We start from the raw sequence: 142,152 nt of genomic DNA on the forward strand, positions 1-142,152 counted from the left end.
ATAAACAGGCAGGTCCCCCTTTGGCCTAGCCAGAGGCAGAGGCTGCCTAGAGCAAGAGCAAAGAGTCTGCCTCTTGATGTGCACATGCTAGTCCACCAATTTCCACTCAAGCTTATCCTGAAGAAGTCATCAGGAGTATCATGTAGTATCATCAAGGAGTAACTGTGCCCTCTGAACAATATCGGGCTGCACACCAGATCACAGCTTATACAGATCACCGTCAGAAAACCCCTACAGATCCTCCCCTCAGAATGAGGGCTGGCCCTGTATGCTATCTCATCACACATTTAGATGTCAGAGCCGCCTTCTTGCTCTGAGCTTTGCTCAGCCACAGAGGAATTCAATCAGGATTAAGCACCATGAACTGCAAAGTCCTAGAGCTGCCAGATCTCTGTTGGTGTTTGTTGGCTTCTCAAGGAATCATGCTGGCAACATTTGTAAGTGTACTGAAAAACTATCTGCAGCCTGCAAGCGAGAAGCAGACAAACAAAACTCTGTTAAACAGGTATTATTAATCTTCCTACTGCCCCTGTTCTTTTTCCCTGAACGACAACCTCTGGGGCCAGCTGGGTATGCTATCTCTATTAGGAGCACTTTAATTGTGAAGACGCAAATGAACTCGACAAAATGTAGAGAACCAATGAAAAGAAATTAAGAAATACAGGTGATAATGTGGCAACACCATGTTGCTATTCCCTAAGAAAAGCAAACTCCACAGGCAAAAGCACAGCTTTGCTATTGTAAACGTGCCTACACCCAAGGCTCATGCTGCCTACATAGGTCTGTGAGCTGGAAGTTACATCTCGTAGCATGCAGTACAGGAAAAGGTGTCTGAAAGAAGCCTGTCACGTACCGATGGCCCATAATAATTAGCCCTATTGTGTCAACAGGCTATACCATTTTGGATTGACTCAGAAGGTTTTGAATCAAACACCACTACAATGATCTAAACTAGGTATTGACTGATTTATGTCAACACCCTTTACGTTAAAACATACTATGGCAGGGTTCATCCATTAATTTTTCCTGTTTAGGAGTTTAAGTTTGTGTGTGTGTGTATTACTATTGTATTTCTACTACATACCCTATAGTAAATAATCTTAATGATCAAATGACAGGCTTCATATCTCTCTGAAGAGTGTTCATCTGATTTATTGAAGTGACACCAGACATTTACTCAAGGAGTAAACAGAGCTGACATTATAGGATGATCTCCGAGAGGAACGCTCCAGGGTAAATACTGAGGAAAAGGAGTGGTTATGCATACCATTCCTTTGTATTTCTTGCCTAATTCTTTACTTTCTTCTTTTTAACATTCTTATTAGTATTACAACATCTTTTGCGATCTTTAGGCAATAATCTCTGAAAGGGAGCCCTTGTAATATGGTCAGTCTTTACAGAAAAGGCGCAACTGATTAAATCTGGAGAAGCATCTGGACAAGCCCAGTGAGTCTTTGTCTGAAATGCAGTCTCAGTGAGACTGTGACTACTTGCTCTGCAGTGGGGTCCCACCTTGACAAGGAGTCATTGAGGAGTTCTGGATAAACTTCCACCTCATCTCTACTGACTAGTTAAGAACAGGACTGTTGTCCTTCATCCCCATCCCCAGAAAATATCAACCTGATTTACCTTTTCTTGTTAGGATCATGGGTTTGTGTTTGTTAATAAGAACAAAGGGAAACAAAAGGCAAAAGAGAAACAATATAGATTAAAAAAGATAAAACTTCCAGTCTAACCACAAGTGCAATGTTTTCTCTTATGACATATATATTGGAACGACTTGACCCAACAACCCTATCCCTTCTGTGAATGACAGTAAGAAGCTGTGTGGCTCACTTTTGGTAGCCAAGTAAATTAAAACTTAAGATAGCTATTCTATTATTTGCATAGAAAATTAGCACTAACCCTCCCTTCAAATCTCATGCAACACAATATCCTGTTTCAAGACGTTGCTCTGGTGACCATCTATCCCCACCTGCATCAGGGCAGAAAGCAAACCCCCCTCTAAGTAAAAGAAGGAGGAGCTATTCGGACAATCAAGTATTTGTAAGTAAGGTACAAGGTTTCACACTCAAAAATGCATGGAAAAAACCCTCAAGAGCCTTAAAATGACACTCATGGGAGCAAAATGTTTTCCGTGCTCACAGTTACACCAACCAAAGCCAACAGAAAAGGAAATGGATTACTGTTGTTTTTTACATCACAACCAAGAGCCCAACACGGTAAGATGCATCTGAAAAGTGGAAACAAAATGTCAGGGCCAGGAGGGCCACAACAGACTTCTTCACAGCTTTTGGTTTTACAGAGAAGTACTCTTGATGGTCTGGTGACTGCTGGTGAGACGATACACCCTCAGACAATGAAACAATACCCACAGGCAGTACAAGAGGCCATTAGGCACGCAGCACAGCACAAGGAGAAGCAACAGCACCTTTCTAGGTGGTGCAACTCTAGGTCGTCTAGCAGCATTTAAGCACTACCATCTCTCACCTTTTCTGACAGATGTTTTGACAGTCCTTGAACAAAGCTGAAACAAGGCCAAACAGCTCTCATTCCCTCAAAAAGAAAGTGCTTCAAACTTGTACACAGGGAGGTCAAGAAACCTGTAATGTACACTGACTACACAGACATTAAGAAACACAATGTGAACGAGACATACCACAAGTAAAAGCCTTGCCTTGGCTACACTAACAAGGACAATGCTAAAGCCTGGATTACCTGGCTTGACATCTATCACTAAAACCAAAGTTCAAAAGAGTTCCCCTAAAATCACAGTATCGGGAAGGCTGCCACAGCAAAAACGCCACATCTGACATGAACTATCCTTTCCCCTCCCCTCACATGGGGGATCATCTACACACATTCTCTCTCATCCTCCCCTCAGACAACTGTATGGGTCCCATTAGATACACAGGACAGATATATGGAGGGAGATGTCCCATCCTCTAGGCCAGAAGGTTCAGGCTTCCTAAAGCACTGTTTTTAAGTTGAAAGTGCTTTAGCTTTTCAGCTAAAACCTGGCTAAAATGCTGCTGAAAAACATAACTTTGCCATTCAAGATTGTTCCATCTGCAACATGGCCCCACACCTGCAATGGGCATAATGCAATATAATGCTCCTTCAGCCAGCAGTGATATGAGCAGAACTGAGAGCTTCAAACTTAAAGGCCTTACCGCCATAAACACTGAAGACTGCTAGAAAATTATATTTAGGTACAACCAGCAAGTTAAGCTGGTGCCATCATGAAAAACGTCTGTTTCCTTGACTCATCTATCATCAAGGCGTAATAAACTTACAATCAAAATGATATCACTTCAACGGTTGCTGCCAATCTTTCCTTAATGGATTTAATTTAATAAAATTTTTAAAAAGTTTCCATGTGTGTCTACAGTAGACAACAATAGTAACAGTGGCCTCATAGGGACTGTGGAAAAAAACCCAATCTATTCCACAGTGGCCAAGTGCTCTGCCTACCTGATGTTACTGGGGCACTGCAGGGCTGGAGGGACTTATCGTCACAGGGCAGAATTGAGTTTAACTGCCTTTTCAGGAAAATGGAGTGAAAAGAGTTAATCTTTCCTTTTTCCAATTCTGTTTTCTCTTCCACTGGCTGGAATCCAAGCCCAGGAGGGGTTGTTTGCTGTCGTTTGAGAAGGGTTAGGGGGGGTTTAGGAGAGTTAGGCCTCTGCACCTGTAGATAACATTGCAAAGTCTCACTTTGTAACACTCATGAGATAGCAAACTGCTATTCCCCTTTGCCTATTTGCCTCACTCAAAAGTTTTGCTCTTTCATTTCCCCTTTCTTCCAATCACTCATGATGACTGGGCCAATCCAATGCTTCCTGAAGTTTTGGACTGAGCTTGAAAAGTCCAATGACACCTTTCACTTGGCAAAAATAGGACCCACTGCAACATAGAAAGGTAAATTAAGTTCTGCATTCAAGGCAGGGACTCCCCTCCAGATCCAGGAGATTGAGGGATTTTGAAATTTAAAATAGCAAAACCTAAGCCAAAGTCACTGGGAATTTTGCTTAAGTCTTGAGATCAAAGTAGTGTTAGTACGGTATTTTCAGCACCTACAGACTAGTTTCTACCAGTTCTAGTCCTAGTCCCTCCATCACAAAAGCAAACCCAAGACTAACAGAGATTGTAATCAATTAAAACCAGAGAAAATTCACTTCAGTTGGAGCAAAGGTGGTTTTCTATTTAAACTAAAGCAGTACTTTGACACACAAACAAATGGCTTTTAAGTTGTTCATGGGCACATTTTGACTTGAAATAAGAACGATATTAAACCAACCGCTTAAATACAGGAATACAATTCTGTATCAACTTTCTTAGGGCCAACAAACCTAACTAGTTAAGGATGTTGACAGGATTTTTTTTAATAGGACTAGGCAAAATCGTTGTCTAGTGGAGGACTTGATGTCCCTGTCCTATAATCCATCTTAATTGTTACACTGATGCCCTCCCTGTGTTAGTCCGGAGTGTTATAGGAGGCAGCACAGGTATAGACACATTGTTAATGAATAAACGGAAAGGGGAGAAAGAGTAAAAATCCTTTTCCTCAATGGATATGCATAATAATCTGTTTTTCCACCAAAAAAAAAAAATTAAAGAGCTAAATGCTTTGGCAGCTAGTATTCATTCTCTACTGGGTTTCTTCTGGGAGCTGAGTATTTTGCATTCACACACTGAGATACGAACAGGGAATTAATCTTGGGACTCGGCCAGTGTAATGTTATACCAATGGGTTGATTCAGGAGCAGAATCTTCAAAGAGACTCATACTGCTGAAATTCTGGAGAGAAAAAAGGAATGACCAATATGCAAGTAACTAGATGTGTCAATGGGCTGTGACTGAAGCTAAAGGACTTGACTTTGCATTCATTCCTAAATTCAGTGGGGAAACTGGGGCAGGAGGGGTGAATCACCAGAAGTTTTGCTCAAGGAATGTAAAACAGAACACAAGGTCTATTGCCCCCACTGGGATTTCACAACTACGTAATACTGGTGATTTCATTAGAGCCAGACCTGATTTATTTCAAAGCACAATCAAACCTCAGGTCTAAGGAAGCCTTTAAAATAAGTCTTTACTAATGCCTTATTATTTTAATGGTGTAAAGCCACAGGAATCAGTCAGGCTATCCAAGATTTACAGTGGTATAAGTGAAAGCAAAATTCAAGACTTAGCATAAGTTTCTTGGACCTGTGATGTGCTCATTTGCTAGTTTAAGCACAGGCATGAAAATCGGCAGTGACCAGATGATAAGCAGAGAATAAACAATGTGAAAATTAGACCTTACCTCAAAAAACTTCCCAGATAAAGTTATAAAAAAAGTAGCTATTTGGGGCTACCACCCTGTGCTGGTGAAAACCAGCATTATTCCATTAATAGAACATCCATTTTTGCTGGCCAAGGCTGCAGCCCTCCACCATATTTTCCCTCTCACTGGGAAGGGCACAACTCTAATCTGAATGAGGCACTGCATAGATGTGCTCACTTCAAACAACACACCTAGCATGACACATCATACCAGCTAGGATGGATCGGCAGTAAGCAAGGAAGACAAGTCAACACCTGCTTAGCCCTTCTGGTAAATCTGCATCACTTCATTCCCAAAGAAGTGCAAAGCCTTTAGAGTCCATGGACAAGGCTCATTGCACCAGCTGGGGTCCTGCCCTCCAGTCTGCAGTTAAGAAATGCTGCCCTTTTCCACTCAATATTTGCAATCTATCAGGATCCTGAGCATAAGAATAAAGGACCTGATTTGCTTCTTGCTTACACCATTGTAAATTAGAAACAAACCCGTCAGCATTAGCAGCCTTCCATGAGTATGAAACAGGTGTGAGAACAGAAAAAGGTCTATAAACTCAGCTGCATTTAGAAGTTGATGTATTACTTTTCAGTTGTGCAGAGATTACATTACATTATGGATATACATACATACACACACACATACACAATCACCATTTTTAAAACACCTTCAAGAAATCAGATTAGACAGAGCATATAGAAATTTAACTGGTTGCTCATAAAAATCTGCTAAAATCTGCCAAAGTTAAAAGACAAGTGCAGTCTACTATACAGGCTTGTTAAAAAGAAATAAGGCAAGAAAACCAGCATTTTTAACTTTGACTACCTGATGGGTGGAGCAGCAGTTTCACTTGTCTTAGAAATGCAATATTTCTGTATTTTTAAAGATTTTGAAAGCCTGGGTTTTTTCCGTTCGGGTTTTTTGTCCCTGAACCTCAGGAGCACATTTCTACGGCTTTAAAAAAACCACTTCTCGCCGCTGCCTCCAGCCTGTTTGATGCTCCTTTGCTGCCACCAAGTGGAAAAGAAACAGCAAGGCTAAAATTTGCCGAAGGAGCTTGTCGCTGACGCCATGTGTCAAAGGCCTCATCTAAATTTGTTTTCCCGCTTTCCCCTCACAGTTTTTCCCTCAGCCTCTGCCTCCTCCGGGACTGCTTGCGGGGAGAGGGAGGTGACGGCTGCCACCATGTTAACCACAGGAAAAAGTCCCCAGCAAAACTACCCTCAGCAACCTGCCACAGCACTCCCACCCATAGCATATGATGGGGAAATTTTATAAAAAGAAGAGTGCTGAAATAACAAATACGCAGGATCACCACACAACAGCTCTAACAGAGATTATAGGGAATGGGTTCCTCAAACATTAAATGTGTTTTCTCATTAACATATCCCCCACTTTGCCTCCTTGCAAAGCAGCTCCTCCACTGACACAGGTGTGCTTTATAGAGATAAGAAGTGCAAGGAATGGTAAATTCTACCTTTTTCCTGTAGAGGGACTGAAGGACAGGTCAAAACACACCAGGAGACAAACAGCACCTCATAATCCTGCTCACATGGAGTGGCATCCACCAGGCGGGGGCGCCATTTTAGCCCTGGGACTGGTCTATGACTGACCACAAAATGGCGCACAGAGGCTGCAGCTACGTGGATAGAGCAGAGGAGTGAGCTGTGGCTTTTACTCTCTGGGTGAGTGCAGAGAGAGGAAAAAAAACCACACGCACACAAAACCCACCAAATTCAGGATGAGCTTTGTATGCCTTTAGGATGTGTAGGGGAGGTATGTCTCTCTGAAGGGCTTTGCTAGGGGAGGAAGGGGCAGAGGTTAGGTAATGGCCATGGTCTCTGGGTGGGTTTTTGTGAGGTACAGGAAAATGGCATCTCTTAAGCTCCTGAGCCTGGAAGTACAGTGATGACTGAAGCAAGTAACAGCCCCATCAGGGGATGAGTTTTGTTAAATAAACAAAGGGAAGGGGGGGAAAAAAAGGTAAATAAGTCTGTTGGTGAACCATTTAACCTGGCTGCTGTGTTTGCTTAACCCATGTGTGATAGACCTATGTATTTAAACAAGGTAACCCATGCCAAAGCAGATACCATCAGTGATTGTATTCCATGAAAGATAAAATCTAGCTATAGTATTACAACTTTGATGAGTCACCCGCTTCTTGCTGAGGTATATCAAGTGGTTAAAGGAACAAGTATCTGTTTTACTGTGGGATGGATGGTTTGGTAGCAGGAGTGCTGCCCACTCTTGAGGGGTTGCAAAGAGCTCTGTGGAGAGTGCTGAGAGAGTCACTTCCATGCAGATGCTACAAAGGAATCCGATAGTGCATATTTGTTTCAAGGGATATATATGCTGTTCACCTCCCCTTTTAATTTAAACTAATTTAACCTACTATAAGATGTTCTCCCTGTTTTAATAGATCTCATTTTTGTAGCGATTGCTGTCATTTAGGTAATATCACACAGATATGCCCAAGAAACACAAACTTGTGAGAAGCCCTGAAGAATTTCTGGCAGTATTTCTTTCATTCAATCTAATTTCAGATGCAGAAGGAGAGCCACCCAGTAGAATTATGTTGAAGGCAAACATAGGAAAAGCAGCTGAAAGACTGAAAGAGAGATGAAATGGACTTTATGCACAAAGGTAATTAAACATGAGGATTTACACACCTTTTATGTTGTGCTGTAATCAAACTGAAAAATGCTTGCCTCTCTTAAATTTATACATGTGATCTTGCCTACTAAAATAAGGAAGTATCAGATATACTGAAGAGGGAAAAGTGGCAAGCTTCTAAGCCTGTGGTTGTCTGGTTCATTTTCTAGATGCTTTACAAAACCTAAGCATTAAGATGTGTTTTTCAGTTACGTTGTAAAGATATATTCAGATATCCGAACATCATGGGGGCCGCAGATGTGTTAACTCACACAGTGCCAGCAAAGTCACTCCAGTTAACACCAGCTGAGAATCATGTTTTGGTTTTTATTTTTTTCCTGCTGTTGGTGGGACTTTGGCTCAGAGGTTTGAATAGAGTAAATCATTACTAATCTTTGCCAGCTGAGGTAATGGCCACTGAGGTTCCTGAGGCCAGCAGGCTACCCAATACAGGCTTTGTCTTAAATGACTTTGAACCTCAAATTCTTTTTGGACGCTGTCGTGGTTTAGCTTGGCTCAATTATATCTTGGCTTTTTGCTATGTGAATGGAAGTGCCATGGGGTCAGGAAACTCTCTGCAAGTCAGAAGTCACTGTAGCTAATGTCAGAATCTGGCCTCTTTGCCTTCTGAAAAACTGTGCAAGCAAATCCGGGGGCAAAATCTAGCCCTTAATTTTTCTGATAGTACAACTTCACCTAGGGGGCAGGGAAAAAAAAAGTTTTTCCAAGCTTATTTTGTTCTTGTTAATTTTTTTAAATGGGCCAAGTCTCAATCTGGGCAGTTTGCCCTGGTTTCAGGAAGCGGGGGGAAAAAAAAAAAAAAACCTACCACTATAAGGTAGGTACAGGTACATCTAGAAATATTAACCTATGCCCAGAAGTGACTCATTTATCTACCAAAATTCTTCTATATATAAGGGATGAGATCAAATTCTTAGTCTTTAATGATCTGAGTGTCTTCAAAAAAATAAGATATTTCATTCTACAGAGCTCAAGAACACCTATTAAAAAGAATACATTGAATGGACCAGACTTCATTTTACCAGCTCAAACCTGGAGCAGCTTCACAGCTTGGGGAGGCGGGGAGGGGAAAGAAAGAAAAAACCCCACAACCAGCCAGTATAACAACTGTAACCTTTTTTTTCATTATGGTTTGAGTTTCAGATTTCTAATACATTCAGCAGACTTAAACAGTGAAAAGAGGTACACTCATTGGAGATAGCTCTTACAAAGGTGATACATGTGAATTAATTCCATTTTAGTTAAACTGGTGTGAAGTTGAGCTCCAGTGTGATGATAATGCAAATTAATTCGATGCAGAAAGTTTGTCTACATTAACTTTTCAAAGATCTGAAATCCAAGTAAAGCTACATTGAAATAATGCTGTTAAAAGTTGCAAAGTTGTACTAGATCTGCAATTCTGCATATATAGTATGTTACAGAGCCCTGTCATCGTCTGAGATAAATTGGACTTTAACTGCAGAGCCCATATTCCTCCCCAAGCTATTTGTGGCTTCAAAACTGTGCTGGGAGCTCAGTAATGCTGATGACCATGCATGGGAAAACTGGAACAAAAGCAAATTAAGGGCCAGTATCTACCATGCAGTTCTCTGAGGTTTCTCTGGAGCCCTAATCTGGATAGATTTTCACTGCGACAACTTCGTTTTAACATCCTGCTAGTGCATTTCAAATTTTTACCTCAATGAAGGAGAGTTACAATTTTTATAAAAACATGAGTTAAAACTCAGAAGTTTTAGCTAACATTGCCAATGTGGCCTATACTTTAAAAAAAACATGTTCATGAACAACTGTAAGAATAACTGCTCAACCCTTCTGGGGGGCGGGGGGGGATCAGCCATGGCAGAGACCAAACATGAAGAAGTCCAATACAAGCAGTTAAAAGCTGGCAAAATTATAAATGTCTGGGAACAGAACATTACCGTAAGAATCTGAGGCACTGTGTGGAAGGATCAGTTTTAAGCCTGGTACATAATAAAAGCTAAAGAAAGCTTAACAAACACTCTTAATGCTTCGAGGAAGTGGACTTTAACAGACAAGTAAATTTCACTGGAAAATCAGCTAGATTTTTAGTGCTGTTTTTGTTACATAAAAGACATTCATACCTACATAAAGCCAAAATCTCGGTTCTTTTGTGCTGCCTTTTTGCTACTCTGTCCCTAACAAAATCAAGAGTTAAACTGACTCAAAGCAGTGGAGAATTAAACTTGTGATGCTGTACACAGTCTCCAGTAATAGCATTTCATTAATATGCACTTTGTATTCTGTTACACACCGAGAGAAGAACTTACTGCCGTTCAGGAGATATATAACATGCAGGTGGATGTGTAATGCGTACGTACATGGACAGCACCTTATGAGATTAACTGCCTTGAGGAAATGCTCTCTCCATGGAAACTTTGCAGGAGAAAACACGTTTTGTCTTGTGTGTGAGTTGGGGAGTAGGTTTGTCATCCCAGGGCAACAAATTAAAAAGATTGTATCCAACTTGACAGTGTTAGTTACTAGGCATTCTCCTTCTCACCTTTTAATAATGGGGACAGTGGAGTGTTTGTGGCTTTAAACAATGACTAATTTGCTCCCGTAGGGCCAAAAAACACTAAAGTGGCAAAGAAAAAAAACCAAACACATTCTAGGAAATAAACACTACAACGTATTCATGAAAATGAATATTTGTATTGAATGAGAGAATATCAAAGACTACTGCTTTTTAAGACAACTTTTTCACTTGCATGACTCAGCAGCGGCTCATTTACTTTACCAGACTCTGCTGGTAAATAGCAATTAAGAATTTGTCCATAGAATTACTACTTTAAAAGAGTTTATTTGCAATCATAACTGAGTTTCCTTTCTTTTCTGCCGATTCTGGATCATTGCTATGCAAGATCTGTCACCATGAATTTGAGGTGATCCTTAGCTTGAAAATCATTTTGTTGTTCCTGTACTCTTCGGACATCCTGTCTAGGTACCTTTGATATCAAGATTGTCCTGATGTAAAGCTGGAACAACATAGTGCTGAATTAGACCCATTTTCTATCACTTAATATAGGCTTTAAATTTGTGCATGGAATGTGTCCACACTAGGCTGAGAAGAAGCCTCTTGGCAATACTGAATTATCATACTGAATTGCTTCCATCCATTTGCTGGGACTGCCAAATTGAAATGATGCATGTCAAGACAACCCTACACTGAAAAGTAAAAGATAGCCTCTTAAATGTTCCATTTATAAAGCTTTTTATTCACAGTCAAATTTAGTATCCCCTCTGAAATATATCACTTTACAAAATTGATACCTTGCCATTACAAGATTTCCACGCCATATTCACTCAGCTTAGTAGTAAAAACAAGCTTTTGCTCTTTTCCCTTTGGTACAGCTGATGAAACCTGAGCAGTTCAAGGTCTGCTTCTTAGATCACCAGCACTAAGTATTCCATAGATCTGTAATCTTCTCCTACAGGGAAGGTTAAAAGTCAGCAAAAAGGCAAGCTGTTTGTTCTAGCAGTAAAATATTACAAGTGCACCATATTGGAAAGTAGAAATGGAAGGAAAAAAAAAAACCCTACCACTAATGCTAAGGATGCCATGAGTGATCTGCAAAGCAAAAGCATTCATGTGGACTTTCTGAAACTCTCTGCAAGGAGTATCATTCAAAGCAAATTAGCAAAAAGAAAAATTACACTGTCACACTGCAGAACTGTAATGCATTTTTTTCCTAACGTGCCACATAGGATTCTAAAATGACAAATTGCATTATTTACTTTCTATATGATTTCCCCTAAATTGCTGTAGCCTAACACTTTTTTTTTAATCACTGGCAAGTAAACTTCTAACAAAGAAACATATATAGTCTTCTTTTTAACTAATGCCCTGTTTTGGCATCTTTACATCTCAGTTTATGACAAAGGAATAATCTGCCCACATTTGGGATGCAACCAGTTTCAGTTATTTTGGCCCTCTAAGTTGGAAAGTTTCTTTGGCTTGAAGTTTGTCAGACTCTTTTAGAGAAGCAGAGTATCTCTGCAAAGCCTCAGGATCATTTCTCTGATTATATTCTGATTTGCATGGCACCGTTTAGCCGAAGTTAATTTTTTTTCAACTTCTGAGTTACATAAAAAACAGTTTGTTCTTGTTTCCTTACACTTTTAACTCTGAAGCAGCTATACATAACTAGGCAGCCGTGTCTGATGGAAGAGAGAAATGACATTCCAATCAAGTTGTTTCTTTTCTTTTTCATGGATAACTTGGAACATATCCCAGCTTGTAGCAATATTAAACAGAGGAGAGGTTTTTCTAGGTATAAGGGGGTTTTGCAGTTCACAGAATCACAGAATCACTAGGTTGGAAAGGACCTTCAAGATCATCAAGTCCAACCATTAATCCAGCACCACCATGTCCCCTAAACCATGTCCTGAAGCGCCACATCCACACGTTTTTTGAACACTTCCAGAGATGGCGACTCCACCACCTCCCTGGGCAGCCTGTTCCAATGCCTGACCACCCTCTCAGTGAAGAAATTTTTCCTAATATCCAATCTAAACCTCCCCTGGCGCAACTTGAGGCCATTTCCTCTTGTCCTATCACTAGTTACTTGGGAGAAGAGACCAACACCCTCGTCGCCACAACCCCCTTTCAGATAGTTGTAGAGAGTGATAAGGTCTCCTCTCAGCCTCCTCTTCTCCAGACTAAACAACCCCAGTTCCCTCAGCCGCTCCTCATAAGACTTGTGCTCCAGACCCCTCACCAGCTTCGTTGCCCTTCTCTGGACACGCTCCAGCACCTCAACATCCTTCTTGTAGTGAGGGGCCCAAAACTGAACACAGTATTCAAGGTGCGGCCTCACCAGTTGTTTTCAGTAGAAGAGAATCTTCATGAATTCAGTCAAAAGTTCAGTGAGATCTTGCTAGACGGAACGCTACACCACTTACACCAATATACCTCCACCCATTTTTCCAGTTAACAGACTGGAGTTTGCTGTTCATGAGTCCTGAAAGCTTTCCTGTGGCCAACAGCTGATAGAAGCCTTAATCCAGGTAACCAAGGTCTCTCTTTCTGGGGCTGCAGAACCAGGTCTCATCAATACCTGGGCAAAGTGTGTCATTTACTATGGGAACCAGGATTTCTTTTTACATTTGTAATTGTACCCAGCCTCACAGTTAAAAAGTGAATTTTGGTCTACTCTCTTAAATCCAAGAAAATTCTTAATTTTGAGGAAATTAAGTTTGTTTAACTTTTATCATTCCAGATAACTATCTTTTGAGCTTTCCAATGAAACTGCAACTTTAATACTTTTTGACAAGGCTTCACGCTAGTATGAATTTTCAAGGCCTTGAAAAAATAGGGTGTCTTAATAAAACGTCCACACTTCAGGATGTAGTTCTCCAATAAAAAAAATATCGAAGGAGTAGAAATGAGCACCAGTGAGGTATTGACTTCCCAACTCATAGCTAGCATTTATAAAAGTGGGAATTGAAGTTCTAGTAAGATTCCTCCTTTGTTTGCAGCCATAGTAAACTCTGTCAGAGAGGGAGGTTTTCTAGTAGTAGACTTGCAGAAGGGAGGTAGGAAGTAGACCTTTACACAGCTAGGAGAAGATCTCATTTCTCAGGTCAAAGATGTCCATTTTGTAATGGTAAAAATCTCTTTTCATGGCTGGGACAGTTAATGGCATGGAGTTTTCTCCTTTCTTTTTTTGAGAAGCATAGGTGTGTGGGGAGGACATCTTTCATTAGACATGTAAAGATGCATCTAAAAAAAAGATAATTCACTGATTGAAAAAACACTGCATAGTGGGCCAGACATACGCTACAAAGTCCTGAGCCATTGATTTGATAACCGAGTAATATACTTTTCCTGTCTGACTGTAGCAGTTCAAGGAAGTCATGCTAATTCAAGGACTAAAATCCTTGAGGACCAAGTGGAAAGTCTCCCATTGCCTTTAAAGTCAATGAATCAAGTCAAGTCCCTACAATCCAATGACCTCCAAATTTTGCTAAGCACCGAGCTTCCCAGATGCCCCCAGGTGCTGTTTGCTATTTAACACTAACACTAGTGGGGCTTAAAATCTTGAGTTGCATTTTCATTTCTCTTCTGAAGGTTTGGTTTTGTTTTTTTTTTAAGCTTGGAAAATTACCCATAGAACTTCATATCAAATTATAGACATAGCTGCTAACTTCACATGCTCTTGCCAACCTCATCACTTTCTTGGTGCAAAGACTAGAAAGCAAGAAAAGTTCCGAGAACAAGTAACATTAAATGCATGTATCAAAACACAATCTTTAACAACATAAAGACTATTTTCACTTTTAAATTAAAAACCTGAACACAAAACATTCTAATTTTGACATCATTGATTAGCTCTAGTCAGTCCAACTACATATATATTTATACCATCACTTAGAGTCTTACATAATTTTCACATCGCATTAGTTAAAAACGTTCTCAGAAACAGCAATTTTGTTAGTGCTTCTCTTAGCTGGTATGTCTAACGAGTATTAATTAACCCGTAATCTATCTATAGCAAAATCAAGACAAAGCAGGGGGGTGTCACACACCTTAATGTTCTCTTAAAATATCTTATGTTCATTAATACTTTAATTCACTGGTTCAAATAACTTCCTACTATGAGAGCAACTCTTTGCATTAACTAATGCAGAATTGGTATTTCTGCACCATATTCAGCACATACAGCAATGGGACTAGAAGCATCCCAGTTATTTTCCTTCCCTTTCAGGCCCTATAGAACGAACCATTTTACAGACTATGGCTCATACAGATTTATGCACACAGCCACTGCAATAAACGTTCTTCTCGCCAGCCTCCTATTTTGAGGCAGGAAAGTTGTTATTTTTTATTCCAATAGTCATCTAGCTTATCCAGGGAGGAACTTTTAAGCAACAATGTTCAGTCAAGTCATTTCACATTTGAGACCTCAGTAAAGTTAAATACCTATCTTGAAGTCTAGATGTTCCAAGAACACTTCAGTGATATAAAAAACACTTAGCCTTCACGATCTTGTATTTCAAGCCTCTTTCTAATACGACTGTTGGTGAATAACATGCACATGGTAACACTCCTTAGCTTGTGGGGCATTTGGGTAGTTTTCTTTGTGTTAGAAAAGCCACAAATCCAGACTGTGAACAGCTATACTGAATGATACAAGCCTTAAAAAAGAAGTTTACAAAGTTGCATTTGTTTCATCTATTTAAACTGCCCTATTACAAATGTCAAACACCTGTATATAATTAATTATACTAGATGGACTTCTACCTCAGTAAGTCTTAGCTAATAGCCTTGCGTTATTCTTGTTTAAACACTTACCAATTAAGCCCATGTACTTTACTGGACACTGAATTATGATCCTTTTCAGAAATTATCCTTTTAAAACAAAAGCTGTAATTGAAGCTTAAGAGGAAAATCATGTAATGGAAATGTCCTTCAATCCACTTTTAATTAACAGCACTGTGCGTAAATACAAGCTGAGCTACTCATTTACTCAAGAAAATGCCTCTCAAAGTATAAGACATTATCTCCTAGAAAATATCTATATTAAAGCACTTCTGGTTTGCGCCACTTCAGACCACTTCTATCCTATTGTGTTCCCAATTAGTTCATAGGACACCTGGCCTTTTTTGTTTTTAAATTGATGGTTTTGCGATTAACATTTTGAACCTCATGCTTTGCACAAGCCAACCTCTACATCCACACAAAGTCCAGAAGTCTGTTTATAATAGTCTACAGCTGTCATTTGCAGTATCGGGTTGAAAGGGGTACAAGACAGGACACACAGACTTCCAAATAAACTCTGTCTAAGCCGACTGAGCACACCAAGAGAACTGCTTTACGTGAGTATTGCTATCTTCGGTCAAGAATACACTTTGTGTCTTTTGCATTTTTAACCTTAATCGCACAAAAAAAAATTCCCAAGCCAACAGCTCTTTTGTTTGGCATAACCATGACATTAACCTGGAGAAAGGAAGCATTCTCATTTTAGGTTTCAGCTGGCAGATGGTTTATGGGTCTTTGACATGCATACTTACATGAGCAGTCCTGTAGATCTGAGGCAGCAAAATTAGGTACCCTACATGAACATATATACAAGCAAGTTCTCTTGTTAGTTGGATTGAAGGAATTGCTATTTGTTCAAAGAGTTTATTATAAACAAAAATGTGTAAATTCATGCCAGTTACTGAAGAAGTTTCTAGAGATACATAATTATTTCAGTTTAATAAACTTGTCAATGTATTGAACTTTTACTTTCAAATATATATTTTTAGATAGTCAGTGACAAGAAAACCTTCATTTTAGCAACCTAACTCAATTTAGTCCTTATTCTGCATTGTATGATGCAGTACAAATCTGTGAGGACAGCAACCATTCACTGTACATCATTCAGTTTGCAGTATGATAGGTATACTGGATTCATTTGTTCTTTTAATTTAGTCTTTCACACTAACAATATTTCCCAACTGCTACCCAAACTGCGTTTTGCTGAACTAAATTGTTTATTTTTCCTTCTTAAGTAGTTAGGTTACTGCTAATTGTTAAATAGCTTTTGGGCAGATAATTGAGTTTTGCTTTGCAGTGTATTGAAAAATGAACTAGTGAGGTTCTTCTGAAGAAACTAACACACCTCCTCTCCTAAATGACTAAGCTTCACATTTCGCAGAAATCAAACAGAATATTTGCAAGACAGAGCAGTACTTTTTATTGCACCAGAGAATGTGTTCCCTGATGAAGATTTGAGAAATAGCAATGGATGACCACACTCCTACCACTTCAGAGCACATTTCTCTCTCACAGTGTCAGCAGTAAGGGATGAGCACTGCAGTCAAAACTCCAATCAAGTTCCTGCACGTACTGTTTCCAGGCTGTCCCCAGCCTGCTCCTTTTAACAGGCCCTACAAATTACCCGTTTTTTTTCCACTGACAGACACAGTGGCTTAGAGTGGACTTGCTTGTGGCCCTTGAAGCTTGGTTTTCTGAGGTGCAACAGAAGTAGGGGAATATGGCATATGTTCAAGGTCAGAAGCTTAAAAGAAAACAGTTTAACACAGTGAATAAACCTTAAAAAAACTCCACAAATATAGCATTTCACACAATGATGTAATGAGAAAGTAAATATGGCTCTTCCATAAACACCACAGACTGGATTGCATTGTTTGAAACTTTTTAATATTCAGGAGATTAGGGGCATACAAAAAGTGTCAACCATTCAGCATTAAAAAAAATTGAATTCTTAGGCATTATGAGCAAAACATCACTCGTATCTATTACCAGCAAGCGTATCCATCAGGTCATTATCATTTCAATAATGAAATGTTATGTCTCTCGCATCAAATGGCGCTTTCAGATACACTTACAATACGATCACCTCAGTGGCCAGTGTTCTGGACAAAGTACAATCCTGTACAATTCTTAACTATAACAGTATGAAGACATTGCTATACAGCACCTCTGCAAGATGCATACAGTATGCAAAACACATTTCAAAATAAGTTCTAGGTGTCTCTAATTTATATAAGGGAGAACAAAATTTAGTCCATCTTTCTCCTTTTTCCTTTAGCAGGAGTTTTGGAGGTGTGTTCATTTTCAGCATTTGGTTCCCAGAGTGCATTTCTTACAAATCTAGAAGCAGCTCCTTTATCAAGTTTGGATGCCTTTTTCTTGTCTGCTATTTCTTTGACCTTGTTCATGTACATTCTTATTCTCTCCTGGGGGGGAGGGGAAAAAAAGGAAAAGTATATTTCACACCATTCTCCAAAGATTGCTCCTAAAATAAAATCAATGAGTAGAAGCTCTCCACACTGTACATTTCTATAATACCTAGAAAAATAGCATCATTTAAAGATATATATCAGGCTCTTCATGAACTTCAGGCTTCCCCTTTAGCAGATTTTCCATCACCGGTACCCACCATACTAATATGACATCCACTGCCATAGGAACATGAAGTCCTGCAGAGATGAAGACTCTGCATCTAATTCACAGCAAGATGAGAATTGTTTTTACAAGCAAAGTTAGGAAACAAAACAAACTCAAATTGGAGTTTGGCCTACATAAAGATGGCAAAATAATATTTAGATATTTGACATATTTATAAATAAATTATACTGCCTGACTACTCTCAAAAAAAAAAAAAAAAAGAAAATTCAGCATGTCCAAGCAAAGCCAAAAAGTAACTTACAAAAAATCAAAGCTTTACAAGCATTACACATGCATCTACACATAAGTCTTGTGGTTAAGATCCTGAAATGGTCAAGGGGGCTTATCATCAAACCTATTTAAGGCAGCCTGATAATTTTCCATTTGTACTAGAAGTTCCTTTTATGACCATAAATAGCAAAAAAAGCCAGATTCCACTGCATTCCATAAGCAAAGGGATACTTTCTGGCCATCTTAGCCTACCGTAGTCATTTGATGTCAGGTTTGTGGTTTTTTTAACAAAGCATGGCTTGGATTCAGCCCCACCTGAGTATACCCGCCCATCTTAATCTCATTTATGTGCCTACCCATCCTCATCTACTTCTAGAATAAATAAAATTACTCTGAGGGGGTAACTAAAGCCCTCTAAGATGGGAAACACCCTCTGTTAAGTGCCTGCTTCTCTTCACTGACTAGAGAGGACACTTCCAGTAATTCTGTAAAATACGTAAAAGTTTGGTTAATAGATTTCATGTCTACATCTTTAGCCTAATACGGCCTTCAACTCTAGGGCCTTTAGGTGTTACTGTAATACAAACAACAGTAACATATACATACAGCGTTTTACCCAAATTATAAATGTAGATTAACAGAATGTTTATGGATACTGCTAACTAAATAAATGTTGCTATTATGTAGCGCACACATTTCTCACACAGCCATTGACAGCTCGTTGAATCTGGAACAAAAGTTACAAGATCCACACTACCGAACTGATTTTCAGTTCTTCAGTGACCATTATAAGCAAGTGATTTGTCAAAAACTTGGCCACTCTTTCTGTATCAAAAACATAGCTTTAATGAGGAGAGCTTTACAGGGTCTGAAATCATAATAGACTGTAATATTTCTTTGGTGACTGAGATGGCTAATGAGAACAGATGGCAAACCTACATGTATTAACATGGGAAAAAGAAGCTGACAAATGTCAGTGTGACAAAAGAAATGAACTCTGATAGCTTGAATGTGAGTTTTATTAATACAGTTTGAATCCCCGTGTATTCCCTGTATGTACACAAGGAGAGCAATTCTAAAAAACAAAACAATAGTGACAAAACAGTCTTTTTTTTATTCCCTTTCCACATGAATAAGAACATGACAATGCTCTTGGAAGGAAGGAATGTGCATTCATTCACCTTGATACTTGTAAAAGGAAGAGAGAACTGGATAAGAATCTAGGCTATGATAATTCACTCATTCTTCAGAGTTAAAACAACCGGCAGTTGTGAAGTAAAATACCAGCACACAATATCCACAGCAGAAGAGATAAAATTTATTTTTCAGTATCAATAAATTAACACAATATTCAGACACTATATAATATAGGACGAACAAGAAACTGACTGAAAGCTCATGAAATATTAACTGATGCATTTTTTTAATATGATACAGTCTAGACTACTGAAAACCTCACAAAATTTAAAATAGAAGTATTCTTGTTATTCAGGCTAGCTTTCCACATTTTTCAGTCCTATCTTCCGTTCCACTGGTTATGTAAGGATTACATTTAAGCTAAGTATTTTACTATTGCCCAGATTTAATATTTTCATTTATCCAGGAATTAAATTGGGTAGCTATAAGTTTTGGTTTCTATTTTTTCTTCAGGCTAAATGATTTGATTTTTTTAAGTCAGCAGAATTTTCAAGATAGCCAGCTTTCTATACTGTAGTCATGCATCTAAATGGAATATAAAGACAAACCTAAAAGATTTATTATAGGTTGTAAATATGTCACTAATGCAGAATTACTGGACAATACACATACAACTGGTGCCAAAAAAGCTTTTAGCTTTGTTGCTGAACTGGATTCTTTACTGCTGAGAAAATGAATTAATGGAGGACTTGGAAGGGGGAGGGGGGCTCTTTCCCGTCTTCGCTAGTAAATCAACCACACTATACTTTTAGAGTCATACAAAAGTAAGAGAAGGCAGCCTCAGAGATTAACATGATTCCAAGTATTTATAAGAAAAAAATGCCCTACTGGAAGTTATAAATTATTGTCAGACAAGTAACATTTTTCCATTTAACAGATACAAGTGAAAAGCTGCTCTGTTCAGAATCCAATTCTCAAACAAAGGTGGAGAAAAGAAAAGATAAGATGACACCATTCATCTTCCTGTTCTTTTCTAATTTCAGCACACTCTACAACTTTGCTTTACACAGTACTGTTTGGAACTAAAAATGTGACTTTCTTAATTTAGAGAGCCCAGCAGGGCATATGAACAGTTATATAACACCATGTAGCATATGCATACTATTATGGCAACATACCAATTTTAAGCGTAGACTTCTATACAAGTTAACTGTCCTGGGCAAGTAAGATATTGCAGTGCATGCAGTGTAAGAATCTTACCAGTTCTTGTTTCACTGGATGTTCCTTTGGATTGATTCCCTGAGTAGCCAAGTATACTACAAGGAAAAAAACCATGTTTTTTTTGAAACTGAAGGCTGTCACATAGGAAAACTACAGTTTTCCCATAAAACCATTAATAAGAATTGGAGTTAACTGTGTTGTTAAGCATATGACAAACTATTATCATCAAATATTGCAGCTAAAAAAAAAAACCAAACTAACATGGTTAAACTTTCTGTCCCTAAAAGGTTGCCACAAAAAAACCCCAAAACACAGAAACAAACGTCCTTGTGCATGTACAAAATCGGCTTTTGTAAATATCAATTTTTGATTTAGAGTTTTGACATCATTTACCCTATGGATGGCGATAATTTGAGTCCTCAGGGTAATTACAAGTTTATAATTATTTGGCTATGAAATATGATTATTTAATGTTTGCAGCTGTCTAGAAGATGTTCAGATGGCAAATCATAAATACTACTTTTTCCTCGTACCACATACTTACCCCAGAACATTGAATTTAACGTGTACACTGAAACCAAATCCAGCTTTGCTTGCTCAAGAGGCTCTAACTGGAATGAAAAAAAACCACCACATTTGCATATTTTTAAAATAAGATGTGCACAGATTTTACTAACATGCACATTTTGTAATTGTGAATGTATTCATAAAAAAACACACACTGAAGGAGCACATTTTTGCACAAGTTCACTGAGACCATGTCTATGCCTATTTCTGTGCCGTCACGGATCCATTCTCTCCTCTGCAAGTACTCATGTCATTTTCCCAATCTGATGTTAAATGCCACAGTCCCGTAGGGCCAAAAGTACAACAATGTCTTGGCACGTAGCTTTTAGACTACTGTTCCCATAGTCAGAAATAAGCCTCTATTTTTCCACAGAAACTTAATTCAAAATAGTTGTTGCTATCAATAATAATAAAAAAAAACCTCGTAAGACTGCTGATGCTCAAATGTGAATATAGTACACTACAGACAATCAATGAACATTAAAACTACACAAGGTAGACTGTGTGTTCAATGCATGCTGGAATAGTTAGGCCTGTAAAGCAAAGGAAGAATAAAGGTAATGAGGGTTTTTTTTTTTTTCCCTTGACTGTCAAAGTCAATTTATTATTTTAGTTCTACAGGACTTCCAGAAACTCTGATAACATCATTGTACAGCTCACTAGTTCTAACATGGATACTGTCAAAAGATAGGTGTTGTCAAGACTGTTTTCTTTATAATTTACTTGTGTTAGAAATCCTCAGAGGATAAAGAAGTTCTCTCATGTGCTAGCTTTTTCTTGCCCTAAAGAAAGAAATTACATGTTATGCTTTAAACGTGAAAAGATAGAGAGGCTTGTATGAAGTCTTCAGGCAGTACCTTGCACTGTCTTTATGCCCTGAAAAAAACACACATTTTACAGACTTGTGCTTAAAACATAGCTAGAGGAGACAGCGCAGTTTTTGAAGCACCAGGTTCTGCAAGTCTAGACTTCAAGAATCGGATCAATTCTCACTGCTGTCAATTCACCTGGGTATACCAGGTTCCATTAAGTTTGTTGTGAAAAGGTCTCAGTCAAAATGTGAATGACCTCTCCATTACGAAAGACCACTCAGCATGCACTTTAAGGAAGGCCAGGAATAAGCTAGAATGTCCTCCACCTAAATGACTCACTGGTAGGATCATCACTTTTCAGCTTGGAAGAGCATGTATTTCATTGTTTAGTTTGTAAGACCATCTGTATATCTTCGAAAAGTAAGAATTTCAAATATTAAGTATCAAGGGTAGGAAGTGTCGTTATTTGTTATTTCTCTGTGCAGTGCCTAGCCTTTATTTCAATTCGGGTTCCCAGGTATTCTTTTATTAACCACAAAAAGGTTGTCAAAAGGAAGATTGTTTACCTTTTGTAGAAGCTCACTCCTGGAAACTGACATCATTGTTTTCAGCATCTCATCTACAGAACCAAGAGATTTTTCAAATGCTGCAAGATAATCATGAATTTCAGTGGGGTATTCTTCAGTATTAATACCATCTTCTGACATTTCCATCTGGAAAGAGGAAACAAAACTAATAATCCTTTTCATTAAATCCCTACAGAGTCAAAAGACTGTATTTTACAATACAAAGCATTAGCATTAATTCATTAAACTTTATAAGAAATGCCTACTTCTGAAGAGTTCTAGCAGGTAATGTCAATAGTGACACACTTAAAGGTCCTTGTAATTTCAGGCATATCTCTTTAACTGCTGTGCAAAATGGCATGAAGGAGCATTACAAACGACATGACTGTAGTACCTATTCTTGTAACAGTCCCAAACCAGTATTTAGCTTTTATGGTGTGTGATAGAAAGAAATTATTTGCTTGTTTAAAAGAAGTGCTCTATAAATCACAGTATATAAAGAGCTACACCAAGCAACAGGCAGGACACTTAAAAAAACAAAACAAAACAAAACAAACAAACAAGGGTATGGCTTCAGCCTGTCTTCGGAACAGACATTACTTCAGCTTTAAAGCAGTTATGCAGCACCAGTTATGGCAGGGTCAGTTACATCTTCCAATGCTACACTTAAGAGTTGGTCCAAGAAATTCTTCTTGTGAACCCTGTATCCAGCTTTCCGAATTCCCTGTGGGGTATTATAATCTGCGATATAACTCTAACAAAGCCGAGTTGATTTGGGGATTTCAGAATACTCTGGAAGTCTTGTAGATGCATCTATGCACAGCAACTGTGCTTTACTCATAAGCAAAGATGTGAAAAATCCCAAAGCACTCCTTTTCTGATCCCAGCATTCATGGTAACATGGCATGGCTACTGCCAAGCCATCTGGCTGCTGGCTTACAATTGATATCTTTAATTCCTCTCAAATCATAAATCACATATTCTTTTGGGGAGTTAATGTTACTTAAAGCTATGTAATAACTTTCTGTAACTTCTACTTATTGAGCAACAATTTTTTTAACATTTTAAGGAAAGAGAGGAAGAAAGACATAATTTTCCTGCCCATTTGGTGATCTGCACAGTGGGAGCACCTGGATTACGGCAGTCCTTCCCACTTAGGACCAGTGGTGACAATCCCACTGCCCAGCCACTGAGTACAGAGGGAGGGAGAAACCGCACTTTGAAAATTTGATCTATGAACACTGAGCCACACAGCCAGTGCAAACAGCAAGGAAACAGCAAACAGCTGTCACATCACTGGACTTTGTTTTATATAAAGATTTGATCTTTCCCTTTTCCTGGCAAGAGCATGGTATGTATGAGAGAGGTTTCTTTTTATTTATATTGTCTCCTGGAGGTCAAACAGGAGGAAGATTGGGAGGAAAAACAGTGTGGAGCTTCTCAAGCTTGTCTGCCACTCCAGTTTTAACCACACCAGTGTGATTCCAGAAATATGATCAGCCAGCTAACAAGCCAAGTTTTACTGCTGTTGTTTGCATAGTTTAGAATTATAATCCTACTCAGCTGCATGACTTTTCATCCTGGTCAGAGCTGTTTTCCAGATCGAGTACAGAATCACAATGCTAACCATGACATGTTGTCCCTACCCCAGCATACAATTCACACATGTAAATACTGTTTCAGTCAGCTGCAGCAGACCTAAGCAAGAAAGCAGAGCTGGACCTACAAGATGCCGCCCACAGAAATGCAAAATACCAATACAATTATTTCTGCCATTTACAATAGTATTGTTTGTCTTTTGTTCTGGCCACCTGCATTATAATCACCCTTCTTAGGTTGATTAAGAGAGTCCAGAAACACTGTTTGTTGTTAACTTTTAGTCATATAATACAGCACAAAAACTACTCAAAGCTACAGAAGAAACTAGATTTTCCCAGCTGTTAATACAGTTAAGCCTGGTTAGAAGGTATCTGTCAGTACACATTTACACATACAGGGAGAGAGGTGTAATCCAATCCAACAATCATCTACAGAGTTTACCATCACTACAATACTTAACTTACTATGGTCTTAATTTGATGGACATGCATGAACATACCGATAAATCCCAACTTTTCTCTCTCTCTTTATCAAGGCATCCAGCACCAGCAACTACAGGGGAAAAAAAAAAAAATAAAACCCACCACCAACAAACTCCTGTAGCAGGAATGTGTTACCAATTAAAACTAACTCGAGCTATTTTACAGCATTTGCAAGGATAAACAGTCACTAGAGCATATATGATACTTTTTCCAATATTCCAAGCTAGACCTAAAGAATGAGACAGAGAAAGAATAGGAAGATAGAAGGAAAGATAACAGATAACAGTCCTATGACTGCTGTCCCATGAACCGGAAAGAATTACCGTTGCCCTCATATCACAAAGTACTTGACACTGTCAATTAGCAAGGAAAGGGAAAAAGTGCATCAGCTTTCAATGGAACAAGGCTGCACATTAGCCCGTGTACAGTACCCTTCACTGATCCTTCATCCACTCCTTCTGCCCAGGGCTGGGGAAGAATTTGTTGAACTTGTGTTTTCTGTTCAACAGGAACTAGCAAGTTCCTACTCCTGCTGCGTAGAGACCTCTCTCTTTTCATTAGACTGTTGTTTCAGCATTACTAATCTCCAAGCAGGATATGTTACAGTGTTGGCAGATGCCAACAATAAGGCAGCAGGCAACAGCCTAAAATAGTCTTGATAACACTAAATCAACAAGAACAAACTTAACACCACATTAGAAAACAGGTACACTGGAAACGCCACAAAATTGTTCCTGCCAAAATCAACACACAGACTGCACAGTCACACCTGCAGAATGACAAAGCCAAGGATGGAAGGAACTAAGACCGTATCAGTGACTCTCTAAACATACCTAAAGGCTATACTGCCCTCAATAGTTACGCTTCCATTATTAAACCACAAACAAGATTTTCCTCATGTGTAACAAGTGTTTCTCTATGTATTTTGAACAAGTAGAAATTTAATTCTGTTCCTGAAGTTGATGTATACTACACAGGTTTTCTTTGTTGGATTTACTGACTTTCAACCAAATTTTATTTGGCATAGAGATTCTGCTTTAAAAAAATTAAGGACAGTACAAATATTCAGATAAGAGAAGTTATCAAAATACTTGCTGGGTAAGCGTGTGATTAATGAGGAAGTCAAAGGGAAAGAAGGATAAGACCTTTTCATTATCAAGTAATAACACTTATGATGCAGAACACATCATCTGTGGTTGTGTGCATGATGATAATGCTTTATAAGATCTTTAATTTTGAGAATGCAAAGGAAAGTTCACAACCCGTAAACATAAAATTATTTTGATTAAGGACGCTGAGGCAAACAAATGGCGACGAAAAATGCAGTATGACTTCATAACATCAATCTAACAGAAACAGCTTTCCCTTTTAACCCTGAGCTCAAAAACTGATGTGTAGTTTTTGGGAAGCAGCATAAAAGAAAAATATATTTGAGGAAGAAAAGGACTTTAAAATCACGAAAGTAAATAATTTCCAAGAGAAAGCTTACTCATTGCATTTAAATGTGATCAAAAATTGTCTTATAAAATTAGTTTCCACGGTGGAAAATTTCTGAATATTCTGAAATTTCAGGAAAATTATTAGTAAGTTCTCATTTATTCAGAAACATGACTACATTTATGTAAATTTCTGCCTTGAAAACAAGGAACACCTCTTAAAAACAAGGAATACCTTGTTTCTCTCCAGTCAATATAAATCAGAGCAAGTAGTACATTCAACCTGCAAAAAGGGAAAGGAAGGAAATATCAGACATTACGAACCACAGAAGAGACACAAATACGAAAAGGAGAAAGCAAGAGAAAATACGTCATCTTCTGCAGACTGTATAAAAAAGACTAAATAGGTGACAGTCCGAAACAGTTTGCTTGTAGTGCTAATGTGACTGTTGATCCAAGATCCAGCTGACTTGGATGCTGTATTAAGGAAGTTGAAATAAAAACAAACAAAACACAGATAATTCTGCACAATACAACTGGCAAAATCATCCATCTTCACATTTATCTTTCAGGAGAATGAAGAGAAGAACTTTGCAGACACCTTTCAAGAAAAGCACACCCATGACTGGCATACAAAGGTAAGAAAAGGAAAAAGGGAAACTGCAGACAATTTGCAGGTGGCTTTTATGAATAATCTTTGAATATATCTGGTGTTTTCAAATAAGCATTAGAAAGTAATTGCCAGCTGTCTTAAAAAGCTAAACCAAACCTTCCTTCCTGTCCACCCCCACAGCAAAACTGTATCTGTCATACTGAAAGATACAAACTCTAATTAGGCCCTAGGTACCTCTAGGAGAGATTCTGCTGAAGATGCATGGCAAAAATAATGGAAACTACATGCATATATCAATGTGGCAACAGGAAATTCCAAAAGAATTAAAAAATGCTCAGTGTTAGTGTCATGCACAAGGTGGAGTTAAACTGGAGTTAAAACTGGCAAGTTCAGGATAAAAACAGTGTATTTGAAATATTTTGTAACATGCAAACAGAAGATTTAGCATCCGTCATTCTGCTTAATATTGCAACTCACTTCACACTTCATGTTAATTCTTGCCTATTTCTTAAGCACTACAATGCCTTATTTTCATATTGAGCTCAGATCACCTATTTTTTCAGATTATTCATCTAACAAAAATCAGATTCGACTTTCCTTCTTTTCATGGATATTTACAGATTATCTAGAGAAAACCAAAACAAATCCAAAACCTTTTGGTCAGGGTATGTAAAAACACTCTCAAATTCAAGACACATGCATTAGCAACATCAATATCACAAACCATCTCTGCCAGCTCTTAAAAACTGACACTGTCCTTCCTCTTGTGAGTTCTGACTTACAACCTACAGTGAATGTAACTGACATGCAAGCACAGCAGAGATGTCCCTTCAGTTCTAACACTGTAGTTCACTGCTGTGGCTATAGGACATCAGAGCAACAAGGAACAAGCATCTTAAATTTAAGGCTACCAGAGATCATGACTAAGTTCTTTGATCACAAACCTCTTTTGGGCAGAGAAATCCACTTTATTCCATGTTTGCAAAGCTTTAAGCATGATAGGCTCTAATCTGTGACAGAGACTCCTCAGCATTATTGCTACATAATAAATAATTAGTTGCCTGCTGGTCATCACTCTGTCCACAGATCTTTTTTTTCTACAGATGCCTTTCAAGCCAGATTGGGGCATCTGGAGAGCACATCTAGTACAATTACAGCACTCTTGCAACGCCAACTCACAATCCAGTTAGCAAGAAAGATTTCCATTGCAAAAGTAATTAAGCCTACCATGAAATACCGAGTATGCACCAACAGGCTTATCTTGATCCCCTTAAAAATACCCCAACTCAAGCCATGGTAGTACCCAATGCACAATTTCCACCATATTACAAGTGGGCAACAGCCAAGCAATCATTTTTAACCCTGCCTTCAAAGCTAGGCTCCAGTCAGCATCTCAAAGTGCACAGAAGAACCCCACAAAACAGCTCACAGCCATCAGGCTCTTGCTGATGGCACTGAGAATAAAAGTCTCTTCAGCCTCTAGAGGATTTGCAAGGTTTATTCTGATCTCTCTTGAAAAAAAGATTAAAATTTAAAGGAAGGAAATAATGTTTTTGAGGCTCACTTACACTTCAGCCCATGAGGGATATCACATTAGAGAACATGTATCTCATCTTGGCTTGAACAACCCATATTCACTGCAGCCCCACTTATATCCCCACAAACCAACTTTGATGTAAACCTTCAACTCAATCTGCATGATTCATAAAACATTTTATCCTCTGTAATCAGCTGTCCTAGATTCCACATCTTTGATGACACAGTCATTTCCTCTTCTGCACAAATCCAATATACCCTGGCTCTTGTTCTGCTCCAACCTGTTAGTACACCCATCAGTAAGTACAATGATAAAACCAGCTTTCTTTAGGTATGTCCAGAACACTTCATAGAGAGAGGTTTTCATAAAAGCTCTCACACTTAGACTATGCTACCACAGCTCAGTTCAAGACTGGGGCTTTATAGTGATGTTAAATTTGTATGTCTGAACTGGTCTTTAAGATATACATTGCTGGTTGCACTGAACCTAGCAAGAACTTCTTGTACAGCAAAATACCTTCTCCTTGCATAAAACAGTTTACACATCATCAGAGTGAATGAAACCCAGTATCTCTGTATTCTGGTGTGTTTTTGTTCGTGACCGCAATTGATACTGAATACTTCGTTCTACCAAATTTGCAGCAAACAGGAAATAACCCACCTCCAGTCTGTAGCTCCTGTATGCTCTAAACCATGGAGTTTACTACCTCTTCTAAAATTTGCTGCCAGACTCCACTGGTATCAACACCATGAATATCCAGAATTAAAGCCAAGAAGTTTTTTAATCCTTTTAAACTGCTGACTGCCTTTTGTTTCCTGTAGCCACTAGATCCGCGATGCATGAAGAAGTACTTCCTTTTATCAGAATTCACTTTCCTGTATTTGCACTTCGTGCAGTACCTTTCTCTACTGTTTAGAATGGCAACCCCAATCTACTTCTGGTTGTTCACTATTTGACTGTGCTAACAAGACTCTGTTCAACTCTTAGAAGCATATTTACCCATTTTTTCGTTGAACATAATGCAGTAACTGTGGGATGTTGCGTTCTAAGCATCAATCTGATTTATGCAGGAGAAAAATGGGGAAAGTCTTTTGTACCTATCCCCTAAATAGAATTTAAAAGTTGACAACCTGACAAAAAGGAGACCAACTCCTATCAGCAAAGAAAAGGGATGTGCAAAATGACAGAAGTGTGGGAGTAACAGTGAAAACTTCTTTCCGGACATGGAGTTTTCACAGGGATTGAAATAGATGAAATAAAACATTGTAGCATGGAGAACAGAGATGCACTCTGGCCTGGCACAGGAAGATAGGGCATCGCAGCAACCACAGCCTGACACTCCTGGAAGGGAGTACAAAGAACCAGGAGAATAGAAGCAGCTGGGAAGAAGGAACCTGAGCAATTTCCCAGAAAATTGCTGGGAAAGAAATTTTCCAGCACAGAAAAAATGGAGTTTATACAGAACAACATGCATGGGAAACACTGCTTGCGTGAAGAGGCAACAAAATACGCTGTGGATCCCGAGGCCCAGCAGAATCCCTTAGGCCTCATGGCATAAGGAATGGAGAAAAGCAAACAGTTGTACTGAACAAAGAGAGCTCAGACAAAGGTAATGAAGTCTGCAACCTCAGAGCTTTCATGGTCTGTTATAACATCCCCTTGGCATCATCTCTAAGGTTAACGCTATCAATCTTCACTCTGATCGGTCACCTTTGTTTCTTCTTTCCGTGCTGCCTTTTCCAGGTCTGATTCTTCAACCTCTACCTGGAACTGTGGTGACGAGTACCGCTCCAGTGCACTGTTTATTTACTTAAAGGAATTGATGTTTTTCTCAGTTCACCATTTCATATACATCCTACCATTTTCTACTGCTGCCATTAAAAACAAACAAACAATCTTTACTAAATGCAGGCAGTTCATATGAAAAGCAAAATGTGCACAGATGAAGAATTGCTTCTAAAAATCTTAAACCAATTCAAAAAGAAACGTGCTTATCAGATAGGTTTGTGTGATTTCTGCACTGCATTTCTGATCGGAAGCCTAAGAATTCTAACAAGCACTTCCAAGTTTCTCATGTTCTGGGGCACAGCCTTGTGTTAAGCACTTTCCAGTTTCTTTAGCAAGGGGCATACTGCCACAGGATTAGCAATATCCAAGTATTTTAGATTGGAAGTGTTCTTTTATATTTTTAAACCCAAGAAGTGTGCCAGACACCTTTCAATTTTGATTTATTTTACAATCAAGTCTTTCCATTTTTGTTTGTCTCAAAAATGAGGCCTTTTAATGAGCATAATCTAAAATTTAATTTGCAAGTCAAAGTCTCTTACCAAGTCACTAGCAGCAACTAAACTTGCAGTAAGAATACTGTGACAAAGCACAAAGAAGGGGACATCTTCACCTTTGCAGCAACATGAGAGAACCGTAACAAGAGCTACTTTATTACAAAGTACTCCAGCTGAGCAATTTTCAGCAGCACCTATACCCTTCTGTCAAAGGAAAAGAGTGCTGCTGAACTATTTTGCATGTACATGGCATGTAAATGCAAACTGTATCATTCTCGTTGAAAAGCACACTCTTCTCACAACAATTACCAAGTTCTCAAGGCTCCTCACATTGCAACACTATTTTACCAGCTTTTAATAGGAACGTAAGCATTTATTGCCTCCAGTACAACCTGCCTAGGTACAACCATCCGCAAGGCATGACGCCAGCTGAAAAGCCCGTAGTCCATATTCTCTTTCGTATGGGTAACTAAACAAGTCATGCATTAAACTGTGTTTATGCTCACTTAACAAAATCGGTACCGCACACAGCCTGACCCTCAGTTCTGGGAGGTTATGGCGGAGCGTCCGCGCATTTGGGACAGTGGCTGGAGAACAACCTGGGGCCTGTTTAACATTGGCTTACAGCTCCCTTGGAAGCCTAGTTTAGCTCTTCGGCCACACACAGGTTCCTTGATCACCTGCATACCAGGTGAAGTAGATATGCATGCAAACCAAGGCCTTCCCAACAGTTTATAACCAAAATCCCCAGTTCTAACACCGCTTTGTGAAAGCAATCCCCTAGAGACATGGTTAAATGGGACTTCAACATCTGAAGTTTTTGCACTTCGCCAAATGCATTCGGTCACAAGGTTTCCTACAGGAGCCGGCGGTACCCTCACAGCACACCGCCGCGGTTTGCCAGCCCCACCTCCGCCTCCCTTCTCGGGAGACTGAAAACTTACGGGGTCGAGATAACCCGCGTGTGAACAGCCACCAATGGCCCCGACTCCCGACAACGCACTTCCCTCTTTTCAAACGCCTCTGAAAAACCCGAAAACCACCGGCGGCGATCTGGCTGCGTTTCTAACTCCCGCTCCAACGACAGACCTTCCCCACCCCCCTCCCCGGCCCAGGCCCACCGCCGCCCCGGCCCGCCGGCTGCGCCTAGCCCGAGCCGCACCACCCAGCGGCGGGGAAGGTGGGGGGAAGCGGGCGAGCCCATCTCGAGGAGGGGCGGGGGAATGCCTGTACGGCCCCACGCGCGGGGTGAGGACACGGGAGAGGCGGGAGGAGCCGCTCTTACCTCCGGTCAGGCGGCCTAGCCCCACGCGCCGCGCGTGGGGCGCGGAAGAGCGACGAGGGGGCGGGGCCTCCTGCGGCGCGCAGCGGTGACGTCAGCGCTAGGGCCGTTGGGCGTCAGAGGCGGACGTCGCGGCACGCGTGTCCGTCGTGGGGCGGCTCTGGGTAAGGTGGGAGGGTGTGTGCCGCGTGCTGGCAGGTAACCGCACCTCATACGCTCACACGCCCCTGCCCATAGTGCGCGTGTTCACCGCGTGTAGCGGGATACTGGTGACGAGCCAGGCACGGCGATGACAGCATTTTTCGGCCGTAACAAAACGAATCGGCCCGCTCTTTTAGGGCAGAAAACATGCTTTTCGGCAGCCAGCTTGTTTAGGTGGAGGAGGTGAGCAGCCGGCATGTCTCTGGCTGTTCCCAAACACTTCAGTTGCTTCCTGGAGAAAGGGAGGCACAAACTGGTTTTAGAGGTGGTCCGTTAATGCCAGAGAGCCCTTGTTTACACGGAGGCATCCCGGGGTGAGGGGGGTATCCGCTCTGACTGACTTTACACAACTTCATCTCATCCTCGAATGAGGGTCGGTTTCTAATGGCGTTATTGGTTGGCATTTCCACTGCGTTTCTCCTCAAGATTTCCGCAAATAAATCTGGGTTCAAAATGCAGCGGATTAATACTTCTCTGCTGCGAGAGCTTGTACAAACTCATCTGTGGCTCCCAAAGAGAAGAACCGCATTTTACAGATTTACATTCTGATAAATAGTAAAACGGAAGTCAGTATCCGCATCAAAAGTATTGGCATTGCTAGCTAAAGACCTCTTACGCCTCCTTTCTGTTCACCATCTCGTCTGAAGCTTATTGTAACTAAAGTCTGCAGCCGTCGCCTCTGAGGCAGATTAAGATAGGATCACTGGAATTCTTCACCGTGGTCGAAGAGGGCCTGTTCTCAACTATAGGTGACACAGGAGTGTATGGGGCTGATTAAGTCATGGCTGGTTGCCTGAAGGGAATGTGCTGAGCTGGCACACTGAGCATCAGGGCTTCTAGAGGAAGAGAAAAACAGGTCCCGTCTGAAGAAGGATGAGGTCAAGGCTGGGGAAAGTGCAAGAGTGTATTCCTAGAGGGAACAGGACTAGAAGCTTAGGGTCTTGCCCTAAGTCAGTACGCTTCTCTCTGCTTTCAACGCAATTTAAAATACTGCAAGAGCGAGCTTCCTTTTAATAAGTTGGTTTACATCTAAGTGCTATAACATGTCTTTTCTAATTAAATCAGTATGAACTGCAAATGAGTCTTTCTCCCTACCCCAGTTGGAAGCACATTTAAAGATCTTCAGATGGAGTAGTTACTTGTTTACATCTTGTCATCTCCTTTTCCTCCAGGAGACGTAGAGGTTTTAGGTTTTTGGTTTCAACCAAAAATGGCTGAAAAAGCAACACTTTTTTTTAAAAATAAGAATATTTATGAAAACAGCAAACACAGGGATTCTTTAAAAGCCTTTCAGCTGTATGTGGGACACACATATAGACAGTAGAACCACTGAGGTAGGGAAGGGTATCCTTACTATCTGCTAATATTTTAGTGTAATAACATAATGTCTTGTTGAATTTTCATAACCTTTTCTTATTTTCAAAAAACACTTTTTTAGTTTATTCACTTTTTTAGTACAGCTACAGAATTATGCACTGTAGGTAAAAGGGAATGTCAGAGATTTCTTTTTAATAAAATTCAGAAATGCAGCAGACTGAAGGGTAGCAGAGAAATAACAAGACCTGCACTCCTAAATAAAATAATATGTTGCACTTCCAGTGCGCCAAGTGTCTACAAGGACCTCAGAAGACTTGACATATGTTTAGTTCATTCTTACCTCAGTGTTCACATACCACAGGTTGGGAAATACAGAGAGGGAAGTTGATTGATAGACTAATTGATTTACCAAATGTTAGGTAGGAAGTTTCTGCCAGAGTCTTACTTCCTAAACCAAATATTTTGTTTCAATTACAAGATCAAAGGAAAATGCAACACATGCTGATCAATGTTCAGATTCAACCAACTCTGTAGAAGATTGTAACCACTTACAGCATTAATGCAGCACAGGTTGGACAGTATTTCACAATCATGCAGTGTGGCTCTCTGTCTCCTTCTAGTGGTTTACATTTGTTATAGATTTGCTGCTGGCTCCAAACTACTACAGATTTATACTTTTTGTTCAGTTAACTGGAGCTCCTATACTGAGTGCCATAGGTCTTGGAATTTCTTCAGGCAGTTCACTCAGAGGATTACTAGGTATGTAAGCATTCATTTTCTGCCTAAAATGGTTGTGTTGAATTGTTTGGTTTTCAAGAGCAGAGAGTGAGGAGTTAAGGATTTGAATTTATCCCAGCCAAAATCTCAATGAGATACAGGTCATATAATTCACCTGGTTTATGTTGGTGCCACTCTGAAAATATATTATGATTTTATATATGGATATCTATACAAAAATCTATCCAAGAAAAGCTATACTGCCATCTGGTACTTAATGGAAGCCATTTCATTTCAGAGACCTATAAATGATTATTGATTTTTCTCTATTGTTCCCAAAACAACAGAAAACAATCCTGAATATTTTCTCCAAAGTAGTCAAAGTGACAGATATCTTTAACATAATTACTCCTTTATTATGATGTATCTCGTTCATTGTACATACTATATATTGACTCCTGTGGAGTCAATGTTCTTGGCAGAGCCGACAGAGGCCAAATCCTGTAGTCTTGACCTCACTGGAAACATTATGCTTACAGCCTGGGTCCTGCAAAGCACCACAGCCTGATGTATAGACCAGTTGTGACAACTCCAACTCCCAGAAACAATGACACTGAAAAAGCTTTTGGAGATGCTCTTATAGAAGACAAGATGAATAAAAAAATAGCCTAAATTCTTCTGCTGTGAATCTGGCGTGACTACAAAGAAGGATGCTAGAAGCTACTTTTAACAAAAGGGTTAATGAATCATTGGCAGAATAAAAATACAGATGCTAAAACCAGACCAAAAGCAAAAGGTGATTGTAATAGGCATCTATAGTCATCCTAAGCAAGAAAATAAAGCAATAGAATTGCTTTGTCTGCAGGTCCACTTTCTTCTGACAGTAATCGCTCTTTTTGGCCTTTTAATGTGAGTCTTAATGAGAGCAGCAGAGATACTTCATTAAATAATTCAGCCTTTCTAAGTAGGCATTTTTATCCGAAGTCCACCATAAGCCCTTTCTAGCAATTACTGGAAAGCCAGTACATCTAAACACAGAGAGCATTCCCTCTTATTCTGTCAGTCTCTGTCTTAAACCTCTAGATATGCAGCAACCATACTGAAAATGCTAAACCAATGCAGACTTAAATGAGATTTAAGTCAGTTAGAGTACAGCTACGCGGTGTTGAAACTAAACTGAGAAATTTTGTGTTACCTCTGTTCAGTCAGTAGCTTGAGTTTAAAATGTGTTTGTCTAAACTTGTGAAACATCATGTTTCAAACTATTTCAAGAGTGAGTTAGTCTGTATCTGCGTTACCTGAGCTGCAGACCATTTCATGATAGTTTCTGGCCTAGCCGTTAAAAAACAGACTGAGACAGTACCTTTTGAAATCCCAGGTGAGAACAAGCAGACCAGTTTGGGAGATGTTGGTATGGATAGTACACTTGTGTCTGGAGGGCCTCAGCCACAGTTGGCATTTCTGGGATAGGCATTTTGTGATTGTGAGGCCTGTTGCTTTGCAATATAATCTAATGAATTTGCAATCTGATTTATGGGCAGACCAGCAAGTTACCAGAAGAGGGTAAGCTGAAGCATGAACATCCATCTGCTCACCTGTACCTGCCTGCCTGCCTGCACTTGCCACTCAGTGAAAGAGGGGTGAGTACCTGATGTTTCCTCTGTTACATCAGAAGAGAAATACTTGCAAAAAGGACAGTTATAGGCAGCTGTCTGGCTCAATGGCATGTTTATGGTAACTTATGTTTCTGCCTGTATTCTGCAGAGACCAGATATACACAGGGAGCGGGGAGGCAGGGCAGGAACAGAAAGTTTACAGTGATTTATTACAAGGCGGATGGTGAGTCCTGGAAGAGAGCCCAAGATATCTGGCTGCCAGGTTTGTGCCCCAGCCACTAGATAGGGCAAGAAGGGGAATAGAGTCTTGATGCTAACCCATAGGGATGCCTCACATCTTCAGGAACTAAAAAAAACTTAGCAGTGACACTTAGGACACTGGAAAAGAAGTGTAACCTCCAAAATTTTCCATGTTGTGATACAGTTTGCTGGACTTGGGGACAGCATATATGGCAACCTAAGCCCAGGTGAACTTACACTCACCTTTCAGTTAAAATGCTCTAGAAATGTCTTTTTTTTCTGTACTCAAATTAAATTAGAATCGCTTTAAACCTACTAAACACAGACTCTTTTCCCTTTTGAAAACATAACATTTCTAATCAAAATACAGATGTAAAAGTACATGGAAAGAAGGAAACTGAGCTTGATGTAGCTTTGTTTTAGGGAGGAAAAATAATATAATTCAATAAGACTAGCTTAAACCCTCTGATTAAAGCTTTTTTAACATAACAGATAGGGAGGATGAGATCTACACTGAGATAAAGATATTTAGTACAGATCAAAAGCGCCTGTGTTCATGCCAGCTAGATTAAATGACAGGATGCGGTGAAGTGCTGGGTACCGTATCTGGTTACTTTACATACAAAGATTTATGTGCTGAATGTAGATATATCTATTAGGTTATATGCATTTATATATGGAAACTGTAGAAATAAATTGAAAGCAATCTACCATATGTAGCGTATTTCTTCTGATACTGTTCTAAGATTGCATTTCTTCCAATTAGTATGTAAAGCTCTAATTTTTTATAGCTGTCTCTCTCACCAAGATTGTGGAAGTAAATTGTATTAGAAATTGAGGTTTATTTCTAAGTGTATTAGCATTCCACCATTCTTACTCGTTAGCCTCTGTGCATAAATTCAATAGAACCATATATTTCATACTCCAACTTTGTTTTAGCAGGAAGCCTAGGACAACTTTAGGAGTAAATTGAACTTAGGACCCAAATTGCAGTTGTCATTTTAAAGGGGTTTTTTATACTTATTTGTCTGCACCTGGTCCCCTGGAAAGGTAGGATACAGAACTGGAAGGCTCTTTGGTCTAACCCAGCGTGGCTGCTCTTATCTTTCTCATATGCTCTGCAACAGCACAATGTGGGAGGAAAGGAATGTGAATGTCAGGAAGGGAAAACACTGTCGGATATGAAGATGCCACAGGCCTGTGCCACTGCACACTTCTGCAAGGTAGCAGGAAGGGTCTGTCCCCCACATCTGCTGAACAGGCCGCAAAGTCCTGCCCAGTTGAGCTACGCTAGAAAGAAATACGAAGGAGAGATTCTGTCATCTCTGCAGAAGATTGATGACTCAGAAAATGAAAGGCTTAGCATGGGATGCAACTGAACTGAACAAATTTCATTAGCTGTAACTACCTTCTATTGTTATTTTTCATTGTTGCTGCAGCGCTGCCTAGAAACCTCAGCCTCACGGTGCTCCAAGCTGGAAACGCTCACAAAGAAGATTGTCTCAGAAATATTAAACAATAAGCAAAAGACAAAAGATGAAGAGGGCTGGACCAACATCCCAGGATAATCAGAGCCAGAAACAGCTACAACTGCAGTGGAAAAGGTGCATGGTTCCATTGTGCTCTGTGACACAGGGAAAGGGGCAAGAGGGTGCAGCTCCCTTAGCCCTCCCAGCAAATCCACAAATAAGAATTTAAGGCTTTGAGCCACATGTACCCATTCACACCTGTGCAAAGAGAGAATAAAGTAGCATTTCTGTGCTGACGGAAATGTTCGCACAAAAAATCAGGTCCTCAATATTTTCTGAAACACAAATATTGCCAGTGGTGGGTTAAAGCAGCCCCTGCCTGTAAGAGAAGGAACTGGAAGCAGCTGAGACTTGGAGACTTAACCAGTCGTTTACTTGAAAGAAAGAGTAATTTCAAGTGCAAGACTGCAACAGTCAGTCTAACAGTGGGCAACTGATACCATGCAAGCTGGTAAACAGGCTGAGCTACTAGTTCTGAATCACTGCCACACAGAAAGGTCCCATCAGGTCCCAATTGCTGTGCAGGTCTGTGAGCCTTACTGTCATTCTGCAACACACACGTCCTCTGACTTCAGAGAATGTCTTGAATGTTTCATAACCTTAAAACCCCAAGCAACCTAGGAGAGCTTGCCTGTGCTTGTTTTATGTTGCTCATGGGCTTTTCATAGTGATGAAAACCAGCTTCACTGCCATGCTTAAGAAGATCAGGGTGTAGTGTTCCAATCAGAAAATACCCTGAGAGGCTGGCAATCTCAGGTGTCCTTCTTGCACATAGGCAAGAGAGGAAGAAGACATTAGTCTGGGAAGGGAATCCCAGTCTGTGCATTCTGCACAGGCTGTTTTCTCTGCCGAGCTCAACAGAGGAGGGAACTTACAGGTGCCTCTGCATGGTTCTGCAGCTCAGCACTCTCTGCACGTCCCCGACTAAAGATTTACTAACATTGTGGAGGCAGGGAAGTACAGGCAGGCGGGAAGGAGATCTCTTGGAAGTCAAGAAAACTGAAGCAGACACATCTGTCCCAGAGGCTGTAGCTGTACTACTAAAGCTAAATAGTGACAAGCTTGTTCTCTGGCTCAGAGACCAACTGGCACAGCTTGTGACCATACCATTAAATTGAGCTGTCTCCAAAGCAGGGCTGCCATGTACAGGCTGCCTATTAGCAGCAGTCCCTGCTCATGCTACAGTCCTGAATCACACCAGCAAAGTATTAGGCCAGTTGCTAGTTGGCCCAGATCAGCTAGTTAAAGAGTGTAACACTGAAGAGTGTTATGGGGAAGAGATACTCTGCTGTGATCCCCTTTGCTGCAGGGTCCTGCAAAACTTCCCTGCCTCTTCGCTGCAGTTATCTTATTGGTGGCTGAGGAGGAGGAAGGCCAGAGCACGGGGCAGCTTGCTCACTGCCCTTGAGACCCTAGATACTCTTGCAGCCCGCAAGCAACACTGACCCACTTCCAGTGTCCTCTGCAGACAATGCTGTGCAACTGCAAGGGCAGGCTGTGCAGCAAGAAGCAGGTCCTCCCAAAAAGGCCAGCAAGGAATGAAAGCCTTTTACGGCCAAGGCTAGAACTGGCTACATCACCAAATAGCACTGGCCCAGTTCCACAGAAATCCCACTTCATCTTTCCTCTGGGCTGAGCCTGCACTGCCACAGGCAGTCCCATAGCCATGCTTTACACTGCACACAAAATGATTCAGCTCTCAGCTCCTGCCCGAGTTAACAGCTGCCCTTGCGTAAAGTACTGGGGACTTGTGTTTGCTACTGCAAAATATCTTGCATGCACAAAGGTTTTAAAGACACTCTAGACATACAGACTGTGACCTGGAGATTCTTTGAGGAGGGGGCAGTTGTTCTGTTCAGAGTGCCTACTACTGAAAATACAGCAGTAGCAGCATCAGGAGCAAGAAAATGCAGGCTTAATTGAAAAAAAAAAAAATAGTAGTAAATTGACATATTTTCGCACATTTTGTCAATACCAGCCTTACAGTTAGACAACTTTATTACAGTGATGAATATGCAGGCCACAAGTTAATAGCTTCTTACATATAAATCAGTCAGCCAAACAATCCCTATTTGCTATTGAATATATTTGATGGCAATGATTTAGGTAGGATGAACTGAACTGTATTGGCAAGCTGTACCTGCTCTGTCTGAAGTTATCACTGAAGGACAGATGTCTTTTTTTCCATGCAATTTCCTGTCTTCCTTCTGTGCACCAGTTCCATGTTGTCCCTTGTTGTGAAGGGGCAAGGCCATGGGCACTTCCAAATGTTAGTATATACTGTGCACCTCACAGGTTTGCCATTTATTCCCTGCTTCAACTCTGCCCTTCAGAGTTACAGTTGCTATGGATGGATGGCACAAGCAATAATTATAAACCAATACAGTTCACACACGAGCCGTTCTAACTTCACTGGGCAAGTTCTCAAATGCTGGCATGCTGCTTAACTTTTTCCCCAGCCCGGTCTTCTGTCATGGCTCTTCTGTTGCTGGTTCTGGTTTTGAATACATTCTATATCACAGATGAACTTCGGAAGATCAGAGACAATTGGTAATATTTCACCCACCATGACAGCGCAGTGTATTGTAGCTTCCCATACAGAGTTATAACTTTCCTTACTTTGCTTAAAATTCAATCCAAGTCATGACTAAGCTGTAAATTGTGTATGTGTGTGTGTGATGAAAACTATATACTATAGACCAAATATAGCCTACCTGCACAGAAACCTTGGAGGGCTGTAATCTCCAAGGACCTGCAGAAATTGTGAAAGTCAAAGTAACTATCTTGATGTGAAAGAAAAAACCCTGACTTGTAATAGCTAGGGATTTGGGCAACACCTGGTTAACAAAAACAAACAAACATGTAACACCTATATTCTGCCTGCAGTCATGCTTATAAACAGATTTTTCTTTTCCATGACCATACAGGGAAGGTTTGCACAGGAAACAAGCAGATATACTTGTTAAATGTGGTCACTCACAGTACAGCCATCAAACTCAGTAGCACATTCCATTCCCTGTCCCTGGGCGAGGCAGGGGTTTTCCAGTGTGCCTCGGTGCTGCATCAGAGAGTATCTGGCCCTCTGCATTTCATCTCTGATGCATTATGATTTTATTTAGAACACGCTTTAGTTCTTCAGCCTCCAGGCTGCAGAGGCAAGGTGCCAGTCTTCAGCAAGAGGGGGAAAGGACTATAAATAGAGCAAGCAAGGCTGCCACTGGGAGAAGCAGAAATCCAATCTGCTGATGAGATACAGCATAGTATAGGCACTAGCAACAGCTCTTCTCTCCAACCAGTAACTATCTTTCATGTTTTAGGTACACAGATATAGCCACTTACCTTTCCTGAACAAGGACAGCTCTACGATTCATTTATACTTCCCACCAGCTTTCAGCTTTTTGCAAACTCTTGCCATGCAAACAGTCATGTATTTTCGTGAAACCAGCTACTCATGAGAGAAATGCATTCCTTCGTTTTCAAAACAACAGGTAAAATTAATCCCAAAATTAAATACCGAGAGGTGACACACATTTCATCTTTTGGAGGCCCAAGGAGCTTTAAGAAGTGTTGCTTATTAGTTCTTGCTCTAATTTGTATCACCATCACGTAAGCTCACTAGGAGCTTTCCCTGGAGTTGTTTGTATAAGGAAGGGACATTTTTGCTGCAGGACAAGTATGTAATAAAAATACCACCAAAAGCCCAGAGTTCTCAGAGTTCTTTGTTTTCCCTCACCGGTACCTATACTGAGAGCTTTTTCTTCCCTTACTCTGTGCTTGACTCAGAATTACTATTAAAGAAACCCTATTTCCACAAATTTCCCCTGCCTAGCATACCTTTTAGTGAGTATATTTTATTTACAGCACAAAGCTAATGGAGGCCGTCTCTGAACAGTGCCTTTTAGACTCAAAGCACTTGAATTGATTCTTTGAACTCCACACCCCCAGCTGCAGCCAAGATTGCAGTTCCTCCTATTCCCTCCTGCTGGGATGCACCCTAAGAGGGACAACACTTAAAATAACTTCAGAATATGCTCTCAGCATTACACTATGCACACAAGGAGATGGGATTACTTGTGTGCCAAAAAAAATTATATATACTAAATGTTACACTTGAAAGCAAACCGTCAAGTCTTAGGGAAGACAGCTGGACCTCATACACCTTTGTCTACCACCAAATATTTAGCCTACATCCCTTGAAAGAGCACTTGCAGACCTACGTACGTCTAACATGCTACACAACCTGCCACTTGCTTGCCAAGACACAGTGAGACCTGCATGTACACCTGCAGAGGTTAGTATGGCACGTTTTTGACAGATGGACAGACCTCATCAGCCTTTGCTTAGGGATTTTGAAGTTCTGGGCTCAGGCCTTAACAGCTTTGGTGCTGGCCCACAGCACTGGGAACCTGCCTCACCAGGGCATCCCCATGGTTCTGGCCACGCTGGGGTACCTTCCCAGTGCCAAGCTGCTGACAAGATGCCTCCTTTACAGGGGGACAGATTCCTACTGGTCAAACCTACGGGCTGCTTGTTCTGGAAGTAAGTGTTTGTTACAGTTTCAGATACCTCCCAGTTTGTTACTGTTGGTTAGTGCTTTCATCCATGCTGGCCCTTGCTAAACCTGAGATAGAAGACTACACTTGAATGCAGGCTAGAGCTTAGTATCAGGGAGCTACTAAAACCATGGACTTCCACAGACACATTGGGTTTATGGTCTATTGCAGTTTTCCTCCTGGCCCCCTTCTGCTACACAGGCATTAATGCTCTCTCCATACCACAGCATTTAAGGTTTAATAGCCTGTGAGCCTTTCCTACCCACAGGCGCCTGCTCTCTATTTCCTCAGCTGGTTTAATCAATTAAGATACCCAGGAGTTAATAAGGACAATTTTATCCCACTTCTATTTAGCTGGAATCCTAGATGAGAGAAAAAGTCCAAAGTTTCTCAGTCCAAAGCTTGTCACCTCATACTCTCCAAAACAGAGCTGATTGACAATACACAGGCAAATTTGCATCCCATTTCCCTTTTAAGTTTGTGATTTAGTTATCCCAATATTTTTCTGACACAAGCAGTTATTTGGAGGTGCAATATTTCTAGATTTTGCGAAGTTGTTGAGACACTGTAATTTCTTATTATAAATAACTGCAACACAGTAGTAGCATAGAAGTATAGCAAGGTCCAGTTTGGATCCATCAGCACATTCAGGCCTTTTAGACCTGCCTCGTCCTCTAGCAGGTGACTTGCTGCAGTGGGGAACTCTCAGTTCATAACATCGCATAGTGCCAGGTCTGCAGGTTTGCTGTCTCTCACTACCTCATCCCAGCCTTAGCGTCACCCTTCTGCTACAGCTCCTCACCTCTCCTTTCAACCACTTCCCCTTATACTTTCAGTAGGCTTCCACAGTGCTTCTCCCATTCAGCCTTCCCTACCTTAACCTTCAATATTTGCCCGTTTCCCCTCCCTCCTGCATCTTGCTTGGACGCCAGCTGGTGGCAGGACCAGGAAGCCATAAGGCCCCAACACCTCTCTCTCTCTCCAGAGCAGCCTCTAGTTTTCAGGAGCAGTCCCTGGAAGGTCAGGCCTGATGCAGCGCAGGCGACTCACCTGAATTTGTCAGATACCAATTCCTCATTCTGAAGCCTGAGAGCTGCTTTGCAAATGGCCACGCAGGCTTTTTTTGTGGTTAACCTAGACAAAGCCAACATTTTCCAATCACAATCTGGTTTCAGAAGTAGTTCAATGCATTTACCTGAAATTTGCAAATGGACATACAAGTCAGCTGAAAGCTAATACCAGACAAAGAAATGACAAATCATTAGAGCTTACTGAAACTAAGAAAGCCCACACCATACATCCACAGAGAGAGGACAGTAATTGGATGTGCCTGCTAAAAACTGATTTTACCAGCATGTGCTGCTGCCAGAAAAGAAACACATTGGAGATAAGGGGAATTACAAAGAAAAGTCCAGGTAAAACTACGGTAACAAAGCTACTCTGTCACATTGGGTTTTGAAGAAATACCAAATCTTTAAAAAAAAAAAAAAAAAAAAGTACGCTGGCTACCTCTACCTTACCTGGAGGTAAGTTTTAGTAACTTTTGCTGCAAAATAAGTAAGAGTTATCTAAGTAGTGCACACTGTTTTTGTAAACCTATCCAAGTACATTCCTTCTCTAAACCTCTAGATGTTTGAACAATATACTTTGTATTAAGACAACACTCTGTATGATTTTATTTGTAGAATACCAAGTTACAAACAGATATAAAACCAACAGAACTTAAAAACTTGTTATGAAACCAAACTAAAATAATAAACCAGTGCAATTTGCTCAATAGTTTAATTTCAATACTATCTTCAATAAAAAGCTTAGTCCATTAAACCTGAATGTTTCAGTATTCATTACAGTTTCTATAGTGTACTAACGAATCACTTTAACAAACATTCTAATTAACATATCCAGTAACACAGAGAGTTTCTGTGGGGGAGTATATAGTAGTTTCCATTGCATGAATGCATACAGATAACACTATATCTAAAAAAGCCAAACTATTTAACAAGTGTGAACAGATTTGCACTGTGATTAAACTGAACACAAACAATTTAAAGCAATTTCTGAAATTACAGCTTGCCTTAACACAAAGACACATTTTACTTTAAACGTAAATTCACATTTCTAGAAGGTAAAAGTTTTGTGCCCAGGCAACTTCAACTCATTGGGCACGGTCAAACAACTCTTAACTGCGTGCATCTGAACTTTCAATAGAAAGATCTGGTTTCTATTCTTTAATCCAGTTTTAATAAAGGAGAAATTAAATTAGAAACAAGAGGGCTCTCCCTTCCATATTTACAGACTGCAAACTATATTGCTTTCTCATCAGAAATTCCAGTTTTCCTGTCAAACTTTATTAAGCTTGGTAACTATCAGTACCCTCACAGTTTGGTCAAAGGCACCACAAACACACAGTCCCTTTTTGTCAGGGCTCCAGTCTAGGCTAGAAATTGGCTGCGTTGACAGGGTCACATTCTGCAAGAGGCTGACTGAGCCTGCGACCCCCATCTCAGCTCCTTCAGAATCTTTCTTCGAGCGCTGAGCTGGGTACTCACTGGCAAGAAGCAAAGAAAAGTAAAACATGAACTTAGAATTTACTGATACAAACACATTGTCCTTTTTATTTTAGCACACGAGAAGGATTTCCTCTGTTCTCAAGATAAGGCAAATAAATGTATTTAGAATAATGAATAATCATATCCAGCTACATCCAGACTGCATACTTAGTAAATATTTCATGAAAGAAAAAAGGAGGGAGGGAGTTCTGAATCCTGACACCTCTCTCCTATAGCCCTTCATTTTCTAACTTTGGCTTTTGTCACAGGCAAGAAAATTTCACCTCATCTATCCCTCTGAAATGTAATGCACCTACTTCACTGCATTTAGAATGATTACATGGCAAAATAATTTAATGTAAGAAGATGCAAATTTAAAAACCATTAAAATTCCATGCTTTCAATAGTCTTCTCAGACATAACTGCTACCACATGAAAACTTTAAGAAATCCATTTTCTTTCATTTATCACCTTCTTAACCAAGGATATAATTAGATCTTTATTATGTTAGGAAAGTGACAAAGCCAAAATTCACCTGTGCTGTTGTCATATTCTTTTAGGGATTAATTCAGGATTCCAGATCAAGTATTGACACTGAAGTCACTCTTTCTACTCCATTTGTAAGCAATAATCTTATCTAGGTATTCTGAGGTTGGAAGCAAGACCCCACTCATCATGTTCAGGAAGATTCTTTCTTAAAACATTAAGCGACTGGTTTCTTATTCCCCCTTTTACAGGCTAGAGAGCGATCACTTACTATTTCCAGAGATGAAGGCTCCCAGCTCCTCCACTCGTCATAAATATATCCCTGTTCTGTGGTAGGTGCCGAACCTGCCATATGGTAGATTTTTGTGCCTAATAAAAACAAATCAGTATTGTATAGAAGTCAGTTACAGGTGAGCTTCACGAGAAAGGCCGCAGAATCTTAAAATGGCAATCACTTGCATGAAGAGAACCCAGCCTTCTCACGGTGGATATTGGAACATCCATACGGAGGTACCTTCCCTTCCTCCAGCCTTGTGACCTGCTGCCACAGGGGCGGCCAGTTCCCACACAGGAGCAGCCAAGTCAGGCCTCAAACATACCCCATTCTTCTGCAAGCATACGGCAGCAACCCTACCAAGGCGACCACTCACTAGTACTATAGCTTCTTCCGGGCTGGCCATGTGAACAAGGGTAAATAGAGGTAAAGTGGCTGCGTAAGCATGTCTTTTGGAACGGCTCTAGAACTACAAGATTCCCAGGCTTTTGGGTGACACAGTCATGATGGGGTTAATTTTGCTGTGTGACATCTCTTAAAATCATTACTGGAAAGGAATACACTACGAACACCATGCAAACACAACAAACAATCTACAATTCAAATTTAAATCTCAGCCAGGGAACAGCAAGATCACATAGCAATAGAAATCACTTAGGGGAAAAAACCGAACACACGTGCTCTGACTTCATGCCTATCTGTCCGCAAATGTCCAAAAGAAAAAGCTTAAATGCAGTGAAGGAAAGATAAGAAATTCCATTTTCACATTTTGATTATTACAAACACTAATTCAGTAAATACTTTTGTGTTATCTAATCAAAATACTTCCAACATCTTATCTGCTTCGAATGGTAGTATGGAAAATATTACTGTAAAGATACTAAGTTGAAACTCAGCTTTTTCTAATTTAGACAGTCCTGGAGACCTTCACCACAAAAGTTCCTCTTCTCTAATTATCATCAGATTTTGTTCACTAAAAAAAATAAATTTAAAAAGTACTTATATTTTTAGACTTAAACTAATCAACACAGTGGTCACAGATGGAAGAAAAAAGTTTGTAAGAATTTTCCACATTTAACAGCCTCCAGGTCATTAAGTCTCCCCTACACATCCTTTCATGCACTCTGAATATCCCAATCCTAAAATGTTTGGTTCTGAAGAAAAATAACGATTTCTATGACGCACAGGAGGTCTGGTGACTGCAGGAAGAAAAGTGTTTGCAGAGAGCTCATTTTATTTTAGGATATATTTAAGATTTGAATCTGCATGCGCCTCCAAATATAATATGGCCTCCAATAAACCTGGCTGCCAGACTGGGGCACAGCTGAGTGCACAGCGGTGCAACTGCAACAAAGACCAGAGAAGCCCAAATGTCAGGTTATAAAAGGGATGAAACCCTGGCAGCTGGATGAACAGGAGCCCTTTCACTGCTTGCTGGGGCCACACCGGCCACACTATGCACAGCTTGTGCCCCAGTAACCTGGGCATCTATTACCTATCAAAGACAATAGTTTTAAGACCTGTAGTACTTTGACAGCATCTATTCAATAATTTTGTCTCTTAGTAAGAAATTCTCCGTCTCCCCATACCTTCTCTGAAACGGAAGCAAAACCTTTGGTTGGATGCTGAGTTCTCAGATCGAAAACATGAAATTTTCCCTCAAGCGATGTGGCCACTAGCTTGTTCATATTTACATCTTTTCTGTCAAACTCCACGCTGCAAACCTGGAAATATAAAAAAAAAAAAATATATTCAGTCTTGAAATTTAGCCACTGCTTTTAAAAAAAAAAAATAAAAAAAAATAAAAAAGAAAGAGGGTTTTGTGATTTGTAGAGATATATTAATCATTGGCTATTTTTACAATGACATCACCACCAATTTGGAAATAACAAAATCATTTGAAAACATGAATCCATTGAAAAATACCCCATGCTATCCAGACCAAAACCTGAGGGGTACAATTTGGTGAACTTAAAGAAAATGATTCCTTGGTACAATCTCAGCAGAAAAGTCTTCTGGGTAGATTTCAGGTAGCCAGAGTCCTTTTAATGTTTCTATCCTGCTCAGAAGCTGGAATGAAAAATACTTTCATGGTTTTCTTACCCCATTCTTAATGTTGGTCTCCCATCGTAGTGACATGGTTTTTAAGTCAAACAATTTAATGTCCCCATTGTCGTATCCGGCACATACAACACGTTCCTCTTGATTGTAAGCATTGCCTGGACACAGAGAAAGAATTAATCAAAATAGAGAAACCTTCTTTCATCTGTAAATTTCAGACCTCGTAAGCCTGCAATTTCAACTTCCATTTATGCCAAAAATATATTACTATTGGGGTATTAAGATTTAAGAAACAAAGCTGTTTTTCAAACCTGAAAGGTATACAAAATACAGCTTCAAAACTGGAAATCTCTTTCTTTTAAAAATACAAACGTCTCATTCCCCCTGCCAAAGTCTGTACAGTTCAGGCAGTACAAGTACTGCACACTGTTCTTGCAAATCTATACAAGTACATTCCTTCTCTAAATCTTCATCTGCTATAAAACATGCTCCCCAGACAGCACCACGGCACTGAGGTGGAAGGTGCTTCAGCGGTTCCTTAACCAGACTCCCAAGCCTGAAACGTTAGTGGGACAAGAAGACTTTTCGGCAGATACAGACTCGTAGGGAGGCCCGGGCTGTTACCGTGGCCACCACTAGATAGATGCAGAAGGCTGCCTCCAAAAACTCTCAGCTGACAGGACCAAGGAAGCACATCAGTGTCTGAAAGATGTTAGCCCAGGGCACGTAGTTCAAGATGAACCTGGCCTTGGCTCAAGCTTCAGTAACTCAAAAGAATACTGAAGAAAATACAAGGCCACTTTCTTCTCCATTCGTCAAAGCAGAAGACAAAGGTGTCAACAGCAATGAGCATTATGGTTGCACCTACTTGCCAGAAAGTGCACTCTCCTTAGTATCAATTTTGTTATTATAATCCATGCACTTATTAGCAGTTTTTAAAACTTCTTGACTCTGGAGACAAAAATGGAGCTAATCCAGAAATACCAGCTTGTGTCAGACAGAAGCAGCTTGTTCCCCCAAAAGGAAAAATGCAGAGCACACATCAAGCATCTCTGTTGTCTTTAATTAGCTCTTAGCTTCAAGGATCTTCTCTTAAATTAATGCCTTAATGCTTGATAGCTGGAACTACACTACAACAGTGACTGGTTCCCTGTGCACTGCAACATTTACACTCCTTCAGGACAATGCAGTTGGACATTGCTGTGCAGTGTGCAGTTTTTACATTCCTAGACACAGAAATAAAGCTTGCGCTGCTTATCTGTGAAATGATGGACCAAAGGCAGTAAGAGAATGAGTCCAAAACCCAACTATCACAAAACTGGCTTGTTTTGAACAACACATCAAAACCACACTGATTCAACAATGTTGAAAAGCAAAACCTGCTACTGGTGGGTCCATACAAAATAAACTGTTCCACAACATCCTGAAATACTTTGATAATTGTCAAAGCACAGTCATATTAGAGGGAGGAACGGTCATAATCCGATAGATTACCAAATGCCACTGTCCAGCAGTCTCTTTTGCTCTCCCCCTGTACAGGTTCCATATTAGCGACAGGAGTATCTTTCTGTCTCGGGTCCCATACCTTCACAGTTCCTGTAAAAGGAGGACAATGGCTTTTGTATTATGGATACACTGTCACGTTGAGTTCATCATCCCAGGGAAGGCCTTTGCTTTTCAGCCTGATTATTCAAAACATAGAAGCATCTCTTTCAAGTCCAGAAGGCCAGACTGCATTTAGCAGGCAGAAAAAAATAAAACAGAAATAAAGCAAAAGTATTTGTAAGGGTATATTTTCTCGAGCTGGTATTTTTCATTTATTCTGCTTTGTATTCTTTCCATCCCACGCTTGGTGACAACAGCATCTTCTGCTTATCTACAGCTTCTAAAAGAACTGAAGAACTGAAGAGCAAGATTCAAAAGACAGCATATGAAGAACTAGTTGCAACGGATGTGTAACTAGTTCAGGGGGCAGACTGCGCCCTGCCATCGAAGCTGGCAGACTACTTTCTGAGAATAACTGAAAAGACTTTTAGAGTTCACTAACTCACCATCTCGACTGCCAGTCACAATTTCTGGTGCACCTTCCCCAATTCCTAAGCCACCTACACCATCTATACTGTTTATGATCTCCTTATGACCTTTCACAGAATACACAGGTATTTCAGGAGCTTCTAAATTCCTAGGCAAGAAAGAAAAGAACAGATAACATGGCATTTTCCTTGACACTCAGGATTCATGTAAAAATGAGAAGAATTTTGAGCACAAATAATACAAGCTCAGAGGAACAGTGGGAACAAAATATGGCTATCACCATTAAGAACCATGAATCTTTGTTCGATTCCTTCTTTGGCTACTGCTTTAGATTGGTCTGAAAGTTTTTGCTTAGTTCTGGACTTCCCTGTAAAGGCAGGTGTGGCACTCACCACAGCAACAGTTAAGAACCAGTTTTTATGTTGGGCTCAAAAGGAATCGTGCTACAGATCAAAATACTCCAGTTATCTTTACTTTCAGTAAGTACATAAAATGACCTAGCTCTGACTACTGCTCTTCAGACTCAAACGGAAGTTGCATCCAACTGTGGCTTTTATGGTTCTTTCCCACTGATTCTTATCCTTTGAGAAACCTTCAGAATTTTATTGTAAATTTCAACTAGTGACTAATCCATGTCATTCTTGCTATCCTAACTAAGTAGAACCAATACTTCCTTGGCAAGGGAAATATGATAACAATAATAAAACCCAATGCCTTTTTGACCCTATAACTTTATTTGATAATCCATTTACCTACAAAAAGTAATTAGCCAAATCATTCAGAGGCCTGAAAAAACAATTGAAACCTCAAGATTAAAAGTATGTATTTACTCTAGACATCAAATTTAGGTTGAACGCAACTTCTTGTTTGTACTTGTGCATCCACTCAAAGGCCTCTTTTCAGAAGAGAACCTAGCAGAACTTAAACAGGTCTTTGTAGGTGCACGCAGAAGAGGCAAGTGAAACAGCACTGCATTAAGCCGCTACGCAGAATTCATGTTATTTTTACAAAACGGGGACATTCCAACCCAACAGCCAGCGCAGCTTACGACTGGATCCCAATCACATGCAGCACAGCACGCATTTTATACAAAAGCCAGCCACACACAGAAACATCAGCTCAGACAGCCACGTACAACATCGAGTGAAAAAGCTTTGAAGGAGTACGCGTGCTTACCATATGTTAAGGTTTCCACCAAAATCTCCTGTCGCTAAGTATCTTTGCTGCAGAGATGTAGCACCAAAAGTTCCACATTTTATAGGTTTAGCCTTTTCAATCTTTCAAAAAAGGATACATTCTGTGTCAGCACACGGCAACAAGCAACACAACCGCAGGCTGCCGCAGCAGCTTCCCGAGAGTCCACGGGTGGCAGATGGCAGCGAAATGTACATAGGATATTTGGCGTAAAACACAGTTACAATGCTATCGGGGGCAAAGTACGCCTTGTGTTTATTTCTTTGTGCACGGGAAAGCAGAGACTTCAGTTTAACGGTCTTTCAAAAAAACCCAAAAACAGACAAGAAGCAAACCTCTCACCTCGGCTTGCTCACGGTACTCGGAGGCTGCTGTCTCTACCGCTTTGCAAAGACATGGCAGAGGCAACCCCCGCCCTTCCCAGAGCCTCGCGGGTACGCCGGGAGGGGGAGAATAAAGCCATTATTTCTGTGACCTGCGGCAGCACCGTGTGGGCTCCTTCAGCGCCTCATCCCTGCCGGGCCGGACGAACCGAGAGTTCAGTCTGCGTGGCCCTGGGGGTCTTTATGCACCTCAGGCGCTCTCGCCCTTGAAAATTCGCCAATCCTCGAAGGTCAGTTTGGGGTTTTTTTTTAAAAAAAAAAAAAAGAAAAAGGAAACAAACCCCCCAAAAAACAAAGGCAGCCGGAGCCCAGAGCCCTCGGCGTTCCCTGTAACGCCAACTACCACGCGCCGCCGAACGCAGGCCGGCCTAGCGCGAGCAAAGGCAGCGGCAGCAGTTTCGGGGTCACACATTGAACAGGCAGGCCAGGCCCCGCAGCGTGGTCTTCGGATTTTTCTTCCCCGCTAGCGAGTCCCGCTGGGTCCGACTAAGCACCTGGGTCTCGCCGCCCCAGCGGGACCCGGGCCGCCCCCGCCGCCGCTCACCTCCCGCAGCAGCGCCAGGCGGCCGCCGCGCAGCTCGTACAGCTGGAGGAGGCCGGTGCCGCGCGCGGCGCTGCCCAGGCAGAGGAGGCGCGCGCTGCGGGGCACCCACTTGCAGTCGAACAGGGTGTAGTTCAGCGCCTGCTGCACGTGCGCCACCAGCTGCGGCCGCTCGAGCCCCGACGACGACGACATCCCACAGCCGCCGCAGCCCCTCAGCCGCCGCCGGGGTGCCCGCTCCGCCGCCTGACGGCCGCGCTCCGGCACCGCCGCGGGCAGCGCAGGAAGCGGACGGCCCGGAGCAGGAAGTGGGCCGTGAGGCCCCTTCCGGCGGCACGCTGTAGGGGCACGTGGGCACGCGCTCCAGCTGTCGTCCCGCTCCTTCCGCGCGAGGCCCTGTAACGGCTTTCCCCGTCTGCCGCCATGGAGGCAGAGGCGGCGGCGGCGGCGGGCGAGGGCGGCTTCACCAGCGTCTTGTCCAAGCGGAGCCGGCGGAAGCGGCGGGCGGCCGCGGGCGGGGAGGAGGCGCTGACGGGGGCCGCCATGGATACGGCGGAGCCGCGGCCCAGCAAGAGGCCAGCCTTCCCGCCGGTGGCCGCCGAGGCGCTCGGGGTACGTGGGGCGCCGGGCGAGGCAATACCGGCCGGGCCGCGGTGCCGGGAGTAAACCGAGTGCCCTGGGCCTGCTCGGCTGGGGCTGCCGCTCCGGGGAAGCCCGGGAGGTTGAGCAGCCCTCTGGCTGCGGGAACGGTGCCCGGCTTTCGGCCTCCCCCGGCTTAACGACCCCCTCTCCCCCGCCAGGTGGGAAAAGGCGAAATGAGGAAGGTTCCCGTGCCGGCCAACAGGTACACCCCGTTAAAAGAGAACTGGATGAAGATATTCACGCCTATCGTGGAGCACTTGCAGCTTCAAATCAGGTTTAACTTGAAAACGAGAAACGTTGAAATCAAGGTAAAGAGCGCTCCTTTTCCTGCTTCCCCAGCTGATTGCCGACGCGCAGTGCCTCTCCACCTAGCTGGTCTTGCCCCGCCTGCTAAAGACTAGGGAAGCAGTCTAAATCCCACAGAACGCTTAGGAAAACTGCCTCGTTTCACCTCCCGGGAAAGCCCTCACTGGGGAGCAAAACAAAATTTGTCAATTATTCCTTAGAAGCAATTGGTTAATGTAAGCAAAATTTAAAAGTGTTAATTCCTTCTGGAAGGGAGTGTGTCTCCGTTTTTATAGGAGAAAATTATGTACTCGAGAACTAAGGAAGAAGCTTAGCCTCTGTGTTAGACATGGCTTTGGAATACAGTGTTTTCTAGCTCTTTAAGGCTACTCGGTACTTACGTGGCAATTTTGAGCTAATGGTGTCTTGCGGGGGAGGGGGGGGCACGGTATCTAATATTTAAGAAATAAAGGTATCTGATATCTTCTGTTTGTGACAGAAGATAAAGGCCTGTAGTTTAATAGCTTGTGATTTTTCTTTAATGGATTGCACTGAAATAGCTTTGGGTACAGACACCAATATACAACTGTAAATCTTGTAGCTGCTCATTCTTCATTCTTGTTCCTTCTCAGGGATACTCAGGCTAGCTGTTTTTAAGGGTGTATCCAAAGCCCACGCTATGCCTTTGACATACAGCTTACTGTATGAGCAGTGTTGATGTACGAGATCTTCTAATGCGAAAATAATAGACACCAGCAGTAATTTTGCTCCCTAACCTTGAAATCTTAGCACAAATTCGATGGCAGCAGCTAGATGAAAGGTGACAGAAACTATGCCTTATTTACGCTTCCTAGAAATAACATGAAGAAAAAAGCAGGGAAGAGCAGAGACTCTTGCAGTTCCACTGACTAATAGTGCAGGTCAAAAACTTGGGATTTCAACACCGCTTTCTGATGTGAAACAGTGTCTGCTTGAAAAGCAAGGTGGTTTTGTTCTTGATCAAGCTGATTAGTTTTGCCCGTATCTATCATGAGTGTAAAAGAATTGAAAGCTTTGAAATTAATTTGTTATTTCTTTGACATGGCATTGAAGCTGTAAATTACATTTCAGAATAGCTTTTATGTGTTCCAGACATTAACATAAGTATCTTCCTTAATTATTATTTCCGGCTTTCTTCCAGCTTCAAAGACTGCTCAATTCTAAGTTGTCCCTGTTGGGGTCTGTAAGCGCAGATGCGCACAGTCCTTTCCGCTGGCAGCAGAGGAATGCTTTGTCCCAGGCTTAGAACATGAGCCAAAAAACTGTGCGCCCCCCCCCCCCCCCCAATCCTGTCACCTCTGCTGGGGGACAGAAAAAACATAAAACACTCCCACATTTGCAGCTTTGTCAGAGTGATTTGTTCCTGCTCCTAATACCTTGTTAATCTTTGTCTTGTCCCTTATGTTTTATTGAACCTGTCTGGGTTTCTAATCACCTGCTGTAATATCTTTAGAAAACTGTCATTAGAAAAACTTTCCCTTCTCAAATTGTCTCCTGCCATCACCTTCTCTCTGTGTGGTTGTGGTTTTTTTTTTCCTGCTGTTCTGCATTGCAGTTTAGTTTGGGGTTTTGGTTGGTTTTGTTTTGATTTTTCGTAAAAAGGGATCTCCTTGGTCACTGGGTGTGCGGATTTTCAGCAGTTTCTCTTTTCCCTCCCCTCCAAACACGGGCTGTGGCAGTTGATGTGTTCTTATTGAGGGTTAACATTAAGCACAAAGAGTGTTATTTGGGTCTTTCAGTAAAACATGATAAAGGAGCGTTACCTGAATGGGGCTTTTTTTATGGTTAGAGTGTGTGTCTCAGATTTTTCAAATCGTGATCCTGCTTGCATGGTCTTAATCTGCAAACATAACTTCTTGTCTTGCAGACTTGTCAAGAGACAAAGGATCTCAGTGCTCTAACGAAAGCAGCTGATTTTGTGAAAGCATTTATACTTGGGTTTCAAGTAGAGGTGAGTCTCCCAGCAGCCCGATTGTGAGATTGCTTGAATTTGCTTGCATGAAATCTTTGGCCTCTCTGTATATTACAGTAAGAAGAAATAAAAATCTTTAGGTGGTTTTCTAGACATAATTTGTTTGAAGTTGTGACTGGAGTGGAAGTCTCATTTCTTAAGCTAATGCAGAATAAAAAGAAAAAGTTGCAACATAATTAATATTATGAAATGGAGGACATGTTTAGCTGTGAGAGGCAAGCATGAAGTGACAGTCTGGATGTGAGGTGCTCCGTTTATTTTACTTTAGTCCAAATCAATAACTATCAGTCTATTCAATGCTGAAACTTCACGGAAGACCAAACCACTTGTTGCAGCACCGTACAGGCTGCTTGTTGCCCCAGACTTGTACTGACTGCAGTAGTGTAGGTGGGTCTGGGGTGAATGTGGGGACATCTTAAGCATGGGTAGGTTCTCTGCCCAGAAGTAAAAATTCAGATTGCTGTTGAAAAAATAGTCACTGTAACTTTAGCTGACTATTTTTTGAGATGTTAAGTGGAGAAATACTACTGCTGTCATCTGTTTATATGTATAAAAAAAATACCAACTTGCTGCTGAGGTACTGTAACATTCATAACAAATCTCTTAATATTTCAGGACGCTCTTGCCCTCATCAGATTAGATGACCTTTTTCTAGAATCCTTTGAGGTTACAGATGGTAAGTAGTTTCTTCTGTGGTAACTAAGCAGCTGTACGTACTGTCTGCAAGTACATTTGTTTGTTTCTTCCCCCCTGTTCCACTTGTGTCACTTCTCCTCGGGGATCAGGGAAGCCTTCGTGCTGTTCCACAGAATTATTTGAAAGGGTGTCATTTTTGTAAGATGTCCCAACAAAACTCCCCCAACCTTACTCTTTGAAGAATGAATGTCACTTTGTCAGAGTGATTTGATTTTTCTTGTCATAATGTAAATTGTTTTAAACTTAAAAGGGACACAGAGTGTTCTGGGGAATACATCCATTAGATTTTTCAACCAGAATGGGCTTTGTTCCCACTGCTATCCTGACAGCAAGGAGTGGGAAGCAGGCAGCAGAAACATTTATTATTTCATGTATTACTGGTACTCCTCAGTGTCCTGTTTAGAGCAGCACCTGAATCCGACGCATTTCATTTCTGCTGGCATTAACTGTGCACACTTTGGCTCCATTTCTTTCCTCAATCTTAATTGCTCAGTAGCAGGGGGAATGCCTTCCACCGCAGTTCCGTAGGAGAATCTCTCTCTGCTGCCAGAGGCCTTGCGGTCACATACCACGGAACGTTACTGACTTTCACTTCTAGTCATGTAGGTGAATAGATACATATATATTTCAATTATAGTAAAGTTGCTTTTGTATTACTTAAAAGTGAGTTGTTGGAACAAAGGAAGCAGTACAGAACTACACATCAAAAAATGCTGTTTTACTGAGTGCGTTGTTCTCGTTTTAGTCAAACCTTTGAAAGGAGATCATCTGTCAAGAGCAATAGGGAGAATAGCAGGGAAAGGGGGAAAAACAAAATTCACTATAGAAAACGTAACCAGGACACGAATCGTTCTCGCTGACGCGTAAGTATTGACTTCCTTTCTTCTAGACAGAGTGCAATCCCTAAACTAACACACGTCCTCTTCCAGGAACAAAGATAACATGCACTTTTTGAAACTGTTGGTAGGGCAGTAGTAAGACAAATCATTTAACAGTTAGCATTCATGAATGCTAACAATTTGAGCATTTGTGACCTTTTGAGAATGATGACAATGTCACCAGCACACCTACAATTGAGTGATTCTACACAGCGTAAGAATTCTTCCTTGTGAATAATCAGAGTTGAACCCACTAACCTGCAACAACGTTTTCCTCCCAAAGCTGCAAATCTATTCTAGAAAGGATTTAGAAGAGCACAGGTTCTATGTCATAGGTTTTCTGATTTTGAGTGTTTGGGTTTTTTTATTTACCACTGTGGAAGAGGAACGAGTACACTCTCTGAAATTTCATGTTCATCTCTCACCTCCAACTTAGATGCTCTATTAACTGTATAATCAGAGAGGTATTTTTTTCCACTAACTAATGCTACTTTGCTTGTTACAGGAAAATTCATATTTTGGGATCTTTTCAGAATATTAAAATGGCACGAACAGCCATTTGCAATCTAATTTTAGGTAAGTTCTGTTACCTAATCTTCTCCATTATATATAAATAGGTCTTGCAGTCTGAGAAGCTGCTTTCTGTGGGTCTTACCTTCTTCCCTGGCGTGTCCACATCTGCATTTGGAGAAGCAGCAGGGACCCCAGGGCTTGGTTTCTGGCTCCAAAACCCTTCCGTGGTACAGAAGGAAGGCTTTCAGCTTTTTGATTTAGCTGCAGCATTCCCTGAGGGGCTTACTCAGTCTTGGGGAGCAGTGCTGTTTTGAACATGCTGTTGAGGACCAGAAAGCTGAAGGGGTCAACCCAGGCTGACAGCAGCGTAACCCTGTGCTCATGGTAACTGACAGGGTGGCTAACCTTGACCCTGGGCTTGCTCTCCACTCCAAGAGAGACATAAGCATTAGAGCAAAATATCTGTTTCTGCAACACACATTGTTGACTGAATTTGTGCTTTCTTCTGCAGGAAGCCCTCCATCAAAAGTTTACGGCAATATTAGGGCAGTGGCCAGCAGAGCAGCTGAAAGATTCTGAGCTGCAGTTATGGTGGCACCACTAAGGACTGGGAAAGGTGGTTTCTGTATGCATGAGAGGCCTAGAGCTACAGAAGCACTTGGTCTTCTGCTTGATGTGGAAGCCCAGAAGAAAACAGGAACTGTTTTGTGCAGTCTGATTTCTTAATTCAGACATGCCAATTTGAACAGATATAATATCCCTCTATAGTCATTAAAAGTTATTTTAAATTGGTTGCGTCTATCAGAGGTATGGGTACCTGATTTTATTTAAACATGCTTCGCTATTGACTTTATGAACATCAAAGTGTTAAGAGATGGCGGTGAGGACTTCAGAAAGCCTTTGAGTTTGAGCCTCAAGGAATCAGCCTAGTTAAATGTTCATAACTCTCATCATGGATCAGTGTCTTTCTGGAAAAAGGAAGAGTCACCTGGAATGGAGAGTTCCATGTCAGGCTGCCCAACAAGCCCTTACTGCTGCTGGGACAGTCCATCACACAAAAATGCTAAGACAACAGAGGTAAACAGTCTACTTTGAACTTAATCCTAGAATCTGTGCCTATATAGAGCTTTTTTTTTTTATTCTCTCACAAGTGATCTGCAAGGGCAGCTGAGGGAGGCAAAGAGCCACTAGGTTAAATACTTGCCAAAGAGCCACCAGGTTAAATACTTGCCAGGGTACCAGAGCACAAACAACTGCCAGGAGCTGTGTCTCCTCCTTAAACTGCTACATGCATGCAGCAGAGTAGGGGAGAGATGACACAGCCCTGCCACAGTCCCAATTTGACTTAAATGGGGGCCCCTTTTCTCCTGCCCCTGCCAGCTATCTTGTTACTAAGTCTCCGGCAAAAGAATTCAGTTTAGGTTTGTGAACAAAAAACTGAAATGAGATTATCAAAATCTTCACTAGCAAATTGAGTATGCATTTCTCTCAACGGCTAAGTTTCCAGTGCAGCACTTTCTAATACAAGATGGCTGTTACAGCCAAATTCATTCAAGCCTTTGGTTGCCATGAGATTTAAGGACGTGAGTTACCCAAATGTACAGCTCTGGGCAGTCAGTGAGAGCATGCCCATTTTGAGCACCTCAAGGTAAAGCCACACAACCTACCTGGTTAGCACATTTTCTGTTGGTTGGTTATGTCACTTATCTCAATTAGCTTGAAAGATAAGGGGAGAGTGAGGCAAGGACACAAAAGCAGTCTTAATCTTTACCCTAAAGCAGGTGCATGCTGGTACCGACCAAAAGCAGCAGAAAGGGCCAGGGCAGCACACAGGCAGCCCAAGCAGCTGCAGCACAAAGCAACAGCGAACAGCTTCTGCAAAGGGACACACCTGCTACAGGGAGGACTGCTAGCACCCACAGAGCTCTCAGGCTGCTCCTGGAGAAAGAAACTGCCTTTCATTCCCCACCTACATTAAGGTTCAGGTTTTTTGTTTTGTTTTTTAAAATAACCTACTTGGCACAATCATTCTGAATGTAGTAGGATTTAAGGTATTTTATCTAATTTGGACATTTAACAAAGTGAACCAGATGTACCTTTAACAAAAAAAAATAACCTAAGTGGTATTGAAACACTGAAATGAAGCCTGGCAGTATTCAGGAGTGTCTGCAGCCTGTACAGTATTTTAGTAAATCTATAATAGAAGAGGGGACAAAAAACCTGTGAACAGCAAGTTGTCTTTTCTTTAGAGCAGGATGCAAAGCTGCTTCAAGTTGAATGGGAAAGGTCTAGGTAAGTACTGAAGCACCCCAGCCAAGGTTCAAATATTTTATTTTTGTATTCATATAGTATGAAGGTTCTTATAGTTCCCACAACATATGATGTAGCATGCAGAGGAAAAACTAAACATTCAATATAAATCATTTTTCCCCACACAAACTAAAAAAAAAAACAAAACTAAAACCTCATCCCTCCCCTTCCAAACCCCCTAAGGAAATAACATTAGCACTAATTTCTATGCCAGCCAAGATATGCACAAGCAAGTAAGAGAAATCAAAAGCATTTGCTAAAATGTTTGTAACAAATACTTATGTACAAAAAATTCACAAAAGACTAGTTCCCCCTTGAAGCAGAGCACATGGCAGTTGACACTGGAACAGATGCAACCACTGGCTGGGATTATAAGCCACGTACTGATCCAGAGGAAGAAAAGTTACATGTAGTGGAGATTTGTTTTGAACATTAACATTTACCAAAGTTTGGCAACATTATCTTTTACATTATGCAAATTATGTAAACAAGAGGAACATTTCAAATTGATCTACATGCAAAACTTCATGTCATGCAAGGACACCAAGCACCTGGATTTCTCTCTCGCAGACAGAGCCCATGACGTGCAGCACTCAGTTGAAGGAACAGCTATGGCAGACAGGTGCTCAACTGAAGTAGGTTCAGACAACCTGCACTTTCCACTGCTGATTATAAAATGATTTTTTTAATAGAAAAACTACTATACAGGAAAGATGTACTGTCCTAAAAAAAAAATCTAGCAAGTATTTTTCTTCCAGCCAATAGTACCATTGCAGAAAAGGGAAGGGATGATATAAAGTTGTAAAACATGGCTCGCTACTTTTATATCACACAAATATATCAAGTTACCGTCTGTTACAAATTATGATATGGACAAATCTAGAAAAGAAAAAAATTCTCCAGGCAAAGGACTGGAGAACCGCAAGAGGTATAAATTTAGATAGTGTGAAGTTTTCCTCCTCTGTGGCGTAGGTTAACAAGATTTTCCCCCTGTATGAATCCTATATACATATATATATATATAAAATATTACCAGTTATTTATGCTACCTGTAGTATTCTTTAAATGCAGAGGGGAAACTATCATGGTTGAAACAACAGAATATAAATGGCAAGAACATTTTATAATCTAAGTACTGTATCAGCAAAGTTAAGATGGGAATCCGGCATCGATCCTAGTTTCATTAAGCTAAGCACAAGGGAAAGCCATGAATGCACCTAACACCTTGAGCAGCTGTATCTAAAATGAATCCAGAACAGCAGATTTGCCTTAACTTCAGGAGAGCTGTAACTGCTCTGCATTCCTAGGTGACGAAATCCAGCGGCCATCAAAGCATTCGGCAGTTACTATATGCACACGAGGGCTAGTTCTTGGCAGTAGCATTAAACTATATTCTCATATTAAGTAGAACTGTACTAAGTTATTTAGCAAAGAGACACAGTCCCTGGTAATATATTAACAGGTATAAATAAACTTAGTCTCCTGTGTTACAAAAAAATGTAATTAAGGTGAATTAATAAGAAGCAATGCTTTGTCAGCCAGTCAATATATAGAAACATCTGAACAGTCACAGGAAAAGGAAAAGCATTGACCTAACACCCAGTTAAAATTTTACATTCTTCTACTATATATATAAAACTGTGTGAAATAAAAGTAAGGACATATATCCATATATTGAACTGTTAATATTCTGCTTGGCACTTTGTACTCTAGTTTTGTTTCTGAATCAAGTATATTAAATTAAAGCCCACCTAGCTACTACATATAGAAAGCTACATATATATCTATATATAAATACACACACACATATATATATATATAGATAGATATTTCCTTGTTATAAAAGATGAAGAAAAATAAATTAAAAGCCAACCCCTTCCCTTTCTCCACCACACTGATATGCTCTTTCCATCTTTGCTGTCCTTCAGACTTTAAAGTGCTACACTGAGTTATTGAGAGAATAAAAGTTCAATAACACTTAGTTGGCTTCATGAGGCTCATGTTGGAAAATGTGGCTTCACAGAGAAAAATACTTCCATTTAAATACACAGAGAGCATTGCTGGACGTCTTGAGCAGATCTTCAGAGATGGAGAAGAAAGCAAAAGTGTTGGGTGGTGCCCTACAGAGTCACACGTCTACGACCATCTTTTTGTGGATATCTAGGCCTCCTACAACCTGGGAGAAAAGTGTTCATAAACACATGAAAATTGAAAGTTAGTAAGATACAAATTACACACTTCATTCAGAAAATGCACTCGGGTCAATCGTAATTACAGTACCTGCCTGGCCTCTCCAAACTAATTTACATTTCACAAGTACTGCGAGATACACGAATGAATTATCTATTACCCAAGGAATTGTGTTACTACAATTTACACACTCAAGGGCCTGAAAAAAACCAGTATAAGTTACACCATTTTGGCTTTCCATATCTTATTCCAACTTTGTATTATGTTTCTGCATGTTAAATGAAGCGCTAACTTTACTTCTAAAACTCTGCAAAACTGCGCACCTTCACGCGAGAAGCGAGGGGCCTTAGGAAAGGCAGCAGGATTTCTGACAAAGCAGCACGCACCAGTGTTCAAAGGTGTACGGTTCATGCACAGAGAAAGGAAAAGGAAAAGTGCAATGGCAGGGGAACTTTTTATAATGCGGAAACAAAATTCAAAGGCCAAGCGCGATGGCCAAATGCCACAACCAAAAAAGTATTTTTGTATATAGACAGCACAAAATTCAAAGGTAAAATGCAAGAACAAGAGTGAAAGGGGACTTGTCGGAGGTCAACAAAAACTGAAGAAACTAAAAGAAACAGAGGAAAACCAAACAGTAGGACAAGACAGGAAGTCTGGGCAGAAGGACAGAAGAAAAGGCAACATCCTATTCAATGGATGACCAGAAGACAATAGCCTAGTGCAAGAAATAAACTGGTATTTCACAAATCTAGGTGTTTGCAGGCTACAACTCATTCCGAGTTCTTTGCAGATGACCAAGTGTTTTCACATGATGCCACAAAAATAACTGAACTCTACCAAAAAAATATGCAGATAATCATACCTTTTTGCTTTAATAGTTTGGAGGAGAGCAATTTTTTTCGGGTTTGTTTTTTTTTTTTTTTTTTTAGAATTTGCATTGATCATGAGTATGAACAAGTTATGTTTGACCTCAAGTTATAAATTCAACGAGAAGGAAACAAAAGCAATGCCTGAGTACCTATCGACTCAAAGTGCGCTACACAGCAGCGTGTTCATGAACACACTATTTAAAACTAACCTGTAAACATTCATGATTGAGGTTTTCATATGTTCAAGTTTCAATGTGTCATTTAGTTTTGGGTTTTTTATTTTTTAAGAGAGAAGTAATTTAAAACTTGCTGTCAACTAATTAAACAAATATATGACATGGCTGAAAATCAACCATTTCAAGTCTCCAGCACTACATTCAAGCATTCTGCTCAGTAATGCCCCAACAGTTTTTAAAATGTGCCTTTCAACTGTCTCTGCCTTTTTAGGAGCAGCACTTGAGGGGTTACTCTCCCTGTAACTGACACAAATCCGGCTACCCTGGCCTTTCTAAAATCCCCTTGTTCTGTAGCCGGTGATTATCTCCCCAGGCTCTCTCCACACCCTGTGAAGATAAACCTTTCTGAAGGGTGATTTGGAGTAGACACCTAGTTTAGAGATCAGGAGATTAACCTAAAGGTCTTGTCTGTGGAACACACGCCTCTCCTTCACACACCACCCCTGACAGTGACACTTTTTGAAAGAGGCATCTGCTATGACCTATGCTGGTTTTACTGCTGTCAGGTCCTTTGAAGCATTTCCCTCCTCCTCAGCAGACTGTACATGCCTGCCCAACCATGCTTAGTTTTTTTTCACTCAGTGTATTCTATTAAGCAGCTAGAGACATTTAGAACAACTGAAAGTGCTGCTTCTTTTTTAATCAAATTAAACTGTTGAAAATAACGAAAACCAGCCTCCTACAACAAGCCAGTCTCCTGCAACTCATCTTCAAAGCTGCTGTTTTCTACCAGCGTGGAGACTGGAATCCAATATACATCTTCACATCAGGCTAGCGTTTTCATCTACATACAAAAATAATTAGGACTGGTCTTGTGTTTACTACGTCATAAAATGACATAGAAATTACTTTATAAAAAGCAATCCTCAGGCATGCTAGGGTCAATGGGAGAGTCTGCATCCTGAAGGTACGAATTCATGACTTGCTCATATGCCGTAAGACACATTGCTCTATTGGAAGCCACAAGATGACAATACCATCTATAATAAAGCTGTGTCACAGGGTGACTGTTGCCAGATCACAAAAAACACTCTTCTTTTATAACCTTACTCTTTATACTGTTCACCATTTTTCCTCCTTTTTTAAATTCCAAATTATCAAAGTTCTCTTTAGGGGTTACTTACAGCACAGAATTCTTCAAAGGATATTCTTCCGTCACCATCCTTATCTGCATTAATTATGGTTTTATCTACAATTTGCTGTAACTGAGTGTCTTTGAGATTGTTCCCAACCATCATCTTCAGCACCTGGAAGAGCTCTCCATTTGAGATATAACCATCTTTGTCCATATCGTAAATGCGGAAAGCAACTGCAGAGGTAAAATATATATGTATATGTGTAAAACTTGCAGTAACAAATGCAGTCAGAAAAGAGCAATATACATTCATGTGCTTTGCATTAACAATAAGTGATGACACAATCCTGCACAAACTGAGAAAAATACTGCATTTCAAGTGAGATTTCTAACAGCTTTCCATTTCATTCTGAAAAACAGGAAGCATCAGAAACAACACAATGAATGGTGCTACTATTGAATTTAAAAGAAAAAACTCACTATAGAAATGTCAATCATGATTGTTTTAGCACCAGCAGTAAAAGAATTCCATACACACTGAACTGGAAAAATCTTCACCACCGCAAGTGAAATACCCAGGCAGGGGTTCATTTGCAAGCAGAAAACACACATGAATCAAAATTCCACCTGGTTACTTTGCTACAAGCAATTTGGCATTAAGACTGAATTTATTTTTAACCATTTCAGCGCAGCAGATTTCTTTCCTAAACCTATTTCTTAGTTATTGAAAGCCACATGCGTGACTGAACCTATCCCCCGCCCCACTCCAAAAGCTTGGGCCATGTTGTCTTCCCAAGATGCAGTTCTCAAACAAGAATTTACTGCTGTTCTACGGTAGTAGGAAAAATTTAATATTATTTTTATGCTACCATAAAGCCATGCACATTAGTTCACAAAACTGTGTAGCAAGTATTCTTAAATGATTTTTTTTTTTAATGGGAAACAACTGAAGAAATTCAGAAGCCAACCTCCTCAAACATTCTCTGCAGAAAAGTGTGCTGGCAAATTCTTTGCACAAATGACAATATGTGCAAAAGCTTACAAGCTACCTTCATGATTTCCCACTTCTTCAAAGAATCTGAATTTACTGATTTCTCAATGTTAACTGACAAAAGTATATTTTTAAGGATCAAAAAAATTTTGTTAAGAAAAAAGAAATCAAAATACTTACACCTCAACTTCTGTTCCTTATCTCCTTTGACACTGAACTGGGAGACTCCTTCTATAAATTCTAAAGAATACAAGAAAAACATTTAGAAAAAAGTGTATTTTATTAATAAACCAACATTAAGAGATTTTTAGAAATTGTAAAAAGAATCTAAATTACCCTAAAACTTTAAAATGTTTTCTACCTTGTGACACTTGAGCATCCACATACTTTGATGCTTTGATGTTCTTTAATGGTAAGTACTTCAAATCCAATACCGTGCTCACTGAACAGACTTGTTCACTCCAGTATTTAATTCTGAACTAGACTTTCACCAGAATCTGATATCAAACTTCAAGATCTCTACTAAAGCTACTCCCCAGCTAATCCAGGGGATTCTAATTGTACAGCTCCTCTCAAGATTGCTTTCTCAACTTAAAGCAAGAATTACATCAAACTGAAAAATGCTCTAAAATAAATTCCTAAAAAAAAAAACCAAACCCAAAACTTTTCTGTAAGAAATAGGGTTAAAAGAAAATTTACACACTGACTAACAATGAAGTAGTCATCCCATGAGCAAACTCTTGAGTTGCCAAAAAAATAAAACCCTGGCAAGTAGTGTTTCTGGATGAGATCCTATAACTAGGCTTCCTAGAGCTTTGTGTGGTAGAAGTGACAAGTGCAAAACTGCAAGCTGCAAACTACGGTATAGAGACAATACGGAGGTATAGCAATATAGGTTGAAAGGCCTACTACCATTTCAACAAGTTTTGTGCAATTAAATCAAGAAATCCTATATGATTTATTAACCAAATGCTTGACTGATAACATGATTATTTTTAACAGCATTATGCTTAAAGATCAATTTTAAAATGTTTAGGTCTTTCAGAAAAAGAATGCAAGTTTCCTCAGACCAGTAATTTTCCTTTTCATAGAACCACAAAATGGTTTGGGTTGGAAGGGACCTTCAAAGATCATCTAGTCCAACCCTCTGTCATGGGCAGGGACATCTTTCACTAGACCAGGTTGCTCAAAGCCCCGTCCAACCTGACCTTGAACACTTCCAGCAATGGGGCATCCATGACTTCTCTGGGCAACCTGTTCCAATGCCTCATCACTCACATCATAAAAATTTTCTTCCTCATGCCCAACCTAAACCTACCCTCTTTCAGTTTAAAACCTTTCCTTTGTGCTTCCCTCCAAGACAGAAATAAAGAAATTAAAGGAATCGAACTTGGCCAGACAACAATAGAATTCATTGCCGCTTAGCGGCAGCAGCATCATTTTACTATGAAAAACTGATTTTGACAACTTCCTGTTCCCACCCAACAGGAACAGCTCTTGGAAATTATATTAGTCACCACTCAATGTCACATACAATATACCACCATCTTTCCTCACTCCCTATTTTTCACCAGGGAATTTTGGACAGTTACATGCAACATCTAGTGCTTTGGCAATTGATACCACGAAAGTCTCAAACTCAACATTCCAGTTACGCTGTAGTTCTCCCTACAGAAATTTAAAGGGTTTTGTAAAGGCCAGCAGCTTTTGTGTGTTAACTTTTTCTTTAAACTGTCAGCCTGTCAATAATTTAATAACTTTTTCCAAAAAATCTCAAGAAAAACTGATTAACCTTTTCGAGTTATGAGCAATAAGAGGTAGTAAGTATTACCTTGAACATAAGCTACAGACATTATCACCTCTAAGGGTCAGTGACTGTTCTAACAAACTAGTACTGAAGATTTTTAACCTGCTGGCCCTTTTAATCATGAATCTTTAAAAGGTTTAAAATTTTTGAGTAATTACTTGAATTGTCTCCCTAAGATCATAAAAAGAATCCTGTAAAGGAAGTATCAACATAAAAATCTGGACCACTTTCACAATTTAGAAATTTAGATAACTGTTTTCAAAACACTCCAAAAGAGATCTCATAACAGCATTTGGATAAATACAACTTATGCACAGACACACAACTTATACAGACTACCCCACTTTTTTCATAGTCTCTTTAGCCTAAAAATATACTTCAGATAGCATAACAATTAAGAGTCTGAATTAGTGTACTTTAAGAGATACTTAACGAGTTCCTAAGTCAGTATGGCCTGGAAAGCTATTACAAAACAATCTGCTCTTTTAAGCATTTCATTCAGGCATTCAGGAGTGCATTACCCTAATGCGCCAGAGAAACTAGTTTTACTGGTATTCAGTTTCATTAGGAATTAGCACCTTATTTTTGATTAACAAGTTTCCTCACTCCTCCTTTCTCAGCTGAAGCAAAGTTTGAATTCCAAAGCTCGAAGAACTCTGACAAAATGCCACCACCTGTCACAACGCACTGTGCCTTACCTTTGAAGTCCACTTCTCCATTTCCGTCTGTGTCAAATATATCTATTACTCGCTGTACTAATGGGTTCTGTTGCAATTCAGGTAAAGACATGAACTCTTCCACGCTCAAAGAACCAGAATTGTCCAAATCAAGCTTCTTAAATCTCTTTCCTAGTCGTTTTATCTCATCAGCATCAACTGAAAGGAAAAAATAAAAACCACACCTATTCTCAGAAGTGCTTCAGTAAACCCCTTGCCAGTTAAATACAATGCCCATTTCTTCATTGCCTTCCTACCAGAATTTCTCCTACTTTATTACAACTATTAAACACTCTCATGGAAGATTATAAAGATAATGTCAAATTCTGAAGACAAACACAAGCTTTTTCATTTTATTTAAAATAAACCTTACCTTTTTTCCTCCCTGCATCAGCCATAATAGTCAGCCTCTTGAGTCACTGAATACCACATGCTGACACAACATCTTTAAGGATTCAGAATGCTTAGCTAGTTCGCAGTCAGACAGCTCTTACAAATATCAGGTATGAAGAAATTAAAAAAGACACTGAGTTTTCTTTGAAGGAGCCAGCATTATGTTTACACCACACTAACATAATATGTTAGATAATTATGTTAGTAAACATATTAGCAAAACTAGTGCTTCTTCAGCACATCAAAGATGAGATCTCCTGGGATATGTGCAAGTTAAGCAGGTTAGCACAGTCCCACTGTCGACCAGTCATCGCTCACCTACTCAAAACATCATCTGGATAGACCCAAGATAATTTTTTTTTTCTCCATCTCAAACAGAAAGTAAGACATACCTGTAGCCATGACCTGCATACCTCTATTTTTTTTGTCCCAGAAGTTAAAACGGATTCAGGTTCTGCAGCAGTACCACTTCATCCATCCTCTTAACATTTAAAAAGAATCTCACTTAACACATGTACCCTGCTTTCCACCTCTGATTTTGTCATGAATAGACTAAATCTCTGAATCCATAATCACTAAAAAAAAAATCTTCTACTTTCAAGCTGCTGAAAAGCTTGAAAAATTGTCCCTATAACAACCTGAAAATTCCCTATCAGCAGTTTTATTTACAAGCCCAAAGTCAGTTCAAATTGTTCACCATGTTTGGTTATGAAGGAGGAACCAAGGTTCTTGGGAAGCCCTAGAAAGTGGTGAGCATACAGCAAACATATCTTACAGAACATGAAGCTTTCAAGCTCCCCATACCAATTTCTTTCTCAACATGAACAGTCTCCTCGACATTTCTTAGCTCCTTTTAGTGCGTTTGCTCCAATAGTAAAAGAAATTGTTTCGTAACTTCTACAAGGCACATACGTGCCACCTGATCCACTTTACATCACATTAATACCATCTTAGGCTTTTGTAAAAGCGCAGCATAAAAACAAACAGCACTTAAGTCTTTCTAGTACATAAGGTCAGCCAACGTGCAGAGCTTTACGTTTGGAAATTGCAGCCTGATCCTCTATGAAAGCAGTAACAAACTTCCATTTAAATTTCTTGATATCCTTGTCTAAAAAACAGCCAGACACAAATCCAGAGTATTTCAGAATGAAAGGGAGAGAGCATGACAAAGTCCAGAAGCACGAGATCATTTTCTGTCATGACTCATTTTGCCTGAATAGTAAATTTGGACATTCTGCAGTTAGTCAGTCTTGGTAACTGCTTGCAACTAGAGGCAGAGGGCAAAAAAGAGTCAATACTCCCAGAACAATCTTCCCTTTGCTGTGCTAGCAAGTGACAGACCTGATTCTGCCTCTAGGGCTATAAAAATAAGGCTACACAACATTTGCAGCAGCTTAAAGTAGTTTCCCTCATTTCCAGTAGGCAATTTGCTATTACAACTAATCAGGCTCGCAACTGTAACGAAGCCATGTTCCTTTTGCCACCAGTTTAAGCAGAACCTAGAACATGATTGAAGGGTGTGCCCTTAACAGCACAACATTGCACCGCAGCACCAAGAGCACATTACTGTCAACATAGCTACGCAGAAACCCCTCTGGATCGTGCAAAAGGAGCCCTACCGCCATATGGTAAGCTATATGTAGAACATAATCATGAGACCAAAAGAAGACAGTGTTAGAAGAGAATGGCAAAGCACAGCTCCACTGGCAATTAGCCCAAATAGTTGCTTATGAGTTCCACCAGCACAAAATGCTGCTTCTCAGCAATATATCGAGGTATTTGTCAACTCCTGCTTCTGTCCACAGAAACTCCTTGGTTCCTATTTTCCTTAAAAATCTTAAAACTGTAAATGGAGTCAGTCAGTCTTTGAAATGGTAGGCACTATCTACCCTCAATCCTTGCCCTGCTACCAGAAAGCTATTAGACCCACTACAGTTTAATGCAAAGCCAGCACCTTGGCAAGCTGTTAATACGGGAAATCTCATTTGTACTGCAAGCTCTACTCCAGACTTGCAACTCACATAGGAAGAGTTAATATCCTAAAAAAATCCTCAAGAGCATAAGCATTTGAAAAAGCACAAAAACATTAAGCATGGCTTGTCACACTACATATGTAAACACATTTTCCAGTGTAAACTGAATGTATGAATAGACATAATTTATACCTCTATTACAGTAATATATAGAAGGACTTGTCCAGCCATGGCATCAGTCTCTCTACTCTTACTAGTCATGTTTAAAACGATGTCCTGGTCCAACCACAACTCTCCTGCTTCCTTACCTGGACTCAGAAATCACAACATCTTTCATGTAGTTGGACATTATTTTGTTAGGACAAATCCCTCACAAATGATCTATTTTTTTAAATCAGAAGTTAGCAATTGCATCTAGAACTCATGCTGGGAAACCCTGAAGTAAGTTCTGTGAGGGTTACTACTAAAACTATTTCCTACTGGAAAAAACAAGAACAATAAGAGGTATATGCATTATTTATTTCTTTAAAAAAAATGTAACTTCACTTTGAAACAAAAAGTATTGAAAGTATTATTTGTAGTGTACGTAATACATCTTCGTCCTCTTACCAGAGCAGTGAAATCTCACTTCAATATTAATAGAAAGACTAGCACTGACTAAAACAGAACCATTAAAGCCTCCTAAGCAACCTGAAATACTTCATAGTTCTGTAATTTTGCAAAATTACAATGGAGAAAAATGAAAGAAGCATTAACATAGCTGGATCTCTTCTCACTTGCCACACAAACTAATGAGTTAATGAAGTGCAAGCTTTGAAACATTTCTAATTTACATTTAAGAAAACCCTACGTACGTATCGGACTACAGCAATGAAATTTTTACAGGTGAGGATGTAATCCAACAGGTGCCTGAGCCAGGACTGAAGACCAGCAGCCATGAGGTAGCATAATTTCTCAGAACCCCAAAGTAGCGTTAAGCAAAGTCTTACTTCATTACTCCAGTCCAGTGGTTTGGCAACTAATGTCCACAGTATTTTTCCTCAAAAAACAAATACAAAGCTAAGACAAAGTGAGACCCGGAATTCTGTCAGTGTTCTGCTATGAAGTGGAGCTAATTACCACATATACAAGCCAGTCAAGCACTGCTACGTAGTTTTAAATTATTACAGCTGGCACAAAAGAGGCAAGACCAACTCTGCCACCACGCTGGCCTGCTGAAGTAGAGATAAGATCTTCCACACAAGATGTACTAAGAAAGCAAACTTCTGCCAGAAAGATATTTTATCTCAAGCTAATCTATCTCTAGCAGGACCTACCAATATTTATTAAAAAAAGAACATTCTTCTGGGACATTCAGAAACTGTTACATAGCACACAAGGTTAACAAGCGATGCTACACTGAAAGTACGTGCTCTGCCGTCATCTGCTGGGCATAAGAACCACTGTTCAGTTAACCAGCCTTGCATTTGCAATTAGCCAGATACTTAAATTTACAAACCAGCAATGCTTAAGACAAGATAAAGCACCAATTCATTTTTTTCTTTCAAATATCGTAGTCAAAGAGGTCAAGATTATAAATGATAAAAAACAAGAATCAGATGATGGGAAGGGGAAGAGGTTAGAAAGGCATGTAAGAATATTTCTCAAGAATGTTTTTTGTGTGCTGCTGAACTGTAGCAAAGCAACGATTGTCTAAATTACAAAATTTTAAAAGAATCTTCATACTTAGAAAACATTAATTACTCTTTCTCCACATACACACACCTCCAATTTCATAGCTCATACAGTCAGTTCCGGTTCAACTGCAATAAACCATCCAGGTACAGGTATTTAGCAGCAGTTTCTTCTAGGAATGGCATTACAAATTTTGTCATTCCTAACCTTGAAACATTCAAGTAAAGGGTTTGCCTGCACTAGGGAGCTGAGAGAGGTTCTACTCTTGGGGCGGGGGGATGGGTGGGGAACCAAACAAGCCAAAGAATAGTACAGAAGAAATTGGCATCTCTGCCAAAAGTTGACCAAATCTCAGTCTTGTCAAACATTTTGTTTCTGGCAATGGACACACTGTGAGGAGAAAATAATGAAAAATCAAAGTAATCATAGGAATAGGCAAAGTTCTATGGAAAAAACATCTGCAGATCAGTGTTTCTTAACTGACTGCATGAGAATTCCACATCAGAACAGTATTCATTATTTTTTTCCTTAAATGTATTACAAGCACCTCACCTACCTTTAAAATCCTTTCCACAAGCTGGAATTTAAAAAGCTTGCACACTTTAAAAGTCATATTTCAGAAACAGCTTTGTGTTCATAAAATAGCTTTAAAAACAAAATAATAATATAAAATAAAGGATGCATTACAGTATAAGCCTTACTTTAAATTTGTGTCGGTTTGGTCTATTCTTTCTTCCTTTAATTCACAGCCATCACTTCTGCCGATTCTCTCTGCCTGGGCTTAACTTACCTAAAAACCATATAGTTTTTTTGGATTTGGGTTTTGTTTGATTTGGTTTGAATTTTTAAAGGAAAACAGCGACATTTATGTATAACAGCAAGTTTCAAAAATATCCTATTAATTTTTTGGTCATACTTCCTCCACAAATGCGCATATGTAACAGTCCTCATTTGTTCTTCAACACTTAGCAGATCTACTTTCTTAAAATTTCACATAGCTATCACTGACGAACAGAGTACTGAATGAATTTCACAGAATCACTAAGGTTGGAAAGGACCTTCAAGATCATCAAGTCCAACCATTAATCCAGCGCCACCATGATCCCTAAACCATGTCCTGAAGCGCGACATCCACACGTTTTTTGAACACTTCCAGAGATGGCGACTCCACCACCTCCCTGGGCAGCCTGTTCCAATGCCTGACCACCCTCTCAGTGAAGAAATTTTTCCTAATCTCCAATCTAAACCTCCCCTGGCGCAACTTGAGGCCATTTCCTCTCGTCCTATCGCTGGTTACTTGGGAGAAGAGACCAACACCCTCGTCACCACAACCCCCTTTCAGGCAGTTGTAGAGAGCGATAAGGTCTCCCCTCAGCCTCCTCTTCTCCAGACTGAACAACCCCAGTTCCCTCAGCCGCTCCTCATAAGACTTGTGCTCCAGACCCCTCACCAGCTTTGTTGCCCTTCTCTGGACACGCTGAACAGAAGTACGTCTTTCCTCCTTCTCTGAGAGCTCCTTACAGGCAACCTAGTGCCCACATAAACATCCTGAAGCCATACTGGAAATGCAAGGCACAGGACAGTTCAGATACAGTGAAGGCATCTGAGCTGGAAGGACTGATGGTGGCAGTAGCAGACAGAATTTTACAAGACAAGCTCAGGAGACCAGGACAGAGATGAAAACACTAGGAAATCCAGTCCACAATAGTGTAAACAGGGTCATAACAACACTGAGCAAAATAAGGAGGATCAAGCTTTGTTTACATCATTTGAGGCAGAGTTTGCCTGTGACTCATCACAGCGGTCTGAGCTTCCTTGAGCTCTGGCCACAGCGAGCGTTCCTCTAACCTCAAACTTAAGTTAGCCTTTTTTGTGCTTTGCTCACCAGCTGACATGAGGCTCTAGGCTTCCTACGCTCTTCAGCAGAATCGGAAAGTATCCCATCAGCTTGGCACCGATGCCTGAGTTTACAAACTTACTAACTGGCTGGAAATAATACCTCTTAAATATTTTTCTAACAGGCTTTGCTGGTAGCCCTGTAGAAACATCAAATTATTCACCGTTTTAAAGCACACAGAATTATTTATACTTACTTCATAATCCATTTTGAACTTCATTCACCTTGTAGCTAACACAACGAGGTGGGGGGTTTTAAGCAGTTCCAGTATTAAGGATTTTTTGTTAAAGAATTATCAGTATTTTCAAGATTCCTCTTCCATTCAAGTATTAAAATTCTAGAGCCAACCTGCTTCATATCTTGAATTCATTTGCATACATCCAAAAATGTGATGACTCGGGTTAAAATGCGAGGACTCCATGCTTCCAAGAAAGCACATGCAAATGCTCTAACTCCCATTTTAGTACAGGAGCTTTATCTCCCAGCTGGACACTCTAGTATGTTGATCCATACTACTGAATACCCCACTCCTTTCCCCTAACGCAACAGCAGGGGATGATCCATTATGCTTTAAAGTAAGTGTGTGTTTATTTCAAGCTGTTATTCACATAACTGATGCTCAGATAGTATTGTAAAAAGCATTCAAGTGGCAGCTCAAAAAGCTTCATTAAAAGCAAATTTCTGGAGACCAGTGTGCTCTACACAGAGAAAAGTATTTTCTGAAAAAATTAAGTATTTTTTTTCTAGTCATGTAAAGGTACATGATTATCTTCCTTTTAACGTGATAGTCAAAAAGTAAAGAATGCCTTAAAAATACAGATCTCTGAAATCCACTGCATTCAGTGATAATTTAACAGGATAATTGCTTACGTATTCAGAAACACCACACATCCATTGCTGCAGAGCACACAATACGCAGGCATCTGCAAAGTGTACAACCCTTAGAAAACCTGTACATCTCTCAGCAAAGAGGTGCTGAGCACTTCTGAAATCTAAACGTTTACCTAAATGTTTAAACCCGTATTTAAAAGGTTGGCTGTTCAGATACTCTTAAGACACTGGCTCAAAGCTATAACTTACAAAAACCAGACCAGAGTGGGGTCAGAGAGCCTAGATCCCACATGTTTTTCAAATACAAGATCATTATAAACAAGAATATTGCTAAGGTATTAGAAAAAAAGATTTTTGTAAAGAAAGCATTCTGAAATTTATTTTAAATGTTTCCAGGTTAAAAAAAAAAATTTTCCCCATCAGAGTAGATTGCAGAGATCTCAAAATAAAACAGACCTTCAGCAAAAGCTCTCACCTCTATCTACAGTCTTGTCTGATTCACGAATATAATGTTTCAGAGTAGCAACCAAGACAGCCATTTCAGTCTTGGAGATCAGATTTCAAAAAGATGACGCCCTTGAGAACACATTCAACCACTTGTCTTGTATATGTTTACACGCAGCTGGCCTAATCCTTCGCATGACTTCAGATGTGTCAATTACAATTCCCTAAGTTAGGAAAGAGATACTAGTCTCATCCTAAAACCAAAGCATACTCTAAATATTGTTTATTAGTGTTAATTCTTTTCTGCTATAAAATACTATACTGCAAAATATTGTTTACTATACTATAAAATAGTTTTCTTCAGCTTTTTGCTCTGATAAAATTTTCTCATGGATAATTTGACATAACTTGGCTGACATCAAATTTTCACCATGTAAAACAGCACTAGATTTTCAGTAATTTCTCAGACACAGCACAGCTGAGAAACAAAACAATACCGTTTTAAGGAATCCAACAGCACTAGTTCACCCACTGAAAAAAAAAGTTCCAAAATCAAGGGTAAAAAGAACGTTCTTGTCTGTTTAACGGTGTGTATCCTCTGCATAGTACCCTAAATTTGCTTCCTGTAACTGCCAATTTTAAAACAAAATTAGCTTCAAAAACATTGTCTGGTCTTGCCCTGAAAAGCTTTTATCCTGTCAGTAACAACTACCTGGAAGCAGCATGAAGAACATCTGAAGAACGAGGTGAATACCTACTTAATGAACTTACTCACAGACATGCTACTGTACACATCTGTGCCCCCAAAACCCCTGCTCTTCCACGACATTCAGAACCTTTAAGCACCGTGCAATCATTCCAGCAATTAGGCACAATCAAGCAAAGGGATATCTCTGATAACTACGTCTACCCTAGCATATATAATTAGTTGCCCAGAGAAGCAGGTGACTTCCTCTGTACTGCAAGAAGAGCCATCAAAGTAGAAAAAGCTTTAATCATGCAAAATCTCAGATTTACATGATGATATCCTCAACATACAGTTTAACCACAGAATAACATGCAGAAATCTTCTCTTTCTCTGCAATAAAAGGGGGCAAGCAAGCTCAGTAATAAACATTTAGGTTGGCAGTTGCTACCAATGAATATATCTTGTCCTAAAATCCGAAGCTAAGGATGGCAATACACTGCTTACAACTCTGGCAGAAACACATCTAGTTAAAAAAAAAACCCCAACTCTTCCAAAGACAGTTTATCTCTAAGGAAAACCTGACCAATGGAGGAGTAAGATTGATATACATGATTCAGGAAAAGACTACTAAAGTTTTCATCAAATATGAAGCTTCTACCCACACATCCATATTCAACAAAACATCCACTGACAGCATAACAGAGCAATGTAGTGCTGTGGATAAGGTTCTCAAGTGTTTACAAACTGATGCCTCAAATTGTAATTCATGTGGACAAGTGTATTAGGCAGAGCAGACTTGACAATTACTAGCTAAAGCTTCATTTCTCTGAAAAACATATTTAGAAAAAGATTCCTCCACAATTATTTAGTTTATATTACCATTCCACTTACGAGAGCTGGAGTTCAGTTACAACCAGCATGGTGAAAGCAAGTTAGAAAACAGTCCCTGCCTTGAAGAATTTATTATACTGTTTAAAAACAAGATCTGATTCACTGAAGATGAGGAATTTTATCAAGCAGTCCATACATACACACACAGGTCTACACGTGATTTAGTGCTGAAGAAAAACATTAAAGGAAAAAAACAGTTTAAAAACAAGCATGCTTAGCATAATACCATGGGGACACTTCACAAGACAACCCTTTCTTTGGTCAGCTTTAGGGAAGAAATACTTTGTTATTTTTACAGGGTAGCCTAACCCCATGAGGTGGAAATACAAATTTTATGCTCACGTGGCCAAAAGCAAATAACACCAAGCAGCTTCTCACCTAAATGCCTGGCTGCAAGTATACACGAGGAAAAAAAAAAGTGCTCTTTTAGCCTCAACCTCTCTTTTCCTCTGAGAGTGCAAACGTAGCTTAGGCAATATACTTCACTCCTAACATCACACATACTGCACCAAAAGCTGTTCCACACCTCTGAGGAGCTGGCACTGGGACTGATGGAGAAGCCCAACCAGGTGAACTACCAGTTATAATGCTTCAGTGTACAGACATCAAACCTATCATAAGTTTGTTTCGTATTCTAATAGAAAAATTGAAAAAATCTCTGTAAGGTGTTTTTTTTTTTTAAAGATGGACTCATGTTTGATTTTACAACCTAACAGCAAAAGCTCTATTTTTTCCAAAGGTAATCTTTCACCGTTTTAATTTTACTCTTTTGATTTGTATATGAACAGTGTAATTTTTCAAGCAGTAAATTCATACATGAAAGCTGTACATATTGATCTCCAAATAAGATTAACCTCTCTATAATGTAGCAATTATAAAAAACTTACAGTGTGAGCACATTTCCAAAGGGTAGCTTGCCTCATTTCCCTGAAACACAAAAAAAGGAACAAAGTTGTAATTATTCTCAAGTTAGCATAGAGGAATTATTTTAAGTTTCAGCACTGTAAAGATCTCGGGCAATACAAGTTACATGGTTATTTAAAAGTGTGTATATATATCTACTTATTTTTTTTAAACCCAACAGCCACAGACAGTGTTTTATTTGGATAGGTCTGTTACCAAAACATACAAAGAAATATAAAACCATTGTGAGGTCTCCTCTGATGAGAATTCCCACAAAAATATCAGCAGTCCATACAGTAAGTACTTCAATCCCATATTCCAAACTCCAAAACTCAAACTCACTGCTTGTATATTGTGCAAACACTACTTGTCCAGTTAAAATAATATTTAATTTCAAGACTTGACAATCTGCTTTAGCATTTTATTACACTGAAACAGACAAGTCCTTATGAATTACCATCACAGACCTTACTCAATTAGCATAAGAAAGTCACAGCGTATTTTCTCCCCAGAGCCACCTGCCCACTCCCCCCAAAAAGGATTCACACAGGAAGAGTGATGCAAAAAAGTGGTTTATATGACCAGAAGTTCAGATGTAACAGCTTTACATTTATATGTTCTATGTTAATGTGTTCCTGTTTTGTAGCTGAAAGCAAAGTTAAACTAAGATTTTAAATCCTTGCTGCACTACAACACAGTCATAGCAAGAAAAATTAAAACTTTGCGGGTACAGTCACTTTGAATTTGTACATACTGAGATCTGCAACTACTGCAACATGAACACCAAAAGACACTAAAATTAAATGTTGGTATTTTTTTCCCCCAAATGCCTCACTTTGAGCCAGAGAAGATCACAATACACCCATGCTTAGTATTTTTTTTTAATCAGTCAAAGGAGTGACCAGATAACTGAAGGGATTCATAACCAAACATCTTCAAAAAAATTATTTTTAAGGGAGTGTTTTATACAAGAAAACAAAACATACTTAAGATGAGCCTAAGACACATTCTATTCAGCAGTGATTCTCTTACTGTGTTGAGCTTAACGGATTCCACAGCTGAGCACTCGCACAGAAAGACTCCCCAAAATTATACAAAATTCGCGAGAAATACACAGATTATTTGACAGAAGGGGAAAAAAGAATTACATTTGGTCTGGAAGCGTGTGACTGCATTTGCTAATAAGGACAGAAAAACGCAGAACAAACACCTCATGAATCTCAACATGTCTGAGAGAAGATGGCGGGGGCGGGGAGGTGTTTGTACCTCCAGAACACGTTCATTTTGCTTATCCCCCACAATTCACAAGTTCTCTTGCTTCATTTCAAAAGTTACTATGTTTGCTTTGTAAGTAGAGCAGTGAAAGATACAGCCTTAACTTCTTCCCCAATATCTACTTACAGCAAGACAAAAGTAGCAGAACAGAAATATAGACGAGGACCACCAGGTCCCTAAAACCTCAAAAGCACAGCTGAGATACTCTACAAGCGAAACTTATTCCATTGTGGCAAGAAAGCCAGGAGAACAGTGTACATAGAAAGTCTTGGATGGAACCCCATCAAAGTCTTAGAAAAAAAAAAGTGAAGACCAAAACAGGTAGTAAAAGCCTAGTGTATGTCTATGAATATAAAAGGGTAGGTGATTTAAAATGGAGGAAAGCAGAATTTTGAAACAAGAAGAAACAGGAACCAGGGGATCCAGCTAGGCTGCTCAAGACACGAGGTCGTGAAGAGGCAAGAAAAACACCAGACTGGAAGGCTGCAAATTAAAGGAGAAAGTTGAATTAAAACCAGTGCACTTATGCACATGCACACACAAATATACAATCAGAACTACATTAGAAAACTGTTCTGGGCACTTAAATCCTTGTTTAGGTGTTGGGAAAAAGTTAATGTCTAGTACAGGCTACTGAAATGAATCTGCCTAAAGCAGCATAAAATACTTCTGAAAATTGAGCAGGAAAAATTAAAAATGGGAACAACTTTTTTCAGTTCATGAACTGGAGAAGTGTAATGTTTATAAGGAGTCTTACTGTGCATCTAAACGCACATGCTAAGCCATAATCAAGTTATCTACATGAAGTAGCCTAAAAAGATATTTGGAGAGCAGAGAAAAAAGCAAATAAACTTCAGCTTGGTTTTTCTGTGAAACAAGTTACTGCTAAAAAGAAGTGTTAAGCATACTTACCTATCCAGGACTGGAACTTCACTATCTACAAAAAAATTAGAAAAACCTAGTAAGTAACAATGTAAAAATTACATGATTATTCAATATTTGCTACATAGTATTTAAATAAGGTATTTCAAAAAGTAGTTACCTGCTACTGATGTGCAGAGTGTTCATCTTCACAGGAGAATCCAGAAGTCTACTAAGTTTCAAAAAGATCTTAAATTTTCTTTTTGTACAAAGACATTTTCATGCTACTCATGCCAAGATTCCTATTTGCACAGCTGTGACCAAGCACAAAAGTGTTCCTCTATACCAAAGTCTTGGTCCTTAGAAACAAAGATTAATGATTTGGTCCTGGGGGCAGGCATTTTTCATCGTATTCTCAACAGCAGTACAAAAAGGTTACTTATTTGTCCCCACATGCAATCAGTATGTGTACACCCTGTATGAGATACAATATAAGCCCTGAAACCCAAGTGCTAAGTTGAATATTTTCTTGCTGTTTAAGAATATGTAGGTAGAGAGTAAACGGAAGGTCTAGAGCTACATATACATTGATGTGTTGCGGGAAAAAAGCAGGGATGGAAGCACAGCTATGAGACTTCATGAAGTATCAAATGAGCCTTTTAAGAAAAGGAAAAAAAAAATCATGTACACGTTTTCATCTGTACAGTTTTAATGCAAAGAATTACCAAAGTTTAACACAGGGATTCTAAAGAATGCTGGAAAATATTACTTTGTGATTGAATGTATTAACAGAAAATTTGACAGTTACTGCAAAAGATAATTATAAACCTTACTCAGCAGAATAACCCTACATTGACATATTTTTTTATTTTATAGTTTCAAGATGATACTCATTTAAAAAGACAAGTCACTCTAAAATCTCCAAATAGCATGTCATTTCATCTCTGATGCAGACAAGTTGATTTGTACAAGTAAATCAAGGTTCCAATAAAACTCTTAAGATTGCCAAGTTAAAAAACTCATTATAATACCAGTATTTCCTGCCAGATATATATTTAACACACCTCACATGAAGTGAGAGTATCCCCTCATAATACATCGTATTAGCACATTTAGAAATGAGTGACACACGGTTTGTTGAAGAAATGCAGCTTGTACAGCATCAACACTCCACAACAGATGTACTTGACACCTATGCCTAGTATAAATCACGCTTTTCTCAGCTGCATCTGGGTATCACTACAGTATTGCCAGAATTCAACTCTTTTCTCTCAAGTTACACAATTAGAACATGCGGCTGGAATGCTACGGATATTTTGAATAGCCTTATCTTTTAGAACAGTCTTGAAATTTTCTTGAATGCTGTTAGATCCCTCTAAGTTAACTCCTGGTTAAACAGCAGCAAAATCATGACTTGAAGACAGAAATAATTTTAGATCAAGGAACAGTCCAGAGTCTAGTAACAGAACACTGACCAAATTCTGAATACTGCAGAAATATCAGTTCTCTAGAGACAAGTAAAAACATGTCACTAAAGTATTTCAAAAGTTCATATCACATGTAGTTTGTTCCTTTAAGAATAAAAATGTTCTTTGTAACTTTACTATCTGCTAATTATTCTCCTTTTCTCCTTTCACCAGCTGTGCCTTTTTACTGATTAAGGATAAACTACTAGTGGACTTTAATCTCTGTTTCTTCTGTAGATTATCCATAAAAATGTGTTTCTTGATTTCTCTTTCTTCAGCAGTTACTTCAAATACTAATCGCTCTCCCTTCTTAAGATCAGTTTTGTAGGTGCACCTCCAATGTAAGATAGTTAAGGGCGATTATCTTGACAAGTTTCCTGTTGGTGAAAGACATGAAGAACTGTGGATAGAAAATAAAAAAAGGAAATTTCCAATTAGCAAAATTAGCATTTTTATATAAATATATATAAATATAAATTACTAGATGAAGTTGTTTATACAAAACAGCTTGTACACAGTAAGACTGCAAAACAGTTCCTCAGCATACATTAGCAGAATACACTTTCTAGATCTGTTTGATAGTATGTTACTTTTCTGCACGATGTACATCTTGTAAATAGTTCAGAGACTTAAACTACAGTGTCAGCCTTCAATTAGTTTTCTGCTTTTATATAAGCAGAAAATATGTTTAAATGCCAGCAAGCCAAAAGGTGGTGTGCGAAGGACTACAAATACTAATGAACTTCTGGAACAGTTTAAAAGTTATATTGTTTCAAAGTTTTTTATTTGTTTGCATAGCCAGACAATGAATTAATTCAACAAGTGGAAAGTGGTCTCCTAAGTTCTATTTAATACATGTATAGGAGTAGCTGTCCAAGATTTACTATGATTTCTGCAGCAACATAGAAAGAAGCGTAGTAGGCTCATCCTTGTTGTAAGTGGTCTTCAATGTGCCAAATGCCTCGACACTGCAGACAGCTGTTACCCCTGTGCACCAAAGCTTCCCACAGAAAACGAACATTACTAATGTTTCTGCATTTGTGTTTTTGATGCATGGGCACCTCAGGGGGGTTTGTCAACAGACTGTATGTTGTGCTTCCTACATTTGCTCCGGCACCTTCTACATTGTTAATTATCTTTATTACAACAAGAAAGAAACTACAGTGTGCAAGTGAAACAGTTAACCAAGCCATGTCAGCTGGGGGTCATAATTAGGCATTATCAAGATCATCAACTTCAAGTTACACAAAAAGCTGTTTTCTGCCAGCCACTACTACAACTAGAAAAGAATGGGAGTGTTAAGAAGAAAGATGGCAGAGGCTGGCAGTCAGCATTTAAAAAGGCCCTACTCAAAAGACCCTTCTTCCACAAACCCACAAAATGTTTCTCTACCTTTTCTCATTCTTCTCCATACCATACCAAAATTAACGATTAATGAAAATTACCTGTTGCAGAGAATTCTTCCTTGTCCTCCAAGTTCATTTTCCATGCATTGCCATTTTCATAATGCTTCAACAATGAAGAACCGCCAACTTGGTGAACAGAAGTTTGTTTTGGTTTGTGTGGGAGGTTTTTTTGGTTGTTTGGGTTTTTTTGTTGTGGGATTTTTTTTTTTAATGACCCTTGTTTAGTAAGTTACTAGAGCTTTGGCTGTCATAGGTTGGCACCGTATTCTTCGTCAATCACCAGGCAAGGTAGCAAATTAAAAAGGATGGTACTTGTTATCGAGGCTGCAAAAACTTTTGCACGAATAGAACATGCCACACAGACACATCCACAGTGGTTTAAATATTTGTTAAAAATGAATTTCAGATAAAATCCAGAGGCTTTACGCTACTTCAATATTTGAATTTCTGAATTAACCATTTGTCAGAAAAATACGCAAGATCTCACCTAGTGCAATTTGTACATTTCATATGGAACTTACTGGAGCAACTAAAGCCTAAAAGAATTTTACCAGAGCACAGATGACATGGACAAAGTTTCTGTACACACCACAACAAATACGGCTTAAAACAAGACAAACAGGAATAGTGTTTGACTGGGGAAAAAAAGCAGCAAGAAAAACACCTGCATTACCCCATTCAGAAACAGTCTAAATATACTTTGCCTTTTTCGGTTAAATGTGATTAGAAAAAAAACCACGCCCTCGAACTACTCAATACAGAGAAGTTGTGTCTTAGCCTGAGAGGAGCCTGTGAATCAAGAAAAACCTGTTACTGATTATCTTCCAGTATATTTAATAGGAATATCTAATTTGTACATTACAAAAGGAAACTTGTAAAGGAGATGTCATAGATAAGATTGCCAGGGAATTTGGCATTTGTGTTTGACTCCGAATGATTAAGTCACCTTTTAGGCTTTTCATTGCAGCCACTAAAAGAAATCTACTTAAAAAATGGGATATTGCAACACAGTTTCCAGAAAACAACTGGACCTAATTGAAGAGCTGATAATAGTGCAGACTAACTGCCAAAATTTAGATATTAACATTTAGAACAACTTGCTGACTTTTACATTGTTTTATGCAAAGCAAATACTAAGTACTTGCCTTGCATAAAAGTATCCCAGGCACAGAGTGTGCAACTCCCCCAAATACTAGCTCCTCTGAATTAGCGGCTCTCTAGCACAAGACTGCTACTCAAATACTAAGAGAATAAATCTACCTCTGACGTTCTTATCACACTAATGTTGAGTCAGATATTGCGATGCAAAAGAATCAAGGGAAGTCAAGAAATTAGAAGCCATTAAATTAGAAGACCTCTAGGTTCCAGCAACTTAAGAGCAGTGGCAATTTCACTGTTGACCCCATATTTTCAACCTGGTTTCTAGATCATGACCCACAGAAAGAATTAAAGATATACATAAAAATACCTGACACCCACCTCACATTCAGTAAGTACCAAAATTAAGTATCTTCTAGCAGTATGCTGTACTACACTCCCCAATCTTATGTTATTTTTCCAGGCCATCAACAAATCCATGCACTCTTCTGGGGGGCAGCCTAACTCCTTGCCCCTCTAATCCTGAAGCTAAAGTAGTATGACAGCAGTTTAAGACAGAACACTTCCAAACTGTATCTAAGAGATCAATTTATTGAACCTTCACAATTACACAATTTCCACAACCTCAGCTTTGTTTATGCCCCATTCATTTTTTGTAACCAAAGCTGTGGAAGAGTCCCGCCACGTATTTCATAGCCATCATCTTGTCTGTCCAGAAGTCCAATATAGTACCTGAAAGTTGGAAACTATCTCATTTCACTTCTGGCATTTGGACTGTCAAATCTGGGCACCTTGTTACCCTTAGGAGTGAACATTCAGCTGTCCACATACGCAACAGAAGGAATTAAACAGGTTACAAACAAGCAATGAATTCCTAGAGAGTATGCAGGAAAGCAAGGGATTACGGGGGGGGGGGGAAGGAAAGAAAAGGCAAGGAAGAAAAACACAGAAGCAGCAGTAATGGTACCAGGTAAGTAGCACAGACCACAAGTGTGACAGTAGAGGACTCAGGCATACAGTTGGTACTTGAGCTGTGCTCTCCTGCTCTTCTTTGAGTATAACTTCCCATTAAAATTGATATTTATTATTAACAAAACTCCAACGGCTAGAATTGCTATCATATATTGAATTCACAGAATGGCGTGGGTCATGACAGAAACACAGGACATGGTCTTTATGAAATAAATCTTACAATGTTATGTCAGCAAAATAATTAACACTATTTTTATGGAAGAATATCCACCATTTGTTTCTTTAATTCTTTAGTCAAACAGAAATAAGGTGCATATTACAGCAATGCATTATAGTATTTCCTCTTGGACCTTTGAACACAAGATACATCTACAGAAGCAAACTATGAAACTGATGTACTGACCTTAAATCTTGGTATTTAGTTAGTACTTCCTATAAGTTGTTAAAATTAAGAGTTCCCTAGGTACACAGAGATAAGGAATGGATTTGACACCCACCAAGTTTTAGGATGCACCCTAAATATATTAAAAAAACCCAACAAACAGCAAAACTAAAAACCTACACTTGAACTTGCTTTTAAGTTACTCCAGGTGTTTTTGGGAGACACATGCTTTCCTAACTATGACTATTGGTCATTGGGAAAACCCATAAAGCATGAGGAAAAAAAGTTGCAGGAAGGCTATTTATTCTAGTAAAAACCCAATACTTGAAGCTTCTCATGTTGAAGACACTAAACCAAATGTGTGCTACAAAGAAATAAACAGAAACTGAAAACTGCTATTATCTAATTCTTATACCTTAATGCAAAAATATACACATTTTTCAACTTGAATTTTTCAAGTTGCCAAGGGATTGCTAACATGTTCTCCTCTACTTTTTATTCACATACACAAATATTATCCAAATGTTGATTCTACAAGAGTTGAAAAAGCTAAGAAGCATATTTTTAATGGCCCAGATAATGAAATAAGTGTAAAATGCTTCAGAAGATATAACAATCTTTTCTCTTTAAAAAAAAAAAATCTAAAAGAGCTAGAGAAAATGGAGGACTAAATACCTTACAGTTATGTTTAGTTAATACATTGCTGTCCAATCAATTTATGGTTTCCTTTGAGGAGGTGGAGCATTTTCCATTTTTTGGCAGACACAATTTTCAAGGGGACACAACTACCTAGCATGATACATCCACAACTCCTCAGCATTTGTCTTACAACTCCACCTAACTGTTTAAGATCAGCAACGTAAGCCTGCCAACGTACTCTTCCATTCCACCTTGGTTACAGTCTCCATTCTGGTACTAGAGCACGAACTATGCTCTTGTCTGTACCTGCTGAAGAGTTTGATCATCATCCCTTGAAGCTATGACAACTTTCTGCCTAACACTTGCAGTTACGCTTCTTTGAAGGTTTACTAGAATCCTGACAAACCACTGAACTTGTATCAAGGCTCCGTTTTTATGTATGATCCTAACTCAAAGGTGAAACTACAAAGGTACAAGGGACAAGTCTCACAGCTGCTGTTAATATTCTAACTCAGTATCTCACCTGAATGCTAATCAACAGCGAACATCAAGGAAGGCTACAAGCATTCTGTAGCATTGCTGGCAAAAAAAAAAAAACAAAACCTCAATCCAAAAAACCAAAACACACAGCTTGTTCTAACTTACCTTTAGAAGGGGAAGATTTCAAGTTTTGTTATCCCCAAAGTAGCCTAAATTTGTTAATCCTGCCTCTAAAGAAAACACTATGTGACCTTCAGTACTGAAGGAACTCAAGAAAAGATTAATATCTAATTCTTCAACACAGCATTTAAATTGCAGACATCAGAGATAATGAACCAAGGCAAAGGGGATTGCTGGATTTGGGATTACAGTAGAGATCAAGTCAGGTTAAAACTGTTGGAGCATTCTGGCATTGTTGTTCCTTGCAAGTACGCAGAGTAAGCGTTATAATTCCGTTTGTCGCATTTAAAAAAGAAAAAGTCTTATTATGAAAACCTTATTTTTTGATACATCTATTAAATTTGTCCATAATAAAAGAAACTGATTCTTCAGAAGAGTCTTCCCTCAGATGTACATCAGGTTCTACCACATCCCCCTTCAGGATGCAGAAGACAAGAAAGACTGTACAAGTCTTAGGAAAAGCCTGCAGTTTACTCCTTAGTCACCATCTAATCCAGTCATGGCTCTGCTCAAGCTCTGTCAGTCATTTTAAGGGAGGCCACTTGTCCTCTGGCTGGCAGTTGGCCAGTCACTTCTGCTATGCTTTATTTAAATCCTCCACTGTCCACGGGTCTCCTCCAAAATGAGATATTAATGGCTTAAGGCCATCACAGTCAAGTAGCTATTCTAGGATATCACAGGGAAGCCCTAAACCAATGAAGCAAGAAGCAAATCCGAAATTAGAGAGAGCTACTGCTGCCAAAGCCTCTACCAGACAGGAAAACTAAAGGAATCAAGAGTATAATTTTAAGAGGATCCAGCCTTTATCTTTACTATGCTCTTTTGCATTATTAAAGGAAAGATAGAAATAAAATGTGTCTACTTAAAGAGAATACAACCACTTCAAATTCAAAACATTAGAATTTTAAAAAGAAGTACTCGGGACCAAAACGCAATCTGTAAAGCCTGTCCAGTTATAGCAGGGACTATATGATTTATATTCATATACATAAATGTCATAGCTTTTGCTATCTGAACTCAGCAGAGCTACCATGCAAGTTTAGATTTTTGCTGAACTTGAAGGTACGATAAAGTACTTGGTTTAATCACATATCTATACATACATACAACACTGCATTTACTCATCTGCAGATAAACTAAAAGTGTCTCCAAGAAAAAAAATTGTCACCTACAAGAGAATGAGACATAAGGACCCAGTAGAAACACCAAAGAAAACGGTTGGTAAAACTGCCTAATAAAGCATGATCATAGATGGAAAAGAGTTTTACTGCAAAGTTCTTTTCCTGAATTTGGAGGAGAAAAGGAGCCACCAAGCCAGACTGTACAGTTAGCATTGATAATACCATTCACTAGATACGTGTCTATCACCAGAAGTTATCTTACATAAGTTTGACGTAGACATAATAAAAACCTAAAGGATAACTGGAGTGCTTTAAACTTAACTCCATTGTTGCATCTGTAATGTGTGTTAAAATTCAAGTTTTCTGCTCTATTTTATGTCCTCCCTGACAGATTTTGCAGTATGTCAGGTAGATAACTAACAGTGCTAGAGACAAACACAGTGCCATTTTTAAAACAAGGCGAGGCAGAGAAAACATTGTGCCACATTTAGAAAACTAAGAAGTCTTGTCATTTGAAGGAAATCAGAACCTCATATGTACAAGAAACCACAAAATCTCACACAAAATAACAAGATCTCCCATTGCAAAAACTTGGATAAGCATTGCAATCTGCAAATAAAACTGGAGAAAAAAACAGCCACAGGAACAAAAGCATTAACTTTATCAGCTAAGGTATGATTCCCTGTGTGCTATTAGACAATTTCACTTTTGGCAGTTCCCAGCTACTACTCTTGAGGCAACAACCCAGGCTACTTACACAATCACTACAGAGCTGGCATTTCCAAAGCTTGCATCACTCTTGAAAATTCTCAGAACCCTGTAATTTTAAGTGCATAAATGAATAATGAACTTGCTAAAAGCCAAGGAAAGGAGTTTCCCAGAAAGAGTCTGAACCTTTAGTAGGGGAACAATAAAGTTCTGTCATCATTAAATCAAATTAAGTTCTGATGCAATTAATAGTTCATATTAGGAAGTCTTCGGGGTGAGACAGGTTGGTCCTCCATTGCCTTCTAGAGGAGTCATAAAAATATTTGCAAGACACTAATTGTTTCACTTGTGTTAACATATTGGTTTCACCTACAAAACCTCTTACTAGGTTTACTATGCAAGCCTCTTCACTCAAGTTTATTCAACTCTCTTCACTAAAAAGACCACAATAGCCTTCTTTCCCAACTTTAAAGATAACTTGCAATAAAGTTTCCCAACCAATCCACCCCATGACTGTGCTGTTACATTGACAAAGACCATGCTGTCCAACTGGAAAACTTGTAATCCAAGTACAAAACAAGGCAGAAGATACAGAGAAGATTTCAAGGCAAGACACATTTAATGACAAACTTAAAAAAATACACAAAAAAAACCCACAAATATTTACACATAGCAAAAGTAGAGTTGAAAAGTTTTGGAGAGCATTTCAAAAGCAGTGATTTTGTTTGTACATATATAGTGCAAAAGCTTATAATAAACAGTATGGGACAAAACAAAACTTTACTGAAGATTATAACAAGTGACTAAGGTATCACAGGATTACCAGAGTTAAGGGTCAAGACCTTAATAACAAAGAAGTGACAACAAGTAGCATGTCAAATAGACCATTAATTCCTCCAAAATCATAGAGACCTTACATTTGAGGGGATACTAAAGGGAAAAAAACCAAAAGCATATCATGTTGATCTTGTTCTTAGGGACGGTAATGGATATAAATTGAATGTCAGCTATTTATAATCTTCTCTGATTTAATTATTTGATTAATAAAAAGGAATGTTTTCCCTTCACTCATGAATATGAACATAGAAAATCCATGCAACAACCAACAGTAAATTGTGTATGTAGTTGTGTGAAAGAACAACTTCAGATTTGGCAAAATAAAGTAGCATATAGAACACAGAAAACAAAACTTCATTCTCAACATTAAGTCAAAGTATGCAAGCATCATGGAGAACCTGGAGGGACTATAAGCAACCTCACAGTTTTCACTAGTAATTAAAACAGATTATAGTTAAGCTACTGCTTAGCATCTTATAGTCCATCAAATGAAGAAACACAGAACTACCCTGCAAGAGTGAAAATACCCATTTTACAGGTAAAATATTTAGCAGGCAATTAAAGCTCCTTCAGCTTCTCCCTTTCTCCACAATAATCTGGAGATAAAACAGTTTTTGTCCGAAGTACCTTCCCAGAAAACAGACAAGGTTCAAGACTCTCACTCCAACACAAAGCAATAGAACAGTGGTCCAGCAAAACTGAGAATTAACCACTGGCTGACCTACATAAAAATAAGAACAGACAGTTACTTTACAATAAGATATTAACTTGATCTAAAGCCATACTGAAATATAATTTGAGACATATATATATACACACACACACTCTCAGGAGGCTGCTTTCAATTACGCCAATTTAATTCTTAGCACTTCCAGGTACTTTAAAACCAGAAAAAAACAGGGCGCTTCAGCAAACAGCTCTCTAGAACAATCCCAGTAAAAACTCCACTAAGTTAACTGGCAGGTCAATACTTCCCTCCAAAACTAACAGAAACAGTAAAAAAATTATATTCTCTATAATACCTCCAGTCAAGCAGTCTTGCTACTGGATTGATGAGGGGTGTGAAAGGTAGGCTTTCTTCTCTGCATTGGTTTTTAAACATGTATGTTGTGGAAATTACTGTCACTTAAAGGTATAGTACTTGTTACCATGCTTGCAAATTTAAACTTATTTTTGGAGTAGTTTTCAAAAAGCTAAAGGCAAGTGTTATCAACATCTGTAGAATCAAAAACTCTGCCTCTTAAAAGTATGATTTGTGACACACCAAATACAAAAAAGCTAGTAAAACTAAGGGTGGCCCAGTCTTCTGAAGTTTCTGAGCTTCCTGATTTTGCTTGTACCAAGATGATCAGATGTAACACTGAAAGCCCTAACTCTACAAGCAGGAAGAAAACTGATAATCATTACATCAGTTCCACACTACTACTCTTCAACAACGCTATGAGCATTGGAAAGGAGTCATAATACTTCTCTTTGCAGCGAGTTTTCCAAAAGCAGAAAAGGAGTTATAATAGTCACAGAACCCCCAGTAGAGAAAACAAACCTCCTCCCAGACTCCTGCAAGAAATGGCTACAGGACTGCTTCTGACTGATCAGGTACAGCTCATAGATGTATCAGGCTAAGGCAAATACGAAAGATGAGAACCTAGCTGAAAATGAAATGGAGCATGTTATCCTCCAACAGCAACCAACAAACACAGAAGGTAATGTATTTGTTCCCAACGTATTTGGTAAAGTTCCCTTGCCACAAAACGTTCACCGACTTGTGCAGGCGAAGAATAGGAGATCAGTATCAGTTAGAAAGTAAGTTTAGAAGGCTTCATTTTTTTTCAGGGGGCTTAGACATAGCAGTTTCACTGTACTGCTGCAAGTGGTATCTGTAGAGGGAAAAGAAAATAGCAAAGATACATTCTAGAAATGAAGACAACAGATTATACTGCATCATATAATAGTATTACAGTACTTACTGTAAAAGACTATACTACAGTTGAATATAATTCTCTATTCACAGAAAGGCTGTATATACTCAAGAACAATGTGACCAGAGCATCCTTCTCTATGAACTGATTATCCTAAGTTTTTAGATTTTAACAGTGTACTCAGTAATGAGTTAACTGCAAAGGTTAAAGCTTCGGGAACAGGTATTTTTAAATGGATCTAAGAAGGCCCAGAGGAAGAAGAAAGCTGATGCAGCTCTACTGCATGTAACAGTCTACTAACAGTTTAAAAGTTGAACATTCTTGAGCCAGGAAGTTTAAGTACCAATTCAGAGAATATCACCAATTCACATAGGCTATGCCACAAGGCCTTAGAAGTTTGAGGAAAGTCACACAGGTCAATATACAACACTTGTATAGTACATATTGATCAAATGGTATAAGAGCACAGAAACAAGCTGCATTAAGTAGATGCTGTCAGGAGCCCTTCTTCCCATTTAAGAAACTCAAACAGTTTAATACCATTTAGTGTGGAAAAGGGAAATCTGAGTTTGAAAGAAGGGAAGTAAGTGTCTTATGGCTGGCCAACAAGAAGAGAGAAAGTGGAAACAGTACATCAAAGAAGATCACAAAGGAAGAGTAGACAATACTAAAATGTCTTTCATGATCTATCACAAAAGAGCCTGGAGAACATTGCAAAGAATTTGTTTAAAGGACATGTATCAGAAAACAGAAAAGATAGTTCAAAAGTGGGATTTGACTTCACGAACTGACAAGAACAGGCAGAGATGCAAAACTGGGCAACATGTACAAATGAAAGAAGCAGCAGACTATGCTGAAGAGGAATTGTTACACAGATACAGAATCTGCAAAAAAAGAGACTGTATTCCAGTATTCTTAGCCATCTCTAATAGTTAACACTAACCTTAATACTTAGGTTTTGGTTTTTTTCCCCCCAAAAGAAAAATAACTTCATCAGAACTTACAGCTGTCAGCTATTGAGTCATTCCAACAAGTTCTGGTTTAGTTTATGCCACTCAAGGACTCATGAAGAATTCAATAACGATGAGTCATATGGTTTGAAAACAGGCCCTACCAACACTGTGATCCAATACAGAGAGATCAAAACCATTATAATTAAAATACCAAGAATTTTACAAAACTTTAAAGAGGTCTTCCAGGCATTACCAGCTTCCATTCTAAGTGAATACTTAGAATTTCCAGCAAATCAGGAATTTATTTTCTGAAAAAGATACACTGCAAATTTCCAAAGTCTTCCAATTATCATTACCATAGACTTCCCAATCAAAGGAAAGCAAAATGAAACATAGTAAAACACAGAAAAACACCACACTGCTTTCAGTTAAGGTTTTCACTGCTATGGAATATTCCAAGATCTTGAAACAGTTTTCTTTATATAACCTGTGCCATGGAGAAAATACTGACTCTTTTTTTTTTAATCACAATGCTGAGGTGATGTCCATTCAGGAGTTAGTTATATGAAGTAACATTCAAATGCAATTAAAAAGACAGAATATTTTTGGTTAAGTTCTTCAGGGCAGGAACTGACTTGCTTTATTTATGTACAGGAATGCAAATATTTAACATTCAAATAGAGACATCTAGCACTTTTGCCACAAGCTAATAAAAGGGTACTCAAAAGATTAAATTAGAATTCCAATCCAGTTTCAGTAGCTTATAAACAAATATATGTAAAATGTTTAAAGAATTATCCAAAATCTCATTTACTTATAGATGTTAGCATTATTTATGGTAGAAGATTCATAGCACTTGCTAAAGAAAAGATTCCTGTCAGAAAATCAAAGCTTATTAATACAATTAAAAACAGCTGTCCTGAAGAGCTGTAAGTTGTAAATGTACATAAAAGCAAGCATAAAAGTACACACAAAGCAGCATTAGAAAAATTACTGCTATTTATGGGGTTCACAGGTCCCAAAATAAGTCAAGTAGATGCACCCCTGCAGAGCCCCAGTGACTTCCAGTAATAATTACAAGTTGCTCTTGAGGCTCACAAACCAAAAATAGTCATCCTAGTCCAAGGAACAGTACAAATAACTGCATCCATCCCCCAAAGACTGGCACAACTGTCCATGTATACACAATTTGCCCACAGAACCACAGGCTAACACCTTTTGCCACTTCCCATCTTATCTTTTCATAGACTATACTTCCAAAATTTTACTGCTTGCAAACCTTAAAGGCAGGGTGTAATATGAACTGCAAATCAAAGAACACTTCTAACTTTGAAGTGTTTTAACTGCTCTTTGTGAGATGTTGGGTAACATGGATTGACTTCACAGAACATTTATGACACTGCACACATGCTAAACACCTCTGAGAAAGTAGCCAAGATAAAAACTATTGCTAAAAATCACCCTCTCAAACCATCTCCTCCCAATTTTTCTGTAATCTTTAGCTGCTCTGACCCCTACTATAGAGCATTACAGTACTTTACATCATTACATACAATGCCCAAATCTTAAACCACCATCTTCTACTTCCCCTCAATTTTAGACCCTTTACTCATGCGACTTTGTTTTCTCACCAAGAGAATTTCGACACCTTCTAGCTCATTTTTTCAAGGCCTTTCAAAAGAGAATTTCTCAGACTTGAACTGTGCCAAACTCAGCTGCACTGACACTAGAGTTGCACAAGATTCAAATTTACTAACCTTTCATATTTTATAAATTACATTTGTCACTAATCTGATTTTTCAATGCACTACCTGAAATAAAAAAACACCAGCAGTACTCAATGTAAATCCTTTATTCTTATCACTAAAATAACCAAACTTAAGAGTTTTGAATAAAATGCTTCAGGAAAACTAACACCATCTTTAAAAGAAACCCTGAAAAAGTGTAAGTAGGGAACAGGTATTTTACTAGATACCCTCTATGAACAACTGTGGTTAGAGTGTACTAAAATAGTCCACTTAAATAAAAATCAAGTCTATTTATTCATATGGCATTTCTTATTATCGGTGTTTAGAAGTTCTGTTAATCACAATTTTTTTTTCTAGGCTCTTCAGCAGATCTACATGCAACCAAGCTTTTATCTGTGAAATCTGTGAAGTGTTCCTTCAGTGCTACCAACAAAACTGACCCATGACTGCTCAGATACCAAAAGGTGCTAAGCCCGTTAAGCAGTGGCTCAATACCAAATAAAACTTCCCCAAGGGAACATAATTACATACACAACACTGAAAAAGCTCTTCAGTCATCATGCCTACCAAGTACATGAGTTCTCCTTCATAAGCTCAAGCCTAAAGTCATATCCATGGAGCTTATTTAAAAACCCCCTCATTTTGAAGTCCTCTCTGCTAGCCATGGTATCATTGAGTAGAGGGAATTCAAGTGACTTCTTTCAACTTCAGTGATGCTATTCAGAACTTAACAGAGTCAGCAGTGAAACAAGTCATTCTGTCTTTTACTACCTATTACAAAAAACTCCAACTATCTGATAAATGTACACAGAGGAGCTATTCACAGAGTGACAACAGAAGGGGTAGAAAGAGAGGAGTACTGTAGCTAAGGTCTTAATTCCCAAAGTTTCCAGCTGCTTAAAATAAATAGTAAAAAGCCTCCATATTTGTCACAGAGGAAGAAAAGAAGTCCCACAGCATTTAAAGATGATCCTAACATTATATTCTTGTGAGAATTGCAGCTGAAGACACTTTTCCAGTAACTGGGTTTCTTCCCAGAAACATACTAACCCTGGCTTCCTATCAGGTACCCCATGCCTCCCACTCCTGCCCCTCCCAAATTCTGACTGAAGTTCTTTAACGAATGTCTTGCTACATTTTGAAATTTCTACTTTACTTCACTTAGACAATGATATGAAGTGTTTGTGAACTTCAAGCTGACTGCATAAGTTTTTTAAAATAGGCACAGTATCAGCTTACTGGGAGAGTTCCGGTTCTTCGCTTTAAACAGTTTGCTGTTTGTTTTCATCAACACAGACTTCACAAATATTCACCTGAGTGTATTAACTGGCATAACCTGTTTACAACTTGGAAGCCAATATTTTTATTGGCAGTTCATGAGCAATGCTGTCCTTTAATCCAAAGCATTTAAAGGGTTTCTGAGACTTCTTTAACACAGTTAAGGATTATTGTTGTCCCAAATATGGGTTCTTCCACCCGGTGTGCAGAGAGCCGAAAAACACACGCAGAGCCGAGGTATTTGCTTTAATTCCAAATCTGCGCAGAGCTGGGTGCTAGGTGGGAGGCCCACGAAGCTAGCACACCTCAGTTAACAGACAGAAAATATTTATACACTCAGTTATCAGTATTTTTTTTAAAAGTTGGCTCCGTTACCCTTGTTCCCCTTGGTTCTCACCATCCTCGTCTCCACTTAAAGCCACAGCGGCCTCCTTTCTCTCTAGGCATGCTCAGTGAGGAAGGGGCTTTTGTGAGGAGGGGGTTCCCCCCATCCAGGGGCAGGTTTCTATTATGCATATTATATGATAATCAGATGTTAATTAGGATAGTTCACTCAAGGTTGAGTAGCTGTGTTTCTTTTGTGATTATCTTATTCCTTCCCTCAAGGTTGCACTTGTTACCTGCTCACAGAGACTAAATACCCCCAGCTTCACTCCTTGCATGCCTTCAACATTATCATTTACATCACTAGGGATTCTTCCTTAGTTGTGGAACTGAGTATCAATAGCAGTGACAACTGACTGACAAGTTACAAGCAAGTCAGATATAGTCTCCAGCCTCTTTTGCACCATCTACATAGTTTTCCAAAGCAGGTAAAGCGGCAATGTGCTTGTGGCTGTGCTAGGTACGATCTAAAAGCAATATATAAAACATTTTAATGGTCTTTATCTGTGGAAAAGGCCTAATAAAGTATAGTTACCAAATTAAAATTTTCAAGTTACACATTTAGAAAGCTATGTAAAATGCCAAGATTAAAATTTTCCCATTTAAAAGAAGTGTCACTCCAAAAAATTACTTCACTTGAAAGATGTGGGTTTTATTCTTAGACACACCTGAAACTCTAAAAAAAAGAAACCCTCTCCACAGACTTTTGCCATTCAAATTATATAGAACAGAGCTAACAGAAAGACAGGCCATAGTTTAAGTTCAACCCTGGTTAAACTTATCTTGGATATGCAATATTACTAAGGAAATACAGTATTTCACACTGTGACCAAAATAATCTAGCTACATCATACATCAAGCAAAAGATATTGCTTCCAGTCTTGTACTTAAATCATTATGAAATCATGACTTTCAAGTCATTTAAGCTCCCTGATCATTGATCCAGGGAAACAGCAGTGAAAACTGCTTGAACTGGTATACTGAAAGATCTATCTATTCCAGATTAAAAGATATTGGTCCATATCCAAGTCTGTCCCACTTCATTCAGCACACTAAGGCAATCTTTGTAGAAGATCTTTCTCAAACTGCTGGTGTCAAGATTACTTTAGGCCACTGACATCTAAGAAACTTAATAGCTTTTATGGGATATAAAAGGCCCATTTCCAGGTCTGATCTCCAAAAAATAGTGGCTAACTCTAAGTGGCTAACATAACGCTACAAAGATACTGAAAGAAGGTAGCATATGGCCAGTGCACTATCACATGCCTTAAGCCAAATGGACAGAGTACAGCAAGTTTTCTTGTGGCTGCATTCTAACTCCAATAATTCATCAGCCCCAAAACCTCAACATTCGTAGCAGTTAATTTGATTTAGGCTTCTTATTTTCAGAGCTACAAACACATTATCCATTTCTGACATCACATGCTGGTGTTAACTTCTAAACAATAAAAAAGGTCTTAGATAAGTTATTACCCCACCACAACATCAACCTTTTTCATTTGTTGATCAAGGACAATATTTACCAGCCCAACCAGGTAATCTCTTAGTCTTTGTGGCAAAAAAAGAACACGTTTAAGTAATTTATATAATCAAGTCAGCCAATAGAAGTCTTACAGTTTCCAGGAGTTCCAACTTTTTTCTGTTTTAATTAGCAGGGGCATGCAAGTAAAACAAGATACTTATTTTCTTATATTCTAAGAATATAAGGTTCCGACTGCGTAACCTTTAAGGATAAGCACTTTTCACTCCTCTCTTTTGATATAGATCCATGCCTCTCATCACCCCTTCCCTATGACTTCAATCTTTACTCCCCCATCCTCACAGTGCTTGCTTCTCCAGAAGCAGAGGATTTTGATCGTTGACAAGGACATCACACAGCAGCACCTTCCTATTTCTGATCATGATTCTGGAAAAGAACTATCACATAGGAAGCACAGGAACAGCCAGCCCTCTTTGCCTTCATGGTCCTTCTGTAGGAAACACACAGGAATAAGCAAACTTAGGAAAAAGAGAAAAACAAATAGGCCAGAAGGATGGAAAACAGGGAAATGTGTTGATTAGCAGCCAATTCATTTAGGGACAAAGAACAGTGCAATGTAATTTTTCTTTCCATTAGAAATTCACAAATGATACTACCCAGAGCAGGGAGAACAGGCTTGAGAGGAAAGAGGAGGGTCAAGGAAATAAAGAGCAAATTGCTTTCAAGAAGTCATTTATTAGCCCAAATTACAAAAAAAGTTTTTCCTATGAACAGAATTTTTGGTCACCATTTCATATAACTAAACCAAAGTCTTAACAGTTACATCCTCAACTGCCATTCAGACTTGCAACATTTTAGAAGATGATACAATTTTATCTAACAGAACTCAGCCAAACACAGGCAGTAAAAAAGGAGAGAAAAAGCAAAAGAATTCTTTCACTAGCAGGGAAATCAAAGCAGTGTTGTAAATTCTTATGCAAGTGTAATTTATGAATTACAGTAGAAAAATACTATTAAGCATACCTACAATTAAAAAGTGCTACTCCTTCTGCAACACTGCCAGGTAAGCACTGATTCAACATCTAGATGCAAGAAAGCTGTAATATCTTCATTGCTAGATTAATTTCTTCTTGAAAATACGTATTATGTCAATCAAAACTGATGAATAACTTTCTTATAGTAGCCTGGATACCCCTTAACAACTTTTTGTACGTCTTTCTGACATAGAAAAATGAGGGAAATGAGGAGGCCGCAGACCAAGAAATGTCTTGGCACTAAAATGTGCCTTTCTGCCTCACTTGTTTTGCCAGAAATACCAGAATTACTGAAGCCTGCTTTTCTGGCACTGATTGACAGAAGATAGTCCCATCTCCTTAAAGATATGAAAAAAGTATTTTAGATGTTATTAATCTCACTCCCTTAAAACTTTAATTTTAGTGCCAAGTCAGATGCCTTAGAAGATGAATACTCTGAAGTTCCTGAGGCATGCCCGCCACAAACCATCTTCCCTTAAACTACTCAATTTCCATTCCTCCCTATTGTTAAATTAATAGTTGAACCATTTAAAGACAGAATTCTACTTCTATTGCAGAAATAGCAAAAAAATAGAACTCCATTTTCAAAAGTTTCTTTCCTTCTCCATCAACAGGATGTGTCTTCCTTTGTAGATCACAGAGTTAAGTAAAAACTTGCATATTCAAATTGGCCTCTAAACTATGCCTCTGAAAATTACTTCCAAAGTAAAATCTTTTATTACACAAGCTGGCTTAAATAAGCCTACTTCTTAAGACCTACACATGAGCTTCACAGTTTGAATCCTAGACCAGTTACTCCACCTGTGGCAGAAGACCACCAGTAGGCTGTAAGACAGAAGACAGACCATGTGAGTGCCTCCCAGTTCCTGCCACCTGTTACAAAACTCAACTGACTATTCAGATGTTTGTAATGATAGCAGTGAAATTATGATTTGGTAATGGAATAACTAGTTTTTTTCTTCAGCTAAGAACCAACTTATTCAACACTCTCCCTGCTAAATAGTAAATAATGATTCAAGACAGTCTTCTGGGTTTCTTTTGTTTTATTGCAAAAAAATGTTTTGGTGGTTCTTGGCTTCAGTAATTTAGAAACACTGTTAGATCAGCTTCAGCTGGAGAAAATGAACCAGAAGCACCACTACTCAAGCAAGTCAAAACAACTGAATAGAGTCTAGCTAGGAAGATAGGTGCACTACGTAACATAGTTTGAGTGACTGCGTTGGAATTCTGTGTCTTCTGTCCTATAGTGAACCGGAACGCAGACCATCCCAAGAAAACACAGTTTATCTATCCAAAATCAGCATTGTTTAATAACATCTATCTGTGCTACTTACCTTTTCCTACAAAATACTACTCATACAAAAAACTTGCTAAGTCAACTCTGACAGAAATAGCATATCAACATTACTTCTAGCATTATGTAACCGACTCATCATCTTATGCTCTGCCTCATAGATTATTTTAGAACTGGCTATACCAAAACATCCAGAACTATATTCTTTGACTCACTAGATGTTTATGTTTTATCTTAAGCTACCTACTACGAACAGAACAATATGTTCACCTCTCTCTTCACTGTAACTGTCAGCTCACTGGTCCTATAAGAACATAAAAGAAACATTACTCCAAACCATGAAAAAGAATTGTTGTATTCTAATAAAGTCAAGGTTGAAATAAAGTCCACTCTACTTCACTAAAAGCGAACTCTTTCAGGGAAAACATCCACAGTGTAATGACAGTAAAAAGAATATCAACTTAAATGAAATCTTTTTAATATTTATCAGCTATTTAGTTTTAGCTTGGTTTTCAGACTACAAGGCACATAAAAGACCAGGTGTTATCAGAACCAGCATGATACAGCTACTGTGAAAACTCGCCTGGTGTTGTTACTGCTTATGTGAGCAAACACCTTTACTGGTAGAGATAATATCCCTTTTTTCCCCAGCATCTGCATTTACACATTGCAGCTGATCATATGCAAATACTGTTCAAGAAGTCACAAAGTAATAATTAACATGATTATACCATCAAAAAGATGCTAGGACAGGTTTTAGTTACAACAGAATGGAGGAAAAAATAATCAAAGTTAATCATACATGAAAGCTAGGTTCATTACAGGTCACTAACACACATGGGCATCATGGTTAAATAATATTTTCTTTATTTTTATGCATATTAGCATATCTCATCAGGCAAGTCTTTGAGAACAAAATTTTCACGGAAGACACAACTAGCAGCAGTATGAGCACAACTGTTGCAAGATGATCACTGTTCATCTATATATTCACAGCAATTAGCAGTATAGAAACCATGGTGTAATTTCTAATCATAACTTTTTTCTTTAAGTCTTGGCTTCATTAATACCTTGCTCTCAAAATATGAGCTTTCTTTTCTCACAGTCTTCACATACTCCAGGGCTGCATGTGAAGGCATTAAGTAAACACATTGGTTTAGCTCCCAACTGAAACCAAACCTTAATATATTTCAAAGTATTTCTCCAAATGCACATCTAACATACACTAAAGTGTACACGCAAAGATAGCCTGAGCATGGCACATCACCTTCTGCTACAACTTTAATTTTTAAAAGAAAGGCTACGATCTCCTGCTTAAAACCAAAAGGAAACCCATTTTCAGCTCCCAAGCCTTGTGAGGTCTAATGTGAAATGTGATAAACAGCTGGCCTTGCTCTTAAAGGGTTAAGAACGAAAAAGTTTAAGTCACTTCTATTTCTCCAGCTGTAAAGACAAAATACTGCCAGAGTCTTCCTGCAGCCAGGGTACTGGATAATTTAGGCTAAAATAAATGTTTATTAAAAAAGGGCGTTGATTTCTTGGCAGCGGTGAAAAGCAGGAGACACCCCTAGTGTCGACGTAAAATACTACAGGACTCCATACTGTATCTCCGGGTTTATTTTACGGCAGTAAAAGGGAAATTTAAATGGTCATAATTTAAAAAACAGAGCAACTCAAATACACACACCTGGACATATGGCATACCTTCTTCCTGCAATCTCAAACCCCACATGCCTATAGTATTCGAAAGGTCAGCTTTCTAAAGCCAGACCAATGAAAGTATACATTCTCCAGCCTGTCTCCCTGTCATGGGCTACGTGCATCATAGCTTTCCGGTCTGCACATGAACAGAAAAATGCTGCTGCACCAAGGCCGGGGCGGAGGGAAACCCTATCGAGATTGCAAAGCCACCCCCACAAGACCATCGCTACCAAAATGCCAGGCTTGCTTAGGGCGCTGCTGATACATCTGGAAAACAGATGAAGCGCAGGCCGGGGACCGCGAACCCCCGGACCGAGGGGAAGGGGAGTGGGGGTGAGGTGAAGGGGTACCGGAGAGTGAGGCGAGGGGGAGGAAGGGAAGGGCCGAGCCCGATGAGCGCTGCCGGGGCGGGGGGAGGCGGCGGAGGGAGTAGGCGGGGAGGCAGCGGGCGCACGGGGGCGAGGCGGGGGCCGTGGGCGGCGGAGGGGAAGCGCGGGGACGTGCCTGCCCCTGGGGAGAGGCGCGGGGCGGCCACAGCGGCAGCCCAGAGGGAGGGGGAAGCCCAGAGAGGCGCTCGCCCGCGGGAGGACGTGGACGGCTCGGGGGCGGGAGGCGGAGGAGACGGGTCAGAGGCAGGGCAGCAGCAGCGAGGCGGAGCGGCCGTCGGGCCGGGCCGCGGGGCCATTACCTCGCCCCCCACCCCCGCGGCCCAGCCCAGGTCTGGAATATTCCGGCGGGGCGGGAGCCAGGGGGCTCTGCAGGGAAGGGAAGCGAGGGAGGGTCCTCACCATGGCGGCGGGCGAGCGTCAGGCGTCTCCCCCGCAGCTGAATCCACCGAGCCCTGGCCTACACCGTGCGTGTTCGGCGTCGCCGCCGTCCGCCGCGCCCCGGGCCCGCCGCTACCGCCGGCTCCCGCTCCCCTCACTGCGGCAGTGGCTCGCGCTGACCCGCAACGGCGCACAGGGAATGAGGGAGGGGGCGCGAGCGGCGCTAAAGCTCGGCAGCGGGGGCGGAGCTTCCCACATCCGGGCACCCGCCGCGCCGAGCACCGCCCTCGCGGGGGCGGGGCGAAGTCGTGACGTCAGCGAGGGAGCCAGGGGAGGGAAGGGAGAGGAGGGGTGTACAAAATGGCGGCGGGGCGAGAGGGGGAGGGAAGGAGTGTGGGGGAGTAGGTAGTTGGGAGGGTAAGTTGTTGCTGTGCTTGGTTCTTTGAAAGCGGGGGGAAGATTTGGCGGGGGGGGGGGGGGGTGGCGCGCCTCGGCTGAGGGGCTGCTCTGCTGCTAGGAGGTCCTTTTTGTTGGGGCCTTGGATGTTGACTGTTGCTACAAGATAGGCCTGTGCCTGCTCTCGTAGGCCTCTGCCCAGAGCAGGGTTCCTTCAGGGGCTCGGGGGGCTGTCACAGCTGCTGGTTGTCCTTGTTCTCCCACACACCTGCTGTTCCCAGTTACTTTATAGGCTAGAGCCTTTGCTGCTCTAGTTTCTCTTCTTGTTCTGTGTGTTACTTATGCTGTCTGCAAAAGGAAAAAAAAACCTCCAGGCAGGGAGAAAACTCAGCACAGGTGGGATTTCAAAAACGTGTGTCAGAGTGATGCCTGCTCTCCTTATGTTCTAGCTGTTATTTTTCTCAGTTTATTTACTTTAATGTTACATTGCAAGAGGCTGTCCAGGCTAGAAGGTTCTCAGTGCTTAACAGATTTTAGAGTATTATGTTTCAGTAGTGTTAATAATTATACAAAGCTAAATGAATTATGGTGTAGTAAGTGTTTACATATATGTTTGTGGTTTCATGCTGGTAGTGAATGCTTTCTGCTCTAGATAGTTTACAAAATAAAATGACTGATACAGTTGAATGCAAACTAAGATGAAAGATGTAACTTAGTAACTTAGTCACTCCTTTGAGGCAAGATTTAGGGCAATACAGCTGCTTTCATAAGTAAGGCTGACCCTCAGGGAGTGAGCTCTAAATATTGTAAAGTTTTAAGCAGGCCAGATTTAAAAAACTCTGTGAAGGGTAAAGTAAAACAGTGAGTAGAGATGGGTATGGGTTGATTTCACATTCCCTTTGCTGGTTTTGCCCTTTCTGTGCTTGCTGTGCTGAATGTGTTTATTTTGGAGCACCATGACACAGCGCATAACACTGTGACAAATGAAGTGGTGATGTGAAAATAATAATTACATATAAAATATTGTTGTGTTAATACTGCCAAAGAGAAGATTTAGTATGATGTTGATGTTGTTTTTCAGGCATTTGCTATTTGGCTTACAATAGCTAGACACTTTGCCAGGGAAATGCAAATCAATCCTGCCAAGTTGAAGGTGAATGGCACGGTAATTTGTGGGGGAAGGAAAGACTGGATTTTTACTTTAAAACCAGGTTAACTTTTTAGGACCATAGCTGAGCATGAGCTTTCCAGTCTAAAATGGTAATTTTCTCTCCCTTCAGCTTCTTCTGGAAGAGGAACTGCCTCGTCACTGTTGCCGTGTTTGTGGGAGTCTGAGCTGGTCTAAGGCTAGCAAAGGCTACCATATGAGTTCCTGGAGAAACCTGGAATCTTGAAATCAAATATTGATGTGCAAATGCTAAGAGGAATGGGGAATCTCCTGTACAGAAGTCTGTTCAGGAAACTAGATAAATCAAGGCTGTCCAGAAGTTTTCATCTGAAAGACTGAAGGAAAGCACAGCAATAAATATGCAATTCTTAAAAATTGTTAATGACTGACGAGGGTTCTGTTCCAAAACTGGTATTTATCACACCTTCATATCTGCAGAAAGGGGTGAGCTTCACAATGAAGAACAAAGAGTGGATTAGGGAGATTGCACAGAAAAATCTAGCAAAAATAAGTAAGTGAAGAACATGATGATAAGTGAAACTAAGTGGTGGCGAACAAAAAGTAATTTGCACCAGAAGAAAGCAAAACAAGCACTAATGCATAACTTTAAGCTTTGAGCAAGTGTAGCAAATTGGCAAAAAAGGCCTTGCCAGTAAGAACCTGGACCTGGCCACAGTGGGGATTATACGTGGTAAAATGTTCTGATCCAGGAAGGAATTTCCTGCCTTTTCTTATTAACAGATAGAGGTGGCTAGGACAACTCTTCTTTTTTTTTTTTTTTTTTTTTTTTTGGTGGGGGGGGGAGGGAAAGGGGGGTGGAATCTAGTTGCTAGGTTTTCTAGGAATAAAATATGCCTAGATTTCACTGAAAACTAGTATTAAAACTGACAGCTCTAGCCAAAAAGTAAAAATAAAAAATAATAACTTAAGGTCTCCAAAAGAAAAAGAAATTCTGATGTAAAATGGTCTTCCCGCTTACATCTGTGACACTGCAGCCTTACCTAGCAGATACAAATCTGGAGTAAAATCAGCTAAATGAAGTTGAGTGTGGCTAGAATTTCTATTGCATAACATAATGGGACTAAAATAAACAGAAATGAGGAATACAGTACCTTAATTGTTACCTTTTTAAGTTCCAAGTAGAGACAGCCAAGAACTTATGAAAATAGAATTTTTATCTTGTAATGCAGTTATGTCACTGCTAGTAGTTTTGAACCTCTAGATGCAGTGCAAAGATAAGCTAATTTGTTTTTAATTCCTTTTTCTGTTGTCTGATTGTGTCAAAGTAGCTTTTCTTTTATATCTGACTTCTTCTGGAAGTTAAAAATGCAAGATGGCATTTGTTGGTGTGTAGTTAAGATTCTGTAGAAAACCATGGCTTGCATTTAACACTTTGCCTTATATCATCTGTATTTCTGACTAGTATTTTTGCAAATATCAATATCTGAATTTTTTTAGAGTAAGTTTCAGACAGTGCTGTGTTTTGTCAGATTCTGGTTTTAGTAAAGCTCCCCTGCAGCACAACATTACAACCATTCAAACTAGGATAAATATGTATCTCCATGTAATTGGCATCTGGTTTAGCTACAGATAAACAGGTATGTAAACTCTGTACCTGTTTGGGTTCTTTGGTGTTACTGACAGTAATGATGTGGCTTGCATAGTGCTTGACCTAATATCTGGAAAACAATTTCCATGATCCTGCTTATGTGTCTGGAGTCTAGCTGCAGTTCTTTTCATAGCATGCTTCTCTTAAAGTGCTATTTGTGATGCCTTATCTGTCTCTAAGTTTTGAGTTCTTTTAATATAGCATGTATCTTTGATGCTCCAAGCATATCCTTCTTTGTCTTGCCTTGCGCTGGTCTTGATATAAATACTCCTTACTCTCAAGTGTGGCTGGATGCTATTTGTATGGAACATTCCCCTCCCTGTCAGGTGGAGGGATGCCGCCTAATTAAATAATCTTCTGCCCTGACTCTTAGCAGGCTGTAAGCAGCTTTTCCCAGCAAAGCAGGTAAACTTGTGGGACAGTGCAGTAAAGCTTGAAAATAGATGATTTTTAAGCATATGCATGTTCTTATGGGCTTCAGTAGTGTTTTATAAAAATAAACAAACTCATTCTTCTTTAATGCTCTAGAAGGATAAAAGGAAAGACACCTTTTATGCACGGGCTTTGAGGGGAAAATGCTTTCGCCTAAAGTGGGCAGGGGAAGCTGTATTTTTATCAGCAAAGGGGAAGCCGTTTTAGATAGAAATGAAAACTGTCCTTTCTCAGCATGTTTGATTTGCCCTATTAGTGCAGGTCCTGAACCCTAATGTCCGTGAAACTGATGCACCGTATTTATTCATCTTGTTTCATTTGTAATAACAGGTAGAATAATAAGCAAATCCAAAGTTACAATACTGACTAGAACTGACAAATGGTTGGAAAGATAAAGTGCCTCTCATTGTATCTCTTACACCTACATCTGTCTTTTCAGTTGAAAGAAATCAAAGGGAGCCTGCCCTTATTTTTTTGCGTACTTGTGAGAGCATGTATAAATTGCCAAGACTTGGGAGGAGAGGGAGATTATGCTTTTCAGAACCAGTAAGGCACAGCTGAAAAAAACTGGTGAAATGAAAGGGTTAGGGACATAGGGGAACATTCTCTCAAGGGAAACTCTCTTTATCTAGAAAATGAAGAGCAGGACTCTCCTTAAGACCAGAAGAAAGGCGTGGGCCACAGAAGTCTTTTGAAGCTGGAGGTGCATAGGGTGATTTTTGATTACCTGTTGGTTCATTTTGCATCACTGCAGGATGCTGGATTTCAAACTGCTAGAGCAAGTGCAGATGTATATGTGCAGTCTCTAGCATATGTGCATTTACTGAAACAGTGGTTATAAATGCTTCTGATCTGTGGATCGTGCTGCCCAAGGTGGTATAAATTAAATGTCCTGGTAGTAGGATTATTTCTTTAGGTACTCTTTTTGGCTCTTGGTGGTAATTAACAGCCTCCGAGGACCTGAAGCCATGGACTGAAAATCATTCCATGAAATGCCTTTTTTAAAATTTTCTTTTCTTAACCGGGTTATAAAGAGTGGTCTTCTGATTTCCTAGACTTACTGCCAGTTCTGGCTAGGGTAAACTGGGGATAAAAATGCTTTCTGTTATCTTTGACTCTCTGCCTGTAATAGTATCACTGTATCAGGTAGCTCTCTGTAGAACAAGTATATGGAAACAATTTGCAAGATTTAGACTAAAAGTTTACATTTTTCTTGAGACTCTGCTGTTTGCATAATAATTTCATGTAGTGATCTTATTGGCTATTAGATAAGATTTTTTGATGGCATCCAGCTGTAGCTAGGGTTTGTATAAGTGGCTGCTGTTTTCTGAAGACATTTGTTCTGGGGAACTCTTATCAGAGCTGTGGGCTGACTGCTCAAAGACCTTGCAACAACTGGAGGTAAGTGCTGCAAGCATGAGTACAGTATTTGATTTTTTTCACTGATGTGCTTGTCTACCACTGTTGTAAAGGCTTATTGCTTTTGTTTAACTCTGCTAGAGATATACACATATTGGTCTGACTTGTGAAGTTCTTACCTTCCTGCAGTAACTGATTAGGCAGTAGAGATTGGCCTGCGCAGGGTATTAATGAGCTATTAATGTATGTAACTTCAATCTTGTGGAAACAATCACTTGAATTATTTTAAGGTGGTACCTGTTTCAACACTGATCATGTGTTGGCTGACTGGTTCAGGTTTGAGCCAGTAGAAATTCTGAAGGTAATAGGCAGCAAACTAGACAGATAATTTAATAGTGGAACAACAGGGTCTGAACAGAAACAATGCCAAAAGGTCTTAATTTGTTCTTTCTTTTTCTTGTGGCAGAGAGGAAACTGGGCAATTGCTTGATTGTTGATCCCTTAACAATTTGAGTTGGGGACAAATTTTGCATACCAGTAAGTAACCTAACTCTTTCGAAACTAGTCAAAATAGATGTTGTCATGTGGAGTACCTTTTAGCATATCAATATGTGTTGTGGGAAGTTTAATGAATGTAGCATGAAGTTCTGTGTCTATTAACCCTTTTTGTTGTCATGGAAGAGAAAAATAATTGCATTAACAGATACTGCCTGTGGTATGATATGGTAAACAGCATCCATCTTAGCTGTGCATTCCTCCATAGCTTTGACTGCCTTGATCTTGGTACTCATCTAATCTGTTTTCATTTACAGTGCCGTCATCTGTGTGAAAAATTAAGTAGCTTGTTAGAGCTTTGAAGGAAAACATGTTGCAAAATGATCACATATATTCATGTAACTGTTTAAGGTCCCCTCCAGCTGAGATGATGAGACCACACTGAGGTAAGCACTGTGTGTGTGTAATTCTCCACTCTATGCCTCTGTTCCATGCAGAGACTTTCTTGGGAGTGTATGTTGAAGACTGTGTGGTTTGTCGCTTCAATTTGAGAAATAGGAGGGAGTAATAACCCCCATCTGCTAGCTAAGTCTGTTTGCCACAGGGTGTGATTTGTTTTTTTGCCACGGGAATTTAGGGGTGCATCTAAGAACCCCTAAGGAACTAATTTTCTAATACAGAGTCCTACATGTATTTTTATAGCTGTGATAGGTTTTACTACTTTAGACATGGTGAAACTGGTTTTGGTGATGCTCTTTTCTCAAGGTGCAAAGCACCTAGTCTATCAACGGTGCCTGTCTGTCAGTGTTTGGATCATCATTGGATGCTACCTTTTTCTTACCATGGTAGTCTTCAGATATTCTGGATATGCAGCATGGGACTAGAAAATCGCCTCAGCTCTTAGATGGTGGGTGAAGATTCAGTCCTGCTCTGCTGCTTTTGGTACAACAGTGAAGTTACTCTCACGCTGCTGGATGAGGATTCCGTGTTTTGTTCCCATAAAAGCAGGTTCAGGTCCTGAATCCAAAGTGTTTGGACATCCTAGGTTTTATCTGTTCACCCCGATACAGGGAGGGATAGATTCTGCCACTGAATGCTTGGTCTTTGCACTTTTAGCATAGTATGGTCACCTAAGGAATCATAGAAAGATTTAGCTTCCTGGCATCCTTCTCTTCCTTAAAAGACCACAGCTTTTTTGTGCGGAGTCATTACAGCTGCCGGGTGCTCTTGGTTTGCACAGAGGTTAAAGAATCCCTTACAGGAATTATAACTTGGCTGGATTTACTGTTAATCTGTGTTAATCTGAAGATTTTGTGTGATAAAAGTCTCTGGGCCTTCATGTTGCAAAAGACTGCCTAATTAAAAGGGGCACTTGCCTGGGGTGGGGTGCAGCTTGTTACAGTGGTACATTGTAAAACATGATGCCTTTGCCTCTTGCCTATTTGGCGAAGTACCGTATACTTTCTGGTGTGGAATGGATTTATAACTTCAGTGGATTTAAGATTAGCTTCTGACCAATCATTCTGTTGCTGAAGTCTCCCACAAAAAAAAAAAAGATACTTTTCCGGAAGGACCTGCAGAGTTTCCAGAGGAGATTTCAAAAGTCAGAATAAAGACATTTGCTTATATTTTCATACCAGACTCCCCCCAACTTCTTCTGTCTCCCTGCAGACAAAAGGTATGCATAATGAAAGTGAAGTTCCTAAGTAAATACCATGAAATTTTGGGTGACTTAGTCATACAGTACTATTTTTCTTCCCTCTGTCAATAGGGAAGAATTTTGCTGTCTGGAAATTGTGCATTTTATTTTGCAGCCTGCTTTGCACACTGAAAACAACTTCAGATTTTGTACTATAAAGCACCACCATTGGAATTTTACTACAGCCCAAACAATTTTACCACTGGATGATAATCTCCTCAAATGTGCTCTCCCTAGTTTAAGCAGCATATATCATACAACGAGATACTGCAGGCTGTCCTCTCTGTGAAATCTACTTTCAAAAAACCCACTTCTGTAAGTGTTGTCTGTGGCAGGAAGAATAAGACCAGTAGTAATTCTAATGCTTTTCAGCTGGTGGGGGACTCAACAGAACATTTTGTGGGTGCATGTGTTTATGCATAAATAACCAAACAGAGGTTTAAGAGAACAGTATCACACAAAAAAGATTATTCATTATCAGGATAATACTGATGAGATGAGACTATTTGTGTTGGAAAAAAAATCATATTATCATGTAAAGAACTTCGACTTGTGTCTTTTCGCATTCAGCTGAAGTTGTTATGTGACCTTTTCTGTAGACTTAGGGATAGCTGGTAAAATTGCAATGGAGAGTTAATGCACAGCTAGGCAAAGTATTCAACTGTACTTCACAATGCTGTGAGAGCTCTGTAATGCATATAAATCTCAGTATCACGTTACCTCTGAGTGATACTACAACTGCATGGGTCGAAACTGGATGAAGATTTACTGAGGTGTATACAGTTCTGCTGGACCCATAATTCCTGAGGTAACAGCAGCCTGTGGTTGAGACAGCACTGCCATTCTGACAAACCTTCTTAGTGTAGTTGCAATCAGTGTCTTTTTCCTGTTATAGCTCGCATCAATTTTGGACTAGAATAAACAACACTAGTGGCTTTTTGGTCAACGTAATTTGCAACTTTCTAGCTCACTTGTGCTCACAGGAGTATTTTGCTACATTCCGATTGCTAACCAGCAGAGCTAAAAGCGTAGGACGTGTCTGGGAAATGTTTATGTTCTGGCCCTCTTGCAAAGAGAGACCATTCTGACAAACACACCTCATGGCATGGTGAGGCAGCATGCTGCTTGCTGATTTTGGCATACGTAGCAAAGAGTAGATGGAGGTCATCAATACTATCTTGCCCTGCTGGATATGAACTCTAGCTCTAGCAATACCTTGAGCAAGCCCTCAGTAGCAAGCACCTGAAAGCTTTTGTTCCCTGTGCCTGCATCCTGTAATCATACCCTGGGATGAAAGAGACTAATTAATGCCTCAATACCAGGGAATATATACCCAATCTTCTGCTGAGCAAATACACTGGCAGTTACTACTGGATTTAGCTTGGGGTCAGGGAAGAGAGAAGGACTGCTGTTAGAGAGAAGGAGGTGCATGTATGTAATCCTCTTGGGAGTGAACTCCTTTTTCCCTCTGCTGACCAGGTCAGTCTTGACTGATAGCATGCCAGATGTACCCACATCTGGTACAGTGAGAGGATTTGTCCAGTGTGCATGGAGGCTTCCTCTTTTTCTCGGACACATTGAGATCTACCTTTCATGTTGAACAACCTGCAGCCCTTCTTGTGTGGGCTGTTAGGTTTTTTTAAGCACTGCTGTTCTGAGTGCAATAAATAGAGCATGTTTTAGCTGAATTCTCCAGGGAAGTATTTTCAGTATAACGTGGTTGTCAACACTCAGAAGGCTTTGGATATAGCCTAAAATTGTTCATTTGTTGCAAACCTTGGGAGGTCAGAGCCTTTGAAATAGTTGTGTGGAGTAGGAGTGTTTTAAAAATAAACCAAAAAAACTTCCCCAGATCTGAGCTGTGTTGCTTTTCTGAGCCTCCCAGTTCCTGCAAAGCCTGAGTAACCCTGTAAGTGGACTTTTTAAAGAGCAAATGCTGCTACCTGATCAAGGCCCCTGAAGGTGTTAGAAAAGAGCAGAGAATATGCAAAGCCAGTAAAGGTTGTGGTACTGAGGTGAAAAACACTCATCATTGAAGCAGTCAGAGCTGGAATCTTCTAAAGTGCTTGAGATCTGTGGATAAAGCACTGAATTCTTGGAGTTCTTTAACTGAACTAAAAATACAACTTCACCAGGGACTATGGCATCTTTTAATTCATACTAATGTGGAGTGAAATGTGGATAAGAATTAGAAAAGAAAAAACTTGCACTACTGTAACTCCAGGTTTGGGAATGTGTCTTGTTTGTAATTAAGTATCTGTTTTGTATAATCATTAAGGGAGAACTTGCCTCCCCAGTGCGAAGTCCTTTAGTTTATTGGTGTTTTAGTAACATTTGGTGCCCTTTTTACTGCTCAAATGGTTAATTTGTTAGTGAACATGTACATTTATCTTGTTCTGAATATGTGGGTGTTCGTTCTGACTGAATGCATACATTTGTAGATGTATGCTATAGAACATAGCATCATAGTAGCCAGTTTAAGAGTTTGCTCAAGATCTCCATTCATGAGTAGCCAGATTAGAGTCCTATTCTGTGTATCTCATGACCGTTTTGGGGTAATTATATTTTGAGAGTGTTTGGGCTGGGAGTGACTGCAGATAACTTGAGTTAAGAGATTAAAATAGTTCCTCAGGGACTGTCTGGTTCCACTGAGGTATGAGATTGAGCTGGAAGCGTGCTGAATCCCTGAGCAGACCAATGAAAGGCTGTTGCTGTGGGCAGCCCCTGTTGCCCACTCCCTTAGAGCTAGCATATAGGCTCTCTAGCATCTTTAATGTCCCCATGTGGTGTGTGGTCTTGTTTGGGAACCACACCTTGGTCAAATGTTTCCTAATCTGTAGTAATGTGCGCCTGCCTGCTGCTGTGGTGGTGAAGACCACAGAACAGGTCCAGATTTTCTTATCTGCATAAGGTTTAACTTACACCCTGTTATTTCTGTTCTGTTTCATGGGATTACTAAGCACTTCAGTACTAAGTTTACTGTAGAGTTGGGAATGCCAAACCTTGATTGGTGCCACAGTGATTCTTTGCTACAACAACATGTCCAGTCTAAATACTTTTTTGTAGAGGAAAAATGAAGGAAAAAAAAAAAAAATTAAGGATTCTTCTTGACTTATAAAAGTTTCAAAGTGTAATATCAACAGGTGAATTTTTTATTATCTGTAAAAATCTTTGTAAGAGAGAAACAGAATAGCTCACCAATATAATTTCAGGTATTAAAAGGGAGAAAAATCTTAAAAGCTGCATATTTTCTTCACTCCAGTACTACAGTGTAAATTCATGGTGAATCCATTTTATAAGTAGAGATACTCAACTACACTCTTTATTGTTTCATGTTTAAATGAAAACAGGATCTCTAAGACTGTGTACCATAAGTTTGAAAACAACTCAAAATATTAAAGGCATTGAGATTTCTTAGCTGTACAATAAGCAATTTGCATGACTCTTGGCACAACTGATAGCTCCAGTATCAGTGTTTGGGGATGTCTGGTCCCTTGCTACGGATTATCTTGTAAACATAAATTAATGTTTTGTGAATAAATAGTAATGTATGGTTTTTAAAGATAAAAGGAGATTTAGTGTGACCTGATGATGTAGTTATTGCCTTTTGCAATAACATGCAGTTCCCTGCAGCTATAGCCAAATGCCGAATTGAAACAAAGATCACTTCTATAAATATATAAAAGCTTGTCACTTAAAAATCCTTTGGTAGGAGATGCTAAAGCTGTAAACCTTGGTGTTTGAGAAGATCTGGTTTTGATTTGGATGGTCCCTGAAGAGATATTCAGATTCTAAGCAGAGATTCTTCCCTCAAATACCTGCATTGTTTTCAGTAATAAATTTGCATACGAACTGGAGGAAGGCGTTTGGCCTATTCTTAGAGCAAGTCAGAATTACACTCTGATGCTTCATGATCAGCTGTACATCTTCCTACTACCTCTTGTGAATCAACAATGTGTGCAAGGCAAGAAAGTCTTTGCCTTGGAGGAATTTACAGCCTAAATGTAAAGAATAACTAAATGTTATTCAATGATTTTATTAGGGTTCAGATCTCACTATTCTTTACTACTCTGTGAGGCTATAGTGTGTGGATAGATGCCAGGTGTGTACATTGGCTGCTGCTGTGCTGCAGGACAAGAAGAGTATACACTTGGTTTTGCCCTTCTTACAGAAGTTTCCTGCATATGATCTACTTGCGTGAACCTGCATGTGGCTGCTTCCTAACTGAGTCCTTAAAATATTATCCCTCTTAGCTTAAACATTTTCTGTAGTTGAAATTTTTCTAAAGTTAATTACTGTGACAGTTGGTCTGGAGAGCAAATACACTTGTAGCTATGTTGGCAGACTGGGGACAAGGGTAAAAAATTGCAGTGAAAGAAGAGATCTGTAATAGGTGGCTGGGAGTAGAAGCCTCTTCACTTGCCCAGTCACCAAAGCAGCACCTCCAACCACAGGTGTAATTACTGACACCCATCGGGTGAGTGAAGCTGGATTTCATTATCAGACTTGAGACCAGGGCTGGATCTAGGTCAGGCTGAGAGCTGGAGGGAGTATAGTGCATGTGGATAGGGAAGAGCTGGCAACAGATGGCATCATAGTGGAAAGAATGAGGCAGCTCATCAGCTGGCAATGTTTCTGCTGCGTTTTGCCAATTACTTGTTTTTTCGTCAGGGAGGAATTCGGTATTTGGTTAAGTTTTGTCATTAGTTTTTATAGTCAATTATTCTAGGAAATCATCCTATCTACTCTGTATTTAGTATTCCTTAAATTTAGAGCCATTTTCTTGGATGATAAGGAATATGACATTTTAGGACCGGGTTTTCTTAATCAAAAAATGTCCAAGTTATATGTTAATGTTGTGGCAAAGGGTTCCCCAAAACCCTAAGCAGAATATTAATTTTTGTGGCAGATGGTTCTACTGTAATTACTGACTCATAATCTTTTGAAAGAGGAAGCAAGCTACTCATGAGTTCGTGAACTAAGCATTTCAACTAAATTAACTTTATCAGCTTACTGTTTTTGCTGTAAGCTTAGAGTTAGGAAATACTGCTTAAATTTTACAAGTAGGGGTGATTTATTTTAGTGATTGTATAGAAGAACAGAACTCTACATTCATTTTTTATTCAATCAGTATTTCTTAAGCTTTGTTAAACAATGAGATAGAGTTTTATTAATCATTTCTGTTTTTCTTAAGCAAACCCCTAAAATGTATAAAACCAAGCATTAACTTCATCTCTAGGGAGTTTAGCAGTTGGGTTTTCAGAAGAGATGGTATTTCTCATTGACTAATTTTTCATGTGCTTCTTTAAATTTATGCCATAGGTTTATATTATCATTAACTTGTTAATGAATAATAGTGATCATGAAGGTTTAAAATTTTAATACTCTTTTTACATCTGTTTAGTTAAAATATGAGTAGTTGCCTGTAAGAAGTGCAACTGCTTTGTTGAAGAGAGAATTTATCTAATTATGTATAAACATTTATTCCATGCTCATCACCATAGTAACTGAGGCCTTCAAGTCAGTGTGCCTTGCTGAGCAGGGTTGCAAATACTGTAGTGAGCTGAGGCTTGAACTTCTGTATGAAAGTGCAGTTTCACATTTGGTTGAGTCACAGCTAGTCCCTGCTACACCTTCTTGACTTCTCCCTTGTGTCACTATTTGTATTCCTGTGGCTGCAAGCATGGTGGAAACAGGGAGCTAATTAACTGTAAAATAACCTCCTCAAAAATTAGTGTACACCAAATCATCCTTCTGATCTGGCTGACCACACGATTGCATGAGCACTAATGAGGCACTGGGAAGAGTCAAGAATGTGTGATTGTGATAAGTGTCGGGGGAGATGGCTACAAATTAAGCTGATTACAAAGCTGCAGTGGAAGCTACTTGTTGAGGGCCTGACTGCTGTAGCTGAAACTGTTGAAAAACAGGTATTGGGTTGGGAGTTAAGCAAGTTTAAGTAAGGAAATTATCTAACCTGTACTAATTCTGAAGTGGTTTTGTGCCTTCAACAGTATGTTCCTGAGCCAAATATATCTATTGCCTATACTGAAATACTGTTCTGAGAAAGGAAAACTCTAAAAGGATGGAAATTCGATGTCTGTTTTCACATGCTGACCTCTGAAAAGTGGCCACAGTTTTTTATCAGAATGTTAACTTCAGGAGCCCTGTTACAATCAACTTACTACATCTCTTTATTTTCAGTTTTACCTTCTTTTTATCTGTACCTAGGCAGTTGCTTTCAGAGAAGCCTCATCTTTTTACTTCAGCTTTCTTTTTTAACAGCAGCAAGGGTAGTAGCTAGCTATTTCTGTAGCCTATTTGTAAATAAATCTCAGATGTATTCCTTTTTCAACTGCTCCCTCTGCTTTATAAAACATTGCAATAGAATATTGTTTATAACTACGAAACCTTTACAGACTCAGCTTCTAAAACATATTTTTCCTAAAAACTTGATGAGGGCTTTTACTTTTTATCTGCTATGTTAACCAGGTCTTCATTTTGAGTCTTTAAAATTATGTGCCATTTTATTTTCCATTGCACTTTAGATCATCCCTTCTCCATCCAAGGTCCTGATCTCATGGGGACTTGCACACTTGTTTAACAATGGATGTTTCAAGAGGTACCACTGATTTATTACTCTTCCTGTACTGCCATCTGATTTGAAGACAGTCAGGTACTGGGGTATCTACATTACTTCTGTGGTATTTGCAAAATGGTAAATGATTTGCAGGTGTAACACAGCACTACAGTTAATCATGCTAGCAAACTGCAGTGTGAAATGTGATCTTGCATAGCCATTTATAGTCGTGAGTTTTTAAGAGCTGTAACTCTGCTTTTGGCTTGGTTAACTTCTGTGGCTGTTGTAGATTACATTTGCAATCAAGTTGTTGCCAAACTTCCACTCAATGTTAAGGTCATCTTTACTACTGCGCAACTGCATAGTGAAGAGTTACAGTAAAAGAAAAATAAACTTTAAGACTCTTGACGAAGCAGCTTAGTGTGACTCTGGGAGCCTGATAGCAAGTGGATGTTGGGCAGAAGCGCAGACTGACTGTAGACCAAAGCAGAATGTTGTTGGCAGCAGTTAAATTTTACTGTTTCATTATAGCTGATGTGTCCTTGACTGCAGCTTTAATGAGTCAAGGAGGAATTTACAGCATGCACATCTTGTGCATGTTCTGAGTACTGTTTTAAAAAAGGACATAGATGTAAGAAAACTGGAGTCTGCAGTGTGGTGTTAGATTAAAACCTTGCACAGTACTATTAGCCAGATTGAGTGATCTGGTAGCTTTATAGAACTGTGCACATTAAATTTCTGGCACTGCTGATGAAAAGAATGCTGTTGCTGGAACATTTGAGTTCCTATTACTCTTCCAGGGAATGGATACAAAGGCTAAACGTGGTCCTCCCAGATGAGGGTTAAGGTATGCTGCCAGTGAGCTACAGTGAAGCTTACATTATGGCTATGACTGTTCTGGATTAGACATCTACACCCACATGCCCCTTTTTGTTTTAAAATCTTGTAGATATGTGCATCTTTATTGGTAGGAATTCCAGTAACTATCTGAGCTTTAAAAAAACCCAAACAACCAAACACGGCCAAGGGAAGAAGTAATACTGCCACTGATATTTTGAGAAGCCTTTTTTAGCTAGCTTTAAGAAACAAGGTGTATGCAGTGATGATCAGCTGCGTTTGACAAGCAAAATTCTCCAGAATACTAAGTTCCCTGTGTGAAAACAGGCCACAGAAGAGGAGAAAGATTTTTTTGTAGTATCCTTATGGGAGGGAAGATATATAAACCTAATTTTTGTTAAATACCAAAAGTCCATAGAGGACCAACACCTTATTGTCCCACTTGTTGAGACCTCTAGTTGAAGCTTTTTATACTTTTTTAAAGACCAGACAACCAAATATGGAATATTAGTGCGCAGGAAACAAGAATAATCTATTTCTGGTACTAGGGACAGATTCCCCACCTCCTACCCCCCCTCAGTTTTCAGTTCCTGGAAAGTTGAGACAACTGGTATTTAGGGGGAGGATTGTGGTAGCTTTCTGGTATGTTGCAAATACATGTGCAAAATTTCACAGAACAGTATTAGAATTGGAGATGTAATAGACTTATGGCCTGACCTGGTATGGTTTGTGTACTCTCAAATCCCAGTGAACCTGTTGGGGTCTGAAACCTTTTATCGCAACTGGACTCAGCCCTTTTTTTCTACTGTCAATTACTTTTCCTGATCTGTTTTTGTTTTAGTATTATGTCCCCATTATAGACATGATTAAAACCAATTTGGAATAATTCCAGTACTCATGGAGAAACTAAACTACCAAAAAGGGATCAATTTTGGTTGTTCTGCTTCAATCTGATGTTTCAAATATCAGTGAAGATGCCCATATGCTTTCTAAATAATTTTTCTTAAACATCAGGTATTTTTGTGGAGAATTTTAATTTGTAGTTACTTATGCTTCTACTTCAATGCAGGCGCTTTTGCAGGCTCCTGCTCATATTTAATTGTCATATTCAAAATACAGAAGGTAAGAACACTTTTGTCTCCATTGATATTTCACAGATGCCAATTACTCAGAAATGGCAGTGCATCATACAGAATGTTGTAAATGTTCTCTTTTACCAGGCAGGTCAAATACCTTAAAGGCGTTCTGGATCGTAAAACTTTGTAAAAGGATTCAATGCCTTCTGTAAAGCTTCCTGCATGTTGTAATGATGTCCAAGCATCATGCAAGTGTTTCGTGTTCCATAAAAGTGAGCTTCCAAATCAATGTATTGACTTTGCTCCTAAGCTGGAGGCACTATAGTTGCCAAGGTTCAAGTTTCATACTCAAGTAGCAGTCTAATTGAAGCAGAAAAGTCCCAATAACTTCTCTGTTTTTTTGTGCTTGCTTCTTGTGCTCAATTTACCAGGCAGGAGTTAAATCATGCCCTCTGGAGACTGCAGTTGGACTCTCCAGTCACATCCCCTTTTCCTTAGTTAAAATTGTGGTATGTCTCCTATGCAAGAGTAGCACAGAAATGACCCATATTGGAATAAAAGATCTGGTACTCATTAACGGTCAGGGTTAAGTAGATAGGCAGCTTAGTAAGGATCATACCCTACCATTTATTTTTGCTAATCTGGAATAAGAGAAAGGGTTGAGACCAACAGAACCTTAGAGAGCCAAATGATTATTTTATTTAACCCTTCATCTTGTTAGAAAGCAATATTTACAAGGAAAAAATAAACACACTTGATGTTTATCAGTCTTATGTCTGTGAGCTGTAGTAATTTTACAGGCATGCTACAGGGGTAAGTAGTCTATAATATTACTTATATACAATGTTAGTTATGAAATATTACTTATGGAGCTTTTAGACCAAAACAGTTTTTTGTAGAAAATTTTCTGTTAAAAGAATTTCCAGCTACTAGATCAAACAAATGAAGTGTCCCAAACTTCCAGTTAACTTTTTGTGTGTAAATGTTTGATTTCTGCTAAATATGCTTGAAAATGGAAAGGTTTTGGTGAAGTTTTAGTAGTATGTGTTTTTCTAAACTTTATTTGAAAAGTAATTTTTGAAATATCTTTAATATTAGGAAAGGCTTTAAATAACAAGGGACAACTGTTCCTGTTTCAAAATTGTCTGAGATTTTTCTGATTCTTACAGTTTCTAATATCTCTTTCTTTCAAGTCAAGGAAGGCAGATAGATTCCTAGCAATTCTGAAATTCAGGCTATGTATCTAGGTATCTAGCTTTTGTTAAAACATTCTGGATCAGTTTATAAGAGTGATTATTGGAACTGGAGTGAAACCAAGTCATTCTTTTTTTCCAGACTTGAATTCTAATTACCTACCTTGTACTCTGCCTTTTGCCTTTTTATCTTAAGAGTAAAATCTACTCCACTGTTTTGTGTTTCTCAGTTGCAATTTCAAATTATGAGAGAGTGATTCTTTTCAGAATCTTTAAAAAGTTCATAATTTCTTTTCAAATGTAGCAAAAAAAAAAAATCTACTTAAAGAAATAGAACAAGAGTCATGGAATGAATGTAAATATTGACGTACTGTCTTTGTAAGCTACAAGTCCTGCTGGGAAACTTGGTGTCAAGTTCACTTTAAGTCATTATACTCAAAATAAGTCAAATGAGTGCTGAAAATGTGGCATTTCTCAGTAAAGATTTTTATTTGACCTAAGGAGATTTAACCTTCCAAGATGATCTCGTCTACCTTCCAAAAGGTATCTGTGAGGATGCTTTTTTATCTGCTTTCTATGTTCAAACTTTATCGATATTAACACTGAACTTCCAGGACACTCTCTGGACATTTCATTTTATGAAACATCATTAACAGATGTAATCATGATGAGGAGAAAAAAAAGGGACAACCAAGGCAGTTTTACACAGCTGTCCCTTTTCCCGCTGGGACTTATTAAGTGTTATACAAACAAAACTCTCTGGTTGCCTCTGCTTGTATTGGGACTTGAGGTCTTTTCTCAAAGTATGCTGTCTGGCCTGTTTTGTTTCATTATTAATATTGTTTTAGCAATTTACATGTACCATATAACATGATAATTTTTCAGGGTTAATTACCTGTGAAGAGGGGAAGTTTTGTTCTGAAAAGTTACCCTGAGCGTAGAGAGTGATCTGATGTGGCCTGCTGATTGTTTGGATGTTTTGGGTTTTTTCTAAAATGTTAGATAGGGCTTTGATTAAAGAAAATTCAACATCACTAAGTTATCACACCAGAGCTGGCTTTTCTGCCTTAACATTTAGCCTTCTGTTTAGCTAGTAAAGATCTATCTTTACTAGTGCCGATTATGTGTAAGCCAAAACACAGCCTATATGCTTACACCATAGTTAGCTTTGAAGTAATAGCAAGTATTGAAGACAGGGAAGACTTAAAGTCATAATTTGAAATATTTTTTTAATAGGAGGAAAGAGTTCTGAGCAGCATGTGCTATTTTTTATGTGGCTAGTCATAAATCATGATTGTTAAGACCTCTGGAGCAGAAGCTGTATTTTGCCTAATCCGTTCTACCCCATTTTGCTCCACAGAGCTTTGATCTGTGATTAGGTCTGTCTGTTTAGATCTGTGTATATATAGCAGTTAGTTATTCATGGCAGAACCATTTCTTGAAACTCGTACAAAGCTGGAAACTAGGTGAGTAGGGTATCTTTAGTGCTCTGAGTGTACAAACCCGTAATGCATTCTTAACACAGAAACTGGTGCTCAGGCTTACTAGTTATCACATGCAAAATATGTTTACCTGTGTATTTTGAAATTACTACTACACCAGGCCTCAAGGGCTTATTGTCCCCGTTGTGTGCATGTGTCACTCCAACTGTTGACGATGGGAATTAGCTATACACATCAGGCGGAGGATATACCCATTGGACTAGAACTTAGACAGCAGGGAATATGAAATTCTCTAGCTATTAGACGGTGAGAACAGCACAGCTTAAGTATTGCTCCCACTTGGCTTGTCACCTTTCCACTTTGTGTTTTTTTTTTTTTTTTTTTTTTTTTTTTTCCCCTAAGGAAACAGTAGTGGAAGTAGCAGCTGTGAAACGTGATGCTAGCTAGTGCTACCTCGATAGAAATTGCAACTCAGAGCTGCAGGTCAAGTGTGGCGCAGCATTTTGAATGATGGAATTGAGCTTTTTTTTTTCCCTGGAAAAAAGCAGCCATGCAGGTTAACCCTAGTAAAAGCTGACTGTCACTTGCTGGATTAATGAATGGTTGTCCAGAGAGAGGCTTGCTTTCATTTGTGTCCTGCAAAATATATTTTCAAATTTGTGTGCAGTTATTTCTTTCAGCTGTTAGGCCATATTTCTTCTCAAGAGGTTCTTTGCAATACTGTAATTTATTGTTCCTCTTCTAGTACTGTCTGGATTGCTGATACTTTCAGTCACATGAGTGAAGTTTATATATGTCAGATACGTCTGGACATAAATGGTGTTGGGTTTGACATGCTCAGGTTTTTCTGCTACGTAATTGCATTAGGAATGGGGCGGGGGCTGGAGAGGAGTAATAGTGTGATATAATACAAGGGTCCAAGAATGGTTTAGCTTATAAATTCTCGATCTTTCGTCTTCTGGGTTTTTTTCTTCATTTTCTGAATCTTCTTTGCTAATCTTGTGTGGAAGCTGTCAGGCGTGGGGTACTCCAGGAGTGTTTAGAGCTCCTACACGTTTCCAAAATGAGAACTGTGGAAGAGATACGGTCATCTTTGCAAGAGAAAGGCTCCCTCCTGTGGAAAAGAGGAACCTCTGCAGCGACTAGGAGCAACGTTGGGGCATAATACTGTGATTTTAAATTAGCAGGAAAAAGGGGCACAAGCCTTGTAGGGGTTTGCAGATGCTGGAATTCAAAACCCTGTTCCCTGTTATATTTTTCCCCAAAGCAAGTTCTTCTGATTTTGAGTTACTTCTTTCTAAAAATGCGTATCAGTTATAGCTGTTTGTGTGTAAGCAAAACTGAATAGTTTAAATAATATAATGTGGCTATAGTGGAATCTTCAGTGTTAAAGGGGTCTAAAACAGCTGATATTTATACAGATTTTGCTTTCTGTAGCTCTTTCCTGAAAAACCTCAGTATTTTGGGTACTTCTGTGAATTCCAGTTTGTAGAACTTGCATTACTGTTTTTGAAATTCTTTTTATTTTTCCCTTTTCTAAGTTTGATTATCTGTTCTGTATATCCTGAAGATCTGTATCAAAATTATTTTGGATCTTGCTGCAATTGGGGATCCTCGGTAGCAGGCTTCCCTGAGCTCAAAGCCCTGTCTGACTTGGAAGATACAACTACACAGAAAGCATAAAGATGAATTTATGATGGAGGAGCTGGAACTAGAACTCCTCTTGATATCAAATTTCTGCTAGAAACGGTATTTTTACCTTTGAGCTGAACAGGATTCATGCTTGTGATCTGAAGGTAGAAGGCTCTAGCAAAACCCTGAGACATTTACTTCCATGAATGCTGCTGTTATTCCCCTGAGAATGGAGCACTTAGGAGGGGGTGGGGAGAGACAGATCATTTAGCATTATAGTGGTGATTTACATTTACCAGCTCAGATTAATTGCCAGGTAGAGGACTGAGCACAGGCTGTGCTGACCCACGGCAGAAAAATGCTGTGTCGAGATTGTGTATTGGGATCCTGTTAACTGGCAAAATGTTAAATTATGATCTTGTTGAGAGCTAGCTGGGTTCTAGCTTGGGGCACACAGCAACATGGACATAACTTTGGTTACAGAAGCATGTGATTTGGCATCACATTCTTTGTGATATGTAATGGTGAAGTGAGATTTGGTTCTGTCTTCAGAAATTTATGGTGTACCTGCTCATTTTGATACAATTTGGAGTTATATTTGAAGTGGGGAATAATTGCTAGTTGCACAGTGGGGAACTGTGAAGGTGCTAAGCTTGGATGAATAGTTCTTATGATTGTGCATCTCAATAAATGCAAGCTCCTGAACTTGTGAGAAAGCAGAAACTTCTCATGAGGCTGCATGCAACGAAGGCCAAAGGGTGGTGAGGGATGATACAGAAGTGCCCTGTTAGTGAGGTTCAGTACTGTGTGAGCTCCCTGGACCACAGAGCACTCAGTGGCTGCTGCTTTTCAGGTGGAAATTTGAATTAAAAGAAACTCAGCAATACCAAAGGGGAGTTCCCTTTTGTGTATAAGTGCTTGCACTAAGTTCTGCAAGATTGTAGTGTGTTTGTGTGGGAGGAGAAGTGGCTTACACAGTTACCAGTGGGATGGGGAGTCTTTTTCATGTGGCTTACAGATGGCTCCTGGGTTTTTAAAGTTCCTTCATGGTACATATTTCCTCTTAGTAGCACCATCTAGTGATTGCCTGGAATACTTTTGTTTGCTGCTTTTTTTCCCTTCTGGCAATTCAAGTCTGGCTTCTTAAGAGCTTGTGAAGCTCGTGTCTTGTGTCACATTTGGTCTTGCTCTTCTTCCCCCTCTGAATCCTTCCACCCTCAATGTTAAGTGTCTTTCATGAAAATCGAAAGAGACTGAGGTCCCATACTGAGTTGCTTCAAGTTTGATGAAATTACATATCTGAACAGAGTACAGTGGTTGAAATTAGTGTCTGTTATGACAGAGGGGCTGAAACATGAGTTGAACTGTAATATTAAAGCAACGGAGAATCCACAGGAGATGGAGAAGAAATTAGACGCTAAAAGTTCTACAGCTCATTGTGATATACTACCAAGAACAAATGTAAAATAAAAGTTTTTGTTGTGTTTTTAGTATTCACGTGATAGTGATTTCTCTGAAGCAGCTGTGAGCTGGAAGAACATTGCTTCAAATCCCTGAATCCTCAGCAGTTATTTTTCTTTTACTGGAGCTGTTGGAGCTGCTATTTCAATTAATTAAATCAATTAATTAATGATCAATTAATTATTTAATTAATTTATAATTATGTAAATTATGTAATTATAATTTTAATATATATTTAAATTATATTTAAAGCATATAATTTTATAATTGAAATAATTATAAAAATACAGGGAAGAAAGCTTGCTGGAGCTGGGCTTTTTTTCTTGACTGTAATGACTAATAATTTATACCTGCTTGCTTTAAATGAAGTCTTGTTTGAAAATTTGTAGACCACAGATGAAACAGAATTGCAGGGAAATGTTCTGGTATTTTTGCAGTAATTTCAAGTTTGCATTACCTGATGCAGATTGCACTAAAGCTTTGTCCTCTTCCAGGAATTCTGCATCAAAGGGGCTATGCAGCAGGTAACTCATAACTGATCTGAGAGATGATAGAGCCATGTTAACTTTTTCACAGCGTTCTAAGGACCATTACCTCATTTAATCTTTCATTTCTGTGACTTTTTAATAAAAGCGGAAAAGGTAAGAAGTAGATGAACTAAAATTGATTCCAACTTCTTTCTCCTCAGTTGAAATTCTCCAGTATCAAATAAAATGTGGAGTAAAACAAGCTTGAATCTTGTGGAATGGAAGGTGCTTGTATGACACTTGTAATGAGCACATAAAGGAGAAAGATTTCCTGGATTTGACACTTGAACTTGCTGATAACTTGGGTTTTGGCCTTTTTCATTTGTAAATAATCGTTAAAATTTGGACTAATGTTCAACACATTAAAACACTTCTTTGCATGTGCCTGTGTGTGTAAACATACATATGAGTATGTGAGTTCTTGTCATCTTTCTTTCCACAAAGTAAGAACTGGTTGTTTTACCAGATGCACTGTGAAAGAGGAAACTAGGTGGCTATTTTAAAACCAACAACAAAAAAACTTCCAAGAAGTTTTTCAGCTCTGCTGTCTCATTACATAACTGATTTCGTATGTGTGTGCAAGCATAAAATGTTAGCTCTTGATACCTAGAAAAAAAGGAAGATTTTTTTTTTTCTAAGATAGGGCAAGTGGCCTGTAGAGGAAGTATTTTCACTGTAGTTAAAACAAACACCCTCCCTGGAAGTATTTCCTCAGTGAGGTTTTTTTTAATTTGTATTAAAATGATGAGGTCTAACTTCTTACCATTCTGTTTTAAACAAGGGCAGTTAATCCACATTTTAGCATATTAGGGCAAATTTGTCCCTCGTGTTAACTCCGTACATTTTGGTGGAACTTTGTACCAGGAGTGCATTTGGCACCTTTTCTTGGTTTCTTAACCACGCACCTCAACGGTAGCAAAGTTCAGTGTAAGCATTGTGCATTTGAAAATAAAATGAACACATTTATAATATGACTATTGCCTTGTTCTGATAGACAAAATGTTGCAAGCCTGTTGAACAGTGTTCAGTCTGTGACAGAACTGAAAGATGCATGAAGTCTTTTTTGTTGTTCTTTTAATGCTTTTAAATCTTTGGAGTGCAGTCACATAGTTTCCATACAGAACAGGGATCACTGCAGTTGCATTTTCACACAGTGGTATTTCATGCATTTGCTCAGCTTGGCTGCAGTGTAGTACTTAGGCAGAGATGTCTCTGAAGCCAGAAGTAAAAATCATCATTAATTTAAAAAAAAAAAAGAAAAAAAAACCCACCGACTTTAGACTATGTATTCTGTACATAGAATTGGCCAGGGCTTGTTCTCTACAATAAGTCTGGACTGAGGAAGTACCTTGGGTGAATCTGTTGGCATAGCAACTTAGACTGAGTGGAAGACTGCTACATAGCCAGAAAATAGTATATGTTGTGGTATTGTTGCATGCTACTGCCACTGCTCTGCAGACAAAACCTTCTGGGGTTCACATTAAACTCATAATGATTCAGCTCAAGCTTCTGAGAACATTTGGTCCCTGTATTACTGCAGACATTATCGCAGTCACTCCTATAAGAGCAGGGTGGCACCTAACCTTGCAGTTACCATGCTGAGAATGGGCAGAAGGTCCAGCTCACCTCCAGTACAGTCGTATGGTTCTCGCCTGTGCTGCCTTCATCATCATCAACTGATAGTTTATTATTGCTTCTCTCAGGATTGTTGAAAAACTGCAGAAGTTACCGCAGAGGTTACCAGGCTGCTCCTTGCTATTTGGGATAAAGGGAGTAGGAGTGTCTGTTCTCTGCGGGAGGGAAACAAAGGTGTTACAGATAGCATGCAAACCACTTACATATGGCAGCATTGAGACTCAAATTTGTCCAAATAAGGAAAAACAGTATCAAAGCCTTACACTTGATCAATACAGATGTGCTGTTATGAAGTATTTTTTAGTTTAAGATTTTTGGCATCAATATTGATGGAAAAGCTGTCATTGCTTTTAAATCTTGTCTCTGATGGTGATCTGTTTGTATCTATGCGCTCATACCTGAGTGGTGCAACTCACTGCAGGTCAAAAGGTTACAAACACCAATGACTGCAGTGGGAGAACTTGCAAAAGCTTATGATTCTTCACTTGTGCATATCTTCTAATACAGAGAAACTGAGTAAGTGTTAGAGCACCATGAAAACGATCTATATAGTCGTTGGACTTCTCCAGCACTGTAGTGGCAGATGCTGCAGGACTTCTACCACTGACCATCAGCAGTGCTTTCTGTAGTCCAACTTCACTTATTTTTTTGGTAGCTAGTCATTTTCTTCTTATTTAAAGTTTGGATACAGTTGGAATCCTTGTGAATTTCTTCTGCAGGAAGAGGCAGAGAAGGTATTATGTAATGTATACGGTCAGTCATGGGATTATCTTTCCTGAGTGCACAGAACTAAGCTATATCAACTAATAAGAGAAATAATCAACAACTTTGAGGTATGGACAGAGAAAATGATGCAGAGAGGACTTGTTTGGCTCTTACTGGGTAGATGCAGCCTTGTCTTCCTAAGGCTGAAAGCCAGGGCTCATGGGGATTTAAAACCTTAAATCCTGGTCTTGGGGAGAGCAGAAAAGGAAGCAGTCCAAGGAATGCTGGCAAAAGCTGCCAAGCATGCAGCAGGGAAGGTCCGTGGGCAGGAATGCCTGTCTCTCCTAGCCAAAGATCTGGATTAGCTGCAGTAAGGGGACTTTCCAGTCATTTCTTGTGAGCTTTGTAGAGCTGAGGGAAAACATGACTGTTTTAAGACTCATTATACTACTACTTTGTGCTTCAGTGTTGACACAGCTATGAAGGCAATGCTCAATGCTTCGAATTCTGAAAGCCAAGCACTTGTTTCAATCTCAAAAAGAGATTGGCATTTGCAATGTGCCACATCCTTATTTAATCAAAGCTTTACACAGAGACTCTAGAAGAAAGATCTGTTCAACATGGCACGTGTTTCAAAATTTTACATAGCAAGTGAGGCAGATGCTCTTAACCAAATGGAAACCAACCTCTGCTGGCACTTGCAAGCCTTGTATTACAAAACTTACAGCCTCATAGTACAGAAGTTCTGTTTACATCTTTTATAGGAAGAATGTAATAAACAAGGATTTCTGATAGTCTTCTAGTCTGGAATCACTAAGGATTACTCTGCATCTGCAAAACAATCAGCAGAGCCTCAGCTGAAGCCAGTGAAACCTCCCTAACTTGTGTTAGTAGGGCATGGAAACTTTAGCAGTATTACTCCTTTTTCAGGTACAGATGGTAGGAGGTAGGTACCACAGGTACCACTAAAGCCTGAGGTAGCTGTGCTAAACAGAAAGCCTTGTGCAAACTCTATCTAATGGAAGCCCTATGCAGGATTGCAACTGTAATAATCATGACTAATAACCTGCTCTTGGATCCTTTTGCTCAGCAGTATCAAAGTGGTAACTGCTACCTAAATATAGATGAAAAAGTGACTCTGAAAGATTTGGTATATTTATTTCAATCTTTATGAAAATGAAAGCTGGGTACTTCATGAGAAAAATCTTGAAGTCTCTCCTGTATAAAACATTCAGATATGTGTGCTTTGTGATTTCAGCTGGATTGACACATTGTCAGCATCTTATGATGTTGTAATGGATAAAAATAAATATGTTTCAGCTTAGTGTATTGTGTCCTGTTCTGAACAAAAGTGGAAATATTAATTAGAAAAAGGTGTGCAAAGACCAAGCTTGTCTGGAGATTAAATACTGCTGATCGAATAATGCATCAAACTGTCACAGCAAGTTTTCTAGTAACTCAAGCTGTATGAATATTTACTGGAAATGGTAAAGAAATGAAAGAAATTCAGAAACATTACTTTCAGAGAACTGCTTAAGTCTTGGGTCTCTTTACTATGAGCAAGTGTTTCCTGTGTTAGCAAAGCACTTGCTGAGCAAGGGGAAGTTGATGGGACTATTTTGCTTTACGTATACGGAGTATATGTGTAAGGGTGTTATGGTGCTGGGCAGCAGTGTTCAGTATCAGGATATGGAGCCTGCAAGACACAGCTGGTCTGGCTGTTCTCTCCTTCCTTTTAAAAGCAACTCAATCCATCTGTAGGCTTCTTTCTTAGCCCCCCTCTGAACTGAGGGTCCTCCAGGGCTTGCTATGACATGAGAAAATTGCTGCCCTATTTGGCATTAATATGAACATGAGTATTTACCTTGGGAAAGGTGTGCTTCCAGCTAGCTGAGAATCACAGTCCTCCTGTGCCAGGATAGGCTAGGTTTATTCATTGTAACATTTCTTAAATGCTGGAGGCTGAGGACAATTGTGGGCCAAAGATTCCATAAAAGCTGAACTCAAAGTAAAGGCCTGTCTTACACAATTTTACTAGAACAGAAGTTTCTCTACTTTATGAATCCTTTGTATTTGTTGCTGATGTGATTCCAGTTTGTATGTACAAACAAAGTATATCAATTGTTGCAGAAGAAAATCATGTTCTAGCAGTGCAGAGATGGAATTGATTGACAGCTGGAGGTTTGGGATCATTGAAGTCTTGCCTGGAAATTTCTGCTAAAGTGCTGGCAATAACACTTCTGTCTGAAATATAGATTTCATTTGAATTTACTGAATTCAGTTTTATCATTTTCATAAAGAAGTTAACACAGATTATTGCTAGAATTACATCACAGTGAAATTCACCTGTGTAATATTGCCCCTGAGCAGAGATGCAGCTGGCGAACTTGCTGTTCCAGTGGTGTTTTACATCAGTGCTACTGTCAGGCTCTTTTGTCAGTAGAAATCTTGCAAAAAGTCAAGCTTTTTGATTAATAATTCAACGGAAGAAAATATTTCACTTTCCCAAATCTCTACTTTCCTCGCTACGTTAGTGCAACAAACTGCAGTTGAATTTTATCAATAAGCTCTATTGAGTGTTACCACATTAACTGTCTGCATTCTAGCACATTGGATCTATATTTCCAAGAAATGGTAGCTTTGGGTAAAGAACATGAGATACTTTGGATTCTCAGAAAGCACTGACTACATAATCTTTGCTGTCTGACTTTCTAAAGCCACTGCCTTTTTTGATACAGTATTTTCAACTCGTTTAGATGGTCATACGAGAGAAGAAATTGTTTAAGTCCTTTATTACAAAGATCAAAAGTCATGGTTACCATTTACATACACAATTTACAAATTATTCACAAAGGGAGGAACAGATATGCAAGAACTGACAGCTGACTTCAGCCCAAGTTGGGGATGGGAAAGTGTAGTTGTTTCCCTGCTTTATTTACTGAAAGAAAAGATATGTTTGTTTCTTGTTGTCTGTATGTGTTAAACACTGATCTAGTGTTTATGTAGCACCTTTAGTCATAATCGTGCAAATGCTTACATGCTTATCTTTATTTGAAAGACTGCAGTGCATGTATAAACATGCACTGGGATCTGCAGTCTTCACACTGCTGATTGTTTGTTGGTCAGAAATCCTGTCTAGTTTGGTATAATACAGTGGTCAGGCTTGAAAGAGTTTATTTGTAGGATTTCACTGATTTGAGCAATGTATCATTAAAACAAAAATGGAGATTACTATCAGAACTCTTAATCTAAGACTTAAATTAAGTATGGGTGCTATATCTTTCAAGAATACTATCTGTTCTTAAGATAGATGCTAGCCATGTTGTTAGATGTCTTTGATACCACAACTGATTTATTGCTTTTCCTTCATTCAGGTTAGCGCATTTTATACTGTTTCCTAAAGCTATTTCAGGGACTGGTAAACTTAACAACAAAGAATCCTATTTTGGGAGATTTGGTAAACTAGCAAACCTCACAGAATATCTTACAGCACTTAACAAAAGGGAGAATAAGTTTCCAAATCCCCTGGTGTGAAAGCACAATATCAACAGTGCAGTAGCTGCCATTTAGCTAAACCTACAAATATCCATAATTTGTACTTTTTGCTGTCCACTGGGATGACGTGTATGACAGAATGCTTGAGGAAGCACGCCGATTTAGGTTCAAATACAAATACAGAAATCACCGATGTGATGTTGCATCCAAATTCTAAGCAATAATGCAAAACACTTCACAAAAGTTGTTACGCCTAGTGGAACTCTTTAGTGGGCATAATACTTATGACAGTATTAAGATGGTATGACTTTCTACCCAGCTATCAAGTATTCTTTACCATGAACTTTACAGTGTTCTCAGGGTGACAGATAAAGAATGTTGCAGATGCCATGGTAAACTTAAAATACAGTAATAGGCAAAGATTTTAGTGGCACCACCTGCATATACAACGTAGTTGTTGGAACCTTATGGAACAAAGCAATGTTACGGTATGCCTTTGTTAAGGCTTCTTGCTGGTTTAAAAAGGTAGATTTTTCTTTAGGGAGATTGTCCAGCAGTATTGGTTTCACATCTCTTCAGTGGAAGGTCTCTTTATTGATCCACATAAGACTGCGCGTTTCATTTGGTTTGCATTCATACTCGATACTACCAAAACTGTTTCCCCATTGACAGTGATCCCGTTTGTGGTAGTTGTAGAATTTGACTTGCCAGACTGTTTCAAACACGCCGATGTCGTCAAACTGTGTGGGAGAAGGAATAGTGTTAGTGAGCTGATTATTTTGTTGGTTTCTCATTAATAGAGAGAAACAACACTCTTACGAAACTGCAGAACGTAAAACAGCAACATAAGGGTTATTGTTCCTCAAGTCAATAAATCAAAGATCTGTAAAGCCTGCTTTAGCAGTCATAAAGTCTTTTATGCTTAGGCATACATAAAACATGAAGGATCAGACTTGCCATGTACCGTCCTCTTGTGCTTCTATCTGGGAAAGGCAAGGGAGTAAAAATGTTCAAGTTCCCATATGAATAAATGTTACTAAGAGCAACAATCAAAGCTATAATCCTTCTTAAGATGACACAGCAGTGGTTGGCATGATGATCTCTAAGTGGCTTGTATATACATATCATGTAGCAGCGATGTGTAGTGATACAGACCATCACTTCGCCTTTATACCATACCTAGAGGCTGCAGTTACAACTGGGAAGATTCCTTCTTTCGCTCAGTCTGAAATGTTTAATGTCCTTGTATTTTGTAGCCTTGTGTTTGCAGTGTCTTGGTTGAGACATGCTGCTATTTGACCACTTAGGCCTTCCCTAGGGTTCTGTTCTGCATTTTACATGAAACTTAAATAAAAGAAGTTTTCCTTTGTGTGTTTCTGTAATTGCTAGTTGTACTGTCATAGTGCAGCTTTTCAAACTTAGCTATGAGTAAGAGGGTAGGAAGGAGATAATCAGTGCATGTTAGCAGATAAGTATCTAATACAGTGAAATATCTCAGCAGTGAGATGTTGACTGCAAGTTTTCTGATGGTGTTTGCAACTGGGAAGTGAATGAGACTATGGCTATACTAAGTTCTGCAAAATCTCTCACTTTTTGAAGCTGTTGCTAGCTACCCTTGCAATATTAGAAAAAACATATGAATGAGGCTCAACAAGGGTATATCATGACTTCACTTACGATGGTGATGTAAAATTTGTGTTCCTGTGGCTTGAGACCTTTCAGAGTGTCCAATGTGTGGGTGTGAGGCCTATACACATTGCTGTTGGTCCTGGTAGTACGGTTTGTTGATTTTGCTATGTTATTAGAAGATACTAGGTAGTAGATTCAGCGCTACTGAACAACACTCTGTTCTTCAGCATTTTTCTGCTTTTAAATATTTCCATCACTCACTTTAATGACAGCTTCTTCACTTGACTATTTTCCATTCCCATCATGTGCCTGGGAGCTGACCTTTGATCATCTGCCTATTATAATCACATTAGCAAACCTTTTACACAGTGACTCTTCCCGAGTTGCAAGTAGAGCCTTGTGTATTCAGTTTTCTCAGGAGGACATGTTTGTTTTGTTGTTTCTTTTTAAAATTCAAGGTGTGGTTTGTAAGCTGCTACTATGTAATGGACATTGCTTTAAACCTTCCCCCCAGCCTACTGTGGTAACTTAAATTTAACCTTGACAAAAGCAGGAATTGCTGTGTGCTGTTAGTGGAAGGTCTTTATTTGGCTCCAGTTGCAAGTGTTACCTTAAAGGAGTAGCTGAAATATTTCTGCCTTTCTTTCCTTTGATGAAGAGAATCAGATGTACAGGCTATTTTATCTCTCCCAGCAACTAAAACCTTGATTAATGAAAAAAAATCCTTAATTATCTCTGATAATAGTCCTGATACACTCATAATGCAAGATAGTAAAGGTTAAGCATATTGGGTATTACTGTGCACAATCCACACAGAAAAATTGTCAAAGAGGAGCATCAGCCACCCTCAGTCTGGAAACTGAGGAAGAAAAGGCATTTCTAATAGTATTTGTAGAAGGTGATATGGTACGAGAGCAGCGTTTAGTTTCATTAATGTGTGTTGGATCTGAATTTCAACAAGGTAAAGGAAGAAAACAAATTCTATCTTCCTCCAATGACCCAGTTTGCTGAGCTGCTCTGAGTAGTCTGACTACTGTGGATTTCCAGGAGAAGGAAAGAATTAATTGCAGAGCTTTTCTCCTACCGTGTGCCTTCCCCCCCAGCCCAGTACTTAGCAGATGCAGCAGCTCTGTGGCGTAATAAGCATTCAGCATCCTTAGAGCTCCCCTGGATTCCTGTGGCTCCTGCAGCTGAATCCTGGCTCCTCCACTGGGCCTGTACACGGGCTTGCCCAAGGAGGAGGGATGGCCCTGCTCTTTTATAGGTCAGGCTTAGAAGCCTATTTCTCTGTCTGCTATTCTCTGTTATCCACTGCTATAGGTGTGAATAGTTATTTAATCACTGAATTTGCATGCTAGGATGATTTGATGGCTATTTATTATGGGAATGGAGGTCTGGCTTCTTTATTCAATCTTAATCTAGTCTGACCAAAAATAAAATGACATCCAAAGAGAGGTTTCTAACTTAGTTTACACCATTTGCTAGGATGTTCAGCAGTTTCTGGATAGTGTGCATATTTGAGCACTCAGGGAACAAATGCATCCTTAGATTCTGGAATTCAGAAATGGGATTGCTGTTTTACATGTATAAACTATGGCTGTAACAGGTAAGATGTCTACCAGCCAGTTGAAGTAGGAACATGAAGAATTATTTGTTTAAAGTTTTAAAGCAGATGGGTAATAAATTCTTATGGACTTTCTGGCTTTTAGGCATTAAATTGGCAGTATCAGATCATTTTTTAACTGCAGGACTGACCTCATGGTCTATTTCTCATGTGAGTTCAGATTTTATGCCTTAAATAGTGTCTTTACCTCCCTAGGATGCATCAGGATCCTGCCTCTTATAGAAAAGGAAGTGGAGGAACTATGAGTTCCTCATAGTTGAAGGAAATAGGAAAATTTAAAGCTGTCTGCAATGAGCCCAGTTTTGAAGATTCAGGAAGTAAGTATTAGAAGCCGTTTTCAAGCTGGGGTGTCTGAGGCTGGTTCCCTAAATCTGTTATGGCTCTGTCTAGCTAAGCAGCTAAATGACGAGTTAAACATGTAAATCCCTGTTGAGTTGCCTATATTTAATAATTAAAAGTATCAGTTGTGGACATTTAAGTCTGTACTGAACAACCAATCTATCAAGATCAGATCCTAAAGGAGGTTGAGGACCTGCTTAACACTTGCAAATCCTATTAGCTTCATGGTTAATACCCCAGGATTTGATTTGTGAAAGCTACTGTTTGGACAAATATTGTGGCTACTCATTCTGATGCTGCAACAAACCAGCTCAGAGCTTGTATCTGAAAATCAGAACCTCTTTGCATTTCTTGGAATTGCTTCATTTATGATTTATGTGACTTGATTTTCTCCATAAGAAGAGCTAAACTTCCAGATTTTCAGAGCTCACATCAGTGCTACACTTAAGGATAAAGGTGGCTATCAAAATAGAGATGCCTTAGTGAAAGCAGCTAGGGTTTTGAGGAGCACTGCCCTTTCACCTCCTGATATAAGGACACTGTGAAATATAACTGCAGTACTCAGTGGTGGCATCCAGCAGCCCTGTTCTGCTGGTTGAGAAGTCATAGTGGACATTTGGTTTTCCTGGGTGTTGAAAGGAGGCGACGGTGTAGAAAAGTGATTAATGTGAACAAATATTCAGAGTAGTCTTATTAACCTAAGATTATGAAGTGGTAACTCTTAATGTGATATGTGTCACCAAAATTAAGTTACGCATGCTGTAATTATTAGAAGCTCCAAACGGAGATGTTACAATTCTTATTCAGTAGAGGACTGTCATGCTAAATGATGACTCCAGAAAAAAATAGTGAAGATAAAGATCAAGATGAAATCTTGAGTGCAGTGAGCAAGTGTGAGAAAAAGATGAAATCTGGTAGGCTTAGCAAGGTCCTAAACCTGTATAAGTTGGAACAGACCCTTAAGAGAGGTTCAGATAAAGATGGCTTACTGCCCCATTTCCCCTTTTTGGTACAAGGGCGCATAGAATAAACAGCAGGAATCCCTCACAACTGAAATCAGGAGCGGGGAAAAGAAACCCCAAACAACCAAACCAAAGCTAGAACAAAACAAATCACCCTCTGCACCCTGAGCATGCCACCCAAAGAGTGCTGTGGAAATCTGCCTGCTGCTCTTCCTGGCTTCTGTCAGCTCTGCTGCCTTATGGGCTTGAGCTTTTGTCATCTCACTTTGAGGCCATGGCATATACCAAGTCTGGCCCTTGGAGCTTCTCGTTAAGCTTGGGCTCCTCACGGAGCCACTTGAATAAGAACTTAGGTTTGCGGATGCAGAAACTGTGTAAGCATATGGAGAAAAAAGGGGAGAAGAGAGCCTTGCAGGGGGGAGGCATTCTCACACATGCTTTCAGCCTCTGGCAGGTCCTCAGGCATCCTGCAGATGAGAGGTGGAAGGGGAGAGTAGCCACTCCTTGTGCTTGGGGCATGCTCTGCTCCAAAAAACTTGGCAGTGCTGGCAAGCAGAAGGAGGGTTCCTGTATGCCAAGGGCTTGGGACTGGATTCCTAGCTAGGGACCTTGGAGGGAGTTGCCTGAAGTCTGTAATACACCTTGCAGGAAAGGTGAGAAGTTCAGCTCCTGTTTCTTTCTCCTGCAGCACCCCAAAGGGCTGTGCGAATCTCTAGAAATCCCTCTACTACTTCCTGGCCCTTGCTGCTCTCTTGGCTTTCCCTCAAGAAGCAGGGCTTGTGTTTTCCAGTTACGCTCTGACCAGCTGTCTCACTGACGGAGAGCAGAGAGGAGTGCAGCGGCTGTGATCAAACTTTGCCCTGGAATATTTCAGCTCCACAACTCCCTCTCTGGGAGTCAACCCCTCCCATCCCTTCCCATGCCAGGCTTGGAGAACCACATACCTGCATGTTGACCTGGATGGGCTGTCTCTCCCCGCTTTTGGTATGGGGTACCCCTTCTGTGTCGTAGATCCCTGTGTAAGAGGCCACCTGTGCATCCCTCGATTTCTCTTCCAGTGGGACATTGACGCCTCCGATGCCCATTGTCCTGCAAAGAGATGGGATCCGGTCTTTCAGCAGCCCCACAGGTCCCCTTCTGGGACAACTCAGAGCCAGCATGTGGGCTGGCAGCCTCTGTGCTGGGGGATGCTTCAGGGATTTTAGCAGACCTGCAGGTGCTGCTGACTCACTGGGGCTCCTGAAGAAATGTCAAGGTTCTGCAGTCACCCAGGGAAGGTGTAGAAGGGAAAGGCTGGAGGGATCTGATCTCGAGTAGCTGGGGAGAGGTTAGTGGAATCCCTTCTCCCCCCAGAGCCGGCTCCCCATCTGTGTGCTCTCTGGTCCCAGCCTCAGATTTGCCGTGCTGCAGCCAGGCGTGGGCATGGTGCATCCCTAAGGTGTGCAGGGCCAGGGGACCCTTTCTGTCTGCCCCCAGGGCAAACCTCAGGGAAGAAAGGAGGAGAGGAGCTGGGCTTGAAAGAGCTCCAGGGGAAGGAGAGGGAAGGAAGCGTCTCCCAAGCCAGCCGGGAAAAGCAGTGGGAACAGCTGGCCAGGGACCTAGAAACAGGGCCACCAAAGCAAAAGGAGGGGGGTGAGGGACAAATCACGGAAACCCCGTGCTGTCAGCCTGCCAGGAAAAAATATTAAACCTCTAAAAATAAAGCAGGGGGGAAGAGAGGCTGCACTTACGTGGCCTGGATGGTGCCGGGCCGGAGGGCCACCTCGATCTTGTACTTGGCCCCAGTCAGCAGCTTGATGGTGCGATTCTGGCCGAAGCGCTGCCCGTCCACCTTGAAATACACCGCCCCGTCGTGGGGCTGGATTTTGAGGGAGACGCTGATTTTCACGAGGCCGGGGATGTCACCCATCGCTTGTCGCCGGTGGAGGGGGCAGGCTGCGGGCTGTGTGCTCGTCTCGCCCCCTCCGCGGAAGGCGGCTGGCTGGAAGAGGAGAGCGAGGCTGCGAGGGAGAGGAAGAGGAGGAGGGAGGAGGAAGAGGAGGGGCTGCTGGTTCCCAGCCGGCCTAGCCCTTCCCAAAAGCAGCGGATGATATATTTGGGTTTTTTTCCCTCCCCCTAAGCGCGGCGCAGCATCTGGCCGGCGGATGCACCCCCGCATCCACCTCCCGGCTTCGGGACATTTGCAGCTGCTCAGATTGCAGCGTGTTTCCAGGGAGTTAATCCGGCCCCGATTAGTGCAGCCTTAATCCCGCCATTCATCCCGGAGGTAGCACGGGGGGGGGCCGGGCCGAGCCGGGCGGGCGCCGCCGCCGCTGTTCAGCACCACGGGCGCGGACAGCGCCGCAGGCGGGGAGCGCCCCGCTGGGCCCCTGCGGCCGGCGGGCAGCGCCGCGGGGACTCGTCGGAGGGGACCTCCCCTCCAAATCACCCTGCCGACCCTTCCCGCGGGCTAATCGAGCCCTCTGGTGTGGGCTGAAGCATCTGCATAGCGGCACGCAGGAGCCAGAGCTGCCTGAGAAGGGAAGGGAGGGCGGACGGCGAAGACGCTGCTTTTGTGGCTCTTTGCCCTCGCTGTACGGTGAAAGGCTTTGGTGAGTCACCATGCCGAGACTGAGAGTCAGTTTCTCGCCCGCTGAAGTCAACAGTCATCATCAATATTTGGCTCAGGGTTTCTGCTGGGATTTTTTTGAATCACTTTATTGCAATTTTCTTATTTTAATAGAAAAAGTCCTACTGTAATTGCCGTATCAGATCAGAATCTCATCTTCTTAAGTCTAATATTACTCTTTACCTATGTCTGGTACCATTTCTTCAAGGAGAAAGATATTTGAAACTGGAAGTTGTACCATAATTCAACTCTCCGCAGGTCTCATTCCCATCTAACAGAGGTTGCTTTTAACCCAGGAGCAGGTTTGTGCATCCTTTGTATTCTTTAGTATTTGTTCTTATTTGCTGTTAAAACTGCAACATTCTTATGGCTGACACAGGACTTGGGCCACAAATATATTTTTTGTTTGATTGGACAGTTTTGGCAGAGTTAATGATTTTGTTAAGAGAATTTTACAGCTACATGTTGTGCTGGACCTGACTTTTTCTTTGTTTTTCTAAAGCTGGGAGGTATACATGGTGGTAAAATGTAGTATTGCTAAGCCAAATGGAAGATACAGCATTACCCAGTTGCATTTCTTTGTGCATGCAGGCTAGTGAATTAATTTTATTGTGAACATTAAGAAAAAGAGTACATTCTGCTAAAAACTTAACCTCTGTAAAAAAAATCCTACTGTATTTGCCTTGATTAGGTATCCAGCTGAGAATAGGCTACATAATGTGTCCAGCCAGCCAGGTTTCCACAAAGATGAGGGCAGGGCATGATCCCTGCCTCTCAGAATGGTGTATGTAATGAGTTTTCTAATTAACATCCTACCTTTGATAGCAGTCACTGGCAGCAGGGACTCCCCTATAGGGAAGTTGTTACACAACACAGTCATTGCTTCTCCCTCTGAACAGTCAAGAGTGAAACAAATGCTATTAAAAAACCCCAAACATTTCCCTGTGTATGATGAGGTGGTGACATTATCAACATTAATGTATGAGAAGTATCTTTTGGGCTCGTCCACCAAAAGTTAGGTAAAATGAATCCCTCCAACCATTGCTGAGGTCAACAATGAATGGTCTTTAAAATATCTTGGAAGTTATCAGACAATCAAGTGGTATGCAGAGGTTATCAGATGAGGAAGCAGCTGCTATATGTAGACACCTATCTCATAACAGTATGGCTCCACAAAAGAGGACTACATGTGCATTTCTCCCTATCTTTTTTGCTCATTGCAAGAGAATTCTCATTTTTTGTTACATTCAGCTGAAACTGATGAACTTTGTGGCTTGCTGAAAGTTTTGCTTGCAGCAATTCCCACTTCTGTAAGTTTAAATGTAATTCAGTATGAAATCACAGAGGCCTTACACATGGGGAATCTGATAGTATCACTTAAAGTGGTGTGTGAAGAATAATGACCATTGCCAGGGATCAGTTTTACTCACTTCATGGGCCAGACATATCATGTTGTAGTAAATTGTGTGTTAGCTGAAGACATTGATTGCAATTAGTTTCCCAAGTACATGAGAGGTCAGATCTATAACGAGGTTTTTTTTCCTTATTACTTCTGCCTGAATGATCATTTTTCTCTGGACACAGCTTAGGCTGTGACTTTATTCCAGACCACTATGGCAAAAAGTGGCAAACATGAACTAAAAAAGCATCATATTATGGATTATGTATGCATAGGCTCAGTAACTTTTACCATGTGAAAGTAAAACGTGGTGAGAGTAGAACATTTACGAAGAAGGGATTTTAAATGTAGACATCACTTTTCTTTTTATTGATTTGATAACTTGACATGCGTTAGTACAATTACTAGTACTAGTACTGATCCTAGTAGGTGCCCTTTATCAGTGTAGATCTGGGAGGTTAGTTTTGTTGCTGCCCACCTTAATGGCGCTGACCAGCCTTACCTGGGGCCTCCACCCACACGTCTGCCCCTGGGCCCTATTTCAGCTCAGCCCTGGGCCTTTAGTCCCTTCCTGAGGTATTGCTTAGGAGTGCTGGTCTCCAGTTCTGCTACAGACATATCCAGCCCCGGATGCTGTTGATCTTGACCTGCAGGCTGACTACCTGGCTCGACCTCAGCCCATGCGCATGGAGGTGCCTGATGCTGTGGGCTACCCCCTCACTGAAAGTGGTGGGATGGGCCCTGGCGAGAGACACCCATGCCCTTCCAGTCCCCATGGGGACTTTCTATGGGTCCCAGCCCCCAAGCTGCTGCATGGTTGCCTGATGTTAATTGCTTGATATTCTTTAGGGAACAAAATACCTGCAGGGAGGAGGCAGTGTCGTTTTGCCAAGAGCACAGAGCAAATGTGCTGATGTTTACAAGGTTCAGAGCTAACTAGATCATCACAGACTTGGGATAAGGTCCCATTTCTTCTAAGCCACAGCAGTAATTTTCTTCCAGGAACAAAGAGATAATTTTGCATCTATTCCTCTGTTCTTTACACCTACATTTGAGGGGTGGTGGCTGGAATCTTTAATGTCTTTGTAAAACGCAAAACTGCTTTTTGGTTGGTTTTTTTTTCAGTTCTTCAAATCTACCTTTTATTCCCCTGGCACCTGAGGCTTGGCAGCCTGTTGTCTGGAGTCAGCAAGGTTAAGTTAAACTAATTGCCTTCCCTTGGGGCAGGGACATTGCAGCACTTCCTTGTGCCTTGGCAAACCCCTTAGTACTTTAAAAGGCAGTGGTGAGCTCCCTCAAGTGAGTTGCAGCCAGCATGCTCAGCTGCTTTTATCTCTCTTTCTTGCCAGAACGAGGAAAGTCTTCTCATGCTGCAGCTTCATCCTCCAAGACCTCTGTCTTGTGCATAGGCCTTCCCTGCTGTGGCTACATCACCTGCGTGTATCTCTGATGGGGAGCTACTGTAGGGGAGAGGTGAGTATGTCACAGGTGAGGTTGGATGCATCCAATGAAAAGTCAGAGCTAATACACAGATAAGGCATGGCCTATGCTTTGTGCTGGTCCAATTTGTCTAGAAAACATTCCGGAGAAATCCATTTGGTCTCTCGACTGCATCCACTCAGTATGATCTCTCTATGCATGATGGTATGTCAACTGCATAAGCTTTTCAGTATTACCATTTATGCATGCTTTCCCACTTAGACTTAATGCACTAATCCTGCTGCATAGCTCCACAATAATTAAATATATAAAATGTATCTTGAGGTCAGGCTGTTCATTTATGATGGCCAACCCATAGCATTTAAATTCCAAGGCGATGTGGATAGTACCTGTAATAGTCTTTTCATGCTTGCCCCTCTTTGATTCCTTTCTTGAGACAGTGCTAAATTTGGAAATGTTCCGGGTTTGGGTTTCTTTTTGAGAAGTGGATGCAAAGCCACAATCTCTTATTCGCTAAAAATAGCCATGTGTGTGATTCCACGTGGAGTGAATTGTGCTGAGACTTGCACCTACCACCTCTCAATTTAATACTGTAATTCTTTTGAGACCTCTGCCTCTGTGTGGACGTGAGAAAGGGTTTTACTGAACTATAAGCTGGACTGGGTCTTTATCACCTTTGCAAATCACTCACTTTCTTACTTTATTATTTTTCCCGTGTAGACGATCATTTTGAATGTGTAACATTTGATTTAATTTCCCCTGGAAACGCAGCTTGATTTGCTGGAGATGCATATTTATGGAGAATTCATGTGCTCTGTTACAGATGGAGTGGGCTTGTGGCATTTACAATGCAGTGAACATCTTTGAAGAACAGCTATGCAAGGGCTAGTAGAGAGAGCAGTGAAGCTGATGTAACAAGCTGAGAAACTGCCTGTGTTCCTTAAAAGCTGACGCATCTATTTGCAAAGATATGGTTCCAATTTTTGGTACAAATACCCGTAAGTCTCTCGGCTAGATCCCTTGCTCAGATAAATGTGGCTGATAGCTTTTTTTTTTAATGCTTGCAGGAGTGGACCCTGAAGTAGCAGAAAAAGCTCAGATTTTTTTGAGGAAATACAGCAGCAAGATCTTCTGTACAAGGAGAGATCACTCGCCAGTAAACTGAGCTAAGATACTGAGATCTGTTGCAGATTGTGCTATTGTGACAAATGTTGCTAATGCAGCATCATGCAGCTTTACCTACTTTGGACAGAAATTGGGGGAACAGGGTAAGTTATAGCATGTTTCCACAATGCAGGTTACTTTCTTTTTCTGCCAGACAAAGCTTTATCCTCCCCTTTATGGGGAGCTAGAAGAAATAAAGCTCTTCCTCTCTCTTATGCCTGGTGCTGCTCTTTAGGTATGGCTGCACAAAGATGACATGCATCAGCAGTCCAGGCTGTCCCTCACACCTGCCACGGCCACTATCTGGTTAAGGACCATTTTGTTTCACATGAATGATTTAGCTGATCAGCACATTTCTGCCTGGGGGAAGATGAAGTGCTGATTCCCCTGTGGTGATGTGTGATAAATGCAACCAAGCTTCAGTGTTAAAAGAAAAAGACTGTTCCAGACCCATAAGGTAGAAGGGCAAAAGGAATAGCTAAACTTTGAAGATGAAATAGAAATAATATAGAGAAAAGAAGTGTTATAAAAGTTCTTGCTTCCAGCTAATATTGGATGGAGGTAATTTTGTGCTTTGACACAGAGCTGCTTAAGTAGCTAATGGTAAATTCTGGAATCATTGGCTTGGTGCCACTGTGTCTAGAATTGCATTTCACATCTCCAAGGGCTTTTCATGCAAGTAAATGAGAAACTGAGCTTTTGCAAAATTGTGGAGTCAGCATCCTTTTCTGTTCACATTAAACTACTTTCTAGTATAAGGTCATATAGATGTTCTATTGAAGCGGATCTGACCCTGGACATTTCATATCATCAATTTATTGTGCAGGGCCCTATCATCCTGACTCAGCATAAACACTGAACCTGCAGGAGCAGGCCAGCAGGAAAACCTGTGGAAAGGCTGCCTACAGGGAGGAAAATGCTGGCAGATTTTTTGTTGTTGTTCCACATAAGCCCTTCCAGCTGGGGAAGGGGTTTCCTTTCCTCAGGTCTGAGGGGCAGCAAGTTAGAGACAGAAGGAAAAGCAAACTGTGAGCCAGTTCTTGGTCTCTAATGCTTGTCCCAGGCTCTATAGCTTTATGGACTCAAGGCAACTAATAAAGGAGAGTTTGGCTTCCAGCAATACAGTGAAAGGTATTTAATTTGAGTTGTCATTGTCTATGACCTGTGTTTTTGGATTATCGAAACGGGGCGGGGGGGGGGGGGGGGAAGTGTACCTTTTCCTAAAGATGGAACCACTGGAACGAGAGGGAAAAGAAGGAAATAATTTACTTTCTTAAAGCAAAAGGAATTACTGACCAAAAAAGACATTATACAGGAGGAGCCTACAAGCTCCTGAGCCCATCAGGCATCATTTTAAGGCTGGTGGGAAATGAAGGGAGCCTTCCCAGAAATAAAACTCGGAAATTCAGTTAGATCATCTCAACTTTGAAATGCATCTTCAATTCATTCCAGGCCCTGGGACTGGTAGGAAGTTTCTTTACTGTAATTGTGACGCAAAGCTTTTTGATCACTTTTTAATGATAAATTTTTACTTTTAGCTCAGTTTCCAAAGAGCATGAAGCTTGTATTAGCTATGTGTGAGTTTCTGTGTCTCTAATAATTTTAGAATCTGTTGGCTGATGTCAAGTACACTCGTTAGCCGGAGAACTGGAAAGCATATATTGAACCTTTGGTTTGCAAACTGCCTAACGGATGATTGGCTTGGTCAGCAACTAGGGCCTTTAATAGCAATCAGATCTCACAACAGGATGTTTTACATGAGCGAAGGAACAACATACTGAGAGACTGTAGGTTCTAGGAACAAAACCTGAACAACTAATAATACGTAAAAGCATTTATTGTTTAATCTTTGGGCAGAATGCACTGTAAAGTGTATAGACTGAGATTGCTGGTACAGGCAGGTGCTCTACCTAAAGATGAGGCTGGAGGGGTCATTTAAGCAACAGCTAGTTGAGAAATATCTGGAAAGGAAAATCTCCGTTCAGACAGTGAGAAACAGTCAGCAGTTGGGACAGTGAAGCACTAATACAGAAAACTGAGGAAGGAGTGGAGGCTCATCTGTGTGGGAACCACTAAACAGGCATCAGTGAGGAACGGCTAGGGAAAGTCTCTGAGGGCTCTTCTAATCTTTGGATCGTCTATCGTGGATGTTGTCAGACTTCTGTATACTTGAGTAAAGGCCGAGACAGAGTCAAATAGAGAACAGGAGTTTCTGTCTGTAGAAAAAGTCCCTGTCTGAGGATCTTTATGAGTGTCAGAGATGACAGAGTAACCCTGGGCTCAACCCTTATCCGAATGGCCTCAGCTGTAAAAGTAATTTGGAATATTGGGCATGGGAGAATACTTTGCTCTTGGCAATGCAGCAGCCTCCTTATTGCCTCCTATGTACCACCACCCCTTCCCTCTATATGGGGAAGAGGGATTGTGACTTTGGTATATATCAACTTCTGGAAAATTATGGTTTTGCCTTACCTTTTACCAAATACAGCCAAATTAGCTCTGCAGCAAGTAAAGGATGCTTGTAGAAAATGATGTTCTTTGGTGCTTTATGTAGTATGCTGGTCTAATCCATTTACGCCTGTTTGACAGGTAACCTCTTTGGGAGGCCTCACCATCAGACTCCAAAACCTGATCAAGCCTGATAAACAGATTTCTTGTATCAGCAGAGGGCGTATTGTCATTAACTAAGCCCTCCAGCTTGCTGCCAGGCCCCACGTGCTTACCCATGGCAGTCAGACTTCAAAGGTGGGATGAAGTGACAGAACCTGTGAGTTGGAAACCTGTCTCTGAGATCCTTTCAGCATGCACCAAGCAGCAACACGGTATGCCACCCTGTTTGTTGTTTTGCTAGAGTTCATGTAGTTGCAGAGTGGGCCTGCTTTCTTAGGATTGGACACTAAAATGCTTATTTAATTTTCCAGGACTCTGTCATCAAGGCTGGCCGTATTTGATACAGTTAAGCATTTTGTCGGGCTGTT

At 39.9% G+C, this 142,152-nt stretch overlaps 5 protein-coding genes across 5 annotated transcripts; 1 reads left to right on the forward strand and 4 right to left on the reverse strand.

The window, feature by feature from the left end:
* Positions 1-17,407: 17,407 nt before the first annotated feature.
* Positions 17,408-23,317, reverse strand: C1D (C1D nuclear receptor corepressor). The gene is made up of 4 exons (XM_081997229.1): positions 22,444-23,317; positions 21,043-21,109; positions 20,538-20,593; positions 17,408-17,698 (listed from the first exon to the last, which is right to left on the reverse strand). The coding sequence occupies exons 1-4, from the start codon at positions 22,624-22,626 to the stop codon at positions 17,522-17,524; spliced, it is 483 nt and encodes a 160-aa protein (XP_081853355.1). The 5' UTR covers positions 22,627-23,317; the 3' UTR covers positions 17,408-17,521.
* A 20,870-nt stretch (positions 23,318-44,187) lies between these two features.
* Positions 44,188-51,564, reverse strand: DNAAF10 (dynein axonemal assembly factor 10; the record flags this gene model as incomplete). The annotated part of the gene is made up of 8 exons (XM_081998043.1): positions 44,188-44,395; positions 45,154-45,251; positions 46,746-46,880; positions 47,260-47,375; positions 48,712-48,813; positions 49,269-49,399; positions 50,428-50,528; positions 51,373-51,564. The coding sequence occupies 8 exons, from the start codon at positions 51,562-51,564 to the stop codon at positions 44,188-44,190; spliced, it is 1,083 nt and encodes a 360-aa protein (XP_081854169.1).
* Positions 51,565-51,792: 228 nt separating this feature from the next.
* Positions 51,793-56,973, forward strand: PNO1 (partner of NOB1 homolog; the record flags this gene model as incomplete). The annotated part of the gene is made up of 7 exons (XM_081997524.1): positions 51,793-51,981; positions 52,170-52,319; positions 54,203-54,286; positions 54,923-54,983; positions 55,749-55,866; positions 56,387-56,457; positions 56,906-56,973. The coding sequence occupies 7 exons, from the start codon at positions 51,793-51,795 to the stop codon at positions 56,971-56,973; spliced, it is 741 nt and encodes a 246-aa protein (XP_081853650.1).
* A 3,859-nt stretch (positions 56,974-60,832) lies between these two features.
* On the reverse strand, positions 60,833-99,532 carry PPP3R1 (protein phosphatase 3 regulatory subunit B, alpha; the record flags this gene model as incomplete). The annotated part of the gene is made up of 6 exons (XM_081998626.1): positions 60,833-60,880; positions 63,127-63,311; positions 64,249-64,308; positions 66,574-66,750; positions 76,270-76,309; positions 99,488-99,532. The coding sequence occupies 6 exons, from the start codon at positions 99,530-99,532 to the stop codon at positions 60,833-60,835; spliced, it is 555 nt and encodes a 184-aa protein (XP_081854752.1).
* Positions 99,533-128,584: 29,052 nt separating this feature from the next.
* Positions 128,585-134,472, reverse strand: CNRIP1 (cannabinoid receptor interacting protein 1; the record flags this gene model as incomplete). Its single annotated transcript, XM_081997525.1, has 3 exons — positions 128,585-128,749; positions 133,508-133,652; positions 134,294-134,472. 3 exons carry the CDS (start codon positions 134,470-134,472, stop codon positions 128,585-128,587), a joined length of 489 nt encoding a protein of 162 aa, XP_081853651.1.
* Positions 134,473-142,152: the final 7,680 nt, after the last annotated feature.

The sequence above is a fragment of the Phaethon aethereus genome (genome assembly GCF_964289735.1).
Source record: "Phaethon aethereus genome assembly, chromosome: 3".
In the NCBI taxonomy this organism is placed as follows: Eukaryota; Metazoa; Chordata; class Aves; order Phaethontiformes; family Phaethontidae; genus Phaethon; species Phaethon aethereus.

Bases quoted from the DNA above. Each gene is read 5' to 3' on its own strand.
- C1D (XM_081997229.1), bottom strand. From the start codon at position 22,626: ATGAAAAGGATTATTAGTTTTGTTTCCTCTTTCCAGATGGAAATGTCA. The intron at 20,594-21,042 runs GTAAGTATGTGG...TTTTCCTTGTAG, and splicing joins GTTAAATTCAATGTTCTGGG to TATACTTGGCTACTCAGGGA. The intron at 17,699-20,537 runs GTAAGATTCTTA...CCTCCCCCCCAG, and splicing joins ATCCAGTGAAACAAGAACTG to GAGAGAATAAGAATGTACAT.